The sequence below is a fragment of the Carassius carassius genome, chromosome 41, assembly GCF_963082965.1.
Source record: "Carassius carassius chromosome 41, fCarCar2.1, whole genome shotgun sequence".
Taxonomy (NCBI): Eukaryota; Metazoa; Chordata; class Actinopteri; order Cypriniformes; family Cyprinidae; genus Carassius; species Carassius carassius.
Genome location: NC_081795.1, coordinates 16,410,349 through 16,554,527, shown reverse-complemented (window position 1 = coordinate 16,554,527; position 144,179 = coordinate 16,410,349). Strand labels below are relative to the sequence as shown.

The window sequence follows — 144,179 nt, the reverse complement described above, 5'->3', positions numbered from 1 at the left end:
GCTGAATGGATCAGCCAGACTGTGATATAGGCTAATTGTTTTTTTGTTGGCTTCCCTCTTGAAAAGATACTTAAGTTTGGCTGCTTTGTATAGAGCATAGAAAAGACCAGTGGATGTCAATAGTGATCCAGAATGCATGCTTACTTTCACAGGGCAATTTAAACAGACTGACTCTTATTATGTGTGCTGCATCATCCAGCCTGTCTTTTTAGTTCATTTTAATCTCACTTAGCCTACATATTTTTTTTTTTTATTATTATTTTATTGCTCCATGGTAAAAACACAAAACATTTCATTTTCTTCTTTAGATAATTTAAATTCCCATGTGCAAAAGGGAACAGAAAGAAGATTAAATCTTATAATATCTGTTCCCTATTCCAAAAACAAAATAAAAAATAACCTTGCTTACGCAACTTACAGCCAAAATTACACTGACAAAAACAATGTTGGTTTAAATATCAGCATTCATGCAGTATAATAAATCAGGCAAATCCCTGACAACAAATCAACATGTAATCCAATACATATACAATACACCAAAAAACAAACAAAACAAAAACCAAAAACATAGACCTCACCATATTAATACTGACTGAATATAATCTGTTTTTACTTATACTTAAACTGTCCAATATTACTACAACTTTTAAGATTTTCATGCAATGAGTTCCACAATTTTACTCCAATAACTGAGGGGCACATTTGTTTTATTGTTGTACGTGCAAATTGTTGTTTAAAATTATACCTTCTCCTACTGAACTCTTTTTCTAACTGAAAAAGGTGTTGTATTTTCTCTGGTAAGATTTTATGTCTTGCTTTAAACAAAATTATTAGTGTTTGAAACTTAACCAAATCTTCTAACTTTAATATTCTGGATTTAACAAATAATTTGCTTGTATGTTCTCGGTAGTTGACTTTATGAATAATTCTTATAGCTCTCTTCTGTAAAATAGATAAAGGTTTTATATTTGTCTGATATGTGTTCCCCCAGACTTCTATACAATAAATAAAATATGGTACGATGAGTGAACTATATAGTATTTTCATTGTTTTATTATTTAATACCTCCTTCAATTTGTTTAAAACAAAAATGTTTTGGGAGATTTTTCTTTTAATGTGTGTTATGTGAGGTTTCCATGATAGCTTATCATCCATAATTACACCAAGAAAACTAAACTCAAACACTCTCTCAATATCAACTCCATCTATGGATAAAGCAACAGGTTCATTTATTTTCCTATTTCCAAAGACCATAAATTTTGTCTTCTCTAAATTCAATGACAACTTATTTATATCAAACCAGTTCTTCAATTTTGTCATTTCATATTCAATGGATTCTACTAGTTTCTGTATATTATTTCCAGAGCTGAAGAAATTAGTATCATCTGCAAATAAAACTAACTGTAATAATTTGGAAACATCACAAATGTCATTAATATATAAAAGAAAAAGTTTAGGTCCCAAAACAGAACCCTGTGGTACCCCACATTTAATTTCCATAAGTTCAGATTTGACATCAGTTAACTGTACATATTGTTTCCTGTTATGCAGATAACTTCTCAACCAATTAAGGGCCATTCCTCTCATTCCATACAAACTTAATTTAGAAAGTAAAATATCATGATTCAAAGTATCAAATGCCTTTTTTAAATCAATAAACACTCCTACTGTGAATTTCTTTTCATCTGTTGCTGTTGTTATTTCTTCAACAATATTCATTAAGCCCGTTGCTGTGGACCTTTTTTGTCTAAAGCCATACTGGCTTTCACTGGCCACCTCATTCAAATCATACAGTGTCTTATTATTATAAATAAAATGATCAGGCAGGACTGTGTGTGCTGTTTTATTACCCATTACTTTATTCAGAATGTTCCATGTACCTTTTTTAATATTTTTATTATCATCCAACAGTTTATTATAATAATCCTTCTTAGCCTGTCTCATAATTAATACTAGCTTATTTTTATACACCTTATATTTTATTTCAGCAGTATTTGTTCTATATTTTATAAAATTTCTATAAAGTTTGTTTTTCTTTTTGCATGCATTAATCAATCCTTTTGATATCCATGGCTTTCTATTTTCATTTGCTTTTTGTTTGTGTACCACTATTGGACAATGTTTATCATAATATGTTATATACAGTTTCAAAAAAGCATTGTAGGCAGCATCAACATCCTCCACATACACCCCTTCCCATTCTTCATTTAGGAGATCATTCCGCAGCCTATTTATAGCATCATCGTTTCTTAATCTTACAAATCTACACCCTGTCTTCTCTTTACTTCTTTTTAATTGCCAAGTAAAATTAACAAAAATTGGCAAGTGATCACTTACATCATTTATAACTAATCCACATTTAATGTTTTCTTTAAAGCAGTTTATAAAGATATTATCGATTAAGGTTGCTAATTGCTCTGTAATTCTACTGGGTTTATCAATTAACGGATATAACCCACTTCCGTACATTAACTCAAGAAAGTCAGTGGATGACTTCTGCTTGGTAACCTTTAATAAATCAACGTTGAAATCTCCACAAACTAAAAAAGTTTTGTTTTCGTTTACCTTACTCAATAACTCATCCATCTTTTCTATAAATGTTTCCATCAGAGACCCAGGTCGCCTGTATATACACGTAACAATTATATTACTCATCTTTTCCAACTCAATTTCCACCGATATGCATTCCATTATATCATCAATTGCCATCGTCATACACTGAATTTGTTTACATTTTAAATCTTCATTCACAAACAATGCAACACCTCCTGATCTCTTATTTGTTCTATTAATGTGATACAATTCATATCCATCAATATGAAATATAACACCTCGTTCTTCTTGCATCCATGTTTCTGATAATGCTATCAGCATAAATCGTCCCTTAAGGGTATGCAAGTAATCATTTATCTTATCAAAGTTTTTATAGAGGCTCCTGCAGTTGAAATGAATTAACGAAAACATGGAATCAATAACTATTTGTTCGGCAAATTGTTCTTCAGAATAATATCGACAAGTGGAATTGCTAGAATTAAACACATATCTTCCTGGATCAACATCACATTCAAAATCATGCACTTTATGATCACTCAAAAGTAAAGATTCATCTCTTGGTTCTGTCATTTTTCCTACACAAGTGTCTCCTTTTACTTTTGAGTACCTTTAGGTCATTCATAAAAGACCTTTTTTGTCGGCTCTTCGTGCACTCCTTGTATGGACCTTCAGCCAATCACAGCACAGGCCTGTTAACTTAGCATCCAGGTCATCTGGAGTCATTATATTAATCTTGTAGTGGTATATTTTTACACACGTTGATCCATCATCTATCCAGTTTACCAAGAAGCCCACTTTATCCATAAGAACATAGAAACCATATCCAGCCGATTGAACCTTGATCCAGTCTATAAACATCCCTCGACCACTGTTCACACCGACACATTCCATGTGATCCCTCGAGATAAAAGTCATTCTCTATACTTATCCAGTTCTTTAATATCTTTAATTTCCATTACTTTTGATTCTTCCGGTGTTCCGTTAAGCTTTATCATTATTTTACAGTTCCTTATCCAAGTTGCTTGTCTCTTTTTGGCTTTTTTCAACATGCGAGCTTGCCAAGCGATGTCTGCGTTCTTTTTTGTTAGATGGTCATTAATATATACTCCAGTGCCTTTTAGTAGATATCCTTGTCGCATTAACTCCATCTTATATTTGCGATTTGCAAATCTCATTACAATTACTGGCGTGGCCGGTTTGGGAAGTTTCTTTGCGATAACCTTTCTTGGAATTACATGACAAGCCGCTATGCTATCACTACGAATAGACATTCCCCGACTCTCAAAAAACTCCACCACTTGCCGTTCCAATGTTTGCAGTTCCTCTGGAGGATCCAGCTGGCCTCCGACGCTTCCAGACAGCTTTCCGCCACCTGTTCCTCCCTCCTGGGCCACAACTCGTGCATAACTCCTGTGTTTCGTTGCCAGTCCAGTAATAATTACATCCTCGATGCGAGTGTATTGTTCCAAATCCTCCACTCTTCTTTCTAGTTCATCGATTCTGTTGTCCTTCGTTTTGATCATTTCTTCCAGAGTGTTATTTTTCGCCTTGATTTCCTCTTTCAACTCGTTGATCTCGCTGGTCAAGTTCATTAGTGTTTCTAATGAACACTAAACTCTCTTTTTACTTTCTCCATACTTTTTTCTTGTTACCGCTTTTTCTCTCTCCTTTACTTTACAATTAAGCGAATAACATTTTCTATAAATTCTATTAGTTTATCGCCAAACATTCCTGGAGCTCAATCCACGAGGTAGGCTGTAGTGCGTCCAGAGTCCACATAGAAGCAGGCTGAAATTTAACAATCATATTAAAAGATTCTTTTGAAGATGGTCCATCGGGAAATGACTGTTGAAACTTATTGTGAGCTGAGGCAGCACAGAGTACAATCCATGACCACAGAGAAGAATTTTGCTGTGAATGTCTTCCATCCTGGAAGATGTGATAATCAAAAGCTATGTAACTGGGCTGCTTTCCATTAAACAATGTAATGCATTAACCTTTAGCCCTGGGAAAGTGCTTCTCTTTGTTATGAGTGTATTTACTTTGTTGAAAAGAGCAGAATGGCTGATCACAGGCATATGTTGTGTTTTGGATGCTGTATTTCCTGTCAGGCTACTTAAATAACTGGCTTCGACCAGTCAACCAGCTTCACAAGAACACCATGCTGGTAACATTAGGTGTTGGTGAATATGATAATGTAGGAGGTATGAAGTTTCACTTTAATAGTCTTATTCCAGCTACAATTGGGTCAGTGACCTAAAACCTGACCAGAAAAAAATTATTTCCCATTCTTGTGTTTGTATAGTCACAGTCAGTATTGTCAGTTGCAATGCTTACACAATAACATCAGATGGGTGTATATTCCTGTACAACACATGCATTGACCATATTTAGATATTTTACATTGCATCGCTCATGTGATAGGTGCTAAACGTCCTCTAGTTTCCTTACAGAATCAAATCCATCTGTTCTTGCAGTATTGAGAGCGCCATCTGTCTGGGCATTGGAACAAAGAAGGCATTTTATGTGCAATGATCTTCTATGGTGTCTTTGTAATTGTTAGTTGCAGTGGAAGTTTTTAACGAGGGCTACCGAGCAGGAAGGCAGTCCATGTGTTGTTATGTTGACGAGGCCTCGGCTGCGTTCTCTTTAATTGTTGATGTATGAGGTTATCGAAGGGATATGGAGAGAGTGGGGTCCTAATGGTCCTGCAGAGACATAAAAGTGGTTTTGGTGCATTTTATTTATATTGTAAACATGACCGCTACCTCATGAGAGCACGAGTCCATGGTTTTGTAGGACAGGGAAGCTTTATTGTAGAACTTGTAATGATTATTCAGCAGCGTTGGAAGGATTTCCTGTTGAATTGGGTTAACTTTTGACAGGAATAGTTTAGTGGGTAAATCTTCAGAGATTTGTCTAAATGATGTGTCCTGTATTACCACCATTTGAGATAATGTGATATGGGTCAATGACATAAGTGTCGTAAGTGTCAACAATAAAGAGAATTCTTTAAAATATATATATACTTTATAAACACATGCATTGTTTTTTATTTATTAATTTTTTATTAACATGTAAATTAATGGATTGAATACTTTGTATGACTTTTTTTTTTTAAATATTAATTCTTAATTCATAAATATCATAAAATTTTTGGGGAGTCACACTCTTGATGATTTACAACCTGAACTAACCTTCTAACTAGAGAGATAGAGAGAGAGAGAGAGAGAGAGAGATTTGGAAAACAACCAAATTCTCCCTGGATAGAAAAATAGGCCAGGGAAACATAAAAAAACTAGGGGACAATTTTACTCCTAAATTTCTATATTTTACTAGTAATTACAGATGAACAGTAAGCAACACATTTAATTAAATTTGTAAAAAATTGGAAATAGAAAGAATAATTTCATTTTGTTTTTGTATGTTTGTTTGTTTATTTTTTTGTGTGTAAAGCATAATTTGTTTTATTTACAACTTGTAAAAACATATTGCTGGACTGACAAAAATAGGCATTTAAAAAAATTCCACTCAGAAATTGCTAGTAAATTTCTCAAATAACTACACAGAAATGGCAAACACATTGAATTAAGTGTGAAATTTTAAAGTAGAAAAACAGAAATATTATTTTCTTGTAAAACATACAACTTAAAAAAAACAATTATTATTTCCCCCCCCATCAAATGTGTGATTTTTTTTTCTTTTGTTAAACGGACACTAAATTGCATCAGAATCTTTCCCACCTGTGCTAATGTTGCTTGTTGACTTTATAGCTAATGGTCACACAGGTGGAGAAGGTGGATTAAGTCGATGGAATTCGACATGCAAGCAAACTTAAGGACAAAGCACTCAAGGTGGGTGGTTTTGGGTATCAATAATGATTTGTGTTCTTGTCTGCCCTTTTGTGGACAGGGTAAAGAAGAAAAGGGGAGTGTGCAGAGAAACGAAACTAAGTCTATTGTGTTTCATGTTGACCAAACTGCTGTGCTACTTTGCTTTTTAATTCCGTCCTGTTTGTCTGTCCTACCCTTTGTGACATCTTGAGTGTTGTGTGTCTTTGTTGGCAACATTTCAACCCCCTGAATGCCTTGAGGAACAACATCTCATCCTTTGATTTTGGCACTCCTAGAAGACTTGTTTTAGTGGACTTTTTGAGGACATAGAGGGTTTTGACATTTCTGGTAATGCTGTTGCGCAAACTGAGTCATTGTATGTGCTGATCCAAAGAATGCAAACAGATTTTCACACTTCTTTTGTTTGAATAGCCATAAGCTTTTTCAGTTGAGCCCCGCTTCCCTTTGGTGTATGCATGAACACTAAGACTCAGAAGGGAAGGTAAACATTTCACAATGAGTTTGGGATGAAAGTCAAAATCCCAGACCTTGTATACCCAGATAGCGTGCTGTTCTGAAAAACCTCGTTAACAGCTCACATTCCATACTTAAATCACCTTGTTTTGAAGCTCACATTTTAATCAGGCGTTCAGAGGAATAATGCTTAATGTAGTGCTTTTTAAATGAGTTTCCAGCTTGGATTTCAGATTGGGATCGTTTTTCAGAACAATGTGGTACTTGAGGAAATTCAAAAGAATACTCAAAGAAGAAAAGTCTTTAGTAGCTCTTTAGTAGCATTTTAATGTACTTACACTTATGTTTAAAAGTTTGAAATCAGTAATATTTATATATATATATAAATATCTGTATATAATACAGATATATATATATATTTTTTTTATACTTTTATTAAGCAAGAATGGATTAAAATGATCAGTAAATACAGTTGCCATTTTTATTTAAATAAAACAATCTGTTCCTTTTAAGTGTCTATTAAGTAAAGTATCCTGGAAAAAAAATTATTGCTGTTATAAAAATAAGATTTTTTTCAATATTAACAATAATAAGAAATATTTAGCTGTTCCATGACACAGAACCACAGAAAATACTTTCATACAGAATTAATGCATTAGAGTATGTAGCAAAATTGGAATCGTAAAGGGTTATTGATTTGTAAGGCAGAATCAGTAACTTATGTAATTTGTGCACAAGATTTTTATTAACTAAACATTAACGGAAACTAATCTTACAAACGAACAAACAAACATACATACAATCACTCATACAGGGGAAAGGGCAAATGAGATTTGATGGAGGATACCATCAGGATAACCAGATAATGAAGCTATGAAAAGAGTCAGTTGACCACCTGAGTAAAACCATCAGCGCTGTTTATAACGGGGTCTATTAGCTTATACTAAACCTCTGATTCGTTTAGTTAAATGTATGATACTTGCATTTCCTTGGCCTGGAATGAGCATCTGGATGCAAAGTCTTGATGGTTTGGAGGTTCGGTGGTATAGGAGTCGCGATCCGTTCTTCCGGTTTTTGAAGAGTGATGAATTCCAAAGATGTCCTGACTCAATAGTGATTGGGAGTTTCTTCCCAGTGGAATGTGAAAAGAGCTAAGAGAGACATCAGCTGAGATCCTAAGATCTTTGGTGAATGGAAAGTCTTAGAACAGTAATATGTTGCATAGGTATCAACATATAATATACAGTACACTCTCATTTAGATCATCAGAAGATGATTTGAATGAGTGGTTCATATCATAAGCATGCATAAAACAGTATACAAGACAAAAAGACAATATACAAAAACAGTAACAACATACACAATGACAATATGTGTGTTCATTCAAAGAAAGGTTTTTCTATAAATTAATTAGAGAAAAGTCCATTTTTATAGCAGTATGTTTCAGAGAGAACTTAGTAGGAAGAAGATTCTCTCCACATACTCTTAGGTCGTATAAGTTATCTGGTCTGGCTGAGGTGTCGTGGTTGCCATTGTAATCAAGGGTCTGGAGTCTTTCGCAGACATCCTGGCACCTAGTATGTTTAGACGGGTCTGTGATCATTTGCTAATCTAATGAATAATTGATTTGTTAAATCAAATGGAAAATGGTATGTCTGATTGGTCCAAATGCTATAAAGAAGAACTGCTATTCTAGTACTTTTACACTCTTTAGTTTTATAATTTTTTTATATATATATGTATATATTACTGACATTTATTGAATTCTTGATTGATTGGCTGACAAGTCTTGATTTATTTTCTGGACGGCTATGAAGTAGTTCCATGTGTTTTGACTGCACTACAGTTCAGTATCCACATGCAAATCAGACAAACAATTACTTTTTTTCAATAGTTAGTTTTAAATATACGGTATATGGGAGTTGCCACGTGAAAACTGAATGGGACAACTGTCCACACACACATACATATACACAAGGTTAATCCATGTGCAAGAATTTAAAGAGTCACTTTCAAACTAAATGTAATCAGTACACAACATAGAAGCACTCTTTTAGTCTGTTGGAGCGAACCGGTGGCACTTTTTCTAACCTGTTAGACAGCTCCTAAATTACCCACTGTTCATTCACACACAAGGATGAATAACGCAAGCACGAAAGAATTTGCCACCACTAATAAGCAATTCACCTTTGCATTGTTCGCCTTTGACCCCCTCTCATGATGTTAATGGCATCTTATGGAAAGCATTCTTTGTTTTGTTTCAAAAGAAGTCAAGACATCAAAATTACGCGTTGCTTGTGCTTACTGCAGACAAATGAGTCTCAGTAAAGGCCTCATTGTTTGGGTCTTGATTTTGGTGTGAAGGGGAGGCAATGTGTGACATCTTTAATGCTAACATTATCGATTCCTTTTTTCCTTTAAGTGCCAGTCTTTAATCAGATGTGATAGCTTAAAAAAAGACTTGCAATAGAGAGTGAGGAAGAAGGAAAGGAGCCTTACTGAGGGAGGAGGGAGTTTGTGTTTTATTTGAATTAAGTTGGAGGCTTTCTTGGCACTCAGAGAAGGGTTTCATTGTTTCCAAGAAAGTAAATATATCAGCTTTCACATATTTTATGACTAATAAGAGTATGATTAAGATATGTTACCAAATATCAATAAACAAGTCTGGTGGCCTTAAAACATTGATTTGTCTATGTATTAAACAGAGTCTTGTAATGACTGCTCTTAAAGGTATTAATGCTTAGTAAACATTTATAAACATTTGCAAATGTTGAATAGTTTCCACTTTAGATTGGGTACTGCAAAACATGAACAAATAATTAATAGATTATTGTGTAATAATCTAAGATAGATGTAAGATAGATGAGTAAATAGAGGTCTACACAACAAACAAAGAACAACAACTGAAAATCGTATGAAGTGAAAGTTTACTGACATTTGTAAGCATTTTGATTTACATTAAATAATCACATGTTAATCATTAGGTAATGTTAAAGGGTAACTAAACCCCTGGTCAGAGCCTGACTCCACCCACTGGCAATATTTGAAAAATGCTGAAACTTGGGCAGAGCACAGCAGAGATAGAGGGGATGAACCGAGGGCGGGGCTGAGCGGGTGAGGCGTGAACCTGGGACCCGCAGTGACGGATTAATTGACAGCTGCTGTCAGAGTCACTGAAATGGAGAGTGACTGTAGTGACGCAAGTAGCTTTGCAACAGATCGTTCATTTGAAGTAGAGGATGTCGAGGTGTCTGTGGACACAGGGCCAGGGCCTGAGCCATATCAATTCGAGCCGCTGGCTCAAACAACGGTTTTAACTCCCGCATTGCGATCAGCATCCGACGATGCTAGCGAAGCAGCCAAGCAAGAGAGAATGGGGAGAGTCTCTGAGTAAGGCACTGCGTCGCTTTTCAGCGCAAGCTGTGTGGAGAAGACCATTTCCACCTCCATTGCGTTGGAGAAGTAATTCCGTGTAAAATGCAGTTTGCACACTCCAGCTCTAGGCGGGAACTCGCGGTCTTCCAGGCCAAGAGCATGCAACCACTGGCGCCTAATTTTCAAGTCTGCTGGAAAACTATGCAGTCCAGCAGTGCTGTTGCAACCAGCAACACTACACCTACGCACCATCCTGACCACTGTACTAAATGTAAATACAGATAAATCTGAGCTAACTTGAAGCTATCCTAACTGATGCAATACTATGCTACTAACTAACTAACTATGCATATAACAATACTTATGTTACACTAACAACTATGCTAATTAACTAGATAGGCTACACGTAAATAACTATATAAATGTTATGCTAAATAGATGCTAATCATCATTTTCAATACTCGCAATTCTAACTCATGACTCGCTACAGTGATTTTGATGGAACAAGATGGTTTTATACTGCCAAGGGTGTGGTGAGCTGGAAACTGCTTACGTCTCCTGCCACCGCTTACGGCGCGTACCACCGCAAACATCCAATAGGAAAAATCAACTGCAGTAGCCACCATTCACCCTGAAGAGGGCAGCCCTCAGACTTTTTTACACCATATATTGTAGAATTAAAACACTTTATAATCAAATGTCAAAAAAGTTACTTGAATCAATGAAGCCCCACCAACCAAGTTTACATGATTGGTTACATGTTTGTGATGGCAGGAAATTGGCAGTTTCAAAAATCAAATGTGTCTTTTTTGCACTGCAGTTTTAAGGAAAAAGTACCAATAAATATTCCAGGCAACCCGTAACCCATGTTTTTCCAACCTTATACCCATTAAAGTGCACCAGAATGGCAGTCAAACCCATGACTTCCCACCCATGAACTCGTACTAGATTGATGTACTCCCAGTTACGAGCGCTGATGTCACATAGCCCGCGGAACAACAATGGCAGCCCCTACGGATAAAATCGTATACGGATGCAGTGTTTATGCAAGTGGTACAAGTTGAAAAATAGATTTTAGGATAATATAACATTGCAATAAAATTAATAATCTAGCTACTATGGCTTGCGCTCAGGAAGTTTGGCGTGACTTGCCTGGAACGCTACAAAGTCGTGAGTCGCGGTTTGAAGTCGTGACTTACAGGCTCAAAAACCCGCCTGGAACGCAGCATAACTCAACTGTTACATCAGCAATACTGGTTCAGAGAACTAAAGTTATTCTTGTTTCACAGCGTGTCAACATTTTGTTCTGTGGTTTTACTCCCAAATAGATTGATTCTTAGGAAAGAGAGTTTTCTTTGGGGCATCCAACCACAAAGATTTTTAAATATTTATGATTTCCTTTTGGAACCCAATATAATCATCCTTAATGCATTCAACATTTGTACAAGCCTTGAGGGTGCTGTCTCTGTTCTGCACAGTAGTGTCTATAGGTCCAGCAATCAGGTCCTATTAAGGGTCATGAACTAGGATAACTTTATGTTCCCTCTCTCTTTTGGCAGTACTATTTTCAAGTAGTCGGGTTAGTAAGACCCTCTAGCAGATCGAACCTCTCTCTAAACTGAATAACCATAGCAAGTGGCCACAAAACAGCACAGCTAATTACCTTTGGTATGTCTAGTATAGCTGTTGCATGTCATGTCTCTTTAGCCTCTGATATTCATAGTACAACATTGGCATTTTGACCAAAGGTGAAGGAGTTCAATTGAAGTCACACTGCTCCCATCTAATGTAGACTGACTGCAAACTGAAACAATGGTGTCTCTCTGTCTGTCTGTAAGTCAATCTGTATTTAGCAGCTTTAGTAAAAGTCAGAGAATCAGTTGTTTGACCACAAATATTTCTTTGTTTTTTGTTATGCACATTAGTGGTCGAGCTTCATTTTATACATGGATAATGAGAGGGAATAAGCTGCTTTAAAGTCTTAAAGGAATAGTTCATCCAAAATTTTAATTAAAAATTAGTTATTGTTTTTTTAATTCTATTAATATTCTACCATATAATTTATTAATTTTTTTTTATATTAGCTTTTATTTATGTATTTTCCATTTTATTGTTTTTTTTTAAGTTATAGTCAATTTGTTATGCTCTTTTGTCATTTTTATTAGTTTTTAAAAAAAATATTTCTATTTGTCTTTCATTTATTTTTATTTAAATGAAATAATTTTACGTTTTGATAATTTTAGTACTTCAACTTAAACTTTTCAGTTAGTTGTCAAAACCACATTTTGCTAATTTTATTTTAGCAATTTATTCAGCTCAATTAACAATTTTTTTAAATTATTATTTAAAGAGATAGTTCACACAAAAATGAAATTTGTCATTAATTACTCGGCCTCATGTCATTCCTAACCCATAAGACCTTAATTCATCTTCATCTCAGTAATTTTATCTTCATTCACCTTCATTCAAAAAAATACAAAATAACAACTTTGGTCAATAATTCTTCTCTTCCATGTCAGTCTCTTCTGCTATTCACGAGAGTACCACAACACATGCATGTGCATTCTTCTGCTTGTAAACAAGGCGCAGCTCTATGTCAGAATGGTTTATCCTGCTTCAGCAGCATGCATCGTGGTACTCTTGTGAATGGTTGCAGAGAGTGACTCGGAAGAGAAGAATTATTTTTGTTTTTATTGCAGACAAAAAGTTTTTTTGTAGCTCCATAATATGATGGTTGAACCACCGTTTCTGGGCCTTGAAAGTGGTAGTTCCCTTGCTGTCTTTGCAGGGTCAGAAAATGTGTGTTCTGAAATATGAACAAAGGTCTTATGGGTTTAAAACAGCTTAAGTAATTACTGACATAATTTTCATTTTTGGGTGAACTATCCCTTTAACATTAACAGCACTGATCTGTATGTTTTCTTTTGTGCAACAAAAAAGATGTTCAGCAGAATATTCAAGGTTCACTTATCATTTAAATAAAAGTGCAAAAGCATCATAAAAGTTTTTATTTTAAATGCAATACTATATTTGAAGTCTTCTTTGTTTAATCTAATACATTTTTTGAAGAACAGACAAAAAACTAAGCTATTATTCAATAAAAGTCTTGCTTTGCCTGATCCCCGTACTTAATTGTGTGGAAAAGACAAGTGTGAACATTCTCCAAGTGTTCTTATTTTCCACAGAAGGAGAGTCATGCAGGTTTAGAATGAAATGATGATAAGTAAATACTGACAGAATTATGGGTGAAATACTCAAGTTTAAACAAGATTTGTTATCATATAACCCTAGCTCAGTCTGATTTCTTATAAAGTTTCTTTTATCTTTGTAGTGCATTTCTGTTGACGTTCATCATCTCTCCACTGCTATTATGACATTAACAAAGCATTCATTTAAAATGTCCTCATTGGTTTTGTCTTGCCTCATCACCGTGGTCTTAAAAAACAACTCTAATCTGAGTGAGCTGTTGCGTGCAAAAGAAGAGCCTGGCCTCATATGCTTCCTGCCTTTTTTTGAAACCTGAAAGGAGGGGATGCATCAGCTGGTTTTTACCTCCCAGTGACCTGACAAAAAGTCCAGGGCTTTGGGACAAGTCTCCCCACACCGAAATGAAGTTAAGATGTTTCACAAGAGGGTGAGGTCAGGTTCGGATCTCAGTTCACGCTGGGGCATTTGGCGTTGAGACAAGGAGTGGAATGCATAGTGGAGGGCTCAAATATACTCTTGGACCCCATGAACAGCTTGTAGCAGTTAGTGATGTCAGGAGAGAGAAAAACAAACACAGGGAAAGCTTCAAAGACCGAGCATATCTCTTCCATTAATTCATTTCTGATTTGTTTCCCCTCATTTCCTTCTTGTTCTCACTCATCTTCGCCGTTCCGTGTAGCGACCATTCGATTTGTTCCTTGTTACCTTTGCCAATTTTTTTCATTTAATGCAGTCACACTATACTTCTCATTTCCTGATGAATCTTTAAAATCTGATTGGCAGAGCTGGACTGGCCCCTCAGATGGCTTTCTCCAGGCCTACATGCTTTTCAAAGTTTTATGTATTGTTAAGCCAGGCCTGGATTGAGGTAATGATGGAACCCTTTAGATTGTGATATCCTCTATCAATTTGTTCAAAGCCATTTTACATGTTTACAACAAAAGCAGTGAACACAAATCTGGCCTTGATTCAGGTATCTGAGGCAGAGGCCATCTGTTCATCTCTACTGAAAGAACAGGACATCTATAGATATACTTCTGCATATAAGTGTCACAGTGTCTGGGTTGTGTTCCCTGGGTTTCCACTAGGTGTCCTCCTTTCTCACGGTGTCTGTCACCTTATCACTTCCTGTTTCCCTTATTTGGTCACCTTCCTCCTGTTGAGTAATTGATTGTTCCCCACCTGTCTCCTGTTCCCTCATTATCCTTCTGTGTATTTATACCCGGTCTGTCTGAGTCTGTGTTACGGAGTCCTTGTTTAATGTCTTATGATTATTCATGTCCGTCAAATCAGTCTTGCCCTTGCCTTGTCTTCTTGTCTTGTTTTCATGTTTGGATTATGTTTGGTTTTGACCCCTGCCTGGACTGTTTACCCCTTTGGATTACCCTGTAATAAATGACTTACCTGCAATTGGTTCTATCTCCGTGCCTCATTGGATCCCGAACGTGACAGAAGGACTCCGTCACAGTAGGAACCAGCGGTATGTCATTTTTCCGTTCCCCAGCCAAGATGGCGGAGCGGCGAACCAAGTACCTTCGGTTGACCGCCCTCCGCCAAGAGGGCAATGAAGTGGGTGCCCTGGCTCAGGTGTTCTGGTCCCTGGCCGAGGGCATGGGCTACAACGATGTGGCCCTCAAGGACTATTTCAATGGCGGGCTGGATGATCCAGTGTCTCATGAGGAGATGGCGCAGTTAGAGACATTGGAATTCTGGGAATTCGTGCGCTACCTGCAGCATCGACTTCGGTGGGATGCCCCAGCCACTTCTGTCTCTTCCGGCAGGGTGGTCGTCAGCCCAGCACCACTGCCCAGGATGGCAACCAGCCAAGCGCCACAACCCAAGATGGCCACCAGTCCAGCACCACTGCCCAGGATGGCTAACAGCCAAGCGCCACAGCACAAGATGGCCGCTAACCCAGCGCCAATGCCCAAATTGGCCACCGTTCCAGCGCCACAGCCCAAGATGGCCGCCAGCCCAGCGCCAATGCCCAAATTGGCCACCGGTTCAGCGCTACAGCCCAAAGACGCTACAGCCGCCTGTCCAGAGTCATGGCCCAAGATGGCTGCTTGCCCAGCGCCGCTGCACAGGAGAGTCACAGCTGACCCTCTGGAGTTGAGTCAGGTTCCAGTTTACCCTCCAGAGCCGAGTCAGGTGCCAGTGAACTCTCCAGAGCCGAGTCAGGTGCCAGTGAACTCTCCAGAGCCGAGTCAGGTGCCAGTGAACTCTCCAGAGCCGAGTCAGGTGCCAGTGAACTCTCCAGAGCCGAGTCAGGTGCCAGTGAACTCTCCAGAGTCAGGGCCAGTCACCGATGGCCCTCCAGAGTCAGGGCCAGTCACCGATGGCCCTCCAGAGTCAGGGCCAGCCAGTCACCGATGGCCCTCCAGAGTCAGGGCCAGCCAGTCACCGATGGCCCTCCAGAGTCAGGGCCAGCCAGTCACCGATGGCCCTCCAGAGTCAGGGCCAGCCAGTCACCGATGGCCCTCCAGAGTCAGGGCCAGCAAGTCACCAATGATCTTCATGAGCATTGTCAGGCCAGCACCAATCTTCTGGAGTCCAGTAAGGACACCAGGGGATTACCAGAGTTTCGTCGTCCCGTTGGTCCAGCCGCACGGAGGTCTACTCTGCCTTGGGGGGCTCTGGTGCTGACCACATGGCTGTGGTGGTCTTCCGCTCCGCCCTGGGGGCCTTCCGCCCTGACCACATGGTTGTGGTGGCCTTCCGCTCCGCCCTGGAGGACTCTGGCTTCGTCCACAAGGACGTGGTGGTCTTCTGCTTCGCCCTGGGGGGCTTCCGTCCTGACCACACGGTTGTGGTGGTCTTCTGCTCCGCCCTGGGGGGCTTCCGCCCTGACCTCACGGTTGTGGTGGTCTTCTGCCCCGCCCTGGAGGACTCTGGCCTCGACCCCAAGGATGTGGTGGTCTTCTGCTCCGCCCTGGGGGGCTTCATGTTGTTTTTTTTGCCTTTTTGTTTTTGTGTTCACCCCTGTCCCTGTTCCTCTCTGTTAGTCTGGCCCTCCGTCCCTCCCCCTGAACCTCCTCCGGTCCTCCTCCCTCCTGGTCTCCCTGTTTTGTGTTTACATTCTGGTGCCTGTTCCCCATGCTTTTCGTTTCTGGCCCTCCGTCCCTCCCCCTGAGCCTCCACCTGTCCGCCTCCCTCCTGGTCTCTGTTTTGTGTCTGTCATGGAGCGTCTGGGAGCCGCTCCGTAGAGGGGGGGTACTGTCACAGTGTCTGGGTTGGGTTCCCTGGGTTTCCACTAGGTGTCCTCCTTTCTCACGGTGTCTGTCACCTTATCACTTCCTGTTTCCCTTATTTGGTCACCTTCCTCCTGTTGAGTAATTGATTGTTCCCCACCTGTCTCCTGTTCCCTCATTATCCTTCTGTGTATTTATACCCGGTCTGTCTGAGTCTGTGTTACGGAGTCCTTGTTTAACGTCTTATGATTATTCATGTCCGTCAAATCAGTCTTGCCCTTGCCTTGTCTTCTTGTCTTGTTTTCATGTTTGGATTATGTTTGGTTTTGACCCCTGCCTGGACTGTTTACCCCTTTGGATTACCCTGTAATAAATGACTTACCTGCAATTGGTTCTATCTCCGTGCCTCATTGGATCCCGAACGTGACAATAAGACTTTATGTAAGAACCTTGTGTTAAAGGAATATTCAGGATTACATGTTTAAGTGCTATCCACAGCGTCTGTGGCCTGGAAATCATTTTAATGCGTCCTTCAGTTTGGAAGAACAAATAAAAAATAGTAATAGTCTTGTAATAGCAGTCTATGAGGTGAATACACAGCACAGCGGTATTAAATGAACAGACTCTCATCAAAATTTGAAACTGTTGTACGTTTTTATGCATTTTTAAAATATAAATTTGTACAATCTCTTTTGTAAGTTTTAGTACAATCTTACTTCCCACTGATGGTAAGATTTAGGGGTGGACCTTCATGATTTAAAAAAATATATATATCTTTCTGCAGAATTCTGAAGAAATTTCCATCTTGTAAAATAGTTACATTTGGGTTGTGTCAAACTGTATTACAATGTTAATTTTTTTCCACAACACACTTTGTGTGTAAACTTATTAACACAGGAATTTGTAATATTTTTGCATTTTATTATTATATTTTTTTTTCTGATATGATTTTGAGACTTATTGTCTGAAATTAAATGTTGATTAAGATTTTTTTTTGAGAACTTATAAACAATTACTGATAATTAAAACCAAAATCGCTGAATAATTTATTACTTGAAAATAACTTATTTTCCCTATCTGTCGGTCACTACGAGTTATGTCGAACTACATATGGGATCTCACTTGGGAGGCCAATCATCTCTGAGTTTAAGAGAACACGCCAATGAAAATTGGCTAGGGGATTTAACATACCTGAGCCACTCCCCATGCCAACGGGTATAAATAGGGCGACAGGTGTGTCCACTCATTAGATTTTTGCTTCGGAGCCGAGTGGTTGTATGAAAGCTGTTATACTCCACAAAGCCATTCATCTGCTGTGTCGGGAAGCTGTTCTGGTTGGCGGTATGGCGCAAACAGTGGTGTCCCTTTCAGCGATTCCCCTGGGCGCTTCAACTAAGAGAGCAGATTTCCTAAAAGAGCAAATCACAGACGATTCGCGTCTTTTTAAAGACGCCGTTTCGTCCGTGTCCTTCTGGATGCGGTCGTTTCCTGTTCTCTGACAACGGCCACAATCGTTGTCTTCCATGTCTGGGCATTCAGCACGCTGAAGGCGCATTCGTGGATGGTTCATGCATGCACTGCATGTGTGACCATGGCAATGCTGCGATCGCGTCTCTCCTTTCTTAAAGGGAAAGGAGCAGACCCCTCTGTCACTACCCGTTCCAGTTTCTCTGCCACGAGCAGAGGACCGGTGGCTAGTGCTCTGGGAGATTTGAAGGTGACAGTGAGAGCTTCTCCGCGGGGCCACGCCCCACGGACCTCTAACACCTTCCGCAGTGTTTGTCCTATGCGGCTGCTGATTTTGCTGGGCTGTCTTATGGCAGTCCCAACGGGTCATTCAGTTTTCCGCCGGGGATCAGATGTCGATTGCAGCATCGGGGATGGGCTGTTGACCTCTGTGGATGAAGATTCGGCGGGGCTGCCCCCCTCGGGTGTTGTTGCCACTGCCGAATTGGACCCAGAGTTGACAGCCGTGCTTGCCCGGGCAGCTGTGAGCATCAGGATGGAGTATTCATGGCTGTTCAATTGATTCTCGGTGTAGAGCGCGGCTCACAACCACAGTGCTTCAACCTGCTCGTCGACGTGGACGCCCCCCTGCGTCCTCCACACCAGCTCCGCCCCGTGCTGAGAGTTCTTCGAGGCCGGCGCATCGAGCCCGGTGCAGGAGAGCGGCGCCCCCCGTGTCTCTTCCGGCTGTGAAGTCCTCTAGGAAGACGACTAAGTGGCCCTGACACGGGCAACTCGGAGATGTGGGAGACTGCTCTTCAGGAGCTGGCGGAGACCGAGCCACTCCTTCCCCCGGAGGAGGGCCGGGTGGAGAATCCTTAGTTTTTGTTTCTTTCTGTTCCGCCGCTGGTCCAATGGCCAGTGGCACCCACTTTTTCACAAAAGAGCAATTTCCCTTTCCTCCGAGTTGCAAGGCTCGCGGGTTGACGATGAGCGACGCACTGCCTCCTCATTCTCACCCACGATGCCCCCTTTCCCAGCGGTCAAGAGGTCGCGGTTCAGAGACGCAACGCCTCTCCACGCGTCTCTGGCCAGTTCCTCCGGGAACACGAGGAGTGTGGCTGTAATGACTCGGAACGCGATGCCTTCTGGGTCATCCGACACAACTCCTCATCATTGCACCACTGCGGGTATGTCGACTGTCCCTTTGGTGCCACTTGTACGGAGTTTGGGAGCGTGGCTTGCGCTACCCAACCCGTCACGCTGGCTCATCAACCGTTGCATGCTTTGGCACATCAACTGTCTGGAGTTGCTGGCAGTGCATCTAGCCTTACGGCGGTTTCGGCCGCTGTTGCTAGACAGGCATGTGTTGGTCCGCACGGACAACACTGCGGCTGTTTCGTACATCAACCGACAGGGTGGTCTACGATCACGTTGCATGTCTCAACTCGTCCGCCATCTCCTCCTCTGGAGTCAGACGCGGCTCAAGTTGATGCATGCTACCCACATCCCGGGGGAGCTCAATCGTGCAGCCAACGCGCTCTCATGACAGCTCACCTTGTCCTGGCAGGACAAGTGAAGAGTGACTTGTGTTCGGTGCCGGCCTACTCTCACGTTGTGACCCTGAGACCCCGGCCGGGATATGGGCCCAAGGTTCCCACCACTTCCTTCCGAGACCAGGTGGTTAACCTGCAAGCGCTGCCCCTGGAGGAGGCAGATCCAGCCTTGGTGTTGCTGTGTCCCGTAAGAGCGCTTCGCATATACTTGAACCGCACCCAGAGCTTCAGAAGCTCTGAGCAGCTCCTGGTCTGCTTTGGAGGTCAGCAGAAGGGGAAGGCTGTCTCCAAGTAGAGGTTGGCCCACTGGATAGTGGATGCCATCGCCTTGGCGTACCATTCCCAAGGTAAGCCATGCCCCCTGGGGATGAGGGCCCACTCCACACGAAGTGTGGCCTCCTCCTATGCGCTGGCGCACGGCGCCTCTCTGGCGGACATCTGTCGAGCTGCGGGCTGGGCGACACCTAACACCTTCGCAAGGTTTTACAATCTTTGTGTAGAGCCAGTTTCTTCCCGTGTGTTGGGTAACAGGTAAATTGGTGGTAAGGGCTGGCTGGGTGTCACGCTTGCTGCGCCATTCCCCTAACACAGGGATGTTGAGCATCCTCCAGCACCCTCGGCAGTCAGACTTGGCAGAGCAGTCTGTCGCCAGGCCCAGTACTGGTGTTAGCATGCCCGGAGCTTCGGTCAGCCCCTGTACTGGGCTAGGTGTCCATATGGCTTGATTCCCTACAGGTAATCCCATATGTGTATTTTTCCACGGTAAGGTTTCCCTCTTGGCAAACCCGTGTCTTCCCTTGACAGACCCGTTCTATCAGTCTCTTCTGGCAGCCGTTCCATCCCAACTCTAAGGTAGGACCTGCCTCAGAGACCCCTTCCATATGTAGTACTGCCCCCTGGGTCAGTCCATATCAGTATCTCCACATGTCACCTCCCTACGGGTAGGATGTGGTCTCCGTAGTGACCTTTTCCTAAGGCTCGCTTCCCCATTGTCTTGCCAAGCTGAAAGAACAAATAGGGAAGATTTGAAGCAATCTTTCACTGAAGATTGAAATCACTTCCATTAACTTTATGTGGGAGGAACAGCAGCATGGCCTTCTCCAGCAGTGATGTACTCACCCTCTGGCCCCTTCGGTACCAAGGTCAGTGAATTTGCGCTGGGGCTTTGGAAAGGTTAAAAAGCATAGCTTTTGTCGCACACCACGTCTTGCCGACAATTTCAGCGCCACAGGCTTGTGACGGTGTTCAGGTTGTGGCGTTTTCCATAGGACCCCATATGTCGTTCGACATAACTCGTAGTGACCGACAGATAGGGAATGTCTCGGTTACGTACGTAACCCTCGTTCCCTGATGGAGGGAACGGAGACGTTATGTCCCCATGCCACAACCTTGAACCGGTCGCTGTTGCCGGGACACGTTCTCGGCTCCTCAGCGTAAAACCTAATGAGTGGATGCACCTGTCGCCCTATTTATATCCGTTGGCACGGGGAGTGGCTCAGGTATGTTAAATCCACTTGCCAATTTTCATTGGCATTTTCTCTTAAACTCAGAGATTAAACTCTTACACTCCCAAGTGAGACCCCATATGTCGTTCGACATAACGTCTCCGTTCCCTCCATCAGGGAACGAGGGTTACGTACGTAACCGAGACGTTATTTCTGATAGTTGCCATCATTTCTCATTCCGTTTATTTTAAGTACTAAAATAATCTAAAATAAACTAAAACTAAAAACTAAAACTTTACAAAATGTACTCAACAAAATTACTAAAACTTAGACATTTAAATGAAAACTGAAAAATAATAATACTGCCGATAAATTGATTTTTTTTCTTCTTCTTTTTTTCTTTAATAGATATATATATATGTATATATCAATCAAATAAAGGAATATATTTGTTTTAGAATTATTTTTAACGTGTAGTTGGGACCAATTATTATTTTTCATTAATTGTTAAGTCTGTGTAAACACCTTTTCAAATAATTATTTTAAATGTTATAATCTCATAATTTGGTAATGAATTTGCATTTAGTTTGATCTGTATTCCTTAAAAGTACTAAAATAATCATCGATGGAATCATTAAGGAACCAGAAGCTTCAGAAGAGTTACATTTACAGTTCCCTTTTCTACTGTCGATAGAGCCTAACCTGGGCTATTCCTTTAATTCTGGCTTAATCAGGGTGGTTTGTGGCAAAATTCAGATTTACTCTTTTTGTGGGATCCCAGAAAGGCCAAGATGGAACATGTATGAATGTCCGAACTGTGTAACATACCACAAATTTCATCACGGTGGTGCGTATAGGTTTTTGGAGTTGTTTTCACAGGCGACTACAGGCTGGTATTTTTGTTAGTGTGTGTTCGTTATCCTCCCTGATGAGTGCTGTTGGATGTGTTTGTAGAATGTATGTGTGTACGTGACAGGGCAGGGTTGCGAGGTCAGTGGTGGTTTGGCTGGTAGACAGGTGACAGCTGCTCCCAAAGCTCAGACTGCAGTGAAGACTGTGTGTTGTTCTGGCCTATACACAACAAATATACATAGGCCAACCATAAACAAAGCATAAATAACAGTTCAAACCTTTGCCAATTGAAATGCCAGTTGACCCTGGTTTTCCAACGATAAAATAATACAACTGTATTTAGTTAGTACTTGAAAATTTTCAAGTTGTCTTATGTTGCCTTACATCCTAAGAGCTCTAAATCTCCTTGTGCTCACCTGGGTTTTGATGTGGCAGCCCGACATCAAACGTCAGACCACATCTGAAGTTTGCCTGGTCTTAAGTTTTGTTGCGAGTTAAGCACAATTTTAAGCCCCTTTTATTATAACTAGTCATTAGGTAAAACAGAGGGTTCCTTACTGAACAGCCTCAGTTTTGGTTGAAAGTCATTTACATTTTTTATAATGTAAAAAGGGTTTAACATTTAAATAGATAGAAATCTTGTAGAATGAAATAGGACAATGATTTTTATCCTATATATTTCCTCTTCGTTAACATTTGTCAATGGTGTCTTTATTTGTTCTGGTTGTAAGTGCAGTATGTATGTGTGTGTGTGTGTGTGTGTGTGTGTGTGTTAAATTAATTAACCACAATTCATTTTAGTACTCCAGAAGCTCAAGACCTGTATGTTCTTCAATAAAAACAATATAAATAGAGAATAGATATTTCAGGATTTAATTAGCAATTTAATTTAGATTGGATATTTTTTTGTGATTGTGCTTTAAATCCACTGTTTTCAAGAAAGTACATTTCAAGAAAGTTACTAACTGTGATAGTTTTGTGCAGTACAAGTTTGTTTATTTGTTGAATATCTGTTTGCCAGTGGTCTGTGTGTGTGTGTGTGTGTGTGTGTGTGTGTGTCTTGCCTTGCTGTTTTTTCATTGTCTTACGTCATGAGCATTGGATTTCTAAGACTGTCACATCGCTAATTTCTAAACATGTTTTGAGACCTCTGAATTCTGCTCCATTGTTGCATTCAGAGTTTATTGTAACACAAGACATGTCCTGTTACAACGGATGTAAAGAAATGCTCTTGATCATATTTATACACACCTTTTAAATAACTAGTTACTTTTTGAATATGTATATGTTGCTACATGTTATAAAATTCTAACAGATTAGGAATTAAAGATTGCTGTCACGGCTTACGCTGCTGGAAAGAACACGGAGCCGAAGGATAAACGAAACAAGGCTTTAATAAATCCAACATAGGCATTATCCAAACATGGATCTCAGAAGGAAGACACAGGTTAGTAAGTAACTGGTAACTGGTGGCAAGTAACAAGTAGACCCGACAAAACAGAACTGAAAGGACAAGGCTCTTATACAAGGGATAATGGGGAAACACCGGTGGATGGAATCACTAAATTAACCGGGAAATAGAACACATGGAGAAATGAATAGACACACCTGGGAACTAATCAAACCACACACGGAAGACAGAAACTGGAACACAGGGGCAAAAACACACAAAATGAGTCCAGGTATGTGACAGTACTCCCCCCTCCCGGTAGGTGCGTCCTCGCACCGTAGAAACAACAAAGGGAGGCGTGGGTGGGAACTTGCCTCCCAGGAGGAGGCCAGCAGACAGGGACCACAGAGGAAGGAGCCAGGGAGGAGACGACGGAGGGAGGAGCCAGGGATCTGAAGCAGGAGGCACCCAGCAGGGCCCAGGCCACAGCCATAACGGCCCAAGGTGGGGCCGACGGTGGAAGGAGCCATGGAGGAGGAATGGTCGCCGACTCCAGGGACTCGACCCACGGCAACGGAGCAAGTGGAGGAGGAGCCCGAGGCGGAGATGGAGAGCCGAAGAGCCAGGGTGACGGGGAGGAGCCGGAGGTCCTAGGCGGAACTGATGGCTCTGGTGACTGACGCGGCGATGTGGATCTGGAAGGCCGCAGTGAGGCCAGAGTGACCGAGGACTGAGGTGTAGCCGAGGGGATGAAGGAGCCTGACGGAGCCGGAGGGATGGAGGGATGAGGCGAAGCCGAAGGAGTGGAGTCCCGAGGCATAGGATGGACGACGCCAGACCAAGGCGGAGCCGGAGGGACGAGGGAGCCAGGCAGAGCATGTGGACTGCCGGGCCACGGCGGAGAGGAAGGAGCTAGGAGCCATGGTGGAGTCGACGGGTCAACGGGCCGAGGCAGAGTCCAGGCCTCAGAGGCTGGAAGCGGAGGTGAGGGAGACGCCGAACAAGGCGGCGCTGGAGGATGGCAGTCCTGCTGAGCTCGCACCACAATGATGGTAGGCTGAAGGCGAGCAGAGGGGCTGCCAGACGACAGCGGAGGAGGAGGCAGGAGTGGGTGGGAGGGTGGGAATTTTGGAGGAGCAGGCACTGGAGTGAGCTCTGGGGCTGTAGCCCCTCCTGGGCTTAACTGGAGTTCAGGAGCCCATCCTGGGTTTAACTGGGGGTCAGGAGCCCGTCCTGGGCTTAACTGGGGATCAGGAGCCCGTCCTGGGCTTAACGGAGGCTCAGGAGCCCGTCCTGGGCTCAACGGGGAATCAGGAGCCCGTCCTGGGCTCAACGGAGGATCAGGAGCCTGTCCTTGGCTTACCGGGGGATCAGGAGCCCGTCCTGGGCTTAACGGGGGATCAGGAGCCCGTCCTGGGTTTACCGGGGGATCAGGAGCCCGTCCTGGGCTTAACGGAGGATCAGGAGCCCGTCCTGGGCTTAACGGAGGATCAGGAGCCCGTCCTGGGCTTAACGGAGGATCAGGAGCCCGTCCTGGGCTTAACGGGGAATCAGGAGCCCGTCCTGGGCTTAACGGGGAATCAGGAGCCCGTCCTGGGCTTAACGGAGGATCAGGATCCCATCCTGGGCTTAACGGAGGATCAGGATCCCGTCCTGGGCTTAACGGAGGATCAGGATCCCGTCCTGGGCTTAACGGGGGATCAGAAGCCCGTCCTGGGCTTAACGGAGGATCAGGAGCCCGTCCTGGGCTTAACGGAGGATCAGGAGCCCGTCCTGGGCTTAACGGAGGATCAGGAGCCCGTCCTGGGCTTAACGGAGGATCAGGCATAGGTGAATTGAAAACCCTCTCATTTTGACCCATTTGGTGCTCCACATTTTGCTCCCTCGTGGTGGGCAGTGTCGCCGGCTCTCGCACCTGGTCTGACGGGTTGCTCTCTGGCTCTCCGTCATCGGTGGGCTCGGGCTTATGCCTCGTACCGTGGGGAGATTGTAGGCTGGGCTCTGGGTCCAGAGTGGACCTGGCGAGATCCTCCATTGGGCCGACCGTGAGAGGTGACCCATTTCTCACCAGATTCCACTCTATGAACGCGGCGAAGTCCTCCCGAGGACCATCTTTGTTCGACAACGCTCTGCACTTGGAGTTCAGGCTGGCATGATAAAAGGAGCAGAGCGCGTGGTCCGGGTAGCTGGTGGCATTAGCTAGCAGTAAAAACCGTCTGGTATGGTCCTCGAGAGAAAGTTCCTCCTGCTTCAGCAGGAGAAGGAGGAATTCGGGGCGATAGAGGGGATCCATGACACACTACGGAAAGAAAAAAAGACTGTGAAAAAACGGAAAACAAAACGGAGGGAAAACACGCAGTTTTTAACTTTTTGGTCGGGTCTTCTGTCACGGCTTACGCTGCTGGAAGGAACACGGAGCCGAAGGATAAACGAAACAAGGCTTTATTAAATCCAACATAGGCATTATCCAAACATGGATCTCAGAAGGAAGACACAGGTTAGTAGTAAGTAACTGGTGGCAAGTAACAAGTAACAAGTAGACCCGACAAAACAGAACTGAAAGGACAAGGCTCTTATACAAGGGATAATGGGGAAACACAGGTGGATGGAATCACTAAATTAACCGGGAAATAGAACACATGGAGAAATGAATAGACACACCTGGGAACTAATCAAACCACACACGGAAGACAGAAACTGGAACACAGGGGCAAAAACACACAAAATGAGTCCAGGTATGTGACAATTGCTGAGTAAATGATAGAAGAGACTTCATTTTGTGTGATTTATCTGTTTAACAAAACAGTAAAAAATTTAGCCTTACAGGTATAAAACTGGTGCAACCTACACTCAGTTTGCTGATTGACGTAAATGACTCTGTAATGATCACAGTGTGAATTGAAATGGGTGATCTTCTGGTCTCAGCAAATTTCATAGTCAACCAGTCAGCCAGACTGCAGTGTAGTCTCTCTCTGTCACACACACACACCCTCTCTCCGTCTTTGTGTGTGTGTGGTGGTATTCTTGCAATTACAGGGTGGGCAGGGGAACAGTCTGCACCCATACAGGCATGATATAATAGCAGAGGTTTACCACTAGTATGCAGCTGCCAATGTTTTAAAATATCAGCCACTATTTAGTGCCTGCATAGACCCACTTTTTATCATATGTCCTTGCATACCCAGCCTATGGATTTTAAATAGTATGGGGTTTACCTTGTTTTGATGGTAGGAATACTTCTTAGCACTTGTCATTTGTAAAAACAGCATTAAATGCTCTAACTTCTTTTTAAAGAGAGGAAAGCATAGTGTCTCAATTAACAATTTTTCCATCTAAAATGCAGCAATTTGTGGGCTTTAATGACTGAGGAGATTTTATTTTCACTGCTCGGGGTTTAACTCAGAATATGTTTTGCACAGCTCCCGTTCTGTAGCCTGTAATTTTTCTGTGTTTTCCAGTGATCTTCACGGAAATGTGTTCCTTTGTTTTGTTTTTTAGAACACCATGATTTCTTGCATGAGGTTTAGCCGCAGTGTGTTGTTGTTTTCTAACCAAGATTGACTGTTAAGGGAATAGTTTACCCAAAAATGAAAAGTCTGTCTCATTTACTCACCCTTTCTCATACTAAACCTGTATGACTAACTTTGCTGAACATGAAAGATCCAGTGTTGACCCTACTGGCTTTCATTGTATGGTCAAAAAAAAATCTTCAAAAAAAGCATCTTTTGAGTATAAAAGGATACTAAAGTACTTGGAATGAAAGCGACAAAAAAATCCATATTACAGCACCAAAAGTTCAACCAAAGTCACAAAAAGTGAATAAATATTTAAAAAAATTACTGAACAATATATGTAAATCAGGCTATTGCATTAACATGTACACTACCATTGAAAAGTTTAGGATCAGTAAGGTTTTTTTCAATAAATAAATACTTTTATTCAGAAAGGACACATTAGATTGATCAAAAGTGACAGAAATACTTTTATATTGTTACAAAAATAATTATTTGCAAATAAATGTTTTTTAACTTTCTATTCATCAAAGAATCCTCAAAAAAAGGTAGCACTTTATTTTAGGGTTTCTTAACTAGTTGCTTATTAGCATGCATATTACTAGAATATTAGCCATTTACTAGTAGTTATTAAGCACATATTATTAAAAATTTCAATTATGTCATAAATGACTCACCCTCATGTCGTTCCAAACCCGTAAGACCTCCATTCATCTTCGGAACACAGTTTAAGACATTTTAGATTTAGTCTGAGAGCTTTCTGTCCCTCCACTGAAAATGTATGTACGGTATACTGTCCATGTCCAGAAAGGTAATAAAAACATCATCAAAGTAGTATATGTGACATCAGAGGGTCAGTTAGAATTTGTTGAAGCATTGAAAATACATTTTGATCCAAAAATAACAAAAATTACAACTTTATTCAGCATTGTCTTCTCTTCCGGGTCTGTTGTGAGCGAGTTCACGACGCTGCATTGACGCTGATAATATAAGACACTGCTGACGTGTTATCTTTGTTATTGGGCGCACCAGAAAAAATGTCAACAGCGTCGTACGTCACCTGTCACAGTGGTCGCACACACAAAAGACCCGGAAGAGAAGACAACAAATTCTAACTGACCCTCTAATGTCACATGGACTACTTTGATGATGTTTTTATTACCTAAACTGTGTTCTGAAGATGAACTGAGGTCTTACGGGTATGGAACGACATGAGGGTGAGTCATTAATGACATAATTTTAATTATAACCCTTTAATAGTGAAAAAATGTTGCCTATTCTAAAGTGTAAATATGTACATATGTACACATGTATATATATATATATATATATATATATATATATAATCTTTATTTTCATGACTATGAAAATTGTAGATTCACACTGAAGGCATCAAAACTATGAATTAACACATGTGGAATTATATATGGAATTATATACATAACAAAAAAGTGTGAAACAACTGAAAATATGTCATATTCTAGGTTCTTCAAAGTAGCCACCTTTTGCTTTGATTACTGTTTTGCACACTCTTGGCATTCTCTTGATGAGCTTCAAGAGGTAGTCACCTGAAATGGTCTTCCAACATTCTTGAAGGAGTTCCCCGAGAGATGCTTAGCACTTGTAGGCCCTTTTGCCTTCAGTCTGTGGTCCAGCTCACCCCTAAACCATCTCGATTGGGTTCAGGTCCGGTGACTGTGGAGGCCAGGTCATCTGGCGCAGCACCCCATCACTTTACTTCTTGGTCAAATAGCCCTTGATGCCTTCAGTGTGACTCTACAATTTTCATAGTCATGAAAATAAAGAAAACTCTTTGAATGAGAAGGTGTGTCCAAACTTTTGGTCTGTACTGTATATATACTTATATATATATATATATATATATATATATATATATATATATATATATATATATATATATGTGTGTGTGTGTGTGTCACAGGTCGGTCAGGCCCATCACCCACAGTGCACTCCCTCACTGGAGCATTAATCTCCAGCACCTGTTCACCATCCAGCACCTGATCTCATTCATTCAGTCACCTCTGTTGTCCGATCTCGTAGCTGCTACAAGGAACCCCTCCAGTAACTAGCTACTTGCATTGACTCTCTTACCAACCTTGCTACTAACCTCTTTGTCAACCCGATCCTCCTAGACCCCTGTGTTTCTCCAATGATCCTCCAGCATGCCTCCAGCGATCCCTCTTCCACGATCTCCTCACCAGTGTTACCCCCGAGTGTGCAACAATTCCCTCATTCTGGTCACCCCACTGTCATTACTGGGAAAGCATATATCCAGTCCAGTCATCAAACCCTTCTCAATGCCTCCTCTGGTTTCTCTCCCCTGCATCTCTCCCGATATTCACCTATTCCTGTTTTAAAATAAACCTGTCAACCTTTTACCGAGTCTGTGTGTTACAGAAGATCGGACCAAAACAGAGAATGACCTGGGCGGATGGATCTCTATGTCCATCGGCAGAAGGGACGGCCTTTGGAGGAGTTTGTGGAGGAGTTCTTGAACTTGATACCTCTGGTGAGTTGGAGCGAATCCACGCTTAATGCATGCTTCCGGATGGGACTAAAAGATAAAAATCTGTTTTGTTTTTTGACTCCTGAAGATTGCTGCAGAGGCGTAGCAGATTTTATTAATTATGTTCTCGATTTAAATGGTTCCAAGTTCTTCATTTATTTGGAGGATCCTAATCCTCCTCCCATCCAGAAGCATGTGGATGCTCCAGCTCACCATAAGACCTCCAGAGCTCCTCCCTGGTCCTAAGCCCAGGATCGCCAGCCCCAGCCTCAGAACAAAGCCCCAGCTATAGTATCCTGGACATGGCATTACCCCCAAGTTTCTCCTCACCCATCCTCTCCCCAGATTTCTCTATAAAGCACTTCCCTGACCCTCCTTCACCTCCAAAATCTCCTGTGTCTCTGCTGGTTCCGTCCAGCATAGAATCTCCTGTGTCTCCGCTGGTTCCGTCCAGCATAGAATCTCCTGTGTCTCCGCTGGTTCCACCCAGCATAGAATCTCCTGTGTCTCCACTGGTTCCACCCAGCATAGAATCTCCTGTGTCTCCGCTGGTTCCACCCAGCATAGAATCTCCAGTTTTGCCCAGAAGAGGCCCACTAGCTGTTGCCACCACACTCACCCCGACCCAAATAAGGAGGATGAGGAGGAAAAGACTTTATTCAACCCTCATCATCGCTCCCGATCCCCAGTTAAGCCCAGGAGGGTCTCCCGATCCCCAGTTAAACCCAGTAGGGGCTCTTGATCCCCCGATGAGCCCAGGGAGGGCTCTTGATCCCCCGACGAGCCCAGGGAGGGCTCCGGCCCCAGAGCTCGCTCCAGTGTCTGCTCCAGGCCCTGAGTCCAGCCCCGTAAGTTTTTCCAAGTATTTTTTTTTGTGTTCCTGTCCTGCACCAACCTCCAGGGCGCCCACCACCCCTCCCCAGTGTTACGGCTCGTGACGAGCCTTCTGGGAGGGGGGAGTACTGTCATAAGTCAGTCAGGCTCATCACCCACAGTGCACTCCCTCACTCGAGCATTAATCTCCATGACCTGTTCACCATCCAGTCATTTAATCACCTGCACCTGATCTCATTCACTCACCACCTTTAAAAGCACACACCTCAGTCACCTCTGTTGTCCGATCTCATAGCTACTACACGGAACCCCTCCAGTAACTAGCTACTTGCATTGACTCTCTTACCAACCTTGCTACTAACCTATTTGTCAACCCGATCCTCCTAGACCCCTGTGTTTCTCCAGTGATCCTCCCGTGTTCCTCCAGCGATCCCTCTTCCACAATCTCCTTACCAGTGTTGCCCCCAAGGTTCAATTCAATTCAAGTTTATTTGTATAGCGCTTTTTACAATACAAATCGTTACAACGCAACTTTACAGAAAATTATGTTTCTACAATATTTAGTAGTAGCTAGTAGTTTGTGCACGTTTGACAGGATTTTAGAAAAAATAAAAAAATAATAATAATAATACAAGACGTAGTCAGCTAGACGATGAACTATCAATATTATTAATTAATAGTAATTATATGATGCAGTCACACATGTAGCAATAATTGTTAGTTCTGTTTGTTGATTCAAGGTTAGGATCATCTGGGGTCCTCTGAGGGTCGGCATCATCTCTTCTCAGGTGTTCTGGATCCAGACTGGAGCTTGTGTATCCCGTGGCAAAACATAGAAACAAATAGAGACATCATTAGCATAGCTGCTGATCCAACAAAGTAAAATTAGTTTAACCCAAGCTAAAGAATAAAAATGCAGATGCAACTACACTCACAATTTAAGAGATACATTATTCGAATGCTTGGCGAAAGAGATGCGTTTTTAATCTAGATTTAAACAGAGAGAGTGTGTCTGAACCCTGAACATTATCAGGAAGGCTATTCCAGAGTTTGGGAGCCAAATGTGAAAAAGCTCTACCTCCTTTAGTGGACTTTGCTATCCTAGGAACTACCAAAAGTCCAGCGTTTTGTGACCTTAGGGTGCGTGATGGGTTGTAGCGTGGTAGAAGGCTAGTTAGGTACGCAGGAGCTAAACCATTTAGGGCCTTATAGGTAAGTAATGATAATTTGTAACTGATACGGAACTTAATAGGTAGCCAGTGCAGAGACTGTAAAATTGGGGTAATATGATCATATTTTCTTGACCTCGTAAGGACTCTAGCTGCTGCATTTTGGACTACCTGTAGCTTGTTTATTGACGAAGCAGGACAACCACCTAGAAGTGCATTACAATAGTCCAGTCTAGAGGTCATAAATGCATGAACTAGCTTTTCTGCATCAGAAACAGATAACATGTTTCGTAGCTTGGCAATGTTTCTAAGATGGAAGAATGCAGTTTTTGTAACATTGGAAATATGATTTTCAAAAGACAAATTGCTGTCCAATATAACACCCAGATTTCTGACTGTAGAGGAAGTAACAGTACATCCGTCTAGCTGCAGATTGTAATCTACAAGATTCTGTGTGGTGTTTTTTGGTCCAATAATTAATATCTCTGTCTTATCCGAATTTAATTGGAGAAAATTATTTGTCATCCAATCTTTTACATTTTTAACACACTCTGTTAGCTTAGATAATTGGGAAGTTTCATCTGGTCTCGTTGAGATATATAGCTGAGTATCATCAGCATAACAGTGGAAGCTAATTCCGTATTTTCTAATAATATTACCAAGTGGCAACATGTATATTAAAATAGAAGGGGACCTAGGACGGATCCTTGTGGCACTCCATATTTTACTGATGATAAATGAGATGACACCCCATTTAAGTAAACAAAATGGTAGCGATCGGACAGGTAGGATCTAAACCATCTTAGAGCCTGCCCTTGAATACCTGTATAGTTTTGTAATCGATCTATGAGTATGTCATGATCTATGGTGTCGAACGCAGCACTAAGATCAAGTAAGACTAGAAATGAGATGCAGCCTTGATCTGACGCAAGGAGCAGGTCATTTGTAATTTTAACAAGTTCAGTTTCTGTGCTATGGTGGGGCCTGAAACCTGACTGAAATTCTTCATACAGATCATTTTTATGCAGGAAGGTGCTCAATTGAGCAGACACAACTTTTTCTAAAATTTTAGACATAAATGGAACCCCCAAGGTGTGTGTGACGATTCCCTCATCCTGGTCACCCCACTGTCGTTACCAGGAAAGCCTATATCCAGCCCAGTCATCAAAACCCTGCTCAACTGTTTTAAAATAAACCTTTAAAACTTTACCCTTCTGTCCCCGAGTCCGTGTGTTACAATATATATATTTATATATATTGTGACGAGTCAGCTGCCTCCTCCCTGATTGTCATCGGCACCCCGTCCTAAGTCGCCGCCCTTCACCAGGCTCCCGACTACAGTGGGTGTGTCAGGGGAAGGGCGCTGGACGAGTCAGGGCTGGCAGCGTGTGATGGGGAACACCTGAAGGAAATGGAGCCTCATCACCGCCGCTGTTTAAAAGCCCAACGCGCCTCTCCTTGGGAGACCAGTCTCTCCCCCGTGCATGCACACTGGTGTCCTCGTGGGTCCAGGAAGGGTGCGTTGAGGGACTCCCGCGCCAACCAAGACGTGAGCTGCCGGACCCGCGATCCGGATGAGAACCGCACCCGTTTACACGGCCGACGGGCCAGGATGCAGGGCCATCCATCACCCTGCCAGCGCCGTGGCCAACGAGAGTGATCTGGCCGCTAGACGAAGCCGCCGCCCCTCGCGCCCCGGACCGAAGAGAGGAGGACGTGCGGCCGCCGGACTCCGCCCCTTACCTGGACCCTTCCTCCATGAACACTGCCCGACCCACACGAACCCCGCAGCACAACGAGGACACCAGATTCCCTGTTTTTTTTGGACACTCTTCCCCTTTGGCCACCTTTTATACCCTGTTTTATTTAATTTTCTGTTAATAAAAGCCTCTTCAAGGCCTGACGCCACACCCACTGTGTCTGTCGTGTGCTCCTCCCGTCACAGTGGTGGAGAATGCCGGCAATGCGGAGCCTAGACAGTGCAGTTGGGAAACACCTGGTGATGTCACTCCCTCTCGATCGCAAAAGTTCATGAGAACCCGGACTGGGACGGAGGAAAACCGGGGACAGCCTCCCAGCCACAAAAGGGGTAAGTGACTTCTCTGTTATTGTCATTTTACCCTGTGGTTGGTTGAGGCTGTTGACTAAAACCCGGTGTCTCTGTCCCTGTTATGGCGCGCTGTGAGAGGGAGGACTGCCCGGAGAGGAATCCCCGCCCTGCCCACTCCGACCGTTTGGAGCCTGGTTGAGGACGGTAGCACTCCCGTGTGGGCAGCGCCCTGATGACGGGGATGTCGCTTGGGAGGGGGAATGTGACAAATCTGCTGCCTCCTCTCTGATTGTCATCGGCACCCCATCCTAAATCGCCGCCCTTCACCAGGCTCCCGACTGGAGTGGGTGTGTGAGAGGAGGGGCGCTGGACGAGTCAGGGCTGGCGGCATGTGATGGGGCACACCTGAAGGAAATGGAGCCTCATCACCGCCGCTGTTTAAAAGCCCAACGCGCCTCTCCTTGGGAGACCGGTCTCTCCCCGTGCATGCACACTGGTGTCCTTGTGGGTCCAGGAAGGGTGCATTGAGGGACTCCCGCGCCAACCGAGACGTGAGCTGCCGGACCCGTGATCCGGATGAGAACCGCACCCGTTTACACGGCCGACGGGCCAGGATGCCGGGCCGTCCATCCCCTGCCAGCGCCGTGGCCAACGAGAGTGATGCGGCCGCTAGACGAAGCCCCTTACCTGGACCCTTCCTCCATGAACACTGCCCGACCCACACGAACCCCGCAGCACGACGAGGACACCAGATCCCCTGTTTATTTTGGACACTCTTCCCCTTTGGCCACCTTTTATCCCCTGTTTTATTTGATTTTCTGTTAATAAAAGCCTCTCCGAGGCCTGTTGTGTGCTCCTCCCGTAACAATATATATATATATATATATATATATATATATATATATATATATTAAGCAGCACATGAAATTGAGCAACAAATCAGTGTGTGAGAATGATTTCTGAAGGATCATGTGACACTGAAGGCTGGAGTAATGATGCTGAAAATGCAGCTTTGTCATCAACAGAATAAATGACATTTTTAAATATATTACAACAGAAAACAGTTATTTTAAATAGTAATAATATTTTACAATATTGCTGTTTACAGCATTTATGATCAAATAATTTCAGCCTTGGTGAGCAAAAATAATAAGAATTCTTACCAACCACACAATATTTAAACGATACTGTACATATAAGTTTGTTTGTTTTTTTGTTTTTTTAAGCATGTAGATGTATTTAATTGGACAAAAAAGATATGACTTTTGCCAATATTTAGAAGTACATTTGATAGGACCCCTTATGGACTGTCTGATCTCTTTGTCTTTTTTTAATCAATCTCTTCCATTGTAACAGTTACTACTAGCTAGTCAGAATATCATGAATCAGCAAATAACTCCAGTATGTTAAAGTAAACATGCAAAGGGCAAATGCACAGATTAAAGACACCTATTAAACAGTAAAAAAACTGTTGTTTTTCATCTTGTTCCAGCGGCTTTTATTAGGCAAGGTGCTCAGACGGTTAATGCAGAGGACACTCGGAGCATCCCGATGCGGGGGTCTGTTTGATGCTCATTATGGATGTGAAGCAAGGGCTGTGTGGCACAGCACTCTCAACCTGTTGCAGTTGAAAAGGAAGGCCTCCCGCATGGGGCGTAATTAAGGCTGGGGAAAACATGAGCCCTCATTATCTACTGTATGAGATCTCCCACCATTGTACCTCAGTTATGACTCTTCAAGGGTTCTCCTGATGGAAGTGATGTCAGCAAGATAAGACAGATGTAATTGATTAAGAGCATATAACATATGAAACTGATTCACAGTATAATGTAAGAAGATTTCAGTAAAATGTTTCTTCTAAAATGTTCTAAACCATGTCTGCATTTGTGATCAGAGAAACTACAAATAATTTGTAGCATTTGAATCATCATTGGCAAATTCTTTAAATATGAAAACGTACTTACAGACTGTGGTTCAGAAGCGAAACAGTGTTGTAAATACAACTTAACCACTTATTTCTAGTTGTGTCTTCTTTTACAAGGCCAAACAAAGTAGTTTCGCTTTCACAACAAAACACACAGTATCTCCACAACATGACGGCTGCGGCGGGATCAAAAATACTATAGCGAGAAGAAAAGTTATGCCTTCTTTTTTGCGTGAACATTTGGGCAGTGTTATGCAAATCTTCCTACATTGTGATGTAGAGAATGGGGCGTTAGAACGAGATGTTTTAGGAGGACGTGGTTGACTATCTAGAATATCTCTTCGGATTTGAGAGTTTAGTCTTTGCAACTTTACAGGTCTTCTTTATGCACCAAGAACTTGTAACACTCCAAAGAGAAAGGAAGAATTTATATTGCATCATATGACCCCTTTAAAAATAATGGTTCTTTATTGGCATCTATGATTCAATGAGAACCTTTACATTCATAGAAACTTTCCATTCCACAAAAGGTTATTTACAGTGGAAAAGGGAAAGAACTGTTTTAAGAACTGTTCAGTGAAAGGTTCTTTGGGGAATCCAGCATTGCTTCAAACCCCCCTTTTGGAACCTTTATTTTATAGAGTGTTGAATGGAAACTTGGCAACTGTTAATCTATTTCCTGTATCATTAATTCTGATGATCTGTATCTCTCCAGGTGTGTGGGCCAACAGAGTTGTGGTTCCTGAGCAGGTGACTGCAGTGCTGGGGAAAAACGTTACTTTGACCTGCAGGGTAGAAGTCAGCACAAACCTCAGCCTGACCCAGAGTTCCTGGGAACGCCGGCTTCCCTCCGGCACCACCACTTTGGCTGTCTTCAACCCCCAGTATGGGACCTCCATATCTGATGAGTACAGCAAACGGGTGCACTTCATCAATCCCTCAGTGCATGATGCATCCATTGTCCTGCAGGGCATGGGGTTTGCAGACATTGGGACCTATACTTGTAAAGCGGTCACCTTCCAACTTGGAAACATGCAAGCATCCACAACTGTGGACATTATGGGTGAGTATATGTTTGTCAACATTTTGTACACTATATAATTGTATAGTTGTGAATTCTTTGAGGCGAATCATTTCGTAAAACATTTTAGAATCCTCCTGAAACCTAAAACTGTTGGGTCATACATTTTTTATACCTCTTATCATTGATGAGGTTAATGCTTTGAAAATTCATGTATCTTGTGTAATTATGGGCTCTGACTAAGTCTTGTCATTAAAAACTGATATGTTATATGAAATGTTTTTGTTTAAAGATACTGTAAATTTGCAATAGGTATAATAATAATACAAATTTACTTATTAATATTAAATTTAAAAACATTATATACATTATATTAGTATTCATTCATACATTTATAATTTTTTCACAGATTTGTTTATTCTTTTATTCAACACAAAAAGCATGACAATAACAAATTATAAACATTATTATTCATAAATGTATTAATTAATGCATTTATTTCTTTTCCCATGTTTGTTTATTATTTATAAGAACAAAAATTGTTAACAATAACAAAACATATAAACACACATTTATTTATTTATTTATTTATACTTTTGCTTATGGTTTTATTTACGTGCAGTTTTATTTATGCAGAGCACTTAAAAATGATTAACATTCCGAAAAAAAATGTCTATTGAAAACAAGACTGGAATTAAAGGAAAGTGGTTTAGAAGCTTGTGTTGGAATGACTTATTTTTGGTTGTAATTACAGAAAGGGCTGGAAACACCCTTTACAGAGCTTCTTTTCTGCTCGAGTGAAGAGATGACAGAAATACAGTATATGTCACACACTAGCATGACAGCACATTCCTTCTGTTTTGATTTTTGCGGGGTGCCAATTTTTCCTCCTTGTATATTTCCTGCGTTCATAAAAAAACAAAAAAAAAACAGAAGCTAATCTTTTCCCTATTATAAGTAATAAAACTTCTGAATTGTATCGATCCAGTCTGAAAAGGCATTATTAGTCCTTGGCTTTTTTTACAGAAAAGGGATAAACATTTACTCAAACCTCTAAAACCATAAAAGTCACTGGCCAATCATCTGCTTCGAGTTTGAAGCCGCCATCCCTATTCCTGTAAATTTAACAGTGATGAATCATCAGAGGAATTCTCAGTGACCGTGTGAATTTTACCAATAAAAGAGATCAGATGCGGCACGCAAGCTAAGTGGTATAATTTGTACCCACAATTCATTCTGTTCCTTTTTTTAACATAATTACTTTGAGTCTATTATAATGACAGAAGTTGTTTGGGGCACTGCGGTTTTGGTGACAGCCCTGGTCTGCAACCCAGAGCAGGAATGTTTGGGTCTGGATTTGTGTGGGTGACAATGACCCGGCCCTAATTCCTTCCTCTTTAGATGATAAATCAATACCCTGACCTTCTCCGGGGCATTCGCCCACACACAACCTGCACATCAGATCAGCTGGTTCTCCGTTCCCCATCTTCTATCGGAAGGGTTGGGTGTGAATGAGTTGCCAAGATGCCCCTGCAAGTGACGCTGAGTCAGCAGAGCTCCAGCGTGATGATGGCATAGGGTTCAGGTTAGATAAATGCAGGGTGGGTCTGACGTTGGCATTCAGAAGTCAGTGCTCTGTACTACACTGTGTGTCCCCACCATTCAGGTACCACAGCGCTATATTTAGCATTAGGAGTCCCTGGGGTTATTTCGATTTCTCGTATACAGGAGTGGCCTGTAAACAGAGCAGAACAGGTGCTTGGAGCAGACGGCCTTGTGTGTAGGATTAAGTTGACGTTCCTGGCCCACATGGCAAGACTGTTTCTAAAGAGTGCAGCTGTTGCAGTTCTCTAGAGAGAGTGATGGAGAAAGGAAAGAGGGAAAAGGTCTAATTAAAATAGTATTGATGCAATTTTATTATGGCTGCATTCACAGTTCATTGTGGCCCAAATCTGAATTCTGACCTTTGCCAGTTTTCATGTAAGACGTTACTAGATTTTTACACTAGATTTTTTTTTTCAAAAACAATTTTATATATATATATATATATATATATATATACAGGGTGCGATTTGTGAAAAAAACAGAGGGGGGGATGTTTTGAAACATTGTAATTCATAAAAATAAATCATGAGAACATGAACTAAATGACGTCATGTGCTAATTAGCATATTTATGATGTAAGTGCGTCGTATTGTATTGCCTCCCTATGCTCACATACTGCAATTTAATTAAGCCATTTAATTTAATTCTCAATAAAACTGTTTTTATTACTATATTTGAATGTTTCTGTTGTCAGACAACGGAATGAATATTATAATGACTGAAACGCGGTCCATTAAGACATAACCAGCTCTCAAACATTAATCTGCACTAATGAAATCAAATGCACATACGATGTGTATATATATATATATATATATATATATATATATATATATATATATTACATTTACATTTATTCATTTAGCTGATGCTTTTATCCAAAGTGACTTACAATTGCTGTATATATGTCAGAGGTCACACGCCTCTGGAGCAACTAGGGGTTAAGTGTCTTGCTCAGGGACACACTGGTGTCTCACAGTGGATTTGAACCCGTGTCTCTCAATATATATATATATATATATATATATATGTGTGCAATTAATTGTTCAAAAGTGACATTAAAGACATTTGTAATATTACAAAATATTTTCATTTAAAATAAAACAGGTTCATCAAAGAATCCTGAAAAGAATATATGATGATTTACACAAAAATATTAAACACAGCTATTTTCAGTATTGATAAGTAGTGTTTCTTGTTAGAATAATTTTTGAAAGGATCATGTGACACTGAAGACTGGAGTACTGATGCTGAAAATTCAGCTTTGCATCACAGGAATAAATTACGTTTTTAAATATATTACAATAGCAAACAGTTGATTTGAATTACAATAATATTTCACAATATTACAGTTTTTACTGTACGTTTAAATAAATAATGCAGACTTGGTGAGTATGAGAGACTTCTTTCACAAACTTTTTTTTTTTTTAATCTACAGTTTCTGAACATTTGAACAATAGCGAATGTGACAGTATCAGCAAGGACCCATACATTATTATGGAGATAGTTTTAATGCCCAACTTGAAGGCCAAGAATCATGGTATATGAATATATGGACCACATTAATCAGGTCATGTGAATATCCTCACAAAACGGAATTTGAACAGAAAATCGAAATTGGACACTGGCTTGTAGTGCGAATGTAACCTTTCAAGTGAGTGGTCTCTTAGCTAACTAATGTTATTTCAGAAATTAAAACAATAGCTGAAATTGAGTCAGTTGTTTTACTTCAAGCAGTCTGGGGTTTAGTTGCTCAGGGCTGCTGAATATTTTACAATGATTGATTCAGCTGTAATACACAATGCGCCAGATTCATCAATCTAACGTACAATGAACGCAGGTCCATGTGCACAAATCAACTTACGACAGCGTTCACGTGTGATTCATGAAACATTCGTATGCTGCCAATCTCATCGTACAAATGATCGCACGTTGATAAAAGTGGAGGCAGAAAACAATCCTCAGTTGAATATCACGCCCTTAAATACCCCCGGTTTAGAAGCCTCGCCCCTACAGTTTACGACATGGAGAAACTATTTACAATGTTAAAATAGCAAGATCTTCTGCTATAAATACTACTTAATGCAAATAGTGGCAATTACCGGCACATCAGTATTGTAGTGCATTGTAAAACAGAAGGCAATAATAACTTACTGAGTGTAAATGATAATTTTAATTCAAATTTCTAAAAGGGTGCCGCCTTATTGGGAAAATAAAGCCTTCCCTACACATACCCTAACCTTACCCGATACTTTATTTTCAACCTTTTTGATTATTTCCTTCATTTTTATTGAAAATAAATGCCTTTCCTATGCGATATGGTATTTGCAACGGGATAATTTTTTTCTGGCAAAGGCAGGTTCGAACTCCGGTCGATCGAGTCAAAAAGCGCACACTTTACCATCTTTCACTGAAACCGATGTACGACGTGCGTCTTTTTGAAGTGTTTACTACCCTAATCACACGTTGGTGGGCGGAGTTTGTGTAAATAGCCTCTGCCAACAAGACAGGCTATTTGCACTTAGTGTAAATAGACACTCCGTTATTTTATTCCATTTATAGACTTCATTTCTGTTTTTCTCCTTTCACAGAAAAAAAAGACATTCTAATCTTACTTGTTAGCGATCGACTAATGAACTTCGTTTGACGGTCAGGAAAATAAAAACTAACAAAATGCTGTCATTCATTCAATTCTCCACCATGAGAAGCAGCTTGCGTACAAGTTCAGGTAACTCAAAAACTTGTGTACACAAGCTGAGACCAGACGAGAGATTTGATCATAGCCACCGCTCACGCCCATATTGATAAATTTTAAGTTTTGCATTGAAGCGACCGTATGCCCAATTTTCTTTGTAAATGGGGCCCAATTTGTCTTTCCTTCTGTTCTCTTTAAATCCATGTGGAATATCTCAATAAACTAATATGCCACTTTTCTATAGAGACACAAGCCACTTAGACGCATTCACAACATGTTGTTGTACTCATACCTCAGCACTCAGTAATTTCAGATCATCCATTTTTTATGTGAATTGGTACGGTTGGTGTAATAAATCAATTCTGACTGTACTAATGCCTGTTTCCACCCTTAACATGGTTATTTATTCATCTTGTTGTGTATCATCCTGTAAGTTCCATATCAATAAATAATTTTGTACAGTTCTTCCGAACTGTAATTTTGTACAGTTCTTCCGGTTTAATTTATTATTTATTTCTTGTTTTTCTGTTGCTTAAGGCAAGTACTGTTATACATAATAAAACATTTATTACCTTAAATTTGTTTTTGAATATATATATATATATATATATATATATATATATATATATATATATATATATATATATATATATATATATATATACACACACACACACATATATATATATATATATATATATATATACTATTTAAAAATGTGTTAGGAAGACTCATCAGTAAGATTTGTTTAATGCTTAAAAAAAACTTTTTATGGTCAATAAGGCTGCATTTGTTTAGAAATATTGTAAAATAATATTATAATCTATCTATCATTTTATTCACAAATGCCCTCATCTTTACGTCCAACAGTTGAACAGTTTTTTTTATTAAATAAATGTGCATTAATAAAGACAAGATAAAATAAATAAAATAGGTTTTAAAGTGTTTAATTTTTTTAGCTTGTTTATTCAGTTTTTTGCTTCATCTCTTTCTCATTTTCTCTTTTTAGTGGAGCCAAAGGTATATTTGTCTCCTGGCCCCTTGTCTCTGTTGGATGGACGTGGTCAAACTCTGGTGGCGACATGTACAGCTGAAAGGGCTCGTCCAGCAGCAGAGGTCTTCTGGGATTCAGACCTGCCAGGCCAGCAGTCAGCAGTCGTCACACAGCAGGAGCCTGAAGGCACTACCACCACTTCAGTCCACTATGTCTGGGCCCCCACTCGGGATGCATTTGGCCGGTCCCTCAGCTGCGTTGTTCGTCACCCGGCCTTATCCAAGGATTTCCACATTCCCTACCGGCTCAATGTGTTTTGTGAGTGTGAATTGCTTTTATCAACATTCTCCCTGTAGAAGAACTTTAATCTTGTTTTGTATTTCAAGGTCTTCACGGGTTTTCTGCATGCACTGATCTCTTTTGATGCTCTCAAATTTACAAGATGTTAATATAGGAGTTATTTTAACATCTTTAACTTTATTGTGCTTCCCTTTGGCAACTTGAACTGTTGGCTGCTGTCTGTTTGAATGGTGCACTGCTTAATGGAGGCACTTTTTGAAATATCCGACAAGAAATATACATTTAGAAAGATAATTTTCTCCAGTAAATTAATTTTAAGTTTTAATAATGTTTATATATTTTACTAAACAAAAAAAAAAACCTGATTTACAGTGTAGTGTTGAAAGTGGCAACTGTGGTTTGCATTGTTCAATAAGAAAGTAGAACACTGGCAATGTTGATAAGAATTCGATCACACTGTTGTTATATAGACTGCTGGGGTTGAATCTCAAGGCTCTGTGTTTCACTCCTGAATCTTCTTTCCATATCACACATATGTTTATTTTCTCAGCCACAGCTAAGCCTCAGCATCCTGAGGTTTCTGTGTAATTGAGTTAGCCAATCACATCTCCCCTGGCTGTTTCTAGGACTCACATCCAGAGCGTGAGAATAATGGCATGCTCAGATTTAATGTCTTATTAAAATAATTTATAGTTTCATTGCTTAAAAAAACAATTACAGAGAACTACACAAAGTCAGCTTCCAAAGTAGCATTTATATGGATTATAGACATAGTTCACCCAAAAGAAATGTGACTCTTCAATCATACACTCAACTTTGCTGTTTCAACCCTGTATGACTTTCTCTGTCGTGGAACACAAAATGACAACAATCTAAAATCTTCCTCAAAGCTATCATATGGGTTGAGAAAATGTTAAACCAGCCTGATCTCATGGCAATTCATACATATATTAAGAGGTGGCTAATTCGAATTTGACTAATGTACGAATGAGATGGTACAAATTTATACGATTTGTGCTAAATTGTATATATTTTACGAGTTGCACAATTCATAAAAATCTGTACCTATTCCTAACCATGCCTCTAAAACTACCCACCACTGGGGTCTAGACAAATCATACAAATTCACACAAGTGAGGTCGTACAAAATCGCACAAGGTTGTACGAATTCATACGAATTAGCCACCTCGTAAAATACGTACGGACTAGTTGTGAGATAGTGTTGGTTAAACTTGTCAGCTCCAATTTCAAGTAATTTTTATTGTATAGGAAAGAGCAGCATGGACATTTAACAAAATAGTATTCATTTTGACGAATCAGTATCACTTCTTAAAGGAACACTCAACTTAAAAAAAAAAACAGGCTAATTTTCCAACTCACCTAGAGTTAAACAGTAGAGTTTTACCGTTTTTGAATCCATTCAGCCGATCTCCGGGTCTGGCAGGTAGCACTTTTAGCTTAGCTTAGCATAGATCATTGAATCTGATTAGACCGTTAGCATCTCGCTCAAAAATTACCAGAGTTTCTATATTTTTCCTATTTAAAACTTGACTCTTCTGTAGTTACATTGTGTACTAAAACTGATGGAAAATGAAAAGTTGAAATTTTCTAAGCCGATGTTGCTAGGAACTATACTTTCATTCCGGGGTAATAATCAAGGAACTTTGCTCCCGTACCATGGGTGCAGCAGATGCAGTGATATTACACAGCACCTGAAAATAGTCCAAGGCTATTGCTGCAACTACACAAACTAGCTGGGGACTAATTTAGACTGCCGCATGTTGCCACAATTTACAGTGTTCATTATAATATCTAAAAATGAATAACATTTGAATTTGAACATTTTTAACCTTTAATATTATAGTAATGTGCCAACTAGAGATTCCCTGTATGTTTAACAACATTAGTTAAGTGATATTGAATATATATTTGTACTGTATCAGAAATATATTCAGATGAGTTAAAATCGAACCAAGTACTTGTCAAACAAAATCAAATTGATTGTGTGAAATATTTCTTAATTCCCAATCCTACAAAATATCCTCTTTTATGTTCTGTGGAAAAATGCAAAGGGTTTATGTTTTGCTAAGTTCTATAAATGATTATAGCAAGGCGAACCATGTTCTGCCTTCATGCAACAGTGATTTATATTATGTCACAGTTGTTCCAGATGTTATGGTGATAGGCCTGCAGGACGTGTGGTACGTGGGACAAAAAGATGTACAGCTGGACTGTCGAGCGAGTGCCAACCCACCTGCTCTTTTGTTCCTTTGGACCAGGTCTGTACACTCATCTACACTAAAGTTTGCTTCTGTACTTCTAATCTTATTGGTCATGTCAAGTCAATGGTGCAGTGTTGCAGTAGAGATTTCAAAGTGACGTCCTGCAGCAAAACTCGTTGTCAGCAAGCTCGAAACTGATAATCGTGTCTTTCGTCACTCCCCAGACTTGACGCACCAATGCCTGCAGGTTTGGACACATCTAATGGCAGCCTGCTGTTTACTCGTCCTTTAGAGCCGAGCGACTCTGGACAATACAGGTGTGAAGTACAGAACGATGTCGGGCAGAGCTTTAAGGATGTACGCTTCTTGGTACAAGGTGAGAAGTTTCTCGTAACCTTTCAGGTCCACAGATACCAGTGATGATGTTTTCTCGATAGGGGGCTGAAGTTTGAATGATAAATGATGTCCTGACATTCTCTCTACCCTCTTGAAACAGACACCATTCATACTTATGCACACAGTCATTTACTCAAGTGAGGCAATGAGGCATAACTCTCTAGTTCTCCATAGTGCACCGGAGAATCGACTCAACTGATAATGAATTTGCTGTTAACTTGTTGAGTTAACACACAAATATCCTGAGTAAAATTAACCATTTATGATTTCATTGATTTATGGAGTCCTAAAATGTGAAAGCAAGCAATCTTGGACTTGGTTCCATGGGTTCAAAATCAATGTTTTTTTGTTTTTTTGGTTAAATGCCTAAAATAAGGTCTGTGGTTAACGCAAGCTATTTTCACGTTTTATTCTGCAACTGGCTTTTAAAAGGCACTTGCTAATGGGACTACAGAGGTTTCCTGGGCCATGAATTGTCATTATACTTAACAGGAAAACTCATCTATTTATAAGTCCACTTTTACAGCCTCATTGTGTTCATACTTGCACTCTTGCAAACTATTCTAACTCAAACTTTCCACCTTGTAGATTTTCTAAAGCATAATGGTGCTGACGTTGAAGTCATGCTTTTACTTCTGTATTTAGACTTGAAAATTCATTTTTTATGTTGAGTTTATCTTGATGAACAAAAAGTGAAAGAATCATACACATTTGTCGGACACAGAGCTCATTTTCCTTGGAATAATCCAGAGGTAAATATAAAAATGCTATTGGCCTTTTGTTGAGGACACCAGGGTGATGTGAACTTCCAGGATGACCTACAAAAATACATCATCCCTGCAGTGGTCTATTAATGATTTCTTTCACTTTGCCAACATAGATTTATTATAACCTATTATAATGTATTTGGAACAGCCTGGAAAAACCTGACAAAACTCACAGGATGTTTTCTTGTGTTTGACATTTTTGTGTATCATTGAGTCAGTGTGTGCTTCCTGTGACTGAATATGTGAATTCCTGAATCTCTTGTTGAAAATACTGTTAACAGAAGCTCTTTCTGAAAACTGGCTGAATGTGCCAAACACTCGACACTTGGCCTGCGAGGTTTCTGCAGTGACGCAAATAAGGTTGGACAAAACTCGCTTCAATTCAATCAGCTCTTCGCCACTGTGCTTTTGACCACATATTTGGCTCTTTCCCAGGCGGCAAAACATGAGGAACCTTTATCATGTAGCTCTGTGGTCAAATCATAATCGAAATATTTTGGCAGTTTTTGGACTTTAGTGGTGCACAAGCATGGATGATGGAAGGATAAAGAAAACGTTGTCCCAAGTTGACGTCCCCTACAGGAAATGGATACACCAAATAGTTATTTTATACTAACCAAAAGTGCAATATTTTTAACATCCTTTCTCTGTTTAATGTCCCTTAAAAAGAGTGAAGTGCCAGTCGTGAAGACTTGATCATTCTTTACAGGCCTCCAAATTCAAAGAATTGTGCTCTTTGGTGCCTGAACCTGCTGTTACATCAGCAAGATTTTGTTTTTCCTGTTGGTCATTTCAAGTTCTGTCCTATTATCTTGAGTAATAACCTTTTAAAAACCACTTGCCTCTAAACATTATTTTTCCTTGGCCCTCACAGTATCTGCTGAAGGCTTTTTGTTGTTGTTGTTTTTTTAGTTGATTTTGGGACAAAATTATTGGTACAATATCTGTCAATAATATTTTTTTTATTTATTGTTTTTACATTTAGATTTATTTTTTGTCATCTAGCATTTAAAACATTTTTTAAACCCTAATAAGTTAATAATAGTTAAATTCAATCTACAGCCAATCTCAAAATAAAAGTCTTTCAAAAGCTTTCATACTGTAGGTGTGTGTGTGTGTGTGTGTGTGTGTGTGTGTAGAATTGTGCAGTTCTATAACTTTATCCGCATACATACAGTACAGTTAAAAAAAAGCAATATATACTATAAAGCAAAACTGCCAGATTTTTTATTTATTTTTTGTCACAAACTGTACATATATTATTGGCCGTTTCTTTATATAAAATGGTAATGGATAGGTATATATCAAGATTTTCTTTAAAACTGCTTTGAAACAATGTGTACTGTGAAAAGTGCTTAAATGTAAAAAAAAAAAAAAAAAAATATTATTATTGAGACAAAATATCAGCTTGTCAGAACTGACCAGAATTGGTGTATATTTTTATTTATTGATTTGATTTAATTTTATTTCTTTGAATTTTTTAGGTATACGTTTAAATCAAGAAAATTATTCCCAGTGGTGTATGAGAAGAAAAACTTAATTCCAGGGTTATTTTAGAATCATTGAGATACTGTTAGTTTTTATTCATATTTTGGATTTTTTTTTTTTTTTTTAATTTAAGGTTTACTATCATTTAAGTAATTTACATTTTTGTTAGTTTTTCATATGTCTGTATAGTTTTCAGATGATTATTTTATTTTATATAGTTTTTTTTTCAGTTTTTAGTTATTTTACTCAATGAGATAAACTACATAAAACATGAGAAATGTTGCCTTGGTGACTAGCTGAAATTAGTGTTTTATATTTTATTTGATTCCAATTGGTTTTAGTTTAGTGTTATGCTCATTTTAGAGTTAAACTGATTTTGTTTTAAAAGTATCAATTTTAATATCAGATTATCAGGACCAACCAGAATATTAATATCGGTAAATTTACTTCACAACTTGTCTTTAATTATATACCTGTTTGCCTATATTTTAATATTTGCCAATATCTCGCCCTTTCAGAGCCGCCACCAACCACCGCAGCCACCAGCACCAGCACCAGCACCAGCACCAGCAACAGCACCAGCACCAGCACCAGCGCCAGCACCAGCACCAGCACCAGCACCAGCACCAGCAACAGCAGCAAGTCCATCCTGCCTGACACCAGCTCAACCATCACAGTTCCCATCAACCAACATGCCCACTTCACCGCCCCGACTCGGGCCTCTCCGCCGGACAGCGGCCTGGGCACTATCCTGGGCGGTGCTGTCGGTGGGATCCTGATCCTAGTGTTCCTGATGGCACTGGTGGGGGCTTTCTACATGCGACAACGCCGGACATTCAGAGGAGACTACTACACCAAACAGTACATCGGCCCATCCGACATGCAAAAAGAGTCACAAATGGACGTCCTTCAACCCCATGAGCTTCAGGACGTTTATGGAGATGACTCGGGCAACGGCAGCCAAGACTTGAAGCCCATTCACGAAGGAGGCATTATCTATCCCGATTATTCCAATGACCACAAAGACACGGAGGGCTGGGAAGACAATCTCAGCCTTCAGAGAGAGAGCTCGTATTACTCTGACCAACACAACCATCATAACGTGAACCCCAGCGGGCCACCGCTACACAACGGCTCCCCTTACCTGCAGGACGAGTGCTACGACAACGGCACGGACAGCGACTACGTGTCTCACGTCGATGGATCTGTGATTTCATGCAGGGAATGGTATGTTTGAAAAGACTGGGGAACTTTAACTGGACAAAAATAATTTAAAATCAGCGAGAAAGTGTTATTTAACTCAGCAGAGTGAGATAAAGTGTATGTTATAAATGTATTTTATGTATTCTTTATGGTTGGTTTACGATTTCATCCTCATGTTTTACACATAGCAAACGGCTGTAATTTACTGCAGATATGTTCTGGATGGTTTTCGTTCAGTGGACCGCTGCCACTGAAGGATGTAAAGGGAGAGGTTTACATGGTTTATGATCACAGGGTGGATTTACACAAAGAAAACATGTCTGCTAAATTTAAGCTACACTGTGTGCATATTTCAGTTACCACATTGCACATGACTGTCAGCTTTAAAACCAGGTGCAGGGTATTCTTGGTTCCTTCCTCTCAACTTTTTTTTATTTTTATTAAATATATACATATGACTTCTCCAGTGTAGGAGCAAAACATCACTTTATTTTCACATGAAGAGACACATGAACTGATTTCGAAAGTCTTGAGTCATACGTTTTTATTGCACAGATTTTTTTCTTTTCTTTTTAAATCAGTATTTCTATTTTGTTTTTGAGGAAAAAATATCTTAATCTATTAGAATATATTAATATCATATTATGATAAATAATAGAAATATCTTGAAGATATTTTTTGAGAAGCAAAAATTGCATGAGATAGCATACTTCAGTGTTCCATGGAAGAAGGTTCTTGTATTTATTATTATTATTATTATTATTATTATTATTTTAAGCATAAAAAGAATGCTTGTTATTTTAAAGCAAAAAAAAATAAAATAAAAATACTAATAATAAAGTTATGTTTAAAATAATAAAAAAACAACAGCGGGGTAAGAAAAATAAACATAAATCATTTAAAAAGTTTACTTAATATATTTAATACATTAATATTATATATTCTCAAGAAAATGAACGAAAAAGCAAAACTTTTGTGCATAAAGAATATAAAAAAATATACATTAAGTATTATCCATGGAAGAAATACGTGATTGTTCTTTTTTTTTTTAAAGCAAGTTTTGTTTAAATTGCCAGCCGAAATAGAAAAAAAAACTTAATTCAAGATGTACTGTGCTAATTTTACTTTCCCAGCTTAATGTTTATAATACATTTAAATATTAATAATAATATCTTTAAAATTGAATATTGCAATATCGCTAAGAATATTTAAAGATTTACGTCTGGTATTCCTTGGAAGACATTTTTTGTATTATTATTATTAATATCATTATAAGTATATTTTTAGGTTTATGTTAAAAACAATAAAAAATGGCCAGTGGCATTAAGTTTATGCAATTCTTCCTTTTCAGCTAAATTGTATTAAATATGAATACATAAATACATAAATGTACATAAATATGAGCCCGCTGGTCTATATTTTGATGTCTTTCATCACACAGTGTCTTTTTCATTAATGGATAAGTTAGAGAGCAATGGAAGAAGAGTTTTATGTGGTTCTTCATAAGGCTGTTGGGGGGTTGACGTTCACGACAGATCAAGAAGACCACATTCTGCACCAATGGTTTTACCGAAGACATATGGCCTTTGCCAATTCAGTTCACTCCTTTTAATTTTATGCTTATTTCTTTTTTTCTCTCCACCTCTCCACCCTTGCTATTCACACACTCCCATCCCTGTGTCGAGAGCTTCAGATTTCCCAGAATAAACTGTCTGGCGAGCATCAGACATGTGCCGCATGGGCTTCCTCTAGCATGCTTCACCTCAAAGTTCAAACTTTGTAATTAATATTTTCTGCCCTCTTGCAAACAGGCCTCGTTCCATTCCGTCTCTGAATTGTGCCGAGCATCTGTTCACAAGCACGCAAGGTTGTTTTTCTCCATAGGTCTCGATGGTCACACGTTACATGCCTATTGAAAAAGATCCGGTAGTTGCTAATGCTTGGGTTGATTGTTCATAAATCAGCGGCGTTGCTACAGCTGCGGTAGTCTGTTTTGAGTTTTCAAGACAGAAATCTTTTTTTGTTCAATGGATTGGGTTGCTTCTCATCTGGATCTTAACTGGGCAGTTATTTGTATCACTAATTATTGGAAAGAAAGTCTTGAATCAGGTTAAAAAAGAGTTTACCTCACTGTAAAAGTTTGTGGAGGACAAAACTCAACATTTTATGTTCATTGTTGCATTGAAAATTAGTTCAACTGAAGTTCTAACTGAACTTTACAGTGTATTTTTACCTTAGTATATTTTATTTTTATTCCCTATTCCCAATTTCACCCAGAAAGGTTCAATACACACAATATTTTTTTCTTTATAATTTTTTTATTTATTATTATTATTTCTATTTTTTTTTTTTGTTTTGTTTTTTTTTGACTTGGTTAAAATGTTAAATACTACATTTCTTCCATTTTGAATAAACTCACAAGCATAGTGCCTTTGGCTGTACATAAAAGCATCAGAAATGTATTCTTTCACCATTCAGTGACACACTTTTCTGTTCTGTATTCCCAAAGTGTTATTTGTGTTCCTGTTATTACTGTATTTTCTGGATTTATGGATGTTTTTAACAAGATGACACTTGTTGCAAGTTCAAAATCACAGCTAATGGTGCAAACTCACTGGAAATTTACAGCAGTAGCACTTGCAAGTGTGACGGTGCCAGTTGCGGTATATGTTTTTATTTTGTTTTATTTTTGTACATATTCTGGCAGGAGATATTATATGGAATAAACATATTTTTATATGAGGCCAGAACATTAAGCAGAGAATGTTCACGCTTAGTTAACGTGCTTTTTATCTTCTCATGTTCATTTTTTTAATATATATTTAGTTCTCAGGAGTTTGAAAGATTATTTTGTACATAGTAGAGTTACACAAATGATTGATGACCTGTAAATCATTTTGGAAATGAGGGACAGATTGTTGCTTTGTTTTTGATGCCTTCTGTTTATAATAAAAAAAGTTCTTTTCGAACATGTCAAAGTTTCAGATGTCTCACTTCATTCAGAAAATATATATTTTTGTAAAACGTAGGACTCTTGAATGCATTTTCAATGTACTAATTTAATGAAGTTACAGGACTGTGAAATTTGACAGTTGTAAAGTTAAATACTTCTGTTCCATAAAAGCATCAGATATTTATCGCTTTACCATTCAGTGACATTTCTCTTCAGTATTCCCATAGTTTAAACAGTAAAACAATATATGTTTATATTTAAGACAGAATTGATGTAAAAGAAAAATAACATACAATATTATATATAAATATATATATATATATATATATATATATATATATATATATATATATATATATATATATATATATATATATATATATATACAGTACAGACCAAAAGTTTGGACACACCTTCTCATTCAAAGAGTTTTCTTTATTTTCATGACTATGAAAATTGTAGATTCACACTGAAGGCATCAAAACTATGAATTAACACATGTGGAATTATATATGGAATTATATACATAACAAAAAAGTGTGAAACAACTGAAAATATGTCATATTCTAGGTTCTTCAAAGTAGCCACCTTTTGCTTTGATTACTGCTTTCCACACTCTTGGCATTCTCTTGATGAGCTTCAAGAGGTAGTCACCTGAAATGGTCTTCCAACAGTCTTGAAGGAGTTCCCCGAGAGATGCTTAGCACTTGTTGGCCCTTTTGCCTTCTGTCTGCGGTCCAGCTCACCCCTAAACCATCTCGATTGGGTTCAGGTCCGGTGACTGTGGAGGCCAGGTCATCTGGCGCAGCACCCCATCTCTCTCCTTCTTGGTCAAATAGCCCTTGATGCCTTCAGTGTGACTTTACAATTTTCATAGTCATGAAAATAAAGAAAACTCTTTGAATGAGAAGGTGTGTCCAAACATTTTTTTATTTTTTATTTATTTATTTAAAAGGGACAGTGCATATGAATGAACATAGCTTTTTAGTAATGTACATATGCCAAAGTTAGCCCCCAGGCTATTTTACATTTGTAGTCCCATGTGAGGTCCTCAACAATACCTAGTAACACAGCTAAACATTTAATTTAAACATGATTCGACTTAATTTAAAAGACACTACATTTATCAACAACATATAAGAAATGCCGCGGTTAGCAAACAGGGCATCTAATATTGCATACTCATACATGACGGACACACACATATACACATACACAGTAAAGTGCTACTCAAAGTGCATTAAGTGCATTATCAATTTCTTAAAGTGCTATTAGATGCTGCCAAGTGCTTGATCTAGTTTGGTATACATACATACACTTATAAAGTAATAAAATGAACCGTACCCATTTATCTAAATTACAACAATTATCATTAGTGGGCACATACTTGATTTGTTTTAAGCCATTGTTTAAGTTGGTTCTTAAAACTGGGCAAAGTCGGGCTTTCTCTAACAGCAACCGGTAATTTGTTCCAGATCTCTATCCCCTTAATTGATAGTACATATTGTCCAAATGCTGTACGTCTGTGAGGCACCACACAATCACCTCGCCACACAATCACCTCGCCCGTTGTTTTCAGTTTAAAATTCTACTTCTTGTTACAAGTATGGAAGAACCATCACTCTAACACAAAAGACTGCTTTTTAAGTTATCTTCCTGATGTATCCAAATACCTTAGCATATCCAAAACCTCAGAACAACTTGATGATGTAACAGAAACTATGGACTCTCTCTTTTCTAGCACTTTAAATAAAGTTGCTCCTTTACGCTTAAGGAAGGTTAAGGAAAACAGTTTGACACCATGGTATAATGAGCATACTTGCACCCTAAAGAGAGCAGCCCGAAAAATGGAGCGCAGCTGGAGGAAAACAAAACTAGAGGTATTTCGTATTGCTTGGCGGGAAAGTAACATATCCTACAGAAAAGCATTAAAAACTGCTAGATCCGATTACTTTTCTTCTCTTTTAGAAGAAAACAAACATAACCCCAGGTATTTATTCAATACAGTGGCTAAATTAACGAAAAATAAAGCCTCAACAAGTGTTGACATTTCCCAACACCACAGCAGTAATGACTTTATGAACTACTTTACGTCTAAAATCGATACTATTAGAGATACAATTGCAACCATTTAGCCGTCAGCTACAGTATCACATCAGACAGTGCACTATAGACCCCCTGAGGAACAGTTCCACTCATTCTCTACCATAGGAGAGGAAGAATTGTATAAACTTGTTAAATCATCTAAAACAACAACATGTATGTTAGACCCTATACCATCTAAGCTCCTAAAAGAGGTACTTCCAGAAGTAATAGATCCTCTTCTGACTATTATTAATTCCTCATTGTCATTAGGATATGTCCCCAAAACCTTCAAACTGGCTGTTATTAAGCCTCTCATTAAAAAACCACTACTTGACCCCAAAGAACTAGTTAATTATAGACCAATCTCGAATCTCCCTTTTCTGTCCAAGATACTAGAAAAGGTGGTATCCACACAATTATATTCCTTCTTAGAGAAAAATGGTATATGTGAGGATTTCTAGTCAGGATTTAGACCGTATCATAGTACTGAGACTGCTCTCCTTAGAGTTACAAATGATCTGCTCTTATCATCTGATCGTGGGTGTATCTCTCTATTAGTTTTATTGGATCTTAGTGCTGCGTTTTACACAATTGACCACAACATTCTTTTGCATAGACTTGAACACTTTGTTGGCATCAGTGGAAGTGCATTAGCATGGTTTAAATCGTACTTAAATGACCACCATCAGTTCGTAGTAGTGAATGAAGATGTATCCTATCGATCACAAGTGCAGTATGGAGTACCTCAAGGCTCAGTACTAGGGCCGCTACTCTTCACGCTTTATATGTTACCCTTGGGAGATATCATCAGGAAACATGGTGTTAGCTTTCACTGTTATGCTGATGATACTCAGCTCTATATTTCTTCGCAGCCCGGTGAAACACTAAATTTGAAAAACTAATGGATTGCATAGTCGATATAAAAAACTGGATGACGAGTAATTTCTTACTGCTAAATTCTGAAAAAACAGAGGCGTTAATTATAGGACCTAAAAACTCTGCTTGTAATAACCTAGAACACTGTCTAAGACTTGATGGTTGCTCTGTCAATTCTTCGTCATCAGTTAGGAACCTAGGTGCGCTATTTGATCGCAATCTTTCCTTAGAAAGCCACGTTTCTAGCATTTGTAAAACTGCATTTTTCCATCTCAAAAATATATCTAAATTACGGCCTATGCTCTCAATGTCAAATGCAGAAATGTTAATCCATGCATTTATGACCTCAAGGTTAGATTATTGTAATGCTTTATTGGGTGGTTGTTCTGCACGCTTAGTAAACAAACTACAGCTAGTCCAAAATGCAGCAGCAAGAGTTCTTACTAGAACCAGGAAGTATGACCATATTAGCCCGGTCCTGTCAACACTGCACTGGCTCCCTATCAAGCATCGCATAGATTTTAAAATATTGCTTATTACTTATAAAGCCCTGAATGGTTTAGCACCTCAGTATTTGAATGAGCTCCTTTTACATTATAATCCTCTACGTCCGCTACGTTCTCAAAACTCAGGCAATTTGATAATACCTAGAATATCAAAATCAACTGCAGGCGGCAGATCCTTTTCCTATTTGGCGCCCAAACTCTGGAATAACCTACCTAACATTGTTCGGGAGGCAGACACACTCTTGCATTTTAAATCTAGATTAAAGACCCATCTCTTTAACCTGGCATACACATAACATACTAATATGCTTTTATTATCCATATCCGTTAAAGGATTTTAGGCTGCATTAATTAGGTAAACCGGAACCGGAAACACTTCCCATAACACCCTATGTACTTGCTACATCATTAGAAGAATGGCATCTATGCTAATATTTGTCTGTTTCTCTCTTGTTCCGAGGTCACCGTGGCCACCAGATCCAGTCTGTATCCAGATCAGAGGGTCACTGCAGTCACCCGGATCCAGTACGTATCCAGACCAGATGCTGGATCAGCACCTCGAAAGGACCTCTACATCCCTGAAAGACAGTGGAGACCAGGACAATTAGAGCCCCAGATACAGATCCCCTGTAAAGACCTTGTCTCAGAGGAGCACCAGGACAAGACCACAAGAAACAGATGATTCTTCTGCACAATCTGACTTTGCTGCAGCCTGGAATTGAACTACTGGTTTCGTCTGGTCAGAGGAGAACTGGCGCCCCAACTGAGCCTGGTTTCTCCCAAGTTTTTTTCTCCATTCTGTCACCGATGGAGTTTCGGTTCCTTGCCGCTGTCGCCTCTGGCTTGCTTAGTTGGGGACACTTCATCTACAGCGATATCGTTGACTTGATTGCAAATAAATGCACAGACACTATATAACTGAACAGAGATGACATAACTGAATCCAATGATGAACTGCCTTTAACTATCATTTTTGCATTATTGACACTGTTTTACTAATGAATGTTGTTCAGTTGCTTTGACGCAATGTATTTTGTTTAAAGCGCTACATAAATAAAGGTGACTTTGACTTTGACTTAATGTAATCACTTAGTGGGGGTGGGGCAAGACCATGTAGGATCTCATATATAGCAGAGGCATATTTGAGCTTTAAGAAATTTGTAAAGCTTAGTAGGTTATATTTTTGTAATATTAAGCAGTGATGATATGAGAGTGGTTTCCGGTCTAAAATTTTTAGAGCTTGTTTGAAAAGTGACTCCATTTTTTTGAGCGTTGTGGCGTTTGTGAGTGACCAGTTTGTAAAACCATATTCAATATGAGAAAGGATCATAGAGTGAAGAAACATTCTGGCTACTTTATGTGACAGAGATGGTCTAATATATCTAAAGTTAGCAAGATTAAATTTAACAGTTTTTGATAAGTTTTTTATATGATTTTTAAAAGGTAGTGTTGGATCTAATACAATGCCAAGGTATTTGAATTCGTATACAATCTGTAGTTCTTCTCGGTTTAAAAATATATTTGAGCGAGTCATTTCAATCTGCCGCTTAGAAAACATCATACAAACAGTTTTTTTAGGGTTCAGTAGTAGACATGATTTAATGAGCCACTCTTGTACACGGCTCAGTGCGGATGTAAGTGACTGAGAGGCTTCTTGAACAGTTTTTGCATGTTTAAAAATTACTGCGTCATCTGCATACATTAATATATTGATGTTTTGGCATACTGTAGGCAGGTCGTTAATGTATAAAGAAAAAAGAATAGGTGCAAGTATGGAGCCTTGAGGAACCCCTACTGGACATTCTACATAGGGAGATTTAATGTTGTCAATAGAAACACAATGTATTCTATTGGCTAAGTACGAGTTCATCCAGCTGATGGCTTGTTCGGAAAAATTAAAATATGTTAATCTAGACAGGAGCATCTGATGATTGACAGAATCAAATGCCCTTTTCAGATCTAGAAAAACAGCACCAACAACAGGATGAGTGTCTAATGAATGTTTGACCTTTTCCATAAACACATTAACAGCTGTTTTGGTCTGTACTGTATATATATATATATATATATATATATATATATATATATATATATATATATATATATAAGTATATATATATTTATTTTTAATTTTTTTAAAAGCAGAGTGGCAGAATAAATCTATTTTGTTTTATGGAAGTCATTTTTTGCAAATACAGACTGTTCCTCACACAAAGCTATTGTATGGACTCAGCTTTCAGATTTGAAATACAGACAACTAAACTATCTTTGTTATTTTAATAGTGCTTTTTGGTTTGGAGTTTGACAGCTTCTTGTCACTTCTGCAGAATGGAAAACAGCAGTTTGGACTCATTTTGTGCTCAGTAGACAATAAAGTTAGCTCTGAAGCATTTTAAGACTGAGTAAATGAGGACAGAATCTCCATATTGGGCAAACTACATCCTTACTATTAATCTTCAAGTACTGTCAATAACCAGGTAGAGCTGATAGAGATACCAACTATGTGCTTTTTTGTCCTCGAGTTGTGTCAGCAGAATGTTATGCACTTCTATAAGAATTAAGGGTATTTGTGTTTTGGATACCAACAAAATAAAATCTTTTCCTTTATTGCAAAGTTCCATTTTGTGGGACCTGATTAGATTCAAAAAGCTTCGCCACAAAAAGGAACCCGAAAACCAGGTCCCCAAAGGCCCCATGTGAAAGGAGGCTTCACACCTGTGATTACTGGCTACTGACCCGACACATCACCCTCCATTGGGACCAACTCAGCACCCTCTCCATCACTGGGAGGGAAAATAGATTTTTGGCAATGAGAGGTAATCGATCACATCAGCACTGCCCTGATGCATCATGCTGTCTATTCTTCTCTGTATTGACCAACCACACCAAAACATAGACACAACCCTCACACAAGGTCAGCTCTGGATCTGCACCACCAGGACAGTCTTGAGGATTTCTCCCTGCAGTTGACGGATCCTGCATCATTGTGAAAAAAAGAAATGAAAACAAGACCCCCTGAAGCTTTGGTCTTATTCCATTAGCCTTCTCCGATATTTTTTGCTTGAAATTTATGTTTAAGAGACACTTTCATCCTAAGTGACCTATTTGGAATAATGTAATTGAAACTTAACTTTGACATCAAATTCATCCTTGTGGCTAATCAGCAGCTTCCAAGGTTTTCCAGGGAAAGCTCCAGTGGGAAAGCAGACCCTGGGTCACCCCTAATGTCATGCTTTCAACACTCAAGTGGCTGTAGTGTCTTCTCTGCAGCAGGACAGCTTTTGTGTTGTCGTGTTGTTTCACCGCAGTGGCCCCAATCTCATCCATCATGCTTTCAGCAGCACGTTTGTCCAGTTTGAGTATAAATATCGCTCTGCTGTTGGCCTCAAGTTACCTTCTCTCTGCTTCTCTAACTTCAGCTGTCTTCATTAGCATCACCTCCTCTTCATGTTTTATACTTAACAAATGGCTTTGGAATACATGTCTTTCCCAATTGTACAGTGGTGTGGAGCAAAATTCTGATAACACTATTAAAAAAAGCAGCTTAAGTTTTTTATTTTTATGTACTTTAAAATCGTTTTCAGCAATAAGAAGAAGAATTTCAGAATGCCTTAGTATTTGTAACACCCTTTTGCTTTACTGACAGCATTGAAAAATACTTTTTAATGAATTAAATTATAAATTTTTTTATTTTTTACTTTTATAGAAAAAATATCTAAAAATGCTTAAAACAGGTATTTCTGGCACAACACTGTATAAAAAGTTTTTTTTATTGTAATAATTATAATAAACACACTTAATGAATAATAATAATAATAATAATAATAATAATAATGCAGGAAATCTGATCCATACAAAATTTTTTTACAGTTAATATAACAATTTTATTTTATTTAATCTATTATCTTTTTATTTAGTAATCTTTTAAGTTCAGTTCAATGTACAGTACATATACAATATATATATATAATTTAATGTATATTTTGATATTAAATATATTGTATTCCTTTATTATAATATATGATAGTACAGTTATTAATTCAATGCATTTATATATGTAGGATTTTAAGGAACTGCATTAGTTATAATCAGTGCAGAAAATCAGTGCAGAAGCAGGAAATCTGACTTACAAAAAAAAAAAAAATACATTGTTAACATAGTAACATAATAGTGAAATATATTTTCTCACAATCTAAAAACTAATCTTGAGTTTCAAAACCTCAAAACTAATCTCTAGAATCAGATTATGAATCCTAGAACTTGGTCTCAAACTTTTGGGCCTCACTGTATCTCTACTCAAAGGATGAGTAACACCGTTTTATACCAGGGTGTTGTTCACCATGCAGTCCTGTAATTATTTAAGTGTTGTTCAGTTGTTCTCAGGTCAGAAACTGGGACTCCGACTGGGTTCCAGAAGTCTGGACTGAAATGTTATAGAGCAGGCTGTACTCATTCTTGTTCATCCTAGAAAAAAATGACCATTGTTGCTAATGAACACAACGCAAGAATCAAAGGTCACAACTGACACAGCAGAATACACAAATTGTCTGCGCTCATGGATTTGGAAATAATGAAATGCTTCAGAGGGTGAGAGAGTTGGGGAGAGTTAAAACACAACGTGGGGTCCTGTGGAAAGAATGCCTTACGTGATTCTGGTTGGAAAAATGAAAAGAGTTCCAATCTACTTCTTGAACAAGTGTTCCCTGTGGGTCAGTGCTTCACGTCTGATTATGTGAGTGACTCTGGAGGTAAATGCGGGAATGTGGGGGGTTTAAAGAGGCTTCTTACATCAGCAGAAAAATGCAGCCTCCATAAAAACTTGGCTTGCTGCGCTCCGTGAATGAGGACAGGTCATTGAGCAGGACAGGCCTCTCCAATATTTACCAAATAACTCCCACGACTGTTTGTTGCTTAGAGTTTCTTCACTGACAGAGAAACAGCTGAGAAACTTGTTAAACTTGGTAAATCCAGAGTAAAGTTTTAGCAGCTGTGTTTACCGTAACCTTTGTACTGAATACAATCACAATGTATCGATCCAATGACAATATACTACAAGAAGTTTTGTATAAAGTAGCACAAACACACGCACATATATATATATATAGTTAATTAATTTTATATTTTTATTAAATAGCTTTAGACAAAATAGTTTAGTTTTCATAAAATAACAATATTGTACAATAAAATTTGATTTTCTTTTCTTGATAATCTTCTATTTGTTTCATTTGGTGCAACTTTGACTTTTTATCAAGAATTATCCTAAACATGTATACAGACATTCAAAAGAGACTTGGCAAGTTTAAAGGAACCAGTGGACTCTTCATTTCTTTTTAAATGAGGCATTTTTATATACAGAAATGTAATGAATGCAAGGCAACAGAAGCCTGTTTGTCATGTTTTTACTTAACCAAAGACGATGAATGGGTTACGTTTCATCACTGCGTTGAGTTCTGGAGGTTTTTCAGAGGATACAGACAAACTATGAGAAGTAGGTTTTAGTTACTGCAAAATCCACGAGTAACCTCACATGACTTGCTCATATTGGCTCCAAACATTTGACTAGTCTTGGGATCTGTTGAGAACCAGCACCTAAAAATACAGTTCAGTAGTTTGTGGTTTCGCTAATGAGAGCATGTGTGATTTAAAGCTGCTCTCATGACCTGGGCTCTAATTGGGATCGTGGCATGTGAGCCCTGTGAACAGTTTGGGTGGGCAACAATTTCACTGAAAACTGACAGAGAAACAACCTCACAGTGTTTTTAGTGCCGGAGCAGATATAATCCTACATCAATTGAAATCCTTTGGAACAATATACAACCCCCGATTCCTGAAGTTCTGGGCTTTTGGCTTCTTTAATGATTTCTTTTTCGAGTCAAAGTATATTGATTGTAATACAATGTGCCTCTGCTTCTCTCGTAATGTTTCTTTTGCCAGTGAGGCACTTACTGCAACTGTTTCTTTGTGTCGCTGAGGCATTTTGATGTGTTTGTCCCAGCTGCTGTGCTGCTAACAGGTGGACAGTAACCACACAAGAAAAAACAGAGGATTTCAGTCAGCATCGTCGCAGAATGAGGATTATGTGGGCTCAGGGACTGTATAATTAGAATATATGTGAGTATATTAATAGTGTGTGTGCACATGGTCGATCGTCAACACTGCCTCCATCATTAAATCATCCATCAACATCTGCTGCTACTGATTTTCAGTTTCTTTTAGTTGTTACCATGTTGAGACTTATAGAAACTGCTTATACATTTTAGTCCATATCTCACAGACTTTTTTTTTTTTGAAAGGCAATTAATACTTTTATTTAACAATGCATTAAATTGATTAAAAGTGAAAGAAAATACATGTATAATGTTACACAAGAATTAGGTTTTTCATCATTTATATATATTTTTTTTATCAGAGAATCAACATTTAGAGAAAAAACAATGTTTCTTGAATATCAAATCAGGATATAAGAATGATTTCTGAAGGATCATGTGGGAAGAAAAAAAATGGCTCCTGAAAACAGGAATAAATGACATTTTAAAACATATCTAAATAGAAACAGCTGTTTTAAACTTTTATAACATTTCACAGTGATGCTGTTTTTACTATTTTGTTTTATTTTTATTTATGTATTTATTTATTTTTAATGCAGTTTTGGTGATAATGGTGTAATGGCTGAAAATTCAAACAATGATTAAAAACATTCCAAAATATAGATTTAAGTAGAAAACAGTTATTTTAAAATGTTAATACAATTTCACAATATTGCTGTTATTATTGTAAACATGCAGTTTTGGTGATTAAAAGCAACATAGCAGCTGTTCAGTAAAAAAAATAAAAAAAAATAAAAAAATAAAGGTCTTGCTCCAGTCATTGGTTTTGATTAATTGCTGTTGCTTCTTGATTCTTTTCATGAAAGCTGAAGAGACCAGTGATTAGGGCATCCCAGTTTTAAAAGAGTTTTGCTATATTTTTTAAACTGGTTCACCACAAAATACACTTTTACAATGGCAAGAGTCTAATAAATTGCTTATGACAGAATGTGAGGGGAACAGCCAGCCTTTAAAAGCCATTAACGGCAAGCAGCTTGAAGCCCTAAATACAGGGACTTAACATCGGCCTGTGCTGCATTCATGCTGTGACGGTCAGAAGTTGGCTTCTGCACTAGATGAAGTAAAATAGACTCTCCCTGTCAGAGCAATGAAGAGTTGTGCAGCACATTGCTAAGATTTTTAATCATATTGTCAAGAAACCTAATGAGAAGAAGAAATTGTTAGAATGCAAATTCAGACTTCAGTGTTTAATAGCACTTGACGTCATCCATGGTTACACCCCAAAAAGCCATTAAAGCATATAATAAATAAGTCTAAATTGACTTAATTGACTGTACCATGCATCTGTGCCAGGTAAAATTCCAAAGGAAGAAAGATGAACTGTGGAGGAGACGGAGAAGAAAAGAGCTGAAGAGTCGATAAAAGTAGTATTCACGTACACCTCTTAACCTTGGCCTGCTCTGTTTTCTTCAGTGTAATTTCTCCTCTGGGCTCCTGTTGCAGTTTTCTAATCAATACCACATTGAGGGGAAACTTATGTCATACTATTTATGTAATGTTATTAGTTGCCTAATGTTTTTGAGGTTCCATTGATTAAAAGATATTGAAATTCTGTACACATCATAACCCAATAAATTACTCAAAGAAAAATATAAAAAATGTTTTGTCTTGCATTGTATAAGCTAGCATCACTTGGCCAAAGATACAGTGGCTAAATATTTTACAGCAAAATGCAGGAGCAATTGAATTTTACTGTCAAAATAGTCTGTTTATCATCGGCTTATGTTTTAATTTGTCTAATGGCCGATGCAAGCAGCACAGTGTTTGATGTTGGAAAGTGCACTTTGTTTGTAGAATGATATTAAACCTACCATTTAAACAATGAAAAATAAAAATCTAATCAAAGCAACTTACAGTGCATTCAGGAAATACATTTTTTATCAGTATGTGTGTTCCCTGGGAATTGAACCCATGACCATTTGCACTGCTAACACAATGCACTACCACTGAGCCACAGGGACACAATATTTGCAACTACTCGCTTATGGTCAGTTTTGTCTCTTTTTTTTCTCAGAATTGTGAGATATAAACTGGGAGAATGGGAGAAAAAAAGTCAGAATTGCAGGATATAAAGTTGCAACAGTGTGTTTTAAAGTTTAAATTGCAAGACATAAACTCGCAATTCTGAGAAATAAAGTCAAAGTTGCATGAAATAAACACAATTTCTACTTATTATGTCAGAGCTACAAGATATAAACTTGCGATTGCAAGTTATAAAATCTTAATTGTGAGACATAAACTCGCAATTGCGAGAAAAAGTTTATATCTCGTAATTACCCTTATCATTTTTATTCAGTGGCGGAAATTTGCTTCCATACTTTCAACTACCAACATGACCAACCATTTGATGAGTGTTTTGCTGAGCAAGTGAAGTTATATAATCAGTAGGTTTATAGCAACTTGAATAATAACACATCCAGTTTAATGGCAGACAGACATTTGAATGTAACTCAGTCGTGCTATTAAGTACCGTGATATCTCCGAGCTTTGCATATAGGCTACTTGTGTGAAGTATATTTCCCACCTCAAACAACCAAGTAATTAAATAGCCTGAGAGACTGCAAGACCTACTTATATTTGTAACCACACTGACTGTAAATCACAGAGTAATATGGTGCCTTCAATTAGTTTCGTCTCGCTAGTGGCACCTCTGGTGTCTGAGTAACAGAAGGCCTTCGGACAGCTATGTGCATTCTCCTCTGTTCCCGTGTTGCCAGTGCGTCCAGTCATGTTATTAAATTCTCCAGTGGCAGTGATACCTAAAGGGCTCATGCATTTATGTCACTTGGTCAATGGGCATAAAGGCTCTGGAAGCCGTGACAATGCAGTTTCATTTCTCCCTGCTTTTGTAATGCCAGAATGCAATAAAAATTTGGCATCATGTCTGGCTACAGTCGGACTGTTTTACTGATCCAAAGTTCTAGCCCTGAAAACTATTAGTAGTGAAATGTCAGATGTAGAATAATGGCATCTTGTTTCTTGTAGGTCTAGCTGTTGGACACCATAAAGCAGCTGCTGGACAAGTGAGTCACTAAATATTTTAGATGAGCCACATAAGCCGTGAGGTTCAACGAACATCCAATTAAATTGTTTAGGCAGAATGCCCTTGAGGAGAGAAATATTTCCACCGGGCATATCAGCCCAACTAATGCATAACATTTGCTTTTAATAATTCAATTTGTGGGAGTGTGCTGTATAGAGCTGTTTTGACTGAATTATAGCCTGCTTTCGTCTGAATTGCAGACCCCTGAAGGTCGTTTTGTAGTACAAAATGAATATGATCTGATCTACTACCCATTTAAGAGGACTTCAGCTACTGCTGTGACAAGAAAGGGACAATATTTTGGATTTTAACAATAGAATATGCTGTAAAGAAATCAAATCATTGGGGTCAACTTTTTGAAGCTATATGGTTATTTATTTGATTGTTTCCCATCATCAACTGGTAAATACTGGTTATCATTATCAGTAATGCAAATGAACAGCAAGTGTGACAGCTGCCACTTTGAACCTGTCAGATCAACACAGAGACAGCTCCCATTAGAAATACAGGTTTAAGGAGATTTTATTTTGGTTTGCATTTATTCATGCTTGTATTTATTAGAATTTGAGGGGATGAAATGGAAAGAATTCATCGGTTTCTTTATTCTAGACACACTGCTCATTACACCTAATGTGCGGTAAATGCTGTTACAACGGCTAAATTAATAAATGTAAATTGTAGCTTCATCAAAAAGTAATTTAATGCACTTTTTGTAGTCTCCCTAATAGACATCTGTGTCCGTTTAAATTTTTAGCCTTAGATTAAATAAAATATATGTATTATACGTGTATGTGTGTGTGTGTTTATTTGTTATTAAGAAAAACTATATGCATTTTTATTCAAGACACACACACACACACACACACACACACACACACATACACATACACATACACATATTAACAGTAAAATGTTTGTTATAATCTTTATCTGTAACCTTAAAATTATATATGTGTGTGTGTGTGTGTGTGTTTATTTACTTTAAAAAAATGTAAACATAAAAACATATAAATATTTTTCAGCATTAATTTCTTTATATTTGTTATTCTATATATTATATCCCATCTCCCTAATTGAAAACTGTGCAAGTTTATATGTATATATGCAGGTATTATAAGTGTGTGTGTGTCTACATTTATAGTTTTAAAATAAATAACATAAAATATAAAAATTTATTGAATTGTATTTGTTTAATTATTTGCCAGTTCATTTTTATATTTTCAGAAAATCATGTCACCAACAGTTAAATATTTGCTATAATTATTTGTAACTTTAGAATTGTCAATGTCATTTGCATACAATTTATGTTGTGTTTCTCTATTTGCTTGCTTTTTTTCCACAACATTTTGCAATTAACAGCTAAATATTCAAATTATTGGAATGATATGTGTGTCCTATTAAAAAGTTTTTAAGTCTGCCTAATGAACATCTGCCACTGAGTTTTTACCCTTAGATGGCAGTCATGGGTTGTGTCTGGCACTGATGCATGACTGATGACTGCATGACCACTGACATTTCTTTTATATTCTCTTGCTTCTAGATTTCCCTCTTAAAGTGACACTAGTTTGATTAAGTGCTCATAAAATACACATTTTGTAAATGATTAGATCTATTGCTGAAAACAATAAAAAACATAAAGTTTTAATGGCGCCATAAAAATACATGATACCTGGTTGGCCAGTCAGGTGGAGTGCTGACCAGGGCATTACATATAGCACACTGAAGTGAGCATTTATGTAAAATTCGACTTCAAGAAATGTATTGATTATTCCCTCCAATGTTGTGCCTCCACACTCAGCAGATTACGCTCTCATTCACAGGTTGCGTGTGGATTTTCTGTTGTGACAGTTTTTCGCAGTGACAGTGAGTGGTGCACGGCTCGTCAGGACTGGTGGGAGAAAGTTTGGCTTCCTCTCAGAAACGTGGCATGGACATCAAATCATCTGCCATCTGTTATCAATGTCATCAGTATTAGATGTTTCGATGTAAGCATCCTTTGAAATTCTAAGTACAAGTTTAACGTTTCCACTACCATTATCAGACTAATACAGGTGATAAACTAGAAGGCCACATTGTGAACTAAAGTTTCGCGAACAATGGCTAATAACAAGCATATATAATAGATAGCAATTTGCAGTTAGTAAGAGAAAAAAGGTAAAAAATGTGAAATAAAAAATGTGCTATTTTTAATTCTGTGGCAGAAACAAAAACAGGATTGTGAGATGTAAACTTAAAGAAATCAGAGGGAAAAAAAATCTAACTTGCGAGACATAAACATTAAGTTTATAACCTGACATAATTCTGAGAATTCTGAGGAAAAAAGTCCAAATTGTGACATAAAAAGTCACAAGTAACTTTTTTTTTTATTCCACGGCTGAAACAAGCTTCCATTATTCATAATTTTTACTTAAAAAACATTAGTTTTTTTACGGTAAAATTACATGCATTGTCTTGCTAAATATCATTTTTTTACTGTATATGGTGAGCTAACTTACAGGTTTCTATTGTAGCATTATTACACTCTTTTGTTATGTGCTAAAGTTTTTATTTTATATTTGTGAGCTGTTCATTTGCAGTTCATCCGAGTGAATCACAGCATAGGCAGCATCTGCAGACTCTGTATCGATAAACAATATATCCCCGAAAGCAATTCTTGTAAATGCAATTCTCTTTGATTCTGAAAAGTGATAGCTACAGTATTGCAATTGTATTACAGTCCTTCCCAACTACAAGGTGTGACAATGATACGGCATCATTAGAGGCCAATCTAATGAATTTCCGAACACTGATTTTGAAAATGATATGAAAACATCAGAAAATGAAAATCTGATTAATACAGTTGGTCTGTTTTGCACAAGCTCCAGCGATTGCCTTTAAAGGAGATTTTTACATTGACTAACAGGAACCCAGCACTGAGGCTGGTGTTTGGCTCAAAGTCTTCCTGTTTACCTTGATAACTGTCATTTTGTGGTGTAAATGTGTGATGATTTGTGTCTGTGTGTCTACGACTGAACATGTCAGTTTTTCTGTGGCCATCATGTTTTTGTGCACAGTAATACTCTTAGCAAGTCACAGTTACTCGTACATCTCAACAGAACAGACGGCAAACGCTCCTGCCACCTACTATTTGCAGTAGGAAACTGAAAAACCTCAATCGAAGTGTCTGCCGTGGACTGAAACTACCTTTTCACTGTTAGTGAATGAGTAAAAAATGTTGTTGAAACCTCAGTACCCCTTCAACAGATGAGTCAACAGTTTTGGTGTAGTTTCCTAAGCAGTGACAACCATTCTCTACAACTCACTTCTCAACAGGACTGAAAGAGGATGTATGACTAAGAATGATAACTGACTAATTTGACAGTTGTAAGTGAATAGAGGTTATACTCTTAGTGACAGGGGCTGAAACGCTGTTTAGACTGCGTCTACACAATGAGAATGACTTTTTTTCTGTGAACACAAATTGTTCTATTTAATCAGCAAAATTAATCAGCATTTAATAATTTTGCTGATTAATATTTAAAATACAAGTATTTTAATAGAACCAATCTGGTCTAAATGGTTGGCAGTAAAATGTCATCAACATTTAAATGTAGAAGTTTGTCATATCATTCTAAATGTGTGGTTTTATGGTTTATTTATTTTTTGGGGGGGGTTTTTTATACAAACAACTCATCATCTCATTATCATAAAACGTAACAGGTTGTCACATCAAAACAGCCAGGGCAAAGATACTATATCATATCTATGACCATAATAAATAGGCATGAGAGTTATTTTTGAAGTAATGATCTAAAAATGTAGTGTAGACAAGCAGTTTTGGGGTTATTCAAAGCCTGACTATTTTTGAGGTTTGGGGTGAGGAGCACACACACATTCACACACTTCTCTAGCAGCTGACTATGACCTCTTCTGTCCCGCAGACTAACAGATTCAACCACACACAGACACACACACACACACACCCTGGAACATACATTGCAGTGTTTTTTGCTCCAGTTGCCTTCTTTAATGACTTCAACATGGGCCTGCCAATATTTTTTATTTCAGCAATTATTCTAAATCTTGCTCACAGAGGGGACATGCAAGGTAGGTTCATATTATCTCAGATTTCATCATTTTTGCTTAATTTGATCAGATGATGCTGTATTTTCTGGCCTTTTTGAATAGCTTGCATATTTTCTGATTGCCTATATATAAGAACAGACCGATTTGGATATAATGTGAATTAATAGAATATGGTTAAATACTTGAACACACAACCTGTGCATTTCATCTGAGTCTGTCACTTTGCTCACACTGAGAAGACGTTTCCTGAGAAAAGGGAGGGAATGAGAATTTCTGGCAGGCTTTGCAATTGTGCATAATTAATATTGTTACTGTTTCTTTTGAGTAGCCTGTTGTTTGAATTGTTGCTATTGTTATTTTGAGCTTTTTTGAGTGTTTTGAGTATGTGATGATAAGCATGATAACATCTGTTGCTCAGTGAGAAGAGCTGCGTGCAATGAATGAAGATTCTTTCACAAATTCTGCTTTAGGCATTTCCACTGTCCTTTGCCAGACATCCTTATTTGAGAAAAACATTGAACCACTTATCCTTTCATTCTGAAACTAATAAATGCTGGGGCATGGAAACAATCAGTTATGTCTTGTATTTAGTACTGATGAAATGATATCCCTAGAAAAGATTAAATCAGATTAAATTCTTAAGAAAAAGAAAAATGTGGTTTAAATTGTTCAGTTAACATACAGTAGCAATGCAGAATGCAAGATGCTTTTTTCAGATTGCAAAAAAATGCTTCTTGCAATTGTGTGTTCTGCTGGCTTTATTTATTTATTTATTATTTTTCTTGCTCAAGCCATCAGATTCGGAACATCATCAAATCAGGGTAGTAATGATGCATGCAAAGGCTGTGATTTTGAACACAGAATTGTGTTCGCACGTAATCAGTTAAATGACGTACAGTGGTATGTGTGCGGTTTTCACCAGCACGCAGCATTTGTGCAAAAGACCTGTGTTGGAAAGTCTAGTCACATGACTGAAAAACCAAAAACATCTGCTTCCTTTTGTGCAAAGCATCTCAATTTCCATTCTAGACTCTATGCATGCGGCGTGTGATGTCACTTTTGTAATCAGGGCCTTATGCGTTTTTATTTACACTGTAGGAAATATTGCCTAATGCATTTTGAGGTAATTTTAGCTTTTGTAAACAGCGAGAAAATGTCATTGGTCTTTATAGTTCACCCAGAATTACATTTCCGTCATTTACTTACCCTCGTGTAATTTCAAATGATACATGACTTTCTTTCTTCCTTGTAATACAAATGGAGATATTTTGAATAATGTGCTGGCCCCTCTTTTCCATCACAATGATAGGGACAGGATGCAAAAAGGAGGCAGAAGCACCATAAAAGTAGTAAACATGACTTAAATTCGGGCCTGTTCTTCACACAAACTTATCACATAACTTCAGAAGCCTTGCAATATGGCATGCAATTCTTTTTAAGTTTGACAGCCCCAGTCTCCATTAACTTTAATTATATGGAAAAGAATGGCCAGGTCATTTTTCAAAATCCCTTTTTTTATCTTAGGTCTTTTGGGTTTGGAACCACAAGAGAGTAAGTAAATAATGACAGACTTTTTTGACTGACTTTTTCTTTTTTCTTTTCTTTTAAGAAAGAGGTTTCTTAATTTACTCTGTTGCATAATATACGCCCTTCAGGATTAATTTCACAAAATGTTAGGGGGTGTTCAATGGACATGTCAAGAAATCCTTTTGTTGGCAGCCCTATCTCAAATGAAGAAATATAAGTTTGTTAAGAGTGCCAAGTGCTGACATTTCCCCCGACTACGCTTTATAGGGGTTACACAATGGGTGTAAACAACAAATAAAATGAGTTCTTGCCTTAACGATTACTGTAATGGACTATGCCATTAAACCTTTGAGTAATATTCCTTCCTCTGTTTTACTTTTATAAAGATTTGGAGACCAGAGACTTGGTTCTTGACCAAAGAGTGACAGGGATTTTGGGGGAGGAGGTCTACCTGCGGTGTTTGTACACTGGACAAAGTAACATCTTGTACTCCTCCTGGAACCGTTTCGATTCTACAAAGAAGGCAAGGAAAATGGCAGGCTACAAATCTAGTACCAATTTTTTCAACAGAGAAAACTTTTACATCCCGGCATCAATTACAAACCTTACTGTAAAGGTGAATGTGACTAGTTTTGATCAAGAGGGAGAATACACATGTGTCTTTGACTCTGAAGAGGATGAAACAAAGGACACCACGTATCTCAGTGTTATTGGTGAGTATGCAAAAACGTATTTTACAAAAAAAAAGCAAGCGATATGAGTTTGAAATGACATGACGAATGTGTAAATTATTGAAAATCATTGAGGGAAAAAAATCATCGAACCTCTGTTTTGTCTCTAAGCTCGGCCTGATGTTGACATAACTTTGAAAGAGGAAGTTGTGAATGGGACCATCTACCATGCTGTCACTTGCTCTGCCTCCGGTGCCAAGCCTGAGGCTGTGATTAGATGGGAGATCTCTGGTGCCCTTCCAAGAGACGACATCTTCTCCGTGAACATGATTAATCCAGTTCATACCAATGGCACAACCAGTTCAATCAGTGTACTTCGCTTCCCCCTAATTATGAATAATGAGAGCACTGTTACTTGTGTGGTTGAGCATCCAGCTTTTACTGAACCTAAAAGAGCCAACGTAGAGGTAGACACATTTGGTAAGTTCAATTTTGATAGGTAATAAAAAGAGATCGTTTTATTAGGAAAAGCCAGAGTGTGCAAGACAACATAAGTTACGTTTGTGTACTTTTTCACTGGCTAATTTGTTCAGAATAAAACCTAAAACACAGAACTGAGAAAACAAGTTTCATTCTCCTATTGTCTGCTCTTTGCACTAAGGCCACATGTGTTTCCTGTGGTACTATCACATTTGCAGCAGATGTCTGACCACAAAGAACATCCTTGTAGAATTCGAAAACTGCAAAACTGTGGAGAGTAAACATCAGTAGTTCTGTATTTATTACCATTTATTAAAGAACATACTCTATTAAAAAATGCCTGCTAATCAAACTTATGAATGCTGGTGAACTCAGCAAGAATTGTTCTCACAGCAAACAGTTTATTTGCTTGTTTTCAGGCCTGATTCACAAGACCAATTATGCAAATCGATTAACAATACCAGCCCAAAAATGTAGTAATAATTTGCACATTGCAGTTTCTTAAACTTGCAAACCTGATCAGATAAAATTCTGTTTACCTTCTGCTTTATCTTAGCGGTAATAGAGCAAGAAAGACTTTTGACTTGTAATTTTGGTTTAGAAGACAATCCGTAAAGTGATTGCCTATAGTAGTAGTGTTGAGGCTGAAATGAACGACATCAGCTTAATTGAAATACTCCTGCGCTAAATGCTAAACTATATTGCATGTGGTTAGCGAACAGGTTTTTGCACTCAAATACTGCAAGTGGAGCAAATGTTTGGTGACTTAATCTTTTATCATTTCTTGAATCATGACATCTAAACCAAGTGTATTTCATTCACTGAGAAAGTACCTTGCTTGGAGCTAGAGTTAGTGTCTCCAACAGCTTGGTAAACAGACTGAGCAGCTGTTCAAACTCCTCTAAACTCAAATGTATGCTTGTTTAACCTTAAGATTAAACTCAGAGATACAAAGAAAAGACCTGTCTCTTTTTCATGAACTTCCTCTGTTCTTATTGGCACTTTTCTTCTTTTTAACAGTTTCTCCTGTTATAAGCATGGAGACCGTCCTGGTCCAAGAAGGAGGAGAAGACTTTCAAGAGGTCATATGTACAGCAACAGGAGGGAGGCCACATCCAAATATCACATGGATACTGCCTGAATTCAAAAACATGCCACCTTTAGAGAGAAATGTCTCCAAGCCAGATTCAGTTATCAGTTCATATTGGTTCCCTTCAGATCCTTATGAAGGAGAAAATATCATTTGTGTCTTTAACTACACATTTCTCCCATTCATAAACTCAAGGACAATCACTTTGCCAATTTACTGTGAGTACAAGCACTATTTAAACTGAATAGATGCACATGTGTAGAATATTTGAAGCACTTTTTAATTTGTAAAACTTTTTCCCATCAAGATCTTTCCTCACTTCAGCTGAAGGACCTTGATTATGGCATTAACATTGAGAATCAGACTTCACTGGTGCTTGTGGAGGGGGACACGGATATTACAATCAGGATGGAAGTTGTAGGAAACGTACCAAGTTTTAAAATGAAATGTTCCAGGTAAGATGAAGTAATATTATCACTGAAGGCCTTGAATACGTGCATAAAATTTAAATAAAAAACTAGCACTAATGCAACAAAATGATATAGTCAATTTCATACACAATGTAAAAATGTAAGTATTGGATTGTAGTGTTTTCTCCACAGAATAAAAGCATTGAGACAAATTGTGTAATGCTTGCTTTGCACTTTTTTATCACTTGGTCAAGGGATGGCCAACCACTGCCTGAAGATGTGGATGTGGTTGGCAGTGATCTCTTTATCAGAGGACCCATAGAGCTGCACCTTGCCGGACAATATCTCTGTCAGGTCTCCTACCGTAGACATCAGGTTTCTCTGCACTTCACAATCAAAGTGAATCCAAAAGTCCTACTGCCAGGTACTATATTTGCCATCACTCTGTGTTGATATTCTAGACTCTGCAACTAAAGATTGTAAACTGACTGTAAACATGATTTGTTTTTACTTTTAGTGACATTTCCCCCAAATATCAGTGTGAATTTAGTAGAAAATTCAGGCTCTGTTTACATTGAGTGTTTGGCATCCAATGCTGTTCCTTCTGCAAATGTGTCCTGGATTCTTCCACAAGAGATTAAAAGTACAATTCAGTCTGAAGACACACACCTTAATGGATCTTTCTCTGTCAGAAGTGTGTTGACTGTGCTTACCTGCATGACCCGCAAATATGTAGTTGAGTGTGTAGTCGACCATACTGACTTCATGGAAAAAGAAAGGCGGCAGATTGCTCTTCCTGTGTGTGGTAAGACATTGTTGGATGGATGGATGGACGGATGGATGGATAGAATAATAGATGAATTGATAGGTTGACAAATGGATTGATGGATGGAAGGATGGATGGATGAATAGTATAATGATGATAATAGAATGATGGATGGATGGATGGATGGAATAGTAGATGGAGTGATAGGTGGAATGGATGGATGGATTGTATAATGATGATAATAGAATGATTGATTGATTGATTGATTGATTGATTGATTGATTGATTGATTGATTGATTGATTGATTGATTGATTGATTGATTGATTGATTGATTGATTGATTGATTGAACGATCAAAAGAACAATGGATGGATGAATGAATGAATAGATAGGAGGATGAACAGTAAATGGATGGATGCATGGATGGATGAATGGATGGTTTGATAAGTGGATGAATAGATAGGTGGATGAACAGTAGATGGATGGATGGATGGATGGATGAATGGATGGATGGTTTGATAAGTGGATGAATAGATAGGTGGATGAACAGTAGATGGATGGATGGATGGATGGTTTGATAAGTGGATGAATAGATATGTGGATGTATGGATAGGTGGATGAACAGTAGATGGATGGATGGATGGTTTGATAAGTGGATGAATAGATAGGTGGATGAACAGTAGATGGATGGATGGATGGTTTGATAAGTGGATGAATAGATAGGTGGATGTATGGATTGGTGGATGAACAGTAGATGGATGGATGGATTGATAAGTGGATGAATAGATAGGTGGATGAATGGATAGGTGGGTGCATGGATGGTTAGATAGAATGATAGATGGATGGAGGTATGGATTGTATAGAACAATGGATGGATAGATGGATAGATGGATGCATGCTGTTGACATAGGCAGCTTACTAGGTTTTAAAACAGAGCTGTCTATCAAACATTCTGACATGTAGTTTGTTTTCTGGTTGTAGCACCACCGAATATAACCCTGCAGTCTGGTGTCGAATGGGACAATGGCATTACATATGCATGGCTGGTGTGTTCAGTGGAGAGCCAGACCCCGGCAACAAACATCACCTGGACTGTCGAGTGCCATGGCATTGATATGAGCTCTAGTGAATATGTAATGACTCAACCTGTGTTTCAGGAGAATCATATGAATGTTGCTCATAGCAGGGTGCGTATTCCTATTCACTCACATGCCGGATGCACCGTGACCTGTGTGGTTGAGCTTCAAGGGTTAGAGAAACCAGAGAACAAGAGCATTGTCCTCCCATCCTTAAGTAAGTTTTACTATTACAGTAACCCCAAAAGTAGTTTGACACTTGAGCCAGACTTAGAAAAGTATTAATGTGATTGCATAAGAAAGCTAAAAATCAGTACATTCATACTTTTTAAACATGACCTAATTATCACAGTGAAACTGCTATGCTTCTTATAGCTTGAATTTAAAGAAATAATCAAGTGTAATTGACAGCAGTTGATGAATACGTAAAACCCTAAAATGACCACTACAATGAAAAGAACAGCTTTACAGTTGCTTTTACAAAATCGACACATTAATGAAGTAATGAAAACGTCTTTGCTGTCAGGGCCATCTGCAAGCCGCGCATTTCTGGGTGAAGAGAGATACACTGAGATTTGGCATGCAGTGTGTGAGTACAGCGGTGATGGGGTGAAACCCAACATCTCCTGGGTCCTTCCTGATGAAGACGCTGTAACTCAAGCGACTACCGAGGTCAAATATAACGGAATTAAAGTAGAAGTCAATTCAACTCATGAATTTCAACTCAGTCAGTATGAGGGGAAAGATTTGATATGTCTGATCCAGAACAAGCTCGGCAGAGATGAGAGGCGGAAAATACGAGTTCCAAAATATTGTAAGCATTCCATAACCCCAAAATATTGACTGGCACAATTTCTGGCTATTCATTCATTAAATGTATTTTATTTGCTGAATGCAATCTGCTTTATCGTTCACTCAGCTATTTCATGTATTGAGGTTTTAAACGAAACCACACTTGATCGTAGAAGTCATGGCCAGAATGAGCATCGTTTAGCACTGCAAGAAAACCTCTCGAATCAGAAGATACTTCTCAGAGCCCATGGCAATGCTCCATCATACAAGACAATATGTTACAGGTATGTTGAGTAGAGCATGCTTAAATAAGGCACAAAATACTCAAGAATTCAAAGTTGGCGCACAGAAAAACACTTCGTAAACGTATCATGGCCTATTGCACAGTTCTCAAAACCTAAATGATGCACACTGATTTTTCTTTCATTTCAGACATCCAGAGTCTGAGTATCCAGAGTAACATAGAGAAGACAAGGGCTAGTTAATGCTTTCACATTAATGTTTTCCTAAAGGATTCTTTATGCTTGACAATAAATATGGTGCCCTATACTGCTCTTACCAGTAGAATTATTCAACTTAAAAAAAATGTATAGTTTAACCTTAAGTACTAAAATACCTAAAGCTAAATTACTTTAACCTAATTAATAAAAATAAATAAAAAATATATAGACATATTAGAAAAAACTAATAAAAATGACAAAAATGCAATAAAATTACTAAGACTTAGTAAGCAAATATATAAAAGAAAAAGAAAATAAAAAATGCTGTGTGTTCTCCTGTGGCTCAGTGTTAGAGCATTGTGTTCGCAATGCAAAAGGTTGTGGGTTTGGTTCCAAGGGAACACACATACTGGTAAAAAAAAATGTAGATCCTGAATGCACTGTAAGTTGTATTGGATAAAAGTGTCGTTTTGTGTGATCTATCCCTTTAACTTTTCAGTTTTGTTTGTGCTAATTTCAGACATCTTGACCAAAACTGTTCTAAACCTTCCATCTTTCAGTTTCTAGAGAAAAATAGACTTTTTTTCCAAGTTGTTATTTGAGACGTCTCTGAATTTTTCTCATCCCAGGGAGGACGGGTCAGCAGCTGACACCGCGGGCATGGCACTGGTTTTTACAGAACCAGTGTCTGAACTGGATGCAGGACTGTACATATGCCATGTCTCGTACCACCACCACACTGCTAAAGTTTTCATTCGGGTGGATGTAACTAGTGAAGAGACTCAACACAGTGAGTTTTACACATATCAGGCCTAGATTATCAGCAGATGGACTTATGGTGAATCGGGGTAATGAATGTGTGTTTCCCACAGTGATATTCATCACTATTTGTTCCACATCAGCCGCTGCAATCACCCTCATCCTGATTATCATTCTGGCTGTCCTCTGGTGAGTAGACTCGCTTTCTAACAAAATAAATAAAATTCAGTTTTCTTTTTGGATATTATACCATACAGGTGAGAACAGTGAAGGCAAACAGGAAGCAAGGTATCTTACCTAGACCAATGGCATGCACAGTGTTCATAAACAGGATACATGGTGGCTTGCACAGGCTGGCAGAACAAGACCACATCTATACCACATCTCTGCTATTCATGCGACATAAACAGACTGCTCATGTCTTAGTGGTAGACATGTCAATTTGAATTGCAAAAGTTTCTGTGGCTTTTTGTTTTAGAAAAATAAAATCCCCCTTGAAATAAATTTCCTAATCTTATTTCTTTCTAGCAAAAGTGGGAGAAGTCAGTCATCACAAAAGGTACAAAGACAGAGTGTTATATAATTGCAACTATAGCTTGTCCAATAGATATCAAAAACTGATTTGATTATTATTTTTGATTTTTTTTTAAAGAAGAAAGACAGGAGAGAGCGTGAGTCTCTAGCAGCTCTAATGCAGGACCCTCACTGCCCAGACAAGACGGTGATTCCAGGCACGGCTGGGCCGCACTATGCTGAGCTTGTGCACTATTCCATTGTTTTTGATGCTAAAAGCACCGTGTGACCCACTTGTTGAATTTTATGACGTTATGTATAAGTTTTTGCACATACTTGTGGAGCTCATCACAGCTTGCGTGCATTAAAAGGGGGCCATGTTTAAGAAGTGTATTCATTTTCAGTCAGATTTTGCTGAAAGTTTACTCAATATCAGGCCATCCATGCTTTTAGACTAATTGTTTCATCTGAACAGATCTAGAGAAATCACAATAATCCACACCACTCCAGTACATCACTGCATGTTTCAGGTTTCACCAAAACTTCTCCAAATCTGTTCAGATGAAGAAACAACTCATCTGCATATATTATGGCCTGTGGGTGAGTACATTTTATGCAAATGTTTATTTTTGGATGAACTACTCCTTTAATAAGAATATTTGACTAGTGGTCTCAGGGGTTTTGGACCCCACTGTACAGTATATACACATTGCAGTTGGTGTTTTTGATATAGCTGTTCTTCTTCCTCAATTATAAGAACCATCTGTAAGGAAAATGAAGTACCTTGGTATTACTTTCAGCATTATGATTTTCAAGTAGCATTGTTTTAGAAATATTCTAAGCACATTTTTAAACATTCTACTACTTTTTAAGACTGTTCTGATTTACACAGATGTTCTGATATGTTCTTATTCACACAGAGATATACTTTAAGAGTCTGACTGGAGTTTTCTATCTTGTTTTCATTCTAACTGAGCTTGTAGCACACAAACTGACTGAATCTGTAACGCTGTAGCGTCCTCTGGTGATCGTCCAGTATATAGTGAGGGAATCCACATCTGGGCCTGATGTGTCCAGTCTGATATTTTAGTTATAAGATTCACAACCTTCAGTCTTTGTTTCAGCTTTGTGTTGCGCTAAGATGTTTAGGCATCTCCGGGGGAAATAATGTGACTCTGATTCTTGTAAAAATACAATAAAATACTTGACATACTTTTCGAATCTGTTTGTTTTGTCAGGTAAAAACTATTATCCAATCATAAGACAATATATGACAAAATTCCTTGAATATCAAATGTTTTTTTTTTTTTCAATAAAATGTAGTTTCCTTTTACACTGATTTACAAAACATGCAACACTATGGGGAGATCTGACCCTTGAAACTGAATTACTGCTGATAAACCTTTCATACACAGTCCATACATAAAGAAGCTAAATATTTACGTTATGTTAATATTTAAAGTTTCTTGTAAAGACAAGATTTAAGTTGGAAACCGACTTTCTTCACACAGGTGCTTTCCGTGTCTTTATGAATTCTAAAGAGTAGAAATGGCTGTTTTCTGTGTCCTGAAAAAATAACAAAATAAATAGCTTCTGAACAGCTCTTGTTCATTATACTACATTTTGATTACTAAATGACGGTCTATTGTTATCTCCATTATTTTATTTGAAAATCTGAGGACAATTTATGTGTTGTTGTTAATATATTCCATTATTGATCAGCATACTTGCAGAACAGCACAGATCTAGTCTGCAAATTCTCCCAGATTTGTCCCCATCAGAGAAAGACAGAAAACAGCAATATCTACTGTAGAGTCATGAAGTGGCACCTGTGAATAAGTAATAAACAGAGCCGTCTTTTGTCTTTCGGCTGCATTACAATTAAAACGATTATTAACACAGTTACTCTACTTTTGCTATGTCACATGCAGTGGCAAGATCACAAACCGGAGTCAAATCAAAAGAGTGTACTTTATTTTTTACACAATTTTAGACCACAGCTGAGGTCTGGGACAACTAAAGAAGCTGGCCTAAATAAAAAGGAATCAGAAATGCATTGACTTTCAGTGCTTTCCAAAAAGCAAAATACAACCTTATAATGTAGTATTTTTGTAGTCCGTACGTAGAAGAATATTCCATGTATGATGACTATGACTCCCTCTGGAGTCTAAGGGTATTTTTGGGGCCTGGAGAAGTTTTGTCATGCCCTGACATTTGTGCTTTTTTCAGTTGCTTATAAACATCTAAATAGCTAAAGTCTAATCTCACTGTAATCAGCACAAACTGGGCTATAATAATATGTGAGCAGCATGTATGCACATTATTGTGTTTTTGAGAAAAAAATGTTATGCGTGGTTGGTGAAAAACAAAAAATGTTAAAACACTTGAATAAGGCAAAAAAAACACATAAAGAAAATTGGTTCCCGGGACTTTTGAGAACTGGAGCTTGTAGCCTAGAATTTTTCTTTCTAAATGATGTGAAAATCATCTTGTTTACTCACTCACAGAAAACAATATATTGATTTAAATTTTCTAAGACACTTTTTATTTGTAAAAGTCATATGCGAGTAGATGGCTTAACACTAGATGCCTACAGTCTTTGGTTGTAAGTGATGGAAAGTAAGACTCGTTTTTGCGAATCGGTTCTTTTGAACAGTTTATTTTGATAAACCATGATACATAATAATAAGGTCTATTATTTTGTTCAAAATTAAAAGTTTAAATTCCCACTGGCTATTAATATATTATGTAATTTCATAATTATTCTCGTTGTCTTTAAAATAGCCCCTATAAGGTAAAGTGTACTGAAGAATGTAACGACCAGCATTTATGTTAAACTAAAATATGCTTTCGTGTAATTTCTAATGATTGATTTCTATTCAATAACACACTGGAGTTAAAATGACAATCAATAAGTAGCTAAGCTACAATTATATTCGCTCTGGTAGCCTATGTTTATCAACCCATGGAAATAATACTTTTTTGAATTCAAATAAAATATATTTAAACGTGATGATAATGAGCTAAACCCGTTAATTTGGCATTACAAGTGCACTTTTTAAAAGTGTACTTAAAGAGAGATGCCTTGGTGACATTTCTCGACACTATATTTCTCCATCTCTCAGGTAAGATTCTGGGTACAATTAACTCTACATGTTTTAGCTTTATACATATATTGTGTAACCATAACTATTACTGGTATTAAATTTTTTCAATTACAAGTTTGTGCAAACTAGTTTTTATTCTGTATTGATCAAATATGATATGAACATTTCCACTAAAAGGCCTCTAAAATCAAAACTTTGCTGAAAAACCTGATTTATCTGCCATCTAAAAGTAGTTTATTTTATTTATTTTTTTGCAAGTAAACTAAAGGTTATGATTCACACATCTTTTTTTCTTATCTTTATTTGTCTTTGCTGATTTTTATAAAGTACATGTAAAAATAACTTTTATGTTATTGTTAGTACTGTTGATAATATAAGTTAATAATATTTTAAGATGAACACTTAATGGACTGAAGTAACTTAGGTGTAGTTGATTATGCATGTTTTTTTTTATCATGTTAAATATGAATATCAAATATGATAAATCAGGCTTTTGAGCAATGTTGATTTGTACATTTTTCAAAACATCATTGTATTGTATTGTGTTGATGTGGTTAGATTCAAATAATTAACAAAATTATGTATTTATTTATTGTTAAAACAATAGTTGACAGTGCCACAAATGTTCCTCTAGATGGCGCCATTTGATTTTATTTCAACCACGGTGACGCCATCTGGTTTATAAAACCACTCTTATTTAAATCTGCTGTTAATCAGGGGCTCGTTCTTCGTACGTCGCTAACTCAGTTAGCTGGATTTGATTGTTGACGATTTGGCATGATCTTGGATTGTTTGGTTCTTCGAAGCTCATCCCGGACTTGCTGTCATAGCAACAGGTGCGCAATCTTAAACCTGCTCGCGAGCAGGCTTATTTCATGTAAACAGGATTAGACTGCGGCTCATAAACGGAGATGATACGGGAAGTCCAGCGCGATAGTGCACTTTCTGATATATATATATATATATATATATATATATATATATATATATATATATATATATAATTTTTTTTTTTCGTGACTATTGAGATTGTCGTTTACATTATTAATCTGTTGGAAAGGCACATTTATTTTCGACTTGTCGGAGTCGGCCTTTAACTACAGAACAAACTGTACCCTAAGATTATTTGCGAGTGGCTCTTTCCTTTATAGCCTAGGCTACTATTGGAGATGCGGAGAACTTGATGGAAAGTGCTGTCTGTCGTGCCATTCGGAGTTTGCCTGGTGCTTTTAGGTTTAAAAAACAGTTTTAGTTTTTTTTGGTGACATTTCCAAGCCACTTTAGACCCAAAGTTGTAAAGCAGTTTTTTAAGCCATGGCCATGCTGATTACAGTATATGTCACTCAGGCTTATGCTAGACCATAGACTGCCATCAAGGCCTCAATGAAGGGGATTATGTGAACAGAAAGGGGGTTCACAATGTAAATGTGCAGCCCAATTACTATTGTGATTCTTAATATTCCAGATTAATAATATTATATCAAATAAAAAAAGGCAGTTGACAAATCTTCCATATCACAAATGTGAAAGCAAATGGCCAAGATCTGTGCATGACTTAAGAATTTGCAGAGATTCACATTTATGCACATTATTTGAAAAGTGGTAAGGAAAGTTCCACAATTAAATATCGAGCTATATTACACTTATGCTGATCCTAACAGAACTGCATTATTTCATAGGTGATTATGACATGTTCCTGCCTGCAGACAGGGGTTTTATGACCCCATTCCCTGACCCAAACCAGTTGCAGCTCCAGGACAAGGGCACACAATGAGATTAACTTTGGCTATCTAAAGGGAAGATTTCAGTGTCTGAAAAGTCTGAGGGTTGCACACCTGACAGGGCCTGTGACATTGTTGCATGTGCCATATTACACAACATTGCAAAAAAAAACACTTTTCATTAAATGTTTAATAAAAGACAAATATGCTTAGTTCCTTGAGTTTTATTTCAATTGTTCTTTGTAAAGAAAAGCCAGTGGTCAAGTGCCTGCAACAAGAGATATTAGACACATGCCTCATGCAACAAATAAAAAGGAAAAGTTGGCTATACACTGCCCACCTGTAGGCCTATGTCTCCTCTGTCTGTGCAGACTATTCTGTAGGCCTTTCTGTAGATGTGGAATCCTGCAACTTATACTGCAGCCATAAAGCATACAAGTATAAATTAAGTAAAGTTATTATGCACTTGCAGGTAGGCTAGTTCCTCCATATGACAGTTATCTGAGAGGGTTTATTCACTGTCCAGTGCAATGGAAACAAATAGACATTACAAAGTCTTATACTTTCTTTCCTTTGGAAAGTTAGAAAATGTCCACTTAAGTTAACAAGTGTTGGTGTATTATGTAAAAGTGCACAAAAGAGGAAAACACAATGTCATTACAATGAACTACACTTGGGAAAAATGTGATCAATAACTCTTTTTGAACTCTTCTTCAATAAATAGTTTTACATTAACATAAGTTTATCAGTTTTCACTTTCACAAGTCAAAGCAATTCATCATTACTCAAGATTTAACAGTTGAAATGACTATACAGCCTTAATTTAATGCAGCAAAATATTTTACAGTTTAGGCTACTAAGATCTTTTCTATTTTTTCAGCCTTTTTCTTGGTTGCTATTATAAACAGACAACCATTTATTTAACAGTGCCTTTTATAGAAGAGAAGAGACTATAACAAAAAAATACCATGTAGAATATTTTGTACTTCACTTTTATTTGTTCCCATGTTCTAGTGTGGTGACTCTGACATTACAATGAACAAAATAATTATGCAATTATTAAAATACAAAAATATAGGCTAATAAGTGATAAAAAACATATAACATGGCCACTTCTAACGGATTTAAATTGTCTGCTACTTTTTGCCAGCCCTCTCTCCTGGCTTTTGCAGACTTTGAGGTGTTCCCTGGCGTTTTGATTAAACATTAAAATTCCGAATAAACTTCGACTATCTTGCTCTGCTGAGGAGAAAAACTGTGCGTTCTCTTTGGCCACGCTGAGCAGCCAATAGCAGCGTTGCTGATCAATGTTTCTACTATCGATACATATCCCCTTTTAAGCCAGCGCGTGAACGCGCAGTTATCTCAGATAACTCAATCCAGCGATACTAATCATAAACAACAGGTGTGTTCGAAGAACTCAATTAGCCGGATTATGATTAGCACGATGAAATCATCTTGGATGTGTCATTTGATCTCGGATGTAATAAGCAACGTACGAAGAACGAGCCCCAGATTTTGAGACACGTGTTGTGAAAAATAAACAACTGTCTGGTTCCCGACCCAATTACAACACTAGCAACTATAGATTAATCTCAGATATTCAAATAATGAAGTTATTCCTTTCATGTCCGACTTGGTATGAACTAGTGTATACTTTACGCGCATGATATTTGCAGACCGGTTGTTCGCGTGACAGTATGCAAAGATTATGAGAGAATACTGAGGGATATTTTATGCAAATAATAAATTAAATATATTATTTTCGGTTTGAAAACGAAGTACATTACCGCCGTCTTAAATTTGTCAGTTATTTAAGTGTCATTAATGAAGTAACGTCATCCCAGAGTGCGGTCAGGAGGATGACCGATCCGGCTCAGAGTATTCTAGCGCCACCTGGGGGAAGACGACATTTCTGTCTCAATAGCTACTAGCTAGACTAGCTAGCACGTTTGCTCGATGTGTTCATATGTTCATATCCGTGAGAGCAGCTTCCAGCGGAGCGGAAGTGGTCGACTCTCTCATTCATGTCAACAATGGCGTCGCAGCAGCATATGGTCACTAATGCACAGATGGGCGCTCAGCAAGCGGCTGTTTTACAGCAACAACAACAACAACAGCAGCAGCAGCTCAGTCAACAACAAGATTTCGATCCCGTTCACAGATTCAAAATGCTGATTCCTCTGCTGAAAGATAGTTTACAGGTTTGTTTGCCACCTTTCGTTGATCACGAGAGCTGAAAGTGCTCGCCTGAAACACAATGCTAACATTCATTTACACTGTTATGTTTGCAGAACGTCATGACCATTGCTTCACTGAATTTTGGACAGAATGCAGCTATTGACAACGGAAGAACAACAGAGTGAGACTCCCTTGTTATTATGTGCATAACAGGTTCAAGAATATACAGTACATACACGCATATATGTATGTACAGTGCTGTGTAGTAACTGATGTTACATGTAATCTGGATTCAGTCAAATTCCGAAAAGTACTTGTGATTAGATTATTTTACATTTTAAAATACTCGTAATCAGATTACAGTTACGTTTTTATTGATTAACGTTACACGATTACATATTACTCACACAAGTCTTTGTCTTTAGAAGGGTTTTGTCTTTCAGACACATTAAAATGTTTAATGCGCTTCATGCTGTTAATAACAACAAATGGGATATATTTCCATTCTCTATGTATTTTTGTTTCAATTTGGAACAGTATTAAACTATTTAAATCAATGTGATAAAAGAATAAGTTTACAAAGACTACAGTCTGTGAGTTATCTTCCCAGCAGTGTGTATGTGTGTAATACTGTATGTATTTTCTGTACTCTGTATTAGTTTACATATAAATAAGCCTGTTTTTGCCACAGAATAAAAAAAATAATAATAAAATTGTGACTTTTTAATTTCACAATTCTGACTTTTTTTCTTGCAATTCTGATGGTTAATAATTAGGAAAAGATATCAAGAATATGAATTCAGAGTTTTCCCTCACAACTCTGTTTTTATTTCCATCGCAGAATGAAAATTAACAATGTAATTGTGACTTTTTTCCTCACAATTCATATCTTTCCATAATTCTGACATTGAATGTTATTGATGGGTTGTGAGATAAAATGTCACAATTATTTATTTTAATTCTGTGGCAGAAATGATATTCAAAAGAAATATTTCTGAGTGCATAAACCAAGAAGTAATATTTAAAAACTGTATTTCACTTCTCAAAATGTAGGAAGGGTAATGATGCAGCAGTTCAGCGGTTTGACAAAAGTTTAGAGGAGTTTTATGCTCTCTGTGATCAACTGGAGCTCTGCCTGGTAAGAAACCGCTGTGTTTCTGTTGGAAATGTCATTCAAAGCTCTATTTTGATTTTGATTAATACTGATATTTTGTTTCTTCAGCGTCTGGCCCACGAGTGCCTCTCACAGAGCATCGACAGCACAAAGCATTCTCCAAATCTCGTACCTACAGCCACGAAGCCGGACACAGTGCAAACAGAGTCTCTGTCTTACTCTCAGTATCTCAGTATGATCAAATCACAGATCTCATGTGCTAAAGACATTCATAATGCTCTCTTAGAGTGCTCGAAGAAGATCGCTGGGAAGGGACAAGGATCTTGTAATTAGTTGCTGCCAGCTGGATTGAGTTTGCTTTTTTATTTTTATATTGCGTAGCTTTGATGCTGATTAAAGAATATCATTTTTTGTATTTTCAGCTCCTTTTTCTGTTCACAACTGTATTCACACAATTAAAATGATATATTCTCGAAAAGAAGTGTGTGTGTGTGTGTGTGTGTGTGTGTGTATGCATGTTATAATGAACTGTTTTGATCTAAAAAGCGTCTTATGGGTCCTGTCTACTCATTTGCTAGTAATATTTTAGTATTATTTATATATTAAGAGTTATGTAGTATTATGTCCATGCTATTATAGTATTCATATTTATAATTAGCTTTTATTTTAATGTTTGAAGTCTTATCATTTTATTAGTTTTTTAAATTCTGTTTAGCTTTAATTAAATGTTATGTCCATTTTAGTTGTAGTATTTAGCATTTTAACTTTATTTCAGTAAGTTGACAAGGTATCATATCTACTTTTTATTTAAGTTTCTTCTTTTTTTATCCAATTATATTTTAAGTTTTATCTGAATTAATGAAAATGATTTTGAGTGGTTTAGATTTCTGCATCAACCACACACTTTTGTGGGTTAATACTTTTTCTGTACTTCACTCATGCCTCTCTCTGAAGATCTTTTACAGTAAACATGTGAATAGTGCTCAGATCATTTGCAGCAAATTTACTCCTTCAGATACATACCTTATACAAACATAATACAACTGAGTAGGGAGATGAAGTGCGGTTCTTTGACTAGATAACATGGATTGTAGAGTTTTTGTTTGTTTGTTTGAATAGCACTGTTCGTGTACATGTGGGATTTGAGTTGATAATGCAATTCAATAGATCATGTATAAATGACCTGCACTGACTCTTAAGGGCTCACTAAAAATAAAAAAGTACAGTATTACGGTCACCAAGGGCAAAAGTAATTATATCTATCTATCTATCTATCTGTGTGTGTGTACGTGTGTGTGTGCGTGTGTGAGTGCGCGTGCGTGCAATCTGTAAAATAATTAATCCTGGGATTAAGGTGACTAGTTTGTTGGAGGTCAGTATCAATTCGTTCCCCTGTAACTTCACATATTTCCTTTAGAGGCGCTAGAATCCCCTCTCACTGCTTGTCAGAACAAAGAGAAGAAGTCGTTCCAGCCTCTGATTGGTCGAGCCGTTGCTCAGCGGTATTATGTTTAACGCAACTGTCAACGAAGTATGAAAGCTTTGATTCATTAATAACATTATTTGAGAACACCCTCTATGTGAGGAATGAAGAATAAAAGGGTGAAACCCTCGAAGGGTGTAAACAACAGAAAGAGAGGTCAGTGGGATTGGTTTGGAGGTTGTTAGTTGTCGCAACTTTCTTTTTAAAAGATTTAAAACCCCGTAACCCTCGCGAGGACAAAACCTGCGTCTAAATAGTGGTCCGTCTACCAAGATAGTATTTTAATGCTCACTGCGTTTTGAGACAGACAATGCTTATTTGTTAAATAAGGACTGTAAAAAATAAACAGCTGTAACGTTATTCCAGGCACTGAAAGTTAGGAAACGCTGTTATTATTATGAACTCATATCTTTTTTACTATCTCACTGCAGTGCTGAGCGATGTGTCTCCATCCAGCAGTGTTCCTCCTCTGGTGGAGGGTCATCTGAGATGTTTTCTGAGGGTGACGGTGAGTAAAGTGCTGTGGACCATCCCCAGACCTCCTCCTGTGACTCTGGTCAGGCTCAGATGGTGGGGAGAGTCTTCCACTGGCACGTTCTTCAGGCCTGGACATGCTGAACAGAAGGGGGACAAATCCACAGCCCGCTTTCCCGTTCGATGTGGACCCAAACAGCTGACGTCTTATTTGACAGGTTAGATTTGGCTGCTATACAGGTGATGGCTGATTATTGACTGTTCCTAGAGAGGCATATTTACCTTTACATATGTGTGGGTTTCAGCGGGTCTTAAATAGATCTCAGTTGAACCTGCAGAAGGCTTGAATTGATTTGTGTGATGCATAGCTGAATTTAATCGTTCTTTCTTCACAGATATGGGCTCATTGGTGCTGGATGTGCTTACAAAGGTCGATCATTTGCCTATAGCTCGAGCGCAGGTCCCTGGGATTGCCCGGCTGTCTTTGTCTCACTCCATAAATGGATATTTCACTCTTGTTTCCCCGTCATCAGAAAAACTTGGAGAGCTTCAGGTGGGTGATATGCTCAGCAGATTTCACATTTATCATGTTTTTGTTTTCCCTACAGATTTTAGCGTTTCAGTTTAACTCCCATGTTGTATTCTGTTCATTTTGAACCAGAGAGGATTAATTTTGTGCTGCTTCATGTGTACCGTAGGTCACACTTGCCCTGGAAGCGTTAACAGAAGGATATGATAGCAGTAGTTCAGTACCCACGACTGATATGAGCCTGGACGCACAGGCTCCTGGGATTACAACTGACCAGAACATGTCTGTACTGCCATCCCAGGATCAGGCTCTCCCAAGAGTGAAGGAGACAGCTGGCAGCAGTTCTGGCCACATACCTAGGTTTGTTTGTTTTTTATCTTTTGGATGATTTGACTGTTGAATGAATAATGTGGAACAAACTTTAATGAAAGGGTTAGTTCACCCAGATTGCAAAATTCTATAATTAATTAATAACATGTCATTCCAAACCCGTAAGACCTCCGTTTATCTTTGGAACACAGTTTAAGATATTTTAGATTTAGTCAGAGAGCTCTCAGTCCCTCCATTGAAGCTGTGTGTACGGTATACTGTCCATGTCCAGAAAGGTAAGAAAAACATCTTCAAAGTAGTCCATGTGACATCAGAGGGTCAGTTAGAATTTTTTGAAGCATCGAAAATACATTTTGGTCCAAAAAAAGCAAAAACGATGACTTTATTCAGCATTATCTTCTCTTCCGTGTCTGTTGTGTGAGAGAGTTCAAAACAAAACAGTTTGGATATCCGGTTCGCGAACGAATCATTCAGTTCAACCAAATCGAACTGAATCATTTTAAACGGTTTGCATCTCTAATACACATTAATCCACAAATGACTTAAGCTGTTAACTTTTTTAATGTGGCTGACACTCCCTCTGAGTTAAAATAAACCAATATCCCGGAGTAATTCATGAACTCAAACAGTACACTGACTGAACTGCTGTGAAGAGAGAACTGAAGATGAACACCGAGCCGAGCCAGATAAGAAGAATCGAGGAGCTGATGATACTGCGCATGTGTGATTCAGCATGAAGCAGACTGACACACAGAGCATCTGAACCGAACTGATTCTTTTGGTGATTGATTCTGAACTGATTCTGTGCTAGTGTTATGAGTGCGGGTAAACCGAAGGCTTTAATCAAAGGCAATCATCGCAAATGACGCCATTACGTCGAGCCCAAAAGAACCGGTGAACCGTTTTCTTCAACCGGTTTATTGAATCGAACTGTCAGAAAGAACTACTGGTGATCCGAAAACCGATGCAACCGGTTCTTCACTCGTGAACGAGTCAGTCTTTGGTTTGTTATCTGGCTCGGCTCAGTGTTCATCTTCAGTTCTCTCTTCACAGCAGTTCAGTCAGTGTACTGTTTGAGTAAATGAATTACTCCGGGATATTGGTTTTTTTTAACTCAGAGGGAGTGTCAGCCACATTAAAAAAGTTAACAGCTTAAGTCATTTGTGGATTAATGTGTATTAGAGATGCGAACCGTTTAAAATGATTCAGTTCGATTTGGTGAACTGAATGATTCGTTCGCGAACCGGATATCCAGACTGCTTTGATTTGAACTCTCTTTCACAACAGACACGGAAGAGAAGACAATGCTGAATAAAGTCATCGTTTTTGCTATTTTTGGACCAAAATGTATTTTCGATGCTTCAAAAAATTCTAACTGACCCTCTGATGTCACATGGACTACTTTGATGATGTTTTTATTACCTTTCTGGACATGGACAGTATACCGTACACACAGCTTCAATGGAGGGACTGAGAGCTCTCTGACTAAATCTAAAATATCTAAAACTGTGTTCCAAAGATGAACGGGGGTCTTACATGTTTGGAACAACATGAGGGTGAGCTATTAATTACATAATTTTGCTATCTGGGTGAGCTAACCCTTTAAATCACTCCACTCACATGCGGTTCTTCAACAACAACACGCATCCTCATGACTGATTTTGTTATTAATTTCAGGCTGGAGTGTGGTCTATGATCGAATTTGGATAACATGTCTTTTTTAAATAATGGAATACAAATTATTTTATGTAAAAAATGTTTCAAGGAGTTCTGTGGTAATAGTTTTGTCCCCAGTGGTATTTTAGTGTTATTCCTATAATACTTATAAAAATAAAACAAATTCTATTCATGATTTATTAACTAATACTATTATTGTTTTCTTATAAACGCATAATAATAATAGTAATATGTATTGATTTTTAATCATATTTGTTAATGTTTGAATTACCGTTTACTTTTCTGTTTTCGGTTTTAATTTCAGTTTAAATTTCAGTAAAGTAATGTGCATTTTATTTTATCAGTATTTCTGTTTAATTAGAAATTAAATTTTTTTTTTCATTTATCGTTTTATTCATCTCAGTGCTTCAACTGCAACCTATTTTATTTCAGTTAGTTACCAAGGCACCGATTTAATTTTTTTTTTAAGTATTTAGTTTAATTTTTTTTTTTTTATTAAATAAACGTCAACAATAAAACATTGTTTTTGTCCAATATTCTTGTTTTAGAGGGAAGGATTACCTGTATTTTCAAGCAGATTCTTCTACTGGAAAACCTAAACCCACTTCTGCCCAAATTCCTTCAGCAAATGCACAAGCACCTGTTGACCTTTTGTCAGGTACAGTTCATTAACTTGATTTACTGAATTCATTATATTGACATTACTGCTGACCACAGCAACATGTTGGGTAAAATAGTGTGTGACATCGATGATTTCTAAGGACTGGTCAAATTAAAGAATTGTCTTCTGCTGATTGATCTTGAGTTCTTTTTAAAATTTAAAAAACTTTAAAATTTGAAACCTTATATTGTGTCAGTACAGCACTATACAAATTACACATTTTCTGTTAGAGATGCTTGTGTGCCAAATCTATAGACATAAAGAGACTCGTTACACTGTTTAGTGATGCATACCTGATGTATATGCAAAGTGTTTATTTATTCTTTACTTATTGTCCATTATATAGTTGACTCATTTTCATTATATTTTGTATTTTCCAGTTCTTCTGGAGCGTGGCAGCAAACTCCGAAATGCAATGGTGGTTTCAGCCTTAAAATCTGATGTGGGGTCAGATGTTCCTCTTAAGGACATTGCTCTGCCTCTCTCCACAGACAACACTGACGCCTTGTATGAACTCTTCTGTTTCATTTATATACTGTACCTATGAAGGGCCAAAATAGAAAAGAAAATGGTGAATGATGATGATTATAAATAATGTTAAACATCATCTTCCGCCTAAAGGCCAGCCAGGCCCTCCTCAGGAACTTTTCTGGAGAACATCCTTCAGTCAGAACTCCAGCCTAGTCAGAATAGAGTCAACACAGAGGACATGGCTGTGGATCTCTTGCTGGGAAGGTAGTCAAGGCTACTGTCACCTTTAGATAAGATAAGAAAATTAAGCTTTGCTTATAAATACTTGACAGAAATGTGAGTAGATTTTTGTTTCTCTATGTTTGTATCAAACCGTTTTAATGTTTGTAATGGCTCTGTTCCTCAGTGGTAATGGATCCGTGCTGCAGTTCTGGGATGGAGAGGGTTCTCTCCCAGATTTCTTTTCTAATCACAGTAGTGTGCTCATGGACAGCGAGCTCAACGACCCTCAGTATGATCAGAGTCTTCTGGAGAACCTCTTCTACAAAGCTCCTGTATGCCATACAGTGTAACCAGCAAACTCTTATATGTACTGTATTTTTCGGACTATAAGTCGCACCTGAGTATAAATCGCATCAGTCCAAAAATACGTCATGACGAGGAAAACAACATATATAAGTCGCACTGGACTATGTCGCATTTATTTAGAACCAAGAGAAAACATTACCGTCTACAGCCACGAGAGGGCGCTCGATAATGCTCAGTGTAGGCTACAGGAGCATAGAGCGCCCTCTAGCGGCTGTAGACGGTAATGTTTTCTCTTGGTTCATTTCTCTCGGTTCATGTCAAATTAATTTTGATAAATAAGTCGCACCTGACTATAAGTCGCAGGACCAGCCAAACTATGAAAAAAAGTGCGACTTATAGTCCGGAAAATACGGTAGCTGTGTTTTCTTTAACTTATAACTAACTAATCCAATTTTTCCCCCTTTTTCAGATATCAGATGAAGGTTTGGAAATGGACGATCAGAAGAAAGACCCGGCAGAGAAGCCAATACACACAAGACCAGCTAAAAATGCCTGGTCGGTTACTATAATGCAGGAAGAAGTGCTCAAAACTCATTCACTTAAGACAAAAAAATAAATACACAAACACACATGTGAATGTTTTCACATCTGTGTAAAGGTACAGAGATTTATACAATATATTTAGAATAATATATTTTTTAATTGCCTATATTTTTATTGAAGGCTTGATTCAGAAGATGTGCAGCATTCAGAAACAGGAGACGATTTCTCTGGACTTAGCGTGGATAAAATAGCTTTGCTTGGAGATATTCGGTTTGCCAGGGTCACCATCAGTGAGTTAAAAGTTCCCACTGAGAGTACTTCTAGAAGTCTATCTAGAAAAGGAAGGCCACCTCGTCCCGTCACCACAAAGAAATGGTACAGCGTTTCAGATACTTCACATTATCATGGCTAGAGATTTGTGTGTCCATTTTTCAGAACTAACCAGAGACAAATATCCTGTTTGTCTAGCTTTTATATCGTTGAGTACCTCTTTCCATTGGTCTCTGCTGGGTATGAAGATGTTCAACATGTACCTTCAGAGATTACTAAAGTTGTCTCTGGTAAAGTAACAGAGGGCGGTGAGTACATAAATTTTACTAAAGAGAACTAAGAGAAACCAGAAGTTGTGTAATGATCTGGGGATTCATTTTTGTTTCAGTGGTGACGTTTCAGCACCAAAGTTTGTTTCCAGTGAGGTTCGGCAGGTTGTCTCTTAAACAATGGTGGAAGATGAACGTCACATTCAAGATTTACTCCAGAAATAGCCTTCAAAAGACCGTAAGTGCAGTGTGTGGCAATCACCAAATCAAACAGACCTCAAAAATAAAGGCTGATCTGAAATAGAGGCCTGATCTTGTCTTGTGTGATGTTCAGCCTGTTCTCATTGGATCAGCAAAGTTTCCTCTGAGCTCTGTGATGCAGAATCAATCACTGAGCATTTCTGCTGCCCTTCCTGTTCAAAGACCGGATAGAAACGCTGATAAACAAGCATTTGGTCCTCTGAAGGTAATGTAATACTCATAAGAACCACATTTAGGAGATTTATTTGATCTAAGTGATTCGTTCTTTCTACTTTTTTAAGGTTTTGTTTGAATTAGCAGCAGACAAGAATGATTTCTCCACCAAAAAGAGAATTCTGAGTCCAAGCAGACCGCTTTCTTCCCGTTTGACTGAAGAGCATGATGGACCAAAGGGTTTATGTGTGAGCGACCACAGGAGAGACTCGTCTCCTAGTGCAGGTGTTCATCAAGTCCAGAGTATCCTGATACCTCCATCCACATCACGAGCTACATCACCACCCGTCAGATACCAGAGCTCTCTTCAGCAGGAAGTGGAGGAGACTGAGATTTTGATTCATATGTTGCTCATGGTGCCCGATGGGAAAGATTTTAACTGTGCACCCATGCAGCCCAATGTCTACTTGAACTGTAAGCTCCTCGGATCCGATGAAACCACTCGATCGACAGTGAGCTGGAGTCAGAAACATCCAACATTTGGCTTCATTCAGGTCCGTCCTAAATATAGAATCGAGAAAATCCAAAGCTTTACACATATTACTTAGTGTTCCTGTGATACAGCATAATTTATTAGAAAAATGTAGTTTGTTATTTGTTTTTAACCTGGTTTCTAATATGATGAAGGTGGTTCCAGTCGCACTGACCAGCAGACTGTTGGAGAGAATGAAGAACAACATGATGGTCATTGAAGTTTGGCTGAGAGCCAGTAACTCAGACCATGATAAACTCCTCGGTTTGGTAAAACTACCTCTCCACCAGTTCTACATGTCCTTCAGGTACCTTCAGTTCATATGTATGTGTATTATATACAGATAACATTAGTATATTGTAGCATATTACATATAGTATATTAATTTTGTAATTGCAGTATAATATTGTATTTATTATACATTTCTAATTAAAATAAATATGTTGAACACACATAATATTAATTGTTATAAATGTAATATTTTTGTATTATATAATAATATTAATAATAATAATAATGTTAAAAATAAGAGCAGTAATATATATATATATTTTACTGCTCTTATTTTTAACATTATTATATATATATATATATATATATATATATATATATATTTTATATATATATAGTAACATAATATAATTAATTAACTTTTTATGAAATATAGCAGTAGTTGCCATTAAATAAAACCAAAGCTATTAAAAAATTCAAAAGCATTTTAATTAATTGAAATAAATCTGAAATTCAAACCAGTTATACTCCTGTAGGGTTGTGGTTAATATTAAATGAAAACTTGTAAAATGTTGACTTGGCTACTAACTGAAATATAATTTTTTTTCTTACTTAAGTTTTAAGTGGAACTTTAAATAAGTTTTACATATTTTGAACTACTAAAATTACAGAAATTGAAATAAATATAGATTAGAGCTACATATTTATATATAAAAAAAATTATTAAAAGACAAAAACAAATAAAAATACTTAAATATATGAAATATTAAAATGACTAAATAACTTAAAAATATGAATAGATATTATAATAGTAAATAAAAACTGCTAAAATAACACTGGAAAAATGGAAGTTTAACCATTTTATTTTTACTTTATTTTGTCTCCAGAGACCCCAGGATCACAGAGCTGCTGTTGCAGTCTCCGTATCCAGTGGTTGGAGTGGACAGTTTTATACCTGTGGTTGATGTATTCAGCGGCAGCACTCGTGGACACCTCAGGGTGTGTCTAGCAATGGGTCTAGCACAGCAGATATTGGCACTGCAGCGAATGAGGGACGACGAGCTGAGCCCCGGGTCACCGCTGCCTCGACCAGCGCACATGTTAGACCACCGGCCACATGCAGAAGCCAAGGCTAGTTCTCTTTCAAACTCCCAAAAGCAGCCCTGATGCTTAAAGTATGAAGCTTAATTTGTTTCTGAATCAATGTTCTTGTAGGCCAGTACCACTGTGGATGTTCTGCGTGAGCATGTCTTCATGGTCCGAGTAGAGAGAGTGAAGGGTCTGACGCCTCTGCAGTCCACAGTGTGGGGAGAAGCTGACTGTTACATCCAGTACTCCTTCCCTGGACAAAATGACTCGAGAGAGGACATGGACCCACTTACTGTGGAGAGCAGTAAGCTGTTTTCTTGCTGACTGTATCAAAAAGTCTTTTTTCTATTCAGCTCAACCAACTCTCTGTTCCACAGATGTGGAGCTCAAGGCCTACCGCTCTCAGACCACTCTCTGTGTGCCTGACCCTGTGTTTGGACATAATGAGACTCATGTCCTACTGGCTCCTCCTGATGTCCCAGTGCAAAGAGTACTGCTGATCTCACTGGCCAGTCAGGGACCGAAAAACGGAGGAGGAGTGCAGTTTGAGGTTTGGTGCAGGTACAGTACATGTAGAAATTGCAGTTTAGTCCTGAATTTTATTTATTTCATTTAAAATGCATTTCTTTTATTTGGCAATAATTTCACTTCGATTTATATATATATATTTATATATTTATATTATATATATATATATATATATATTATTATTATTATTATTATTATTATTATTTTTGTAATTAAAATGTATCTTTTATTTGGTTATTTCAAAACCTCCATTAGTCTCTTATTTAATCTTTATTATTAATATTTTATTTTTTTTACATTTGAAATGCATGTGAAAGCATGTTTTTTGTTGTTGTTGTTGCTGCAATATTGTTTATTTAGTCATTTCTTTAAATTTTAGCATTTAAAATGTCTCTCTTTAGTTTGGCAATATTTTTATTTCATTTTGTTTATTTATTTATTTTTACGTTAATAGTATTTAAAACATGTCTCTTATTTGCTTTTATTCATTTATTTATTAATTAGCTTTTTACATTTTAGCATTTAAAAGCATTATTTATTTGTCGCTCTTATTTGGAAATATTTATTTATTCATTACATTTAAAGCATTGTTTTATTTTAGCAATATTTTATTTGCCAATATTATTATTTCATACTTTTATTATTATTATTATTATTATTATAATTATTATTTTGTGCATTTAAAAACATTTGCTTTTATTTAATAATATTTGCATTTAATTATTTACAAGCCTATTGAAACATTTGCAGGTATTATTATCCTAATGTTAGAGATCAGCTAGTAGCCAGAGGATTGCTGCCCGTGTCCAAACTGTGTGCCATGGTGACCATGCAGAAACAGGGTCAAACCGATGCACAACTGTTCTCTCTTCCTCTGGTACCGAGAACCGACCGACCTGTTGACACACAGCCTCAGCCGCCTGGTAGTTACATATCTAATTAACTTAAAACTGCAAACAAATAATATAGAAATTATTATATGAATTTAAGACAAATTAATAAAATAAAAGCTGCTTTTATCTGTGCTTACCTGTAGGGCTGCTTGAAGTGAGTGTCCAGTACAAGTCTCGCCCAGTGAGGAGTGTGATTGGAGTTGTGCCGTCCCGCAGTGTAATGCTGGTCGTGCAGGTGCACAGAGCAGCCGGGCTACAGGCTGCAGCCAAGTGAGTCTATCTGCCTCGAATCTACCTTCAGCTTTTAGCCAATTACCCAAACGGCAATCTAAAATGATTACAATGATCTGCCTTTACACGAATTACAATAAATACATGTAAATTGTGTTTTTATTTACCATCTTTTTTATTATTTCTCAGAGCTCTTGCAGATCCAGATAACGCACTGCAGTATTACTCTGAAGTGGGGCTTAACTCTTTCATCAACATGCAGTTGTCCTTCCTGCCGGACAGCGAGGTTCGAAGCACACGTGTGGCAGCCAGAAGTTTCTGTCCAGAGTTTGAACATCACGCCGAGTTCTGCTGTAACCTGCTGGTGCAGAGAGACAGCGGAGAGAGCATCAGTCTGGCTGAACTCCTGCAGGAGGCAGTGGCTGTCTTCACCATATACAACAGAGACACACGTAAAAGTGAGTTACCCAACCGAAGGTAGACCGATATGTGGAGATTTCATTTTATCATGACACGCTTCTGTTAAGGACGTTTGGATACCTTTAGGTTACGAATGACTCCAAAAAAACATTCAGCCCTTCATTACGTAATCCCATCGTGCAAAAGATCCAAGGTTGTGTGTAAGTGTAGATCTGTGTTGTAAGCAATAAAAAACTTGTGGGTAGATTAAGTTTTGTCTGCACATAAGTGGTTCAGATTATTATTTTATTTTCATTTGAAAAGGATATTTTTCCAGTTACTGTTCATATTTTCAGGCACATTTTTAATGCAAGTTTTTTTTTTTTTTTTTTCATTTTTATGTTTTTACACTTGCAATTCAGTACCATTTTAATATTTACTTGTTATTTATTAGTATTATCACTCCATTCCTGCATTATAAATACTGTGTACTGCGTGTTTTGTTTATCTCATTGTAGTAGCTGATACAAGATCGCAGGACACTGTCTTGGGCACTGTGAAAATTAAACTTGCAGATCTGATTCATAAAAGAAGTGGTATGAAAGTCTTTAATATTAATAGAATTTAAGTTGTTGATTTATTTTTATATTGTAGTGTTAATTAATATACATCATTTAGTATTTATTTATCTATTTTTATATTTATATGAACTTTTTAGCATTTAAAAACTGTCCTGTTTTACTTGGAAATATTTGTATGTTAATTTTCTTCAATTAATTATTGTATATAAAGAATTAATATTTAAATGTGTTTTTTATATATATATATATATATATATATATATATATATATATATATGAATGTCTACAGGCATATCTGGCTGGTACAGTCTGTCTCTACCTCCGAGCACAACCTCCTCTCACAGTCTGACCTCAGCAGGAGGGCTAGAAGTCTCCATTAGTTTTTCTCATCATGCCGATAGAGAGCGAGTCCTCAGTTCAGCCCGTGGTCTGGGATGGGACGTGGGGCAAAACAGTGAAGATGAGGCAGATATAGAAGACGAAGATACTTTGGAAGCAAGCGCAAAGTCTCTGGCATTATCAGTCTCCATGCCTAGAGCGTGGCTGCCCATCCATTGCCTGCTGCTGCCAGGACATGAAGACTTGCAGCGTTCCACCTACTGCTACTACAGATACAAACTGTACAACCAGCAGACTGTCTGCTCTGAACTCAGACATCCTGCTCCAGACGAGTGTGAGAGAGGAGAAGGTTTGGCCACGGTGGCATTTCAGGGGAGTAGAAGTGTGGTGCTGAGGAGGACCCAACCCCTGCGCTGGTACCTGAGGGAGGAGAAGCTGGAGGTGCAGGTGTGGGTGGCCTTTGGGAAGGAGAAGAGAGTCCGGCCTCATAACGCTGACCGTCTGGTGGGCTCTGCATTTGTGGATCTCTCTGCTCTTTCTGGGACTTTGAAGCACCATCAAACAATCAGCGGTAGATATTTGTTTTATTCCTTATTTATCTGTGAAGAGGCTATTTGTGCGCTTTAATAGCTTTTTATTTTTATGCTGGCATATTATTTAATCATTCTAAAAATCATTATGCAGAAGCACTGTTACCACATAACGATTTCTCCCTTTTTAAAGGAGTCATAACGTCGTATTACCTTGGATACCTACTGCTGTATTATAGTCTTTCAGGCCCTTCTAAAAAAGAAAAGTGAAAAAAAAAGAAGCACAGAGCTCCTCAGACCCTTATTTCTGAAGGCATTATTGTCTCGCGAGATCTGATGCGATATTTTGGCTGTCGTGGACGGTCATTATAATAATGCAAATGAAGGGCGCGTTGATTGGTTGCAGGAAGTGGAGGGGGTTGACAACGCAGGTAACGCTTTAGCATATCATTACAAACTGACATCATGGCGCAAGTTGTGAATGAACGCAACCGGCTTCCCGGCCAGTGTATAAGTACGAGGCGCCGTTTAGGGCTTGAATCAAACTTCATTCACGCACACATATGAAACACGCTTGCATATATACTAAGTACTAGTCACACATACATGTATATGAACTATCTACGCACATAAAGTTACTCATATGAGACACGAGCACAGCACACACACACAAATATAAGACGTGAGCACACACACAAACTAGACGGCGCCTCATATATAAGCGTTAGGCAATAAATAAACAATAACCGAATTCATGATGATCTCAGTCATTTGTTTTGTGCAAAGTACTTTAGCAGCCATTCCCCATACCTCGAAGCTAATACTCCTGCCAGTGTTGTGCCTGAACGCGTTCATTGAACGATAGTGTGTCTGACTCCCTTGTTCGATCTTTTTTCCGAGTCATTTCGTTCATTTAAGGGGCTTTAAATGTTACTATTAACTGGCAAATTCCCCGAACACATCAACCTACGCAATCTTGATCATATTCTGAATTAAGAAATCATTATAATGCAGTCAAAAGTCCGTTTTTGCAGTCCGTTTACAGGGAACATAAACAATTACTTCACCTCAAGTTTTTCGTTTATTTGTCTAGTGACAGACGCAATAGCATACAATAGCCACAGATGCTGTTTGTTACACACAGTAGAGCAATAAAAACACAGTCTTACCGTTTCAATTGCCGGCAATTTTGTTGGAATGGCGCTTTTCCAGAGATTCGATGCCAACTTCGCCTGATATTGCCCCAAATTTGTTAAGGATTTCGGCCTACAATGTTTAGCACAAACACGTAACGATAAGCCAGTGGGAAGGGTTGAAGGAACCGCGTCATTAAAAATGAATTTAATCCACTGGTCTCTGATAGCTAGGTCCGTTCTTGGTAGAGAAAACACATTTACATGTTGATTCTGGCAGTCAACCACAGAGCAACTCTTTCTCGACTGAATATGAGGGGGAGAGGGGAAGGGCGAGCTTCCTGCTGCGGTGTCCATATATGGAATATCCTGCCTCGCCTTGACGTCAAAACGAGGAAGAAATCAAAATCTCGTATTTGAGTGCGCGTGCACGTGGGCTATTTTACAAACCCTGAGGTAAACAAACGCTTCACTTTTAAATATCGGCTTCCCGGCCAGTGTATAATCGTTAGGCAATCATAACATACATTGATTCTCGTGGAAAAGTGCAAATTGTGGGTCATGACTCCTTTAAACGGTACATTGCAAGACAAGTAAATTTATACATAGCGTTCAAAATCTGGGCTCTTGGTAAGAATTATTATTTTGTTTTTTTGTTTTTTAAAACGTTTTTTTTTTTTTTAAATCTTCACCAAGACTGCATTTATTTTATTTTATCCAAAATACAGTAAAAATAGTAATATTATGAACTGTTTTCTATTTGAATTTTAAATTCTGTGATGACAAAGCAGAATTTGCAGCATCATTACTCCAGTCTTCAGTGTCACATGATCCTTCAGAAATCATTCTAATATGCTTAATTTTGCTGAAAGATTCTTTGACAAATAGAAGGTTTAAAAGAACATCATTTATATGAAACAGAAATCTTCCATGACATTACAAATGTGTTTTTTTTATGGCAGTGTACATTTCCCAGTTTTTACAAACATTGAGGTTGAGTGCTTTCATCAAACTCAACCTTTTTCCCTTGTTCAAGCCTTTTACCAACGTTACTATATAAAAAAAAAAGTGCAAATATTTTCCTTTTAATTTATACAACATTTAATTTTATATAATTACTAACCAATATTTGGAGCCAAACTAGCCTTTTAAAGGCCCTTCCTTTTTTCTTTTCTTTTTTTTTCTATTATCAAGACTTTATTTATAGAGAAATATTTGGTCATATGGTTAAAAAAACAGTATATCATATTAATATAAAAATAAAACAATACATACAGGTGTAGTTTAGTTTAAGGTCTTTTTTTCTGAAGGTTAAGCACGTCCCTTCATTGCCATTTTGTTGAAGAATAGAAATTTGATTTAATTCAAAACATTTCAGTCCCGAGTTTGAAGTCCATTTCTAGCAGATCTCAGAAGTGCTAGGAAAATCCTACTTTCCAATGATGTGTCCTCTGCTCATATCTAATATATTATTTTGGTAACATGAAATCTTTATTCTCTCCTCATTTCTCTCTCTCATGTTAGGTGTGTATCCTCTGTTCAAGCGCTCTGCTGTAAACCTGAGTGGTGCTGCTCTCAGAGTCCATATCACTGTCACAACAGACTCTGTAGCACATGAGCCTCAATCTAGTGAGGAGCTCAACAGCTCAGTAGAGGATGAGGAGGATGGAGGCTTCCCCACCACAGCACTGTCTAGACCATCTCAATCCCCCAGCAAACAGCTGATCAAACCAGCCATGATCACTGATGCTCCACCATCCAAAGAAATCAGCAACGATGAGACCTTCATAGCCAGCATTACTGTGGACAGAGCTATGCATCTGAGCCTGAAGGGTGAAATAACCAAAGTTATTACTGATTTTACTTCATTCTCATTTGCAAGTACCTTGTATTTATGATGTTTAATGCTGATGTCATCCTCAGGGTGTCCTCTTGCTGAGCGTGATTGTGGATTGCCTAGCTGCTGTGTTTCTTATGCCACCGCCGATGTCCCGGGCACAGTGACAACAGCACTGGTCAAAGACACTGACTGCCCTGTGTGGCACCACCAGCAAGAATGCAGGTAAACCCATTTAAACCCATTTGACATTTCTTTTAGGGATGCACCGGTTGACCGGCCATAAATCGGAACTGGACGGTTTTTGCTTAAAATACCCATTCGTTTGAAAAGCCAGATGTAAACATCAGTTCTGTACAGGATGATTATTTTTATTTTACCTTAAAATTATATCGACTGAATTTGGTTTTAAAATCACCTGCTGTAGCACACTGAAAAAAAAAGTGTTTCATTGTTCCAATTAAAAACATTTAGGGTAATGATTCACATTTATATTTTTTAACTTGAGACAATAGTTATTTATTTTTCATTTTTGTGTTTTACTATGTTAATGACACATGAGTGTTATGTGCCACATTCAGCGCTCCCATGAAAGTGATGTAAGGTGTGACAAATTAAGGGGGGCCACTCAAGTGGGAAATGCAGTACAGGAAATGCATGTTAAGACCAAGTGGAAGCGGTCATGCATGTATGCATCTTAATACCAGATGGAAACAAGTCCAATGTTAAACTTATGGCTGTTGTTTTCAGACTGTTGATAGAGCTACTTTTGGATCCCCAGCAGTTCTTGGTTTTCAAAGTTTGGCATAAAGGAGGTAATTGCAAAGCAATCATGCATGATGCCCTAGCATTGTGGCAGCAAGTTTTGAACATGCAGGCACCATGTATATTTTCATCAGAAAATATAAAAAGTGGTTTTGCAATATGTTTTCTTTTGCAGAGGTTGAGCGGGTGATTGGATTTGTGTCTGTAGACCTATCACCACTTCTGTCAGGATTTCAGTCCGTTTGTGGCTGGTATAACATCACTGATTTCAGCGGGCAGTGTCAGGGGCAGCTGAAGGTGTCTGTGTCTCCTCTGAGTGCAGTACAGGAACTCCGGGCACAGAGACTGACGGCCCACGAGGCCGTCGCTCCAGATTCAAGTGTGAGCCATTTATAGAGTTTTGTTGTTTTGTTTTGTTTGCTGAATTGCTGCTTATGAAATCTTTTTTATTATTTTCATTGTTGCGTACTATTTTTTGTGGAAACCTTAATACACTAGAATTCAAAAGAATCCTGAAAAAGAAATGTATCCTGATTTCCACAAAAAAAAAGTTATTTTAAACCTTGGTGAGCATAAGAGACTTCTTTCAACATTATTCCAAACTTTTGACCGGTAGTGTTTAAAAAGAACCTGTTATTTTGACCTGATGATGTTATATATATGTATATACAGTTATCTCACATGGTGTCTCACATGAATATATTATATATGATGTTATTTCTATGTATATTCAGTTGTCTCACATGGTGATGATTATGTATCCTTTGCAGGCTCTCTTTAGTGCACTTCCACTTTGCTATCAAACGACGTCTACGTACAGCAGCTTCCCCAGCCACATCAGTCGATTCTCAGAGCAGAGGATCAGCACACCTCCTGATCAGTTTGAAAGACTGCTCTCTGACAGGTGTTTCTTTAGGAAAGCTGCATTATTATCAGAATTACTGTCTGAAGTAATACCTGTGGGGATGTGTTTTCAGGTCCAGTGTGACGGATCGTCACGATGAGCACATGGACAACATAAGAATGTTCCATCAGACTCTGCGTGGGGATGAGAAAGCGTCTCACTCGTCCATGGCTGGAGATTCCCACCCATCCAGTTCAGCACTCTTCTCTGCCCTCAGGTACACACACTGTCCTCCACTTCCTACATGAAAGGAGAAGAATTATCACCAGATTCTGATCAGATTCCACATATCTGTTTACATGAACCGTTTCTTGAGCAGCAAATCAGCACATTATAATGAATTCTGAAGAACCATGTGACATGATTGACACAGATTGGAGTAATGATGCTGAAAATTCACATGAATAGATTTCATCTTTTCAGATTTGGAGATTGGGGGGGGGGGGGGGGGGTATTTATGTTGAATGACAATTCATTCCACTTTGGCTTTCATTTTTGATTGTTAATGGGATTTTTTGTTGCATTTTAAGGAAAAACCTCAGTGAGCTGGATGATATTCAAAGATATTTCAGCCGAAAGTTGTCCGCTCCAACATTCCCAAAGCTGAGTGAGCTGAGAGGAATCTCCAGTCAGGACGAACACAGAGACTCCGAGACAGACACCACACAACTGCTACTGAAGTCCAGTCAACTGGTGGGAGAGGTCAATAACATTATAACAGGTGAGATCTGTTTTTGATTTCCTGTTTATTTAAAGGCATTTTAACTTTACATTTCTTTTAAATCAGGCTTAAGTGAACACCAGACGGAAGAAGCACCAACTACCCATAAAAGCTCTGCTACTCTTGTTGTGGTTGAGGAGCACTTAATGTCTGGGGCTGATCGGCTGATATTATCAGAGTCTGATAGCTGTGAGATAGAGCCACACTTTCATAAAGAATCAGACATGATGTTGGAGGATGAAGATGAAGTCTCGCCCATCAGCTCTCCTTCTCCAGCACAGACTAGACATTCACCAGCTGCTCCTGAAAATGAAAAGCTCCAGCACAGCTCCAGCGATCACTCATCTGATGAAGATGAGGGCAAAGAAGAGAAAAGAGATGAGGATGAGCATGAAGATTTTGAAGAAACTTTAATACAGCCCCGAACACTTAATGAGGTCACTTCAGTCACAGACAGAACCAGCCCTTGGACCAGCCTTCTGTCTGACCCAGATATGGGATCCCTGGAGAGTCTGGAGTCTCATGACGACACCATCCACACTCGAGGGATGGAAAGAAACAGCAGAGAACTTCTTCCAGACTTCAACCAAGGTGTTGATTCTGATTCAGATGTCTGTGTAAGATCTGAAACTGATCTGGAGTGGCACTGTGGCATTATTGCCACAGATCATAGGGAAACACAGCCTTCTCCAGATAGTCTGGATGGAGATGCTGCTCTTTCTAGTATCAGTGAGGTGGAAGATCATGAACAAAGTTACAGTGGGCCCGAAGAAAGGGATGAGAGATCAAACGTGCCTCCATGTACAGCAACAGATGATGAAAGTGATGAGTGGACAGCAAAACCGTATCCTTCCAAGCTTTGAATGACCAAAAAAAGTCTTTTGTTTTTCTAGTTCTTTTGACGGCATATGTTACATGCTGTTGATAACCACGGGAAAAAAAAGTCCATCTTTATCTGCTTCAGTTTGTAAAAACCAACAAAAAACATTGACACTTGCCCCATAGACTTCCTTTTTAAGGGAATTTAAAATGGAAGTCTGTGGGACAAGTGTTCTAAACTGCTGCTTATTAAATGATAAGACGTTATTTTTATCTAAGCCCCCTGTGCAGTTTGGAATCTGTAGAGATTCCAGATTTCTTCCTGTCGGCTCAACATCTGGAAGCGTCCATGAGGACTTTGAGGATGGCACCTGTCTTTCCATCGGCAACAACTGATTCTGTGAGTACTCGCCCAATATTATTATTATTATTTTTTTAACTACAATAAAGCTGCTGCAACTGTTTTGTAATCCTGACAATTTTAAAGGCGCAGTATGTATTATTATTATAATACCTTAAAAATACCGTAATATGTTTGCAGATATTCATATACTTGTTTCTCCAAAAAAACAATGCTGCAACCAGTTATTCAACTTTGAATATGCGTTCCGTGTCGGAATGTCTGTTTTTGTTCTGGTCCATTCAGTTCCACCCACTAGTATTACCCAATAGTATTTCAACACCCTTGGTTACAAAAACAGAGTGTATTGCAGCCATGGAAGCCAGCAAATGAACTCGGTCAGAGATCACAGATTCTACACGACCTAAAAAGCCTCAAAATCCATGTAAAAAGCTCTATGACATTAAACTGCGGATAAATCAACTCATCAACCTATAGTGTAAAGCTTGTCTACTTCCATTTTCAATTGTGCTTGTTCCTGTTGCATGTGTTCAATCTGACAACCAACATTAGCGTCAAGTCTGATATTTTAAACTAGGCCTGTTTCAACGACCCATTTCAACTGCGACTGCTATATGAATGACTACGTTTTCAAATGTGCTCCAAAATGACCAACCTTTATCTGGACAGTCTACAAAGTTCATGAATCTTGGTCCACTTTCTTATTTGTAAAATTCGTTGTTTTTAAGGCTGTCGAGATTTAGCTATTAAAATTCATTCTTTGTAGGAGACTGGAAATCCTGGAAATCTATATAGAAGACTGCCTCGATCAAGACCCAACATCCCTGCATCCCAGAGAAGTGAAGAGACCAAAAGAATTGCAAAAATATTTGCTTCAAAGTTAACAGAAGAAAGTTAATGTTCTTCTAATCTGTGTGTGTGCTTTAGTTTTTTTATATATTTAAAATATGTGACGCCTATTTATTTCTTGAGGAATGCAATATTCTTTTTAACATTTAATTTTGGATAATGTGAGCATTAAAAAACTTGTTTATTTACAATAATTAACTATTTTTTTAATAAAGAATTTTGTATTTCCATCTACGGGTAATTGTTTTTTAAGGTCCCATTCTCACTATTTAGTTTTTCCTCTTATAAACGTTGTCAGTTGTCTGGTGCAGTTAATGTCTGTCAGACTGAGCTGCTCAAAGACTAGAAGCATTTTGCTGACAGATGAGGAAATTGCCCAATTCCTTGTGTTGACCTTCTCCTAAACCAGATGAATCAACTGACAGACTATAGAAGATGGCAGCAAATTAGGCTAAATATAATAGATGAAAACTATTGACCATCACCAATTATTAACCGTTTTACTACCTAGAGTGGACTCTGAATTGGTAAGGTCTTGTAAAATGACTATTTTACAAAGTGGTTTTAACAATAATTTAGTGCTTTTTGCAGAGTACCCAGATCACCAGCACATCTTTACTAGAGGAGTCTGTCAAATGTTTGGTTGAATCTTCTCAAGTGGCTGTAAAGCAGCATGTCTTTGTGGCCATCGGCGAGTCTCAGAGCACAAATTCCAGCTTGTGTCAACACAGCCATGATGCTTTAGAGTAATAAGATGTGATGTTGGAGTTAAAGGATGATACTGGAAACCAGGTCGAAAGATAACAGGAGCGCTGCCGCTGAAAACATTGATTGTGGTTGGTGAGTAAAAATCAGCAAGACCGTAAAAATCAGCATCTTGACTGCATATTTGTGCGCTAATGATGAGGTTTTGGATCTTTTCAGCTTGAAAAAAAGGCGTAGATGAGCTTTGAAGTGATTCCACAAAATCTGTCAGCAGAAGTTTTCTTTCCATGAACTTCTGCCAGAGATTCTGTAGAGCAAAAAACAGAAATCGCAATCAAAACTTTGAAATCAATCTTACGTCTTTGAAATCTGCATTTCATGAAACCATATCTCAGATGTACCTCAGACTGATGGAAGGATTGGTCTTCTCCTTAAGAAGCTTATGAATCGCTCGAGTTTCTCCTGCAAAGTTTCTGCATATGGCACAAGAAACATTAGATCAGTTATATACAGTGACGCACATTAGAAAAAAAATGCATTACATTGCAAGCTTGACAGGACCTAGCCAACTTTCTCTGTTTGGGTTGCACTGAAGACACCATTTGACCAAGAATCTGGTACTTTCCAGCTAAAAGCTTTTTAGAGTTGTTCAGATGTGGCTGATGTGCTAAGTTCCTCTCCGCAAGCCAACAGTTGGAGGCCATCAAGATCTTTTTACACCTCTGAAGATGCTGTAACTGCAGGCAAGTCCTTCAGATCAAGTTAGTCATATACAATGACACTATAAATGTATTTAGACACTTTTGAAATCTTATTCATCTGTAAACAAACGCTATCTGACATTTTCAATTTTTGCAAGCAGCTAATCTCAATGACATTTTTAGTGTAACTAACATTTGACAACCAGACCTTTTTTTATTGTCTGTTTGTAATTTGATGTTGAACAAAACTTGAATGAAGTCTGACATTTTCATCTTTCCTTACCTTGTCTTCCAAGAGCTCCAGAAGTTGAGCTGTGTTTAAACACTTGAGATAGTCCAAATTTAGCATTGAATCCCTTTTATGAGGCATTGCAGCTGTGGTAGTACACATTTAAGAATCTGTTTAAAATATACGAGGCTGACTCCAGCTCCTTATTCGCCAGCTCCTTATTCGCCGAACTATCCGTTCCACCTTAAAAATTTCGGGTGGTTGTTAATCCTTCCCCCTCAGTGCTATTGGTTGTATTTTTTAAAGGAACAGTTGCACAAAAATGGCATGCTCCAGATAACAGTTAATAATGAAAGGAAAAAATACATAGTTCTGTAAAAATGTATTGTATGTTTCAATAAATGATTCACGTGACTAATTCAGGCAGAGTTCTTTTTTTATTTAAACTCCATGCATTACACAATGTCTTTTTCAACATACCCTGTATGAATGGAACACGATAATATTGTTTGCAGCTGTGATGTAATGGTTTTGTCATTTCAGATCTTTATTAAAATGTATCCATTACTGTAAAAGATTTAAAAAACATACATTATTTAACTGTCGCACAAAATCTTGTTTTACTGCAATTTCTGTTGAAGAAACATGTGCCCTAGTCAACTGTATTCTGACAAAGCAGAGTGGGCATGTCATCATTTTGTTATTTCAAAGGTTCTCTGACATTTTCTGATGTTTTATTATGGAAATATGACCCAGACAAAATGCCCTCCAAAGCATCTGTATATGCCGAAAAAGCACATTGGGCATGTCATCATTTTCTTATTTCAAAGGTTCTCAAAAAAAGGAGCACGTAGAGGGCAGGAGTAATTCACTTTCTAACGAAATCCTGCATTAGAACATTTTCTGATGTGTTATTATGGAAATATGACCCAGAGGAAATGCCCTCCAAAGCATCTGTATATGCCGAAAAAGCACATTGGGCATGTCATCATTTTCTTATTTCAAAGGTTCTCAAAAAAAGGAGCACGTAGAGGGCAGGAGTAATTTACTCTCTAACGAAATCCTGCATTAGAACATTTTCTGATGTGTTATTATGGAAATATGACCCAGAGAATATGCCCTCAATAGTAACTTTATGTACTGAAAAAGCATATTGGGCATGTCATCATTCTTCTATTTTAAAGGTTCTCAAAAAAAGGAGCACGTAGAGGGCAAGAGTAATTCACTGTCTAACAAAATCCTGCATTAGAACATTTTCTGATGTTTTATTATGGACATATGACCCAGAGAATATGCCCTCAATAGCAACTTTATGTGCCGAAACAGCATATTGGGCATGTCATCATTTTCTTTTTTCAAAGGTTCTCAAAAAAAGGAGCACATTGAAGGCAATAGTAATTCACTCTCTAACGAAATCCTGCATTAGAACATTTTCTGATGTGTTATTATGGAAATATGACCCAGTCGAAATGCCCTCCAAAGCATCTGTATATGCCGAAAAAGCACATTGGGCATGTCATCATTTTCTTATTTCAAAGGTTCTCAAAAAAAGGAGCACGTAGAGGGCAGGAGTAATTCACTCTCTAACGAAACCCTGCATTAGAACATTTTCTGATGTGTTATTATGGAAATATGACCCAGAGAATATGCCCTCAATAGTAACTTTATGTACTGAAAAAGCATATTGGGCATGTCATCATTCTTCTATTTGAAAGGTTCTCAAAAAAAGGAGCACGTAGAGGGCAAGAGTAATTCACTGTCTAACAAAATCCTGCATTAGAACATTTTCTGATGTTTTATTATGGACATATGACCCAGAGAATATGCCCTCAATAGCAACTTTATGTGACGAAACAGCATATTGGGCATGTCATCATTTTCTTTTTTCAAAGGTTCTCAAAAAAAGGAGCACATTGAAGGCAATAGTAATTCACTCTCTAACGAAATCCTGCATTAGAACATTTTCTGATGTTTTATTATGGACATGTGACCCAGAGAATATGCCCTCAATAGCAACTTTATGTGACGAAACAGCATATTGGGCATGTCATCATTTTCTTTTTTCAAAGGTTCTCAAAAAAAGGAGCACATTGAAGGCAATAGTAATACACTCTCTAACAAAATCCTGCATTAGAACATTTTCTGATGTGTTATGGAAATATAACCCAGAGGAAATGCCCTCCAAAGCATCTGTATATGCCGAAAAAGCACATTGGGCATGTCATCATTTTCTTATTTCAAAGGTTCTCAAAAAAAGGAGCACGTAGAGGGCAGGAGTAATTCACTCTCTAACGAAATTCTGCATTAGAACATTTTCTGATGTGGTATTCTTGAAATATGGTACCCAGAACTTGCCTCACCATGCAACTTTATTTGCCGAAAAAGCACATTGGGCATGTCATCATTTTCTTGTTTCACAGGTTCTCAAAAAAAGGAGCACGTAGAGGGCAGGAGTAATTCACTCTCTAACGAAATTCTGCATTAGAACATTTTCTGATGTGGTATTCTTGAAATATGGTACCCAGAACTTGCCTCACCATGCAACTTTATTTGCCGAAAAAGCATATTGGGCATGTCATCATTTTCTTGTTTCACAGGTTCTCAAAAAAAGGAGCACGTAGAGGGCAGGAGTAATTCACTCTCTAACGAAATCCTGCATTAGAACATTTTCTGATGTTTTATTATGGACATATGACCCAGAGAATATGCCCTCAATAGCAACTTTATGTGACGAAACAGCATATTGGGCATGTCATCATTTTCTTTTTTCAAAGGTTCTCAAAAAAAGGAGCACGTAGAGGGCAGGAGTAATTCACTGTCTAACAAAATCCTGCATTAGAACATTTTCTGATGTTTTATTATGGACATATGACCCAGAGAATATGCCCTAAATAGCAGCTTTATGTGACGAAACGGCATATTGGGCATGTCATCATTTTCTATTTTCAAAGGTTCTCAAAAAAAGGAGCACATTGAAGGCAATAGTAATTCACTCTCTAACGAAATCCTGCATTAGAACATTTTCTGATGTGTTATTATTGAAATATGACCCAGAGGAAATGCCCTCTAAAGCATCTGTATATGCCGAAAAAGCAATTTTGAGGTGTCATTATTTTATGATTTCAAAAGTTCTCAAAAAAAGGAGCACGTAGAGGGCAAGAGTAATTCACTCTCTAACGAAATCATGCATTAGAACATTTTCTGATGTTTTATTATGGAAATATGACCCAGAGGAAATGCCCTCCAAACCATATGTATGTGCCGACACAGTGTAGAGAGCATCACAACTTAAATATTTTACACGTTCTCAATAATAATAATAATTCACAATTCATTCTCCAATGAAATGCTGTATAAAAACATTTTATAATATTTTGTTATAAAAATATGTTGGTCAGAACCCAGCCCTCCTAGGTAACCATATATGTTGACATTGTATTAATGGAGTGCTAACTTACATTATTTGAAAGTTTAAAAAAATAAATGTGTGTGTGTGTGTGTGTGTGTGTTCAGATATATGTTCAGATATATGTGATGCTATTAATAATTGTACTTACGTTCCCAAAGACTTTGAACCTGTAACAATAAAAGCTATATTAGAAGATAGAGTATATATATATATATATATATATATATATATATATATATATATATATATATATATATTTATATATATATATATATATATATTTATGATTGCTGTATGTAATACAATTACAATTTAGAATAAGAGAATGAAGATAACTGTGATCAGCCAAATGGATCAATTGTATCAAACTGAAGAAAGCTTTATGAAAGGTATGTAAGTTTTAGGCATTAGTTATTATTAAGATTTGAACAAATCATTTTAACCTATACAAAATTAAACAATCCAAAACTTAGATTTAAACTTAGAACTTAAAGTCTGAAACTCATGTTAAAACTTCTGAATTAAAATTCACTGACCTGTAACGTGGTTTTGTCATCTTGAGCAGGAAAATAGTAAGAATGTATCCTCTGTGATTATGCACTATGGTTATGGATTACATTTGAGTATAAGGTTATTAAAGGAAATCATCAGGTAAAATAAAGTCCCAGTGAGACTATAAATAGCTACGCAGCAATGATCCCATTTTCTACTACTTCAGTTCTTTAAAGAATGTTCAAATTGTTTCTAAGAATTTGCAGGAAATGCACGTGTAATTAACTCAGATATGTGCAATTAAAGGAAATGTTACCGCTAATATAGGAAACCGTTTGGCGCCCTCTACAGACTGTGCTTATTTTGCACAATCTGAACAAACATAAAGCCTGGCTGTAGGTGGCGGTCATCTGCAACTCATATTTCCATAATCAAGTGTAATTTTAGTCAGATAATTTTATGTAGCACCCTATAGTCACTTTTAACTGGTTTGATATATAAAGTTACCTACAGTACATGGGCATGGTTATGAGCTTCATATTTTCATATAAAAAACCATTAGAAATTGTTCTAATGTAGGACTGTTAGAAGAATTAATTTATCTTGGCCTCTACGTGCTCTTTTTTTTGAGAACCAATGAAAAAATAAAATGATGGCATGCCCTTTTTCAGCACATAAAGTTGCTTTTGAGGGCATTTTCTCTGGGTCATATTTCCATAATAACACATCAGAAAATGTTCTAATGCATGATTTCGTTTGTGAGTGAATTATTCTTGCCCTCTACGTGCTCCTTTTTTTGAGAACCTTTGAAACAAGAAAATGATGACATGCCAAATATGCTTTTTCGGCCCATAAAGTTGCTTTGGAGGGCATATTGTCTGGGTCATATGTCCATAATAAAACATCAGAAAATGTTCTAATGCAGGATTTTGTTAGAGAGTGAATTACTCTTGCCCTCTACGTGCTCCTTTTTTTGAGAACCTTTGAAATAAGAAAATTATGACATGCCCAATGTGCTTTTTCGGCATATACAAATGCTTTGGAGGGCATTTCCTCTGGGTCATATGTCCATAATAAAACATCAGAAAAAGTTCTAATGCAGGATTTCGTTAGAGAGTGAATTACTATTGCCTTCAATGTGCTCCTTTTTTTGAGAACCTTTGAAAAAAGAAAATGATGACATGCCCAATATGCTGTTTCGGCACATAAAGTTGCTATTGAGGGCATATTCTCTGGGTCATATGTCCATAATAAAACATCAGAAAATGTTCTAATGCATGATTTCGTTAGAGAGTGAATTACTCTTGCCCTCTACGTGCTCCTTTTTTTGAGAACCTTTGAAATAAGAAAATGATGACATGCCCAATGTGCTTTTTCGGCATATACAGATGCTTTGGAGGGCATTTCGTCTGGGTCATATTTCCATAATAACACATCAGAAAATGTTCTAATGCAGGATTTTGTTAGAGAGTGAATTACTATTGCCTTCAATGTGCTCCTTTTTTTGAGAACCTTTGAAAAAAGAAAATGATGACATGCCCAATATGCTGTTTCGTCACATAAAGTTGCTATTGAGGGCATATTCTCTGGGTCATATGTCCATAATAACACATCAGAAAATGTTCTAATGCAGGATTTCGTTAGAGAGTGAATTACTCCTGCCCTCTACGTGCTCCTTTTTTTGAGAACCTTTGAAATAAGAAAATGATGACATGCCCAATATGCTTTTTCGTCACATAAAGTTGCTATTGAGGGCATATTCTCTGGGTCATATGTCCATAATAACACATCAGAAAATGTTATAATGCAGGATTTCGTTAGAGAGTGAATTACTCCTGCCCTCTACGTGTTCCTTTTTTTGAGAACCTTTGAAACAAGAAAATGATGACATGCCCAATATGCTTTTTCGGCACATAAAGTTGCATGGTGAGGCAAGTTCTGGGTACCATATTTCAAGAATAACACATCAGAAAATGTTCTAATGCAGAATTTCGTTAGAGAGTGAATTACTCCTGCCCTCTACGTGCTCCTTTTTTTGAGAACCTTTGAAATAAGAAAATGATGACATGCTCAATGTGCTTTTTCGGCATATACAGATGCTTTGGAGGGCATTTCGTCTGGGTCATATTTCCATAATAACACATCAGAAAATGTTCTAATGCAGGATTTCGTTAGAGAGTGAATTACTATTGCCTTCAATGTGCTCCTTTTTTTGAGAACCTTTGAAAAAAGAAAATGATGACATGCCCAATATGCTGTTTCGTCACATAAAGTTGCTATTGAGGGCATATTCTCTGGGTCATATGTCCATAATAAAACATCAGAAAATGTTCTAATGCAGGATTTTGTTAGACAGTGAATTACTCTTGCCCTCTACGTGCTCCTTTTTTTGAGAACCTTTAAAATAGAAGAATGATGACATGCCCAATATGCTTTTTCAGTACATAAAGTTACTATTAAGGGCATATTCTCTGGGTCATATTTCCATAATAACACATCAGAAAATGTTCTAATGCAGGATTTCGTTAGAGAGTAAATTACTCCTGCCCTCTACGTGCTCCTTTTTTTGAGAACCTTTGAAATAAGAAAATGATGACATGCCCAATGTGCTTTTTTGGCATATACAGATGCTTTGGAGGGCATTTCCTCTGGGTCATATTTCCATAATAACACATCAGAAAATGTTCTAATGCAGGATTTCGTTAGAGAGTGAATTACTATTGCCTTCAATGTTCTCCTTTTTTTGAGAACCTTTGAAATAAGAAAATGATGACATGCCCAATATGCTGTTTCGTCACATAAAGTTGCTATTGAGGGCATATTCTCTGGGTCATATGTCCATAATAAAACATCAGAAAATGTTCTAATGCAGGATTTTGTTAGACAGTGAATTACTCTTGCCCTCTACGTGCTCCTTTTTTTGAGAACCTTTTAAATAAGAAAATGATGACATGCCCAATGTGCTTTTTTGGCATATACAGATGCTTTGGAGGGCATTTCCTCTGGGTCATATTTCCATAATAACACATCAGAAAATGTTCTAATGCAGGATTTCGTTAGAGAGTGAATTACTATTGCCTTCAATGTGCTCCTTTTTTTGAGAACCTTTGAAAAAAGAAAATGATGACATGCCCAATATGCTGTTTCGTCACATAAAGTTGCTATTGAGGGCATATTCTCTGGGTCATATGTCCATAATAAAACATCAGAAAATGTTCTAATGCAGGATTTTGTTAGACAGTGAATTACTCTTGCCCTCTACGTGCTCCTTTTTTTGAGAACCTTTAAAATAGAAGAATGATGACATGCCCAATATGCTTTTTCAGTACATAAAGTTACTATTGAGGGCATATTCTCTGGGTCATATTTCCATAATAACACATCAGAAAATGTTCTAATGCAGGATTTCGTTAGAGAGTAAATTACTCCTGCCCTCTACGTGCTCCTTTTTTTGAGAACCTTTGAAATAAGAAAATGATGACATGCCCAATGTGCTTTTTTGGCATATACAGATGCTTTGGAGGGCATTTCCTCTGGGTCATATTTCCATAATAACACATCAGAAAATGTTCTAATGCAGGATTTCGTTAGAGAGTGAATTACTATTGCCTTCAATGTGCTCCTTTTTTTGAGAACCTTTGAAAAAAGAAAATGATGACATGCCCAATATGCTGTTTCGTCACATAAAGTTGCTATTGAGGGCATATTCTCTGGGTCATATGTCCATAATAAAACATCAGAAAATGTTCTAATGCAGGATTTTGTTAGACAGTGAATTACTCTTGCCCTCTACGTGCTCCTTTTTTTGAGAACCTTTCAAATAGAAGAATGATGACATGCCCAATATGCTTTTTCAGTACATAAAGTTACTATTGAGGGCATATTCTCTGGGTCATATTTCCATAATAACACATCAGAAAATGTTCTAATGCAGGGTTTCGTTAGAGAGTGAATTACTCCTGCCCTCTACGTGCTCCTTTTTTTGAGAACCTTTGAAATAAGAAAATGATGACATGCCCAATGTGCTTTTTCGGCATATACAGATGCTTTGGAGGGCATTTCGACTGGGTCATATTTCCATAATAACACATCAGAAAATGTTCTAATGCAGGATTTCGTTAGAGAGTGAATTACTATTGCCTTCAATGTGCTCCTTTTTTTGAGAACCTTTGAAAAAAGAAAATGATGACATGCCCAATATGCTGTTTCGGCACATAAAGTTGCTATTGAGGGCATATTCTCTGGGTCATATGTCCATAATAAAACATCAGAAAATGTTCTAATGCAGGATTTTGTTAGACAGTGAATTACTCTTGCCCTCTACGTGCTCCTTTTTTTGAGAACCTTTAAAATAGAAGAATGATGACATGCCCAATATGCTTTTTCAGTACATAAAGTTACTATTGAGGGCATATTCTCTGGGTCATATTTCCATAATAACACATCAGAAAATGTTCTAATGCAGGATTTCGTTAGAGAGTAAATTACTCCTGCCCTCTACGTGCTCCTTTTTTTGAGAACCTTTGAAATAAGAAAATGATGACATGCCCAATGTGCTTTTTCGGCATATACAGATGCTTTGGAGGGCATTTCCTCTGGGTCATATTTCCATAATAACACATCAGAAAATGTTCTAATGCAGGATTTCGTTAAAAAGTGAATTACTCCTGCCCTCTACGTGCTCCTTTTTTTGAGAACCTTTGAAATAAGAAAATGATGACATGCCCAATGTGCTTTTTCGGCATATACAGATGCTTTGGAGGGCATTTTGTCTGGGTCATATTTCCATAATAAAACATCAGAAAATGTCAGAGAACCTTTGAAATAACAAAATGATGACATGCCCACTCTGCTTTGTCAGAATACAGTTGACTAGGGCACATGTTTCTTCAACAGAAATTGCAGTAAAACAAGATTTTGTGCGACAGTTAAATAATGTATGTTTTTTAAATCTTTTACAGTAATGGATACATTTTAATAAAGATCTGAAATGACAAAACCATTACATCACAGCTGCAAACAATATTATCGTGTTCCATTCATACAGGGTATGTTGAAAAAGACATTGTGTAATGCATGGAGTTTAAATAAAAAAAGAACTCTGCCTGAATTAGTCACGTGAATCATTTATTGAAACATACAATACATTTTTACAGAACTATGTATTTTTTCCTTTCATTATTAACTGTTATCTGGAGCATGCCATTTTTGTGCAACTGTTCCTTTAAAAAATACAACCAATAGCACTGAGGGGGAAGGATTAACAACCACCCGAAATTTTTAAGGTGGAACGGATAGTTTGGCGAATAAGGAGCTGGCGAATAAGGAGCTGGAGTCAGCCTCGTTTAAAATATACTGATCCTATGTTCTGACATACTGTAGCATCACATGAAAAACTAAGGTGGAGTACATTCACATTGTATTTAGCATTTAAGGTAAATATGATATCATCAGACAAATGATTCTCTTAGGCAAAGTTTACAGCAAGAGGTTCCTTTTATTTCCTGTTTTATAATATTGTTAGTAAAATGAGTTATCATATTACTGAGACTATCACCTTTTGTCTGTAATGTCTCTTGGTGCCTCTGCCCCAGTCTTTGAGTAGTTATGCTGATTGGATTAGGACTGGTGAAACGGGGCAGGTTGCTATAGTTGAATACTTAATTTGTATGGTTTGTTTAAGGTCATCACCCAGGTGCTTTGTCTATAAACTACAATATATATGTTCTCTTTCCTTGCCATATTGTTACACCGAGTACTTTTATTTACATATGTCTGGTTTATTTAGCTACTAGATAACGTGACACAAGCTTGACAGAAGGAAAGTGTGTGTGTGTGTGTGTGTGTGTGTGTGTGTGTGTTAATTGACATAGCTTGAGAAATTAAGATTGACAAAAATAAAAGACCTATCGACGGGAATAGTCTAGATTTAGACTAGTCGTAGATTAGAGTATTTAACATAATAAATTAAAAATAAATAACACTTTTTCAACGATATTTTTTTTTTTAAGACTAAAAGTAGGATAAAAGTCGTATAGGACTACATCATTTAAAAGTGAAAAATGATCTTATGTTTAAACGGATATAAAGTTTTCACTAATTAAGGACTGATTTCTATTTATTAAAAACTACTTAGTTAAATTATTTTAACATTTAAATCTATTTGATGCTGCTATCACGCCTCCAGCGCTAGAGAGGGCAGGGCTGTAGGCGTGGCTTTTCCGGAGCATTCCCAAGCCTCATTCTAGTGTGTCAGCGGTGATGTGAGGTTGACTCAACGGAGATGCCTTAACACTTTGCTGTGAGATCTTTTTTTCTTTTGTTTAAAGTCTTTCTCTCTGTCAGTAACAGTCTCGATTTTTAAAATGGTAGTAAGTGGTAAAGTACTGCACAGATATGACACTGGTTTGTAACTCTACTTTACATTCGCTTCTTTTTTCAGTTTGAGGTAAGGTACAAATGCTATAAAACTCTGTAACCTAGTTTTCTAACTGGTAACAAACCTTAAAAGTTTTTAAATTGTAATGCTACAAGCTCTCACAGCTTCTTCACGTGTTGCTTAACGAAACGTAGGCTATATGATAGTTTTTTTACTTGTATAGTCATTTTACATAAATATCCAGCAACCTAGTTTTCTTTTTATTTCATTTGTAACGTTTTTACACTTTTCCAAGTAGGACAAAAACGATCATTACATTATTTCAATTTCTGTCTGTGTTTATAACCTTTTTCTTGAAGTGCACTGTGTACTTAAAACCTTAATAAAAACTTCCATTATACCATTTTCACGATTTCACATTTTAATGTTTATGTAGTTTCCCAACACACACACACACACAAAACCCTTTTCCCCTCCCTCACCGAAATTCCTTCTTAGGTTCATAAGTTCATATTTAGGTCACTGGGGTGTACAGGGAGGGGAGGGGGTGTACAAACAGGTGTCCGGAACAGATGACCCTCATCAATCAAATTTCTGGAGACAAGGCAGCCTTTACCCTCTCTTCAGTGACCCATTTCTGTGTTGTTTTTGAAGTTTGTGTTTGGGTTATTGTACGGTTGGAAGATCCAAACAGAGTTCTGACAGATTTCTAACAGTCAGTCACTTTTTGATTTTTTATCTGTTGGTATTTGATGCCATGTGTCTAAATGTGCCATGGCATCTTCATTGTACACATGGGGTACTTTTTATCTCTGTTTACCAAACCCATCTTGCAGTGTTTGCTGCTAAAAAGCTCATTTTCTGATCATCTGATCATAGAAGCCAGTCCCATTTGAAGTTCCAGTCATGTCTGATAACTGAATATGCTTTAGTTTGTTTTTGAATGAGCTAGGAGAATTTTTCTTGTAACCCTCCCAAACAACATGTGGTGATGTAGGTGCTGTTTGACAATTCTTTTTTAAGGTTTTCTGAACTAGAGACTCAACTATTTTCTGCAGTTCTCCACCTGTGGTCATTGGAGAGTCTTTAGCCACTCAAACTGACCTTCTCACCATGCATTAGGACAATATAGACACGCGTCCTCTTGCAGGCAGTTTTGTAACATTTTCTGTTGGTTGGAAATTCTTAATGATTGCCCTGATTTTGGAAATGGGAATTTTCACTTAATGGATGATTAAGGGAATTTGGGCTTTGTTTTCCCTCCTCTTTATATTTATGTGAAACAGGAAGCCAGAGCTGGATGATTTAATGTTTATAATCATGCTGGAGTGCTCAAAATTGTGAATATGAATGGGAAGATACTTCAGAGATATTTTACTCATAAGAATTTATATGGGGGTCAATAATTGTGACCAACGAGTAGTTGAGAAAAACATTCATTTCATAATGATATTTCCCCTACATTTCAAATTCATATTATCTAATGAAAGGATACATTTTTGTGAATTTTTTAAATAAAAGACCAAAAGGATTAACAATGCAGATTAATTTTCACAGCCTTTTTTGATCATGGAGGGCCATTATTTTTGGCCTTGACTGTACATTATTTGCAATAGCTTGCTATTATGTTCCACCTCCACATTTTCCAGTGTAACAATGCAATTCAGTTCAGTTAAATGTGCTTAACCGCTAGGATTGCTGCGAACAGCACTTCTTTGTACTTATTCTCTTGTTTGGAAGTGTCATATTCATGCAGCGCCACTAGAAATTTGCATTTGTATTCAACATGAATATCAATATTGAAAGCAGTATAGGAAAATAAAAAGGCTATTTGATCATTTTGTCTGAAATTTAAATGCCAACTGTATGTTTTTATATGCAGTAGTAAAATCCATACATAATGTTGGTTTTCTTTCTATTATTTATATAAAAGAAATTGAAAATTCAGTTATTTGGGGTCTGTGTCATAGATTGTTTGTAAAGCAACAAATTTTTTATCATCTTTGACTTAAAGAATATCGATTTGGTAATTTAATCAAATACACTTTATGAAGAAAAGACATGAACACCTATTTTAATTATTTAATATCTCACTTAAAAATATTAAAGGTCAGAACTGCAGGCACAGAATTAACCAGAAAATTGTCAAGCATCATCAGATCTGTAAATGTTCATTCAAGAAGCCAATCATTATGATGTTAAGCTAAATAAATTCTGCATCTGTACTTGATGCAAATTACTCTGTGCTTCTTAAATAATTTCTCTGATATTAATTTGGTCTTTTTAATACAATAATAGTCATATCAATTATTACAAAAAAATTTAACTTCATGATCCGACAGAGCAACTTTCGGAGTTTTCAAAGATTTGGATTGGAGAGATAGTTTATGGGACATTGTTGTGGCTTTTGTGAGCACTACATTTCATATTTTAAGCCATTTGTGGGCTATTGAGAGGATAAGGATGTCACTGATGCTTCCTCCAGTTTATGTCAGCTGCTCCACAGGCCTCATCTGAATGTCACCAATCTAGAAATGGAAAAGAAAAACCATTATATAAGAATTTAATCATGAAATCTTTAAGTAAATACCTATCATACATTGCTAAAACTTGAACAATGTCAGCAAGCACCAACATCACAATACTGTTTTCTCCAGTGATGTATGAAGCTTACCTGAACATGAGGAGGAGCACTCAGCACATACACCACTGCGTTTGCGATGTCAGCTGCTTGTAGGCACTGTGATATTTAAACATGTAAATAAGACCTTCATCTTGTTGTATAGAAATGAATCAGAATTTGTCTATACCTTTATACTTTTATAAGTAGCAGCAGCTTTTTCTGGGTTTTCACTTAAGAGTCGGTAGGCAAATTCAGTCTCCACTAAACCAGGAGAAATACACTGTTAAAGACAGAGCAGACTTAGTGCCAACAAGTCTTTGGACATGCATTAATCATATTACATATTTAAAGTGTTAGAAGCATATCCTGATCTTCCTGCTCTTACTGTGGCACGTATGTGGGTCTTGGCCTCTCGTAACTCTTGTCTCAAACCTTCTGTGAGAGCCGTCACTGCATATTTGCTGGCAGTGTAGAAGTGTATATCGGCATTGTTGACGACCCGGTGTCCACTCATGCTAAAACACACAAATAATTTTGCTGACCTGGCAAAGGCTGGAATTTGAATGCAGGCAAAAAATTATAAAACATTCTTATACCTGTTAATATTAATGATATGGCCATCATCAATATTTCGTTCTTTCATGGACTGGTAAGCCTCACGGGTGCACACTGACAGGCCAATGACATTCACCTGAACAGAGAGTGGAATCTTTATTTCAGAAATTGGTTTAGTCTGACTCACTGAACTCAAGAGCCATTTCTTTCAAAACCATTGAGTGTACTGTTCCTAAGAAATTTTGGAGTATTGGAGTAAACAAAGTTATTTTTCAACAGTATTATCAACACACATAAAAAATTACAACAAATAGCCTACCCTTTTATTTATTGCAATCATCAATAGTCAGTATAGGCCCTAAATGTTATTTGAATAACACTCTTCCCTCTATTAACATATTTCATTAAAAAAAGTCTACAAAATTATAAAGCTGATCCGAGATAAAATAAAAACATGGATCATACGGGTTCACAGAGATCGCCCCCGAGCGGCAAACATTTGAACTGTCGAAACATTTCAGAGCACGCATTACTGAAATCACGTGATTTTGACAGTCTGATCACGCTACGAGCCAATGGTTCGAAACAAATGATTCCCAAAAGTTTCGAAGCTTCACGAAGTGATTCGAAAGCACCCATCGATCGAAACGGTTCATTAGAATGAGTTACTGGGAAGAACCGATTCGCAGAAATGACTCGGTGGCTTTTTCGTGTTACTTACATCCATCATAGTCCTCCAGCCACTGGTTTTGCCGCTCAACAGAGGCTCTGGGAGAGCCAAACCTGCATTATTAATGCACACGTCAACACCCTGATGTTGAACTTTGATCCAGGAGAACATGGATAACATGTCGTCTTCTACAGACAGATCACATTTATATGGGACCAGAGTGCCACTGAATCCACTACTGACACATTCTGCTGCCAGTTTCTGCAAGAAAAAAGAACACACGATTCTTCAGCCGGTGCATGAACATTAACTTACTTCTCGCGAGTGTATGCTATAAAGTGTATGCTAACGGTGCATTACCTCTATATTCTCCACATTTCTGGCACAGCCGACCACCTTCATGCCATGCTGGACAAGAGACTTCGCGATCGCGGCTCCGATTCCCACCGAAGCTCCAGTGACAAGAGCAACCCTGCCTTTCCAGCGATACATGCTGCTTGTTACTCTCGCGAAGATCAGGTGCTGGACAGCTGCCTGTAGTTACAGTGATCAGGGTTGCCAGGTCCAGCAAAGCTTTTCAGTAAAACCTGCTCACACCGCCCAAACACTCCCTCGTACTCTACACAATCAGCATTGCTTTTTTCTGTTTTAATACATTTATCTGATTTGAGTGATTTAAGCTAGGCTTAAATGCCTATATTCTAGGCTATATTTTATTAATTTTTTTATTAGGTTCGTAATTTGATCACCTCCTTTAAAACTGTGTTTTTCATTCTATTTAAATTCATTTGAATTAAACATGTAATATTTGGATGAGTTTAAAATCAATAAAAATTCTGATAATTGATAGTCAATTTAATAGTAGGCTATGTAATGGTAAGAGGTACAAGTGGTATGTGCTTATGAATTATTTAATAATTCTATGCTTTTCCCAGTCTTTTTGATATTATCTGTCTCTCAAAATAAAGATTTATTTTTTAATTCGAAAGGTTCCAATTTCCTTTGCAGTTCTCCTTTGGTTGCCAGGTATTCAGTGCCAAAAACAAATCACCCAACTCAGAATGTCAATGAATAATCTGTCTTAGAATCTGGCCAATGAGACTTTATTTTCATCTCATACAGCTCTAACAGGTGCAATAAATATTACAAGGTGTTCAGTCTGTAAAATTCTCACAGGGTTAGTTATTCCTTATACACTGAAATACTCTATGCTTGGTTAAAAAATAACCCAAATTGGGTTATTTTGGCAACCTTTCGCTGGGTTGATTTTGACCCAACTGGTTAGGTTAAATGATTGACCCAGCATGCTGGCTTATTTTAATGAACTCAACTATTGATTGAAAATTACTATTGCTGGCTTAAAATGAACCAAAAATATTTCAGAAATTAAAAATGACAAACAGAACTACTAAGTACAACAGTAATAATCAAATGGTGAACATTTATTAAGAGAAAACACCCACAAATCAAAGAGGGTGCATATGTTTGACTACCTGCCTTACATACTTGTTAATTTTATGTTAGAAACATGTTGAAGCCACACATTGCTGAATGACAATAAAGTTTGATTTACCATGAATTATTTGATGAATGATAAATAACTTGCTTATGAGTATAACCTCAACATAAATCAGACAGTGAGAACATAGAGGGATGTGAAAACAGAGCTGACAAATAAGACAGTGCTAATACAAAAAAACAACAACAACATAACTTCTGGAATAATACACTTCATGTCCATACCGCAGCTGAACTATTGTTGTGAATATGATGTCTATGTACCATGGCAGTCCCATCAGGAAATGGCAGGTTTGAAAATGCAGAAAGCTGCAAGATAAAAAAAAAGATGTTTTACAAGTTGTCATGAAGTTCCCGTTCTTTGTTCTAAACTGTCTGAATAATAATAGATTATCAAACAAGTTCCTCCCATATTAGAGATATTGCAAACTTGAGTGACTATAGCACTGCTGTAAATCAGAGAAGCAATAAACACATATTTATTACGTTTTGAAAGTACATACAATAACCTCACCAGAATGTGTAATATTTTGAGATTTTATGATACCATCATTTTTATTGGCACTTGTTGATTCCTGTAAAATAAGATGCATGTGATGAAACTATAAGCTGTAATATAAATAGATTATTGACCCCAAACGTTTGAAAAATACTGTATTTTTTCCTAATAATTCAATATAAAACATTGAAGAGGACACAATGCTCACCTACGCATGTTACTTTGGACTGATTTTTGCAAGTTACTTAAGATAAAAAGCACCAATCTGATAAGAAACCAAGTTGACTTATTGCAAACTAATGTACGTGTAGTGTAACATATTGATAATGAAATATATTCACATTTAATTAATTACACTTACATGTACATGAATACAGACAATGACCAGTGTATATGTTGTTCAGTTCATTCAGTTAAATTTTTTTTTTTGAACTGGACCTTTAAAACCTTCAAAGGTATTTAATTCTGAAAACTCTTGTTCTCAGATTCTCATAAATCGTGATGCACTTCGTAAACGTATAATTCTTGCAAGTCTTTCAGTATATAAAGTGCAAATCTTCACTAAGATTAACATCTAAAATGATGGATTGAATTGGTGGATTGATGGACTAACCTAAATTCAGCAGCATCAGGTTTAACAGTAAATCTGTTTTTATGATAAATATAAGATGACATATACATGATTTAACCCACTTACCTTACAGAGAAACAGAGCACATTCATCCTTAATATTTATAAAAAAAAAAATCCACCTGAATGATCAGTCCAGCTAAACAACAGGGGAATGTATTTTATGATCGGATACTTTGGAGGTGCATTTTATAAGAGGACAAAGACCCTCCCTTTCACGGTTTACAGCACAAACCCTACAGACCATAAAACTCATTTGTATTAGGATGGATCATATTCTTACTTAGGAGTAATTCAGTGTATCCAATCTACTCATGATGACAAAATGTTCTCCACCTATAAAAAAAACTTTCACTTGATTTCAGATAACACAGATAAACCACTTATTATCAGTTATCACTAACTAATGAATATTGTGGATGCATAGGCCCATCTTTGGAGCTGTAAGCAAACATGACAACAGTAAAATGAAGCTACATTCCCTGTAAATATTTTGATACATGGATATACAGCACACTGTAACATAAATCCACCTGTGGGTGTTTGGAGAATGTAACCCAGATCACTAGTCACGGTCTCTGATCTGAAATAGTTAAGCCATCTAGTGGCGACTCTGAGACAGAATATACGGCATCATACAACAATTAGACTTTTTTTTCTTGAATTGCATCTCTGCTTAAAATGCTCACTTGACAGAGATTTCTATATTGTCTAAAATGTCCGGGTTTCGGCCTTGTTTTTGTTTTTCACATACTGACGTGACCTACAGTCCTCATACAGTATGTACGCAAGTTAGGTTTGACCTTCCTCTGTAGATCCCACCTTCTTGCACGCCACGATTGGTCGATTACGTACAATACCTGCACGCTATTGGTCAAACAATGTTTCAGTCATTACCATCATCTAGTATGAAGAAATGGCTTTCAATACAAAACCGGATATTTGTGGCAATTTTGAAATCCCCGTCAGGGCATGTAGGCTATGTGGAAAAGCTAACCTTTAATGATAATTTATTGAATAACGTTGATCTTGATTGTATTTAAAATGTCTGAAATAATTATATTTGTGTATTTAATGTCTCTAAAATGTAGCAATAATGAAGGTATTTAGCTCGTCTTACAAACTAAAGGAAAAGATCTAAAAATCTAAACCTGTCTGGATAATACCCATCTTTTCAAGTAGTTGGTTAAAAGATGCTATCTATACCATGGCATTTATTTCAGGGATTAAGCTTGTTTTTTACAGAAATAGGAATATGAAGGATATCCAAGTTCAACTTCGACTGCTTGAACAGTGAGAATACACTTTATAGACGCAGTTTTTAGAATCGAACCAGTTGTAAAACTTTATCAAGTTCAAGGTGTTGTTAAAAGAGCCATTGGTCTCAGTGGATTGCACAATGAGTGATTTATTTGTCTGATAAAAGGGATGCAAACAACATCCTCCAGATTTGACCTTTAGATGCAACCTTAATCTTTCATAATCTCTGATACTAGTTGTATAACAAGCATGCTGGATATTCAAACGTCTGCAAATGTTTTGAAATAAAGTGATTTACTAGTTTTTTTTTTTTTTTCAGCTTCGGGAACTTTCATGTCTCAGGTGCATTGCAATTACTGTACAACTGATAGATCTTCAAATTACTCTTGTCTTTTTGTTATATGAAGGTGACGTACAAATGAACTGAACTGGCTTAAACTTGTAATCGTGCCACTATCACAGAGGTGCCCAAACTTTGCATAATGAAGGGCCAAAAACCAAACTTGAACAAAGTGTTGCATTATATCAAAATATATTAAAATGCATTAAAAACATCAAATTCACTTACAGTATATTCTCTAAATTTCAATGCAAAAATAGAACAAAAAAAGTGCTGTAACACAAAGAAATTAGAACTGAAGATAAGCTCCCGTGGCACCCTATTTTGATGGCATGATATGTTAAATAAAATAGATAAATAGTGGAAATGAGAAAAGTATGTGTTAAGAATGTTTACTTTCTAAACTTCACCGGAGCCCAAACTGCCCATATAATGATCACCAAGGTACATATAATGGAATGTCTGTAAATCATGTATGACTTTTTTTTTTTCCAACACAAGGTGCATTATTATTGTACATCAGAGAAGTATCTGCACAACCCCCACTTCCTTCTGTGCGTGTCAAACGAGAGTTTGAGGTTTGAGTTGTCTAGACAACCAAGTCCATCTCGTGTACATCATGTTCAGGGAAATAAGAGAGCGACCTCCTGTTTATCAAACTACCAAATAGTCAAGGGGGACTGGGACAAAACTGTTTAAATTCAAGCATCTGAGAAAAGTGACACTGAAGAAAAAGTGTCTGATATTACATTTTCATCTTATAATATGTTTAATTCTGTATGCATATGATATTTCTCTTTTACTTATCAGCATCTTACTGTAAAACAATGCACATTTAAAATTACACCCATATGACATTTAAATGACACAATACCACAACTTCATAAGTATATGTAATATGCTGATGAAACAGTGTGGTTTTGCACAACATAGCAACCACCCCTCCCCCTCAGGAAAGAGCTCTACAAGTGCAGCAAACAAGATAATGCTTCAAACATTCATGCAATTAGGAAACTATTCATAAATACACACACAGAACATGAGTAACATCATCCACCAATGATATTTTCTCACAGACCAACACCGCTGTTATTTAAACTGATGGACTGTCATGTTTTAAAGCCTCACCGTTGGACTATGTGGAAGCCTGATGCAATCTGATCACATGTTTAGTAGACTTCCTCTTTATTTCTTTGTATGATTTTGATGTATGCTAAAAACCAAGGGCTTTTTCTCTCATTTCTGATCAGTCTTTTATCGGTTAAAATGCCCTTAAAAGGAATTGATTCGAGTCCATCTTTGAACGAAACTCGCTGTAGTCCAATAGGCGTGCATTCGTGCTTCTTTAAGACAGCGACTGCAGGGCCTCTTCCTGTGGTTTGCACCATGTGGCCTAAAAAGTGTTAAAAGGCGACAACTTCTTTCTCTTTTCGCTGTTGTTTCCGGGATCAAGCAGGCAGAGAAACTGGTAAGTCACCGCTCTTCAATATAGCTAACCTATATGACTGCATTTCTGTTTTCAGCTAATAATTATTAAATTATGGTAAACTGCTTGATGTAATGTAGATATAATTAGGTAAATTTTGTTAAAACTTTTAAAAAGTGAATGAACTTTTTTTTAACATGTAGTACAAAACCAACATTTAATAGTCAATCCAATAGTTCATGCTGACTCCATTTCATATACATTTTTTACACAAAGCGGCAAAACTGGAGGTTTTATACAGTTTTATTTCAGATCAGTTCATTACACATGTAATATTTCATTTTTACCTACAGAACGGGTAATGAAAATGACTCTAAGCTTCCTGGTGGTTTACAGTGACACAACTGAAGCTGATGCAGCTGAACATCCAACCATACTAAAATAATATGACCTGGTTTATTTTATTACATCATTTTGATCTAATTTTCATTTCAGGTTTCAGCAAATAGTTGTAAAATGAACATTTTGAGGTACAGTGCAGTCACTCATAAAGTAGACAGCACTACTAAAGGTCTCTACACAGTGTAGTGTTTCCTACTTTATGGATGAGTGTACTGTTGGCTGCGATGGACGAGCTTATGGAGAACCAAAGATGCTCAATCTGAATGTCTTGTGAATTACATATTAATAAAGATTGTGTTTCATGACTAATTGTAATGCAATATTAAATATTTTTGTTGTTGTTGAATGTATTTGTCTTTATATTTGCATGTTAACTTGTATCAAACAACTTTGAATTCATGAAACGGTAATAAAATGAAGCTGAACTGAATAACTGTGTGCGAAACCTATAGTGCAGTTGCTGTAAACAGGAAGGAGATTACAAAAATATCGCAAATCATATAAAGACGTCAGCAGTGAAAAGAAGATGCATAAAGTATAAAAACATAATTATTAAGTTATCATTAAAGCTAAAATGCACTAGCTGCTTCCAAAAGCTCTTGAATTAGTCAGAAATGAATGTGCTTTTATGTATTTAATGAATGCTAAGCACAGTGCGAAGAGGAAATGTCAAGTGCACTTAGAGACACACATGACACAATAAATCATGAACATTAGAGGAAACAAGACACATAAAATTAAATGAATTCAGTAAAGTGGGTAATAATCACAGTCTGAGGTCACTCTCGTGTTCCTGATTTCTGATTTCTTTCAGTCCCAAGGCAATGATTGCAAAAAGTTTGATGGTACAAGACCTCGATAACCATGTAGATCTCCCTGGATCAATATAAAACAGTTATTCTTTAACTTATGACCTTTAAAATACTCATGTATTGTAAACGGAGTCATAGTACTCACGTAATAAAATCCATCACTGTCCATTTCCCCCAAAACATAAATAATATCTCCTGCACGAAAGGGAAGCTCATCCTAAAAGAGAAAACAACAATAATAATAATAATAATAATAAACATTGATTAAAAAGTCTATTTCATATTTTAAAATTATATATTTGGATATGTATAGTGGTATTCCAAGCAGTTATCAATTTATTGTTCATCATGTTGTCAATAAATCAATTCATAGCTAGGATGTGAAGTCTATGTCCTGATTCTTATCTTTAAAGGAATTTAACAAATGCATGAATGAATGATTGAATAAAAAAATAATAGACCATACTTGTTATATTTATAAACTGTTTTCATTGTCTATGTGTACAACCTTTCAAAAGGTCTATAATTGTTTTACTTTTTTCAGCGTGTTACCGTAAAGCAATGTAATATATGATAATTATTTGAAAATGTCACATATTTCAAAATAAAGCATAATAATAATAAATAGTTATAACACTTTCAATGTATGAATATTACAATATCTAAAATATTACTTAAAAATATTTAAATTGTATATGTAATCATAAAACATAAAAATGTATAAATACTTTTATGTAATAATATTACAAAATCTGGTTTGTTGTCAAATAAAAACTTTTTTACATATTTATTGGAAAATGCAATCACCTCAATATCTATGTTTGGAGAACTTTCCCATGGGTCATAATCAAAGATGGCCAGCATCCTGTGGACCTTCACACCATCCGACACACTAGACGTTTCGCTGGGTGCTAAAATTAAAGTACAAAGTAGTCATGACACAATCCCTAAATCCATACAAGTGTACTCTTTTGAATTGATGTGTTAAATATGGCTAGTTTCATCAAGTAAAAAAAGAAAGAGAACATTTTAAATACTTGCCTATGGAAGACGTCTCTTCTGGTAAAAAGCCTTGCTGGAACAGACGAAGTTTAAACTCTCCGTCTTCCACAGGGATCTCAGAAACCATGTTGCTCGGTACAAAACCAAAGCGGCCACCGGTCTCCCCGCTATAGAAGCCGTCAGCATCTTTATCTCCATATACCTACAAAAGAGCACATCGCTATTTCTGAGGCTTCCATCACCGCATGAGCAAAGTGTGACAGAAACGATCAGAAGACCATGCGTTTCATTTAGCAGGTTCATGTAAAATGCAAAAGTTCAATTTACTAATAGAGTTATGAATAATTGTGAATTTAGATATGGAAACATACAAAAAAAATGCATATTAATACATAACCCTTGTTACTTTAATGATCTGTCCTTGTTCAAAAGGCAGTTCCTCCTCCATAGTTTCAGGGTTTGGTGACATCACTGCAGGGTTGTATGAGAACAGAGCCACGAAGAGGCGCACGTTCGGGTCAAACATTTCCCTCTCGGATTCCCAGTTCTCTATACGGTTTGGTGTAGCAACCGTAAGACCATCTGGATATAGATAGACATCCAGCCCAGTCATTCCAGTCTGCTTCTATGCCTGCGACTGTCCAACTGATGTCACCTCAGTAGACAGACAGGTGGTTAGCAAACACACATATGCTCTCTATAGCTTTAGCATTAAGAGCTGTAGCCAAGCTTATCTGCCTCAGACTAATCCTCTTGGAACAAATGAATCAGTTTTACCTGAGACATCATTAACTTCTAACCTGACTCGTCAAATGGTTTTCATGTCCATTTTGTAAAGTCAGTCTGCAAAACTCTTTAGTGAATGAACAGATTTCACTTCATGGACTTGAAGCATTGAGGAACTGGAATAACACTCTGCCAGTGCATTTGGCTGCGCTCAGTCCTGCCGATTAGCTGAGCCATCCGGTCTGAACTGTGCCAAGTAGAGCTAGCTGTCAACCACATTATCGTCAAGGAAGTAACCCTGCAAGTCCCTTTCACCTTTTCAGGGACAATCCCTTACAGTCAACAAAAGGTTTGCATGGGTCAACCTAAGGAAACCAAAATCATTGTGAAGATATTAAATAAATGAAATACTACAGTCATGGGAGAGAACTTGACTCGCTGTTCTGCTGTTTACTGGTAAGGTACTGTAAAACAGCATCTATTCTATTCTATTCTATTCTACATACTAGAATCATTTCTAAAATATGCCTGGAATAATGGCTAAAAAATAAATCAGCTTTGTATTACATGAATAAATTGCATTTTAATATATCAAAAATAGATCTTTGAAATTGTAATATTTCACAATATTACTTTTTTTTTTAAATAAAATGAATGCAGCCTCAGTGAGCATAAGGGACTTTTAAAAACATAAATAAAATCTTAATTACTCTGAATGTTATTACTGTTTCCAAACTGAAATGTATATGGCAGTTCCAAATGTTTGTCAGTTTTATCTATGGTACTTATTAAATATTTATAGAAAACAATGAAAATAAATCAATATGATGATAAAAGGCATTTTAAAGATACATTAAACTTTGAAACAATTAGTCCCAGTCTCCCCTAGGCCTATATAAAGGATACAATTCAAGTCAAGTCAAGTCTGCTTTATTGTCAATTCTTCCACATGTCAGAAGCGGACTTAATCATTAGGCAAAGGTAGGCGACTGCCTTAGGCCCCCAAAAGCCAAGGGTCCCCTAAAATGCCAAATTTTAAACCTAAAATTTGGCAGGGGGTCAAAATTGGACACAAAACCGGAATCCATCTGTAATAGTAATGGGGAATGTGACGGAATGAATGATGCAGACGTGCGTTTTGTTTGCTAGTTTGCTACTGAAGCACGCGCAACGCTCGCTGTTGTCGTCTGTAGTAGCTAAATAGTATTTTTGCCATTTAATATTCACTAGTCCATATCGCGGTTTGATTGAAGTGTACTGAATTCTATTTGATTTATTCATTCAATATTTGACGCATTCCGTGACATTGCTCTTTACACAGTAAACTTCTGTTATGTAGCACTTTGAAAAGATAGATTAATGTTTTTGCCTTCATCAGAAAAATTTAAATACACAACACAGAATAAAAAAAACATATATAGGCTATAAGTAAATGCAATAAAAAATTTAAATTCGATTTCATAAGGCCCTATTATTGTATACAAATTCATAAATTAAGTTGTTTTTATGAATTCAATAAATCAGAGTTGTTGTTTTTTATTAAACCATTAAAATGTAAAATGTAAAATGCATGTCACTTTCCACACTTCATGTTTGGTTGAAATAATCCTTGTTAACACGTGTTAAATGTATAATTTCCTTCCGTTTAATTTAAATATTTAATTAAATAAATAAAACATAAATGTATATTTTAAAGTTTAAAATTAGACAGCCTTGCATAGACAATTAGCCAAGTACTTAGACAATTGCATAGTGAAAATTACCCCAAAGCAGCACCTAGTGTCCAACCTACTCTTATACTATAATAACCTGTTTAAATGTGAACAAGGGATCTACAACATTAAAGAAATCATTTGCATGTACATGAAAAAAGATTGCACACAACTATGGGACACGGTTGTGCAGCAGCAAGCATCACAACAGTGAAAGGAACCTCAAGGTTGTAAATGTGTGAAATTGTACAGGGCCACGTTCCTGTATTTTGCCTGGGGCCCCCAAATCATTAAATCCGCCCTTGTGACATATACAGCATATACTTACAGAGAATTTAAATTGCATTACTCTCAGACCCTTGGTGCATACTGATAAAAATACAGATAGATACAGATTAAATATAAAATACAACTATACAAATAAGGGAATTAAAAAAAAAATTAAAAAAATTAAAAATAAAGTTAAATAAAGCAGCACAAGGCACATGGCAGATAGAGTGCAAACCAGTGAAGTGAACAAACAGTGCAGATAAAATGACTGTAGTGCAAAAGAGCTTATTCAGTGTGATTAAAGTGACAAAAAGCTCAGAGAGCAGTTCTTTATTTAAATTGACTGAAGAGGTAGTTGAATTAGATAGTGAGCAGACCAATGCTGCACAAAGTGTCTGGTGCAAGTCACAGTTTGTTAGTGGAAGGGGGGGAGTGGAAGGACCTGGGGATGTGGGAGCTGGGGCGGGGGCAGGGGGCAAAAGATGGCAGGGGGTTCAGAGTTCAGTGGTGCCTGGGGCAAAAGAGGGTGGTGGGGGGGGCAAGGTCGGGAGGGAGTTCAGCTTCCTGCAAGCCGGATAAATGAAGCTGTCCTTCAGTCTGCTGGCCCTTGCCTGGAGACACCGCAGTCTCCTCCCTGATGGCAGCAGACTGAAGAAGTTGTGTGTTGAGTGTGTGGGATCACCTGCGATGCAGAGGGCTTTGCTGGTGAGACAGGTTTCATAAATGTTATGGAGGGAGGGGAGAGAGACACCAACGATCTTCAGATTGCATTGGTTTTGTAAAATGACTCATATGAAGATCCAAGTTGCTTGTCTGTTCCACCAGTCTGATATATAGCACATCTATAACCTTTTTGAGCATGGACAAAACATGAGACACATTATCCTAAACATTACTATAATTGTGTCATGCCTAAAATCCTCCACTCCATACAGGAGGGTCGCTAGATATGTTCATAGGGGGTGACTCATTCTCCCATATTGCATTTGTTCTTAGAAGATGTCTGATGTGCCATCATCAGCACTGCTGATATGTGGCCTCTTGACTCCCATATAAGGACTATTACATCATGAGTGAGGCACCCGGAATGGCAAGCCATTTTAACATTTATTCTTTAAACATTTCCTATTTTACGTTACTAGTTAGTAGTATATACTGGTAGTTATCCTAGTAATTTTACTGTACTGTATTTTCCGCACTATAAGGCGTACTTAAAAGCCTTTAATTTTCTCAAAAAACGACAGTGCGCTTTATAATCCTGAGCACCTTATATATGGATCAAGGCACTCTGTCAAAATGTTGACATTCCCTTTAGCACGGCTCCATCTAGTGGATGCATAACTCAAACCCAGTCAAACGTTTGACTGCAGTATCTTCTATTCTATGCGCTTTATAATCCGGTGCGCCCTATATATGAAAACAGTTCTAAAATAGGCCATTCATTGAAGGTGTGCCTTATAATCCGGTGCGCCTTATAGTGCGGAAAATACGGTAAATTATTTAATAGTGTTAGTCTTAGACAAATACCCATATATGCAAGACTCATAATAGTATATGTCTTAATTGTTACTAGTAGCATTTAGAGAAAAGTAACGACAAAAAATGAACATGACAAGGCATTAATAAACCTCCCACTCTGACTTAATTGGTTAAGACAGGGATTCCCAAAGTGTGGTGTGCGCACCCCCAGGGGTACGCGAGCTGCCACCAGGGGGTGCACGAGAGGAAAAATGTAATGGCGGTCTGTTTTTTTAAGTGGGATTTTCCATAGAATAAAAAACATGAAAAGTAAACATTTTCTTTGTAATCGCTTTTATTTTAGATAAAAAAACTATAATTTATTAGTTTTCGATGGAAACTTAGAAGACAGATGCTGTCTTCTACGCACTGTTCTTCTTTTATGTACTGCAGGATAGGCTATATGCGTGCCAACTCGTTTCATTCATTTCATAATATATATTATAAATATGCTTAAATGGCTGAAATCAGGGAAACTGTGCAAGCAACAAAGTGCAAGTCGCGGGCCGCACGCATATCATTAACATATTACGTCACCAATACAAACCAACCTGATTTATAATATTATAGCATAAATATTATGATATCTAATCGATTACATTAATTTAAATAAATAAATAATTCTACTCCCCATATAAATAAAACACCTGATGCTGTCGGGAGCTGAACAGTTTTGTGAAATTCGGCTCGAAAAGATGTGCCTATGTTATACTTTTCGCATGAGCAATCCGGACGCGGACACGGCCAGCGCAGACGCGGACTTCCATTTATACTTCCGAATGCGCACGCTGATGGTCCACTCTGCAACAAACATATTAACAAACAATTGCCCAGAATTATTGCACATCTGGCTGTCTTTACATTCTTTTATTGACGGATTGCACATGTTCGAGTAGCAATGGGCTTCTACACACTGCCTCCACATGTGCAATTGTGCTTTTGAAGCCTACTGACCACGCGCACCTGTCCGCGCGGTCATAAAAAATGGGAGGCACACGTTCGTCCTCTCAGAGCCTCCGCACCATGACGATGTTTACGTCACGCCTACATAGCGGTCCATAACGGTCTCCCCGCGGACGCGGAAAGTTTAACATAGGCTTGAGATGCAGCCTGTAAGACGCGCACGGGAGCATGACTTGACGTGCGACATTGCAAGAAAATGTGCGTTCACAAATGTAGCCTATGTTGATCCAAATATGGAAAGCACTTTCGAATTTAATAATATGAGGTTCTCTCCAGAGATGTTTTGCCACATTTCTTCAATTAAGGATGATTGCTACGTAATATATGGTGTTTCCATTTGCCTGAACTTCTTTAAGTAAGTTGCGAGGCAAACCGAAAATCCAGCAATCTCTTTCATTACTGATACTGCGACTATTCTTTTTTCTATGTGTTCATTTGCTGGCATTTTCCACATTTCTTTTTTTTTCTCCCTTAAAACCAAATTTGTCCATTCTGATGCTCAATTTTACCGAAATAATGACTGTTAATGACTATTTGAATTGAATTCGGCAAAAGTGGGCACTTGTATGTGTTTGTTAAATGCGTAATGTTATGTGAGTAGGTCTGCTCATGTCTGAAAATAATATATGAAACACAAAATAATTTAACATAAAAAACATTAGGCTATAGCTTATATTTCATATGTACATTTTTTAATTAATGTAAAAAAAATTAATTGTAAAACTGAAAAAAAAAATTAATTCTGTTCAGCATGGTGGGCCGCATTTGAATTCGTGACGGGCCACGGGTTGAGATGATGCTGCTGCTAGCTCCATGGCCATTTAATAGGCCTAGCCTATTGCTGCAATGTTTCTTTTACGCGGCTGAAAATAATCTTGCTTTCTGTTACTGAGCCTGTGTCTGTCACTCATCCTCTTAAAAGTGGAAGCTTGTGCGTAGCTTTGTTGCATTATATTGAAACTTTGTTGATGTTTTTATTGTCATGCGTGTTCTGGTTATTTGCGCATGATTAAACATGACTCTTTATATGGCGATAAAAGCAAGCTTCGTTTTTTTTTCTTTAAAGTGGGGATGGGGGGTGCGCAAACCCGGTTAGGACATAGAAGGGGGTGCGCAGGAAAAAAGTTTGGGAACCGCTGGGTTAAGATATTACTTTATATTTCATTGTAGTTTGTTCTGTTATCTTCTCTAAATTTAAAGTAACAACTGGAATTTGCATTAATGACTAATTAAATATGTAATGGTTTCGATTAAAAGCAAGAAAAATAGTATACTCACTGCTGTAAACACTTGCAACTTAAATAGCTACAGTTAACTAAAGAATAAGTACTATGTACTAGTCACTAGTAAGGCTGGAATAGTCAGAAACGCCTGAAATACATACTAGTCAGAATTAGTCACAATGTATGCATTCATGGAATATGCATAATTCACTTAGTTATTACTATAGCAACCACAAGTAGCCTAATATGTGACAAGAACATTTTAAAATAGTGTTACCTAAAACGTTTTAGTAGGGTAACAATAGACAGGCCTAGGCCTACTTGTTAGTTTTAAGAAATAAATGTCGTAACAGCTTGCCATAGCACCCACGTTTAGAACCCTGACGTAGCCCTCCAGCGCGTGAGGAGGGGCGAGGGCGGCCCGTCGGCACGAGCGCAGACAGCAAGGAACAGCTGCAGAGAGGCTCTCGTTCATTGAATTACACCCCATAGCTCATACAATATTACTGTTTCTTCCCCTAAAAACGAATAATATCGTCCAAACCATAACCATCCAACATGGTTGACCGCGAGCAGCTGGTTCAAAAAGCCAGGCTGGCTGAGCAGGCAGAGAGATATGATGATATGGCAGCAGCCATGAAATCGGTAAGTCCTTCTTTAAAATGTACCCTTGGGTTTTCATTTCATTTGATTGATGATTTAGTTTGACCAACGATCGCTAAATCGCTATCTATCTATCTATCTATCTATCTATCTATCTATCTATCTATCTATCTATCTATCTATCTATCTATCTATCTATCTATCTATCTATCTATAATATATATATATATATATATATATATATATATATATATATAATTGTCTTATTATGCATAGCCTACTTTATGCTCGATCCATTTGGAGGAAAAATGCTAATGGTGAATGATCATAGGCTATCGGTTGAGTTACAGTAAAATATGGCATGTAACGGGAGCCTTTAATATAATGTCAATACATTTTGGGATGTTGACCTATGGTAAATCAGTGCTTTATTAATGAGTGTGCAGTGGATCGGGCGTAGACTGTCTGGATCTTGGGCGGTGCCTCCCGTCTTACCCGAGCCCACATTCAAATGAATGAGACGATACATGACAAATAAAGATGTTTCAACGTCGCTTTCAGCATTAATTAATATATATATATATATATATATATATATATATATATATATATATATATATATATATATATATATATATATATACTAGAATACACTAGAAATAGGCGTTTTGTCGTTGTTCATTACCCAGTCATAATGTCATAAATGCATCAGATAGTTATTTTCCATCATCAGCATATAAAAATTCCAACTGCTTTTTTTTTATCTCTTATGCATCCTCGCAATTTAGTTATGCCTTCCCATATTCATTTTTTCACATATGGGAGATATTAAGTTGTTTCCTCTAAACCAACGTTAGAGGCAGCAGCATTCCTTCTAGAATCTTCCATCCTTGTCATATTGCAATAACTTCCATGATTCAGATTGGATATTCCTTCTTGTTTCAAACCTACTGATTTATAGATTATTAAAGGCAATGGGATCTCTTTAATTCATAGTAAATATTATTTCTATGTATATTTTCACAGTATTTGAGTTGGTGACTGTACAGGGCACCATTCAAGGCCTTAGGGCTTCTTGGGGGGGGGGGGGGGTACATCTGCATCTCTAACGCTTCTTCACTGTCAGCATCCTGACTTTATTACCATCCGAGTGTGGGCATTTAGGAGACAATTCTTACACAGGCTTATGGAGATTAAGGAGAACCCCTCCGTTTCTGCTTTGTTAAGGGTTGACATCATGCTTTTTTCTGGAGGGGTGTCGTCTAGCACCTCTTATTTCTTGGGTGATATAATAGTTCTTACCCGTGGTAATATGTTTCTGACTTAATTCAAAATGACTTGTAGATATGTCTGCTTCAATACTCTTTATTCTTAGACCTCCAATAAATGATCTTCATATCAAAACAGTCATAAAGCAACTGGAAATAGATTATGGTACAAATTATGTTAATTTACAATCTAGACCAGATGGTTTGGCACTCATTAGCAGTGTTTTACATAAAATCAAGTATTTATTTTATACCAAAATGTGCAATATTAAATTAAGTGTGTTGATTCAAAAATAGAGTAGTGACAGACAAGATCTACCTGATCAATTTTTCTAAAATGGTTGTATTATTTTACCATTATATTACCTTGGTCTAAATCCCAAATGGCTGTTAAAAGGGAAGGTTCCCATCCTTGCAATGATTGTTGTGCATGCAATTTTAGCTTCATGGATCAGTAGGGGAGATTTAAAGCAGTTTGACTCTAAAGTTACTTCAGTCCTATAGATAAAAGCCCATTTAGCCACAGACCTAATGGGAAAGTGCCCACAGGCCTTCATTATCTTGATGCATCCGGCCAAAGAGACAAACAGCAAAAGGCCAAGCTTCAAACTTCACACTGGAGTGAGATCATCCAGCTAGTTTTTTAAATTTAAATTTGTGAAGGGCTGGCATTCATGTAAAAACTTGCATTTGATTGCAACACGGCTACCAAGTTAACAAGGTTACCGGTCACCCACTACAACTATCTGTTACTATCTGTCTGTGAGAGGCATGCCAAATCATTGTTGCACAGAACCCATGTAACCAGACTTAAATAGCAATAAGCTTGTTTAAATAAAACCCCTTCATATGCCTGTGTTTCATTATGAGTCTTGTCTTCCTGTCCTACCCAGTGTTCCTGTTTTCTACTCTGATCTGTACTGATCTTTCTAAGTGGTCTTTGTATTCTGAAGAGTCTGAGGGAAAAATACAGCTTTTGTGGCTGGAAGCTAAAACCACAAACCTTGATCTGAGGCACGTGGCATTTGAAAAGTGTTTATCTGCACATTGGTGCACTTACAAAAATAAAGGTTCTTTATTGGCTTTGTTGGTTCTATGAAGAACCTTGAACATCCATGGATTCTTTGGGGAACCCAAAATGTTTTTTCTGTGGCATCACTGCGAAAACGCAGTTTTGAAACCTTTATTTTAAAGAGAGTACATATAGTTCTTTTCACCTAAGTACAGAAAACCATTGAACTCATGCCAATATGTAATTGCACCACAAAGAGGTTCTGATGTTTTCACCAGAAGGAGATCTGTAGTTGACATGAGTGATTTACGATATATTCTCATGAAACATCATCAAACTGTATTATGGTCGTCCCAGTTTGGCAAGAGAAAAGGTCAGGGAAGGCCACTGTAACACATGAATTGCCGCACAGCGATCATGTTAACTTACACTGCAGTTGCCCTGGAGGGTATGTGGGAACATTTCGTCTCCCGCCCCTGCCCCCACTCTCTGATTTCACCTCTAGTGTATTGTGTAGCGCTAGCGCTCTGTCATCTCACTAGATAGAGTTGGACTACTGTACAAAATGAGACGATTGCCATGGAAACTGCACTTGGCATATAGCTCAAGCTCATGGCTGCACAAAGCATTCAGCCAGATGATGAAGCTCTCTGTGGATATTATCATTATGCAATGGAAAAATTAAGCATTGTACGTTCATTTTACTGGTAACTGAGTTGTGTATCAAGGAAAGCTTGTTATTAACTTGCTGCTTTCCTCAAACAGAATTCTATTTCCTTCCTTTGTAGGTAACCGAGTTGAACGAGGCCTTGTCCAACGAAGAGAGGAACCTCTTGTCCGTCGCCTACAAGAACGTCGTAGGTGCTCGGCGCTCATCCTGGAGGGTTATCTCCAGCATCGAGCAGAAGACCTCCGCGGACGGCAACGAGAAGAAGATCGAAATGGTGAGGGCCTACCGCGAGAAGATTGAGAAGGAGCTGGAGGCGGTGTGCCAAGACGTGCTCAACCTGTTGGATAACTTCCTGATCAAGAACTGCAGCGACACCCAGCACGAGAGCAAGGTCTTCTACCTGAAGATGAAGGGAGACTATTACCGTTACTTGGCCGAGGTGGCCACTGGCGAGAAGCGCTCCACCGTGGTGGAATCCTCTGAGAAGTCCTACAATGAAGCTCACGAGATCAGCAAAGAGCACATGCAGCCCACTCACCCCATCCGGCTGGGATTGGCCCTCAACTACTCAGTCTTCTACTACGAGATCCAGAATGCTCCGGAGCAGGCCTGTCATCTTGCCAAGACGGCATTCGACGACGCCATCGCTGAGCTCGACACCCTTAACGAGGACTCCTACAAAGACTCAACACTCATCATGCAGCTCCTCCGAGACAACTTAACGCTGTGGACGAGTGACCAGCAGGATGATGAGGGTGGGGAGGGTAACAATTAAAAGTAGCCAAGTTCTTGATCTAGAAACATAAAAATGGCTGGTGGACTTTGGCAGCAGCTTTTGCCATGGTTTCCTCTGCAGCAGCAGTTCTTTATTTTTCCAAGAGTTAAAAGAAAAAAAAATATCAAGGGTGGTAAAGGTGGGGCTGAAGTCCTAGTTTGAATATATACAGAAATATATATAGTTGAATGGGCCTCCCTCTTCTTGGTTCTCTTTGACATTTGCCAAAACCACTGAAATGTCAGTCAATCAGCCGGAAACGGTCGTTGTTGGTTGGGAATGGCAGCCTCACACTGGCATATGGACTGATGTATTTCAAAGGGATGCTGCTTATTTATGTTTTGGGTAGTAGAAAAGCATTTCTAAAAGAAGGTAAAATGGTGTTCAAAGGGTAGAGATAGTATTAAATGGTTCCGGTATTAATCACAAGCTGACCTGTTGAAATCATCCTCAATTAACTGGATTGGAAATTCAATTTAAATTCAATTTAGATTCAATTTAAATAGCTATTAGATGGAAGTGGGTTGAATAAAATTGTGTTCTTTTGAATTACCCAAACAGATCAAGTTCAGTCATTGTCATATATTCATTACAGTCTGATACTACTGGAACCATTCACTTTTTTGAAGGACAGGTTAGGGAAAAGAAAGAGACTGATCTGGTTAAAAAAAATATTGCAGCTTCAAAGTTTGTGGTTTACTTCTGTGTTTAGTTTATTTTTGCACATGCCAAGTATACTGTTTTGTCAGTGTAAGATAATTACAACGGTACTATCAATGATTCAATATTGTGCATGCTGGTGATGTATTTATACAATAGCTTGACTTTATTAACTTATATCTTGGATGTTATGTATTCCTATGATTGAAAAGTAAACTGGCTTCATATTGTTTATTTATAATTTAGCAGTTCTCGTTTTGATTTGCTATTCCAAAATTGTGATTGTTAACAATAAATCGATCTGTTATGGGCGTTGCTGCTGTGATATGGAATGTTTTTTCTTTAGCTAGGCTGACTTACGAGAAACACCACTGATCGCTTAAATGTAACAGTGTTTTTCTTGGTAAAGTGTAACCATGACATTGTTAAGCAATGTTTTGCTCTCTCAAAAATATATAAGTGCGCTTCTTGTCATATTATGCACATTGAACGTGTGGTTTAAATTACAGTGGCGTTACCAAATCAGTGTTTCCGTGATCGACTCAGAACATGGACCATAAATTGTCAGTATTTTTAAATTCATTTGACTTTTTTCCTTTCTTTCTTTTTTATGAAAATTACTTTTAGCTGTATCCTGAGTGACAGTATCTTGAATGTGAATAACTATGTAGCAGTTGCACAAGAGCCAAAATAATTACAACAATAAAAAGACAAGAAAAAAGAACTCAAGTAGTCACAGATGCATCATGTCAATCAATGCTGGTCATGTGTATTGTTTTTCTATTATTGACTCATCTAAAAAAATAAAAAATACGAACTATAATTCAAAATACTGCATTACAGCTCGAAATTTGCAATGCATGATCAAATCCAAGTCCTTTTTCCTATCAACCAATCTAAGTAAAATGTCAACAGGACACAACTGAATTTAAAAAGACCAAATGTTTTCTCTGCATTGCACCTACTATCCATGATTAGTGTTCAGCACTGCATTGCAGAGCTCACCTCTCCACAATATAGTAATATGTTTGACATGAATGTGCCTCGATAAGGACCACATTATTGGCTTTAGTTACAGTATGTGTGCATTAAAAATTATTTGATGTCTGATGAGAGTAGAAACTGCAAAGACTCTCACTTAATTTGAAGGTTATATGTCAAACCTGCATGCCTGTAGACATGTCCAATTGAATTAATTATCAGCATGACTAATTATTTGAATAATTGTCTCACTGATGCTAAACTCAGATCTCATCTGCTGTCTGAAATTAACGTGATGTGTGACTGCCACTTAAACTGCACAAGCACCATCTGAAATCATGCTTCATTCTTGCGCCTTTTGCGTTTTTATCTATCATGGAGGTAAAACAAACTGAATTGCTGGCTCTTTCAGCATTCTGCTGCAGCCTCCTACAGCAACCCACACCCAGTAGAGCAAGAGATGAATTTCTCTGCTGAAAATGGTCCACAATAACAGCCAATCGCAGGCACAGTGAGCTGTCATATTCACCAATCCAGTGCATGTTGCTAGGGCTTGAGAAAATCATCCCCTTTCCCATTGGCACTGTTCAGACATCTAGAACAACCTGCAAAGAGATAAACATCAGAACATCATAGACACCATTAAAATTCAAGGGAAACCTGTCTCCCCTCGTTCACATTGAGACTCTGTCATGTAGACAAAAGGAGCAAGCCACCATTTTCTGCTGCATTATGATCGGATGCAAGATAGAAAGCATTGAAGATCTGTATATTTTTGCCCTGGCAAAATTGTTAAGATATGGCTTCTCAGCTAAAAATTTGTCACCTCAAAATATATTTGCGGCATTATTTAATTCTATTCTATTGAGGCTTATTTAATTGATTTCATACTCAAATAGTCTGATAAACATTCAAGTACAAGTCTCAAGTACAATTGGAATAGGATTTAATACATCCATCTCTGCGCCTCAAGGGCATTCACATTTAAAGTTTAATCTGGAGAAAGAAAATGGAGAACATTCATTAAAACATTGTACCATCTGTATAAAGCTGAATGCCAAGGATTTGTGATTTGCCTTGATCTAAGATCCCATCTGCGTAATGTAGAAATGACTTCCAAATCAATAACAGAATATGCAGAGATATACGTCACTAGAAACCATTGTGGCCCTAATGATTACAGATGAACTTACTACAGTAAACAACTTACATGATACTTGACATATTAAGAGGGATAGTTCACCCAAACATCAAAATTATTTCATCCTTTACTCACCCACATGTTGTTCCAAACCTGTATGACTTTATGGTAACACTTTAATAATAGGGAACGCTTATTAACTTTTCCCTCAGTAAATTCGTAATATGCTGCTTAATAATAGTTAGTAAGGTAGTTGTTAAGTTTAGGTATTGGGTAGGATTAGGAATGTAGTATAAGATCATGAAGAATAAGGCATTAATATGTGCTTAATTAGTACTAATAAATGGCTAATATTCTAGTAATATGCATGCTAATAAGCAACTATAGTTAAGAGAGCCTAAAATAAAGTTTTACCCTAAAATAAAGCATTACATTTCCCATCATCTCTCCTTCTGCTAGCCTCTGCCATTGATTTGGAAGATGATGTGTTGATTCTTCCATGTAGGTTTGGACAAACCATTATATTCATAAATGACCTGGATTAGTGTCAGCTCCAGCCCTTGAGTCAGCTCCAGGGACGGCTCCAGCCCCTGAGTCAGTTCCAGTGTCGGCTCCAACCCCTGAGTCAGCTCCAGCCCCTGAGTCAGCTCCAGAGATGTCTCCAGCCCCTGAGTCAGCTCCAGTGTCGGCTCCAGGGCGAGTCAGCTCCAGGGATGTCTCCAGCCCCTGAGTCAGTTCCAGTGTCAGCTCCAGCCCATGAGTCAGCTCCAGAGATGTCTCCAGCCCCTGAGTCAGCTCCAGTGTCGGCTCCAGGCCGAGTCAGCTCCAGCCCCTGATTCAGCTCCAGTGTCGGCTCCAGCCCCTGAGTCCACTCCAGTGTTGGCTCCAGCCCCTGAGTCCGCTCCAGTGTTGGCTCCAGCCCCTGAGTCCGCTCCAGTGTTGGCTCCAGCCCCTGAGTCCGCTCCAGTGTTGGCTCCAGCCCCTGAGTCCGCTCCAGGGATGGCTCCAGCCCGAGTCAGCTCCAGTGTCGGCTACAACCCATGAGTCAGCTCCAGCTCCATTGTTGGCTCCAGCCCCTGAGTCTGCTCCAGTGTCGGCTCCAGCCTCTGAGTCCGCTCCAGAGATGGCTCCAGCCCGAGTCAGCTCCAGCCCCGGATTCAGCTCCAGTGTCGGCTCCAGCCCCTGAGTCAGCTCCAGTGTTGGCTCCAGCCCCCAAGTCAGCTCCAGAGATGTCTCCAGCCCCTGAGTCAGCTCCAGTGTCGGCTCCAACCCATGAGTCAGCTCCATCTCCAGTGTCGGCTCCAGCCCCTGAGTCAGCTCCAGTGTGGGCTCCAGCCCCTGAGTCAGCTCCAGTGTGGGCTCCAGCCCCTGAGTCAGCTCCAGTGTCGGCTCCAGCCCCTGAGTCAGCTCCAGAGTAGGGTCCAGCCCCCGAGTCAGCTCCTGGGTCGGCTCCAGCCACAGAATCTGCTCATTTCCTCTTCCTTAGTCAAGAGCCTGCTACAGCCCCTACATTTAATCCCATAGACTTCGGTTATGAGTCCACTCCAGGATTCAGTAATGAGTCTGCTTCAGCCCCAGTGATCAGTATCAAGGCAGTCACAATATCTAAATCTACATGGGAGCCCACTCTAACCCCTGAATCGACATCAGAGGCCACACTGAAATAACTCTAATTTAATTCCAGTTCTTGAGTCAGTATGAGATTTACACTCAGATTAAAAGTCCGCTCCAGAATATAGCCCAGTGATGGCTCCAGCCCCAGACCAGAATTCAGTGATGGTTCCAACCTCTAACCAAAGTCCAGTGATGGCTCCAGCCTCAGACTACAGTTTAGTGATGGCTTCAGCCCTAAGTTCATCCCAGTGCCAAAGTTCAGTAACAGGCCCAGATATTTATTTAAAAGATACAAAATATGCAGTGATGACAATCCTCTATAAAAATCATGGGAATTCTAAAAAATGCATTACATTAATAAGAATTTTGGAGGGATGTGTTTTTGTTATATATAATTTTAATATGGGGTGAAAAGTGTATTAGTCTTGGACACATTTTGTGAGATTTACCCTAGAGTACAAAGGCAAAATAAAAGCTTTTCCAAAAAATCAGGAATTGAACATACTGGGATTATCTGTTCTTTGCTTTTGTATGGTAATTACACAATTTAATGATTGCCAGGTTTTTGTGGAATATTTTGGAGAGACACCACAAAGTGGGAGTCTAAGTATGAATCAAACACCTGCATTCTTTGTCCTGAATTACCCATGAGACTGAAGCTCTGATATAAAAAGCCACATTGTAAAAT

General features: G+C 37.9%; 7 protein-coding genes across 10 annotated transcripts in view; 5 read left to right on the top strand and 2 right to left on the bottom strand.

Annotated features, from left to right (window-relative positions):
* The window catches only part of LOC132122882 (nectin-3-like protein), a 58,090-nt gene extending 9,158 nt beyond the window's left edge, over positions 1-48,932 (top strand). Inside the window, exons 2-6 of the mRNA XM_059533376.1 lie at positions 36,054-36,401; positions 41,669-41,971; positions 44,115-44,232; positions 44,400-44,551; positions 47,345-48,932. Of these exons, the coding sequence (XP_059389359.1) occupies positions 36,054-36,401; positions 41,669-41,971; positions 44,115-44,232; positions 44,400-44,551; positions 47,345-48,063 (1,640 nt within the window). The 3' untranslated portion in view covers positions 48,064-48,932. The remainder of the gene's footprint in view (positions 1-36,053; positions 36,402-41,668; positions 41,972-44,114; positions 44,233-44,399; positions 44,552-47,344) is intronic.
* An 18,552-nt stretch (positions 48,933-67,484) lies between these two features.
* On the top strand, positions 67,485-76,830 carry LOC132122881 (uncharacterized). Of its 3 annotated transcripts, none has more exons than XM_059533374.1 (15): positions 67,485-67,685; positions 69,189-69,215; positions 69,578-69,904; positions 70,034-70,342; positions 71,363-71,650; positions 71,740-71,887; positions 72,097-72,266; positions 72,360-72,647; positions 73,591-73,902; positions 74,212-74,499; positions 74,605-74,761; positions 75,547-75,707; positions 75,790-75,865; positions 76,205-76,235; positions 76,332-76,830. In XM_059533374.1, the coding sequence occupies exons 1-15, from the start codon at positions 67,499-67,501 to the stop codon at positions 76,476-76,478; spliced, it is 2,916 nt and encodes a 971-aa protein (XP_059389357.1). In that variant the 5' UTR covers positions 67,485-67,498; the 3' UTR covers positions 76,479-76,830. The 3 variants fall into 3 exon arrangements, with proteins under 3 accessions (XP_059389357.1, XP_059389356.1, XP_059389358.1); XM_059533373.1 differs by having other exon boundaries at positions 76,329-76,830; XM_059533375.1 differs by lacking the exon at positions 69,189-69,215 and having other exon boundaries at positions 76,329-76,830.
* Positions 76,831-83,005: 6,175 nt separating this feature from the next.
* LOC132123294 (mediator of RNA polymerase II transcription subunit 29-like) lies at positions 83,006-84,727 on the top strand. The gene is made up of 4 exons (XM_059533851.1): positions 83,006-83,221; positions 83,312-83,379; positions 84,252-84,336; positions 84,421-84,727. The coding sequence occupies exons 1-4, from the start codon at positions 83,045-83,047 to the stop codon at positions 84,643-84,645; spliced, it is 555 nt and encodes a 184-aa protein (XP_059389834.1). The 5' UTR covers positions 83,006-83,044; the 3' UTR covers positions 84,646-84,727.
* Positions 84,728-85,813: 1,086 nt separating this feature from the next.
* Positions 85,814-105,079, top strand: LOC132122880 (C2 domain-containing protein 3-like). Its single transcript, XM_059533372.1, has 33 exons — positions 85,814-85,951; positions 86,227-86,487; positions 86,665-86,822; positions 86,968-87,158; positions 89,354-89,463; positions 89,847-89,973; positions 90,088-90,201; positions 90,344-90,491; positions 90,935-91,020; positions 91,189-91,383; positions 91,477-91,586; positions 91,667-91,785; positions 91,882-92,013; positions 92,090-92,515; positions 92,649-92,800; positions 93,612-93,855; positions 93,940-94,117; positions 94,191-94,374; positions 95,092-95,264; positions 95,378-95,504; positions 95,655-95,923; positions 96,383-96,460; positions 96,735-97,355; positions 99,972-100,280; positions 100,371-100,509; positions 101,035-101,099; positions 101,225-101,430; positions 101,820-101,953; positions 102,027-102,170; positions 102,484-102,674; positions 102,741-103,518; positions 103,785-103,893; positions 104,621-105,079. Exons 1-33 carry the CDS (start codon positions 85,900-85,902, stop codon positions 104,750-104,752), a joined length of 6,462 nt encoding a protein of 2,153 aa, XP_059389355.1. The 5' UTR covers positions 85,814-85,899; the 3' UTR covers positions 104,753-105,079.
* A 13,694-nt stretch (positions 105,080-118,773) lies between these two features.
* On the bottom strand, positions 118,774-121,020 carry LOC132123293 (dehydrogenase/reductase SDR family member 11-like). Of its 2 annotated transcripts, XR_009426488.1 has the most exons (8): positions 120,827-121,020; positions 120,518-120,727; positions 119,838-119,932; positions 119,627-119,756; positions 119,429-119,521; positions 119,293-119,358; positions 119,033-119,146; positions 118,774-118,998 (listed from the first exon to the last, which is right to left on the bottom strand). XR_009426488.1 is itself a non-coding variant. In XM_059533850.1 (7 exons), exons 1-7 carry the CDS (start codon positions 120,956-120,958, stop codon positions 119,105-119,107), a joined length of 768 nt encoding a protein of 255 aa, XP_059389833.1. In that variant the 5' UTR covers positions 120,959-121,019; the 3' UTR covers positions 118,774-119,104. The 2 variants fall into 2 exon arrangements, 1 of the variants encoding a protein (XP_059389833.1); XM_059533850.1 differs by having other exon boundaries at positions 118,774-119,146; positions 120,827-121,019.
* Positions 121,021-126,672: 5,652 nt separating this feature from the next.
* On the bottom strand, positions 126,673-129,254 carry LOC132122879 (RIMS-binding protein 2-like). Its single transcript, XM_059533370.1, has 5 exons — positions 128,762-129,254; positions 128,395-128,557; positions 128,161-128,264; positions 127,499-127,570; positions 126,673-127,417 (listed from the first exon to the last, which is right to left on the bottom strand). Exons 1-5 carry the CDS (start codon positions 128,966-128,968, stop codon positions 127,352-127,354), a joined length of 612 nt encoding a protein of 203 aa, XP_059389353.1. The 5' UTR covers positions 128,969-129,254; the 3' UTR covers positions 126,673-127,351.
* Positions 129,255-135,171: 5,917 nt separating this feature from the next.
* LOC132122878 (14-3-3 protein gamma-1) lies at positions 135,172-140,479 on the top strand. Its single transcript, XM_059533369.1, has 2 exons — positions 135,172-135,412; positions 138,439-140,479. The coding sequence occupies exons 1-2, from the start codon at positions 135,326-135,328 to the stop codon at positions 139,093-139,095; spliced, it is 744 nt and encodes a 247-aa protein (XP_059389352.1). The 5' UTR covers positions 135,172-135,325; the 3' UTR covers positions 139,096-140,479.
* Positions 140,480-144,179: the final 3,700 nt, after the last annotated feature.

What these genes read in the sequence shown, in the direction of transcription:
- LOC132122881 (XM_059533373.1), top strand. Translation starts at nt 67,499, where the DNA reads ATGACCTCTTCTGTCCCGCAGACTAACAGATTCAACCACACACAGACA. An exon ending in GATTGCTCTTCCTGTGTGTG is followed by an intron (nt 72,648 to 73,590) that starts GTAAGACATTGT and finishes TTCTGGTTGTAG; the next exon opens with CACCACCGAATATAACCCTG. An exon ending in TACAAGACAATATGTTACAG is followed by an intron (nt 74,762 to 75,546) that starts GTATGTTGAGTA and finishes TTCTCATCCCAG; the next exon opens with GGAGGACGGGTCAGCAGCTG.
- LOC132123294 (XM_059533851.1), top strand. Translation starts at nt 83,045, where the DNA reads ATGTCAACAATGGCGTCGCAGCAGCATATGGTCACTAATGCACAGATG. An exon ending in GACAACGGAAGAACAACAGA is followed by an intron (nt 83,380 to 84,251) that starts GTGAGACTCCCT and finishes CTCAAAATGTAG; the next exon opens with GAAGGGTAATGATGCAGCAG. An exon ending in ATCAACTGGAGCTCTGCCTG is followed by an intron (nt 84,337 to 84,420) that starts GTAAGAAACCGC and finishes TTGTTTCTTCAG; the next exon opens with CGTCTGGCCCACGAGTGCCT.
- LOC132122880 (XM_059533372.1), top strand. Translation starts at nt 85,900, where the DNA reads ATGAAGAATAAAAGGGTGAAACCCTCGAAGGGTGTAAACAACAGAAAG. An exon ending in ACAGACAACACTGACGCCTT is followed by an intron (nt 89,974 to 90,087) that starts GTATGAACTCTT and finishes TTCCGCCTAAAG; the next exon opens with GCCAGCCAGGCCCTCCTCAG. An exon ending in CAGTTTGAGGTTTGGTGCAG is followed by an intron (nt 94,375 to 95,091) that starts GTACAGTACATG and finishes AAACATTTGCAG; the next exon opens with GTATTATTATCCTAATGTTA.
- LOC132123293 (XM_059533850.1), bottom strand. Translation starts at nt 120,958, where the DNA reads ATGTATCGCTGGAAAGGCAGGGTTGCTCTTGTCACTGGAGCTTCGGTG. An exon ending in CATATCATTAATATTAACAG is followed by an intron (nt 119,757 to 119,837) that starts GTATAAGAATGT and finishes TGTGTGTTTTAG; the next exon opens with CATGAGTGGACACCGGGTCG. An exon ending in GTGCTCCTCCTCATGTTCAG is followed by an intron (nt 119,147 to 119,292) that starts GTAAGCTTCATA and finishes TTCCATTTCTAG; the next exon opens with ATTGGTGACATTCAGATGAG.
- LOC132122879 (XM_059533370.1), bottom strand. Translation starts at nt 128,968, where the DNA reads ATGACTGGGCTGGATGTCTATCTATATCCAGATGGTCTTACGGTTGCT. An exon ending in AACAAGGACAGATCATTAAA is followed by an intron (nt 128,558 to 128,761) that starts GTAACAAGGGTT and finishes GCTCTTTTGTAG; the next exon opens with GTATATGGAGATAAAGATGC. An exon ending in ACAGTGATGGATTTTATTAC is followed by an intron (nt 127,418 to 127,498) that starts GTGAGTACTATG and finishes ATATTGATCCAG; the next exon opens with GGAGATCTACATGGTTATCG.
- LOC132122878 (XM_059533369.1), top strand. Translation starts at nt 135,326, where the DNA reads ATGGTTGACCGCGAGCAGCTGGTTCAAAAAGCCAGGCTGGCTGAGCAG. An exon ending in TGGCAGCAGCCATGAAATCG is followed by an intron (nt 135,413 to 138,438) that starts GTAAGTCCTTCT and finishes CTTCCTTTGTAG; the next exon opens with GTAACCGAGTTGAACGAGGC.